This window comes from Sarcophilus harrisii, chromosome 4 (assembly GCF_902635505.1).
Source record: "Sarcophilus harrisii chromosome 4, mSarHar1.11, whole genome shotgun sequence".
Classification (NCBI taxonomy): Eukaryota; Metazoa; Chordata; class Mammalia; order Dasyuromorphia; family Dasyuridae; genus Sarcophilus; species Sarcophilus harrisii.
Genome location: NC_045429.1, coordinates 413,726,165 through 413,870,343, shown reverse-complemented (window position 1 = coordinate 413,870,343; position 144,179 = coordinate 413,726,165). Strand labels below are relative to the sequence as shown.

At 39.0% G+C, this 144,179-nt stretch overlaps 2 protein-coding genes across 19 annotated transcripts; one reads left to right on the top strand and one right to left on the bottom strand.

Moving 5' to 3' along the window:
- Window positions 1-60,132: 60,132 nt before the first annotated feature.
- Window positions 60,133-128,431, top strand: ADORA3 (adenosine A3 receptor). 17 transcript variants are annotated; one of them, XM_031967284.1, is made up of 9 exons: window positions 60,152-60,344; window positions 61,208-61,273; window positions 69,699-69,832; window positions 119,136-119,254; window positions 121,169-121,495; window positions 124,452-124,518; window positions 125,300-125,433; window positions 125,924-125,988; window positions 127,738-128,028. In XM_031967284.1, the coding sequence occupies exons 4-9, from the start codon at window positions 119,215-119,217 to the stop codon at window positions 127,819-127,821; spliced, it is 717 nt and encodes a 238-aa protein (XP_031823144.1). In that variant the 5' UTR covers window positions 60,152-60,344; window positions 61,208-61,273; window positions 69,699-69,832; window positions 119,136-119,214; the 3' UTR covers window positions 127,822-128,028. The 17 variants fall into 17 exon arrangements, 12 of the variants coding, with proteins under 12 accessions (XP_031823147.1, XP_031823146.1, XP_031823145.1 ...); XM_031967283.1 differs by having other exon boundaries at window positions 69,696-69,832; XM_031967286.1 differs by lacking the exon at window positions 61,208-61,273 and having other exon boundaries at window positions 60,134-60,344; window positions 69,696-69,832; window positions 125,303-125,433; window positions 127,738-128,229.
- Window positions 128,432-129,829: 1,398 nt separating this feature from the next.
- On the bottom strand, window positions 129,830-140,954 carry LOC100916567 (transmembrane protein C1orf162 homolog). Of its 2 annotated transcripts, none has more exons than XM_012549591.3 (6): window positions 140,661-140,954; window positions 135,975-136,019; window positions 132,069-132,144; window positions 131,558-131,655; window positions 130,656-130,708; window positions 129,830-130,332 (listed from the first exon to the last, which is right to left on the bottom strand). In XM_012549591.3, the coding sequence occupies exons 2-6, from the start codon at window positions 136,006-136,008 to the stop codon at window positions 130,153-130,155; spliced, it is 441 nt and encodes a 146-aa protein (XP_012405045.1). In that variant the 5' UTR covers window positions 136,009-136,019; window positions 140,661-140,954; the 3' UTR covers window positions 129,830-130,152. The 2 variants fall into 2 exon arrangements, with proteins under 2 accessions (XP_012405045.1, XP_031823152.1); XM_031967292.1 differs by lacking the exon at window positions 140,661-140,954 and adding an exon at window positions 136,637-136,672.
- Window positions 140,955-144,179: the final 3,225 nt, after the last annotated feature.

Sequence of the window (144,179 nt, the reverse complement as noted above, 5' to 3'; positions counted from 1 at the left end):
GTGTATATAGTTGTTTGTACTCTGTCTCTGCCAATATAATAAGTTCATTTCAGCCTTTCCTTATATCTCCAGCATTACTTAAAACACAGTGCTTTACACATAATAAGCACAATGCTTGTTGAATGATTTGGGATTTAATAGGTATCACAATGAATGATGGATGGGGGGAAGTTAAAAATGACCTTAACATACTTACTAGCTATATGACTATATCTCATCACTGAAATAGTGAATGAATAAATAGTCTGTAAATAGTTAAGTTCTAGAGAACTTCAGAGTCATCAAGTTGATTATTTTCCGTTGAAAATGGATTTTTTTTTAATTAGGAAAATGGATAATATATTAAAAGCAAATCTTGGTTCTAATACTAACATTACAAGTGTGTGGTATCAGTTCATCTATAATATTTTAGACTGTCTCTAATAAGCACATTTTAGAATTTAAAAAGGTATATTTCATGGCAGAAGATTCAAGTGGAACAATAAGAATTGAAATAATCAGCATTTTCAGGTTTTACCTGTTAAAAATAGTGTTTGCTTGTTTAATGTTTTGCATCAATGAACCTGTCTCAAAAAGATAGTTCTATCTCTACATGAATTCTGAATATTACTGAAATTATAGTGATTGACAGATTTACTCTCTAGATTATATTCTCAACAGATCTGCAATAATACTTTATCATGAAATCAGTGGTTACTACTAACCAGCTATGGTTTTAACTGTGTTTTAGATTTTGTTGAAATAATTGTTCTCAATTTTTTTAACCTATTCATTATAAAGTCTTACTATTTAAAGTTAAGTTCTACCAGAAAAGATTATTTTTACAGCACATGCAGCACAACATTTCCTGTTTTAGCTCTACTTTAAAAACCACTAGATTGTGGGGGTACATACCAGTCATATTTATGTATTCAAAATGCGTCTTTTCAATAATGACAAAACTGTAAGTCTATAGCAATCCCCATTGTATAAATTGAATTAGTTTTATATGCTTTTAAGATTTAGGTCTTAAATTCTAAAAGAAAATATAAAATTATATGTCTAATTTACATTACACATTACTAGCCCCTTCATATGCAGTTTATGTTAAGTAGCTTTATTGGTGACGAAAGTTGGAATAATTTTAACTTTTTAGGTTTCCAATGCCTGAATATATAATGGAAATGACAAACAGAAAACCACTCCAAATCATTAACTAATTTACTGATGGGAAATCTTAATCTCATAAAATATCTTCAATCCTAGGTAAATACCTCTAAAAATCATATGAAATGAATTATTTTTAGAATGCTTATAAAAAGCTCAATATTTCCTGTTTTAACTCCACCTTAATAACAATACAAACTTTCCTTTTGATTTTTTCAGTTCCTACCTCTGTTTTCAAGTGGATAATAGCCACTAGTTTGGGCTGTTTAGCACAATCAATGAACTCAAGTTCAATATTTAGGCCAGTTTAGACCTAAGCTCAAATCCTGTAAATCCTTATGCCTGGTAAAAAAAAAAAAAAAAAAAAAAGAAAAAATATTCCCCAGACACAAAATGAATTCTGACCCCTGATCTGAAATCTCAAAAATGTATACCAAGATGAGAACCTAAAGATGGTTTGGTGCAAAACTATTACCAGTATTGTGAAAATTTCAAATTCACATTCTACCATAAATGAGCAGTAGTATGTTTGTAAGAAATTAACAAATAAAGCATATTAAAATAAGGTTAAAAAACACATAACAAAACTGATGCTTGTTTCCTAACAAAAAGTCTCAAACACTGAGGAAGAAAAGGGCATTTCAAATATATACACAAATACATACATACACATATACTTATGTATTTAACGTGTGTATATAGAGAGAGAAAGTTTGTAACATGTATCTTTTTAAAAATAACAAGATGTGTATTTTGGCATTTTCACTGTCCATATAGCAAATGATGACATAATACTATGTAAGTATTCAATTCATACAAATATCATTTATTTTTTAAAAAACAGATGAAGTCTATTTTAAAAAGAATTGGATTTTTAAATGGTTACTTAAAACAGGGCATGTTAATTGTCAATTTAAAATGTACTACAATACTTTAAAACATGCTTCCCTTGCTGGCTGGGAATTTGGAGGACTGCTTCTAGGGAATGTTAGAGAAGATGCTTCAGGTGACAGACTACATGACTGAGACCCCTCATAACTTTTAAAATCGATGACTCTGATTTTTAACTCATGATTTCATAACTACAAAAGTTCCACAATGGTATGATTTTTTTAAAAATCGAAGAATAGAACTTGAACCACTTCTATAAATTAAAATTTCAAAGAAGCAATTTATATTTGACAATATCAACAATAATTGATTCCTCTCCCTTCCTTTCCCCCATCCAATCTGAGACTTCACTGGTATAAAGTAGAGGTATCACATACAGCTGTATGTTGCCCACAACATTCCTGAATCAGACCAAACAGATTAAAAACAATTTGGAAATATTTAACAAATAAAATTACAGTAAAACATTGGTACTATTACATTTTAAAACCAAGTCAATCTGTGGCCTGTAGGGATCCTTAGATGGTATAAGTTCAGTGCCCTTTGACACCACTCATTTAAAGAAAATACCTTATGTGAAAACTCCACTAAATACAGACTAGGCAAGAAACTGCTGTCTTTAATCTTTAGAACTGCCTAGGACAGTGAGAGGTTAAATGACTTATTCAAGGTCATAGCAGCTAGTATGTGTCAGAGGCAGGCCTTTAAACTAGATCTTCAGGACTTCAAGGCTGGCCCAATTAACTACAGCAGGGTGCCTTTTGGTGTTTGACTAACTACAGAGAACTGCAAAAATTTACAATTCAACTGTGAGTTTCCATAATAGTAGTATAATTGATCTTCAAAAAGAAAAATATAGAACTGTCACAACCATAAGATTCTAAAGATACAGAAATTATACAAATTACAAATGACATTCAAATTTTTCCTATTAAGAGAAAATATTACAAACATGAAAAATTAACTAAGTATGGAATTTTGTATATAATTTTCTTATTTAAAATAGGGATTGGTTAGAATTTTAAGTTTCCAATTTGTCAGTATTGTCGATTTTGTGTCCACAACAGAGTGGCAATTAGGCTGCAATACTCTCTATTAACTACTGAATTCAGTTCAAGTTCAGCTCCATTTAGCAGTCAAGGCAGTTCACCATCTGGGAAGCACCTTCTCTTTCCAACCTTTTCTTATGCTAGTCCCTTTCACCTACTCCATGCCCTATCAATCTAGACTAATTATTGCTTCTATATGACTTGCATTGCCAAGATTTTGCTTAACTGCTCCTTATGCCTAGAAAGTCCACTCTTTTCTGCAGATAGAATTCCTATACATCCTTTAAAACCTAACTCGGTTAACACCTCCTCAGTAGGTCTTCACAAAGTTCCCCAAATGGAAATGGCCCTTCTCTCTTTGGCCTCAAAGCTTTGTGTTCACCCTTTTGTGAGAGCAAACGAATTCTAAACTTGAATTTAAGGGGGAAAAAAATATTAGTCATAACTTTTAGTAGATATGTGACCAAAAGCAAGTCATGTAACTTTTCTCCTTAATGCACCATGATAATTGCATCATTTCAAAGGCTAATTTTAAAGAGTAAATGACAATGTATGTCAAAGTACTTTTGGCTAAGTACAATGCTGGACTTGGATGTCAGAAAAGTCCCAGGTTCAAATCGCACCAACGGATACTATGTGATCACAGACAATTCCCATACAAATTTTTAAAAATATACTTTGGGAAGGGAGAAAATCAGGAATAGAATATGTTGAAGGAGGAAGCATTTGAACTAAAGCTCACAAAGAGGAAGGGATGACAAAAGGCAGCATGAGGAAGGAGATCATTCTCCAGGAATGAGAGAACACAGCCTATGCAAAGGAAACTGAATAGGGAACTCTTATCCAAGGGATAATAATTAGTCCAATTTGGCTAGGGGATAAAAAGTAAGATATGAAATCAGTTTGGAAAGATAGGTTGAATCCACCATTAAAGGATTTTGCCCTTTAGTCAATAAAGGACCACTAAGTACAGGATATCAATGCTAATAAATTATATCAATCATTTGAAGTATACCCAAAAAGACATCACTGCTTCCCACTAAAATCCTCTACCTAAATAGTGCAGTATTCAGTGTCAGAAAACATATGTTCTAGTCCTGATTCTGTTTACAAGCTGTGTGACACTAGCTAAGTAACAACCTCTCTGAACCTCAATTTCATTATCCATAAAATAAGGAAGCTGAACTAGATCACTGTTAAAGTCACTTCCATCTCCAAAGTATTATGTTTCTAACTATATTTTAAAGTAGAACATGAGTCAAAATTCTGAATCAACAAGTTGGGACTCAGTAAAACCACCCTTAAGAATAACCAAGTTAAAATAAAGACATTAAGTTATATAAAAACAAAAAAACATGATGTGGATAAAAAGGATCTTGAGACCTAACTTGGTAGTTATATCAAGATAACTCAAGTAGCCATTACATAAAAAAGAATAGAAAAACGACATACATACACCCACTCTCACAACTTCTGAACAGGAAACCCAAGGAAAGTTTCCAAATCCTGTTTCAAGCAGCTATTCTCAAAGTACAGGCCCTACATTTAGAAGTAAGGGCTGGCATTACACGCCAGGGTATCAGAATAAATAAAAAGAAAAAATGATATTGTCACAAGCCACCCAAAAGAGTATGTCTCACTCTTCTGTAAAGCTGTATTCTGACCCCCTTATTTTTATTCTCCTCTTTGTCTCCCAAGAAGTGAATTTACTTTCCAGTATCCAGAGACAAGCCCTGAAAAGATCCCCTTCTCTCCACTCCCTGGAGAACTTTCCCATAGGAGGACAAACTACGTTCTGAAATATAGCTCCCCACAGGTGTGCAGACCCCTATGAAAAAGTATTCTTCCCAACAACAGTATATTATAAAACTTCAAAGCCAGTGCCCTTGAGCGAGATATAAATCCCACTGCACCCACTTTCCCAACTATATATCCCAGGAATTGGGGGGGAAAAAAAAAGAAAAGAAAAAGGAAAAAAGAAAAGTAGCGCCGGAAAAGAGGCTAATAGTAGTTGACAGTTATAGCCTCCTCAGTATAGAGACAAGAAGGGATCCCACTGCACACACTTTCTTAATACACCCAAGAACAATAATAATAATTAGTGCCTAGAAAGAGGCCAATATTGTCTGACAGTTTGGAGGCAAGGAAAAAATCCCATAGCATCCCCTTCTCTTAAGTATACGTCCGAGGCGTTTATTTTAAAAAGGTACTATCTAAAGGAGGGTAACAGTAGTCGACCATCATAAGACTCCCATTGCACCTTCTTTCCTAACTAGATCCCCAAGGAGTTTAAAGGGAAAAGGGGCACTGCTTAAAAGAGAGGTTAATGGGGGGCAGAAAGCGACAAAAAGCGCGTCCGTAGAAGAGCCCTGGACAGGGGCGCCTCGGGCCGTCAGCTTCGCAGGCAGGGGAGAGGCAGCCCTGTGGGGGGCGGCGGGACCCCCGGAGCGCCTCCTTTTCCTTGGGGTGAGGGCAGGGGAGGTGCGCTGCCCTGCAGGGGGCCACCCCCGGCCCCCACCCCAAGGGTCGCCGGCACTGGGGACCTGCCAGGCCAGGTGCGAGGCGCGGAAGCAATGGGAACCTGCCACCTCGGGGGGGGGGGGGCTCCATGTCCGCCCCTTTCCGGGCCCCTCCCGCCGGCCCGGGCCACCCCGCCGGCCCGGCCCGGGCGTGGCTCCTGTGGCCGCAGCGGCGGCGGCGGCGGGGCCTCCCCGAGTCCCGGCCCCTCCCGCCGGCCTGGGCCCCGCCGCCGCCGCCGCCTCCCCGGACACTGAGGGAAAAGGGCGGGGGGGAGGGAAAGAACAGGGGTCGGACGGACGGACGGACGACACCAGCCGCAGCCCCCAGCCCCTCACTCACCCCCCGGTCCGGCGGCGCCTCCTCCTCCTCCTCCTCCTCCTCCGCCTCCTCCTCCTCCTCCTCCTCCTCCCCTCGGCCGCGGGTCCTGCTCGGGCTCTGCGCGGCGGCGGCGGCGGGGCGGCCTCGGGAGCGGCGGCGGCGGCGGCAGCGGCGGCCTCGGGAGCGGCGGCGGCGGCCTCGGGACCGCGCACGCACGCACCGACGCACGCCCCTCCTCCTTCCTTCGTCTAGATTGGCCCCGCCCCACCTGCGGGAACTCGCGCTTCGCCCCGCCCCCGAGCCGCGCTCTGGAGGCCGCCTTTAAAAGAGCCGCGCTCTGGAGGCCGCCTTTAAAAGAGCCGCGGGGAGGCTGAGGCGTGAGAACTGCGCGCTGCCGGGCTGCTGCCCCGGACTGGACTTTTCTCTTCCCCCGCCCCCACCTGACTTCCCCATCCTGGCGCTCCCGTCATCCCGAGACCCAGCCTCGGGGTCATCCCCTCCGACTCCTCCCCCCGCCCCATGTCATTAGTGCCCCCGCGGGGTCTCCCGCGTCCGGCTCCCGTCTGCACACGCGCCAAACCAATGACCGCTCCTAACCCCCGACTCCTTCCAGCTCAGATCGGCTCCGCGCGCGGCTCCGCTGACAGCGCTCTGTCACGTCAGCCCTGCAACAGCCTCAGTGAGTCCGCGCTGCCCGCCGAACCGGCTACGGCCTGCTGACGGATTCGGGCCCCGCCTCCTCTCCAGCCTTAGTCTGCGGAGCCCGAATTTACACCCACCCGGTGAAACTCGACGCAGTGCCCTCAGGAAGACCCGGGTCAGCTGGGATCCCTGGCACCAACGATTAGCGAGGCAGTCCCGGCCAATCCTTGCCTTCTGTCACCTGCTGGAGAGGGAAGGGCGCTCCAATACCTCTGGCAAGAAAGGCTCACGGACGGAGAGGTCCAGCAGGCGAGGAAGCACGGCACCGTGCGAAGCGCCTTGGAACGGGATCTCATTTGTTCCTCCCGGCAGTCCCGGGAGGTAGACTCTGTTGCTATGAACATTTTATAGGCAAACAGGAAAAAAGCTCGTGTCTTCCCTACTTCGGACCCAACAGTCTATCTGCTGCACTAGCTGCCATGTATCCTGCATTGTCTTTGAAGGACTGCAAACAAACCGGACCACTTTCGGTCTTCTCACGTCCAATCTTCCCATTAATCATACTCAGAACAGATTAACCCCACTCCTCTTCCATGTAATCTCCAAGTTTTCAGTTCTTCTTTTCTTCTCAAGGTCCAAGTCATAGGCCAGCTGCTCCTTGACTCCCTCCCTGAAATAGTATTCCCTATCTCTGATGAAAATCAACAAGTCAGTCATTTTACAAAGTATGGAGCATTGTGCTAAGATAAAACTCCAGCAAAAAGAGAAGCCGGCCTTTCCTGCCCTCAGGGAGTGTACTTTCCAATTGGGGAAGTCAATGCTTTAAAAAGAATTTGAGATCCAGATTTTTTCTCAGACTTGAGTTTACTGGGAACAGGCATCACAGTCACCAAGAGAAGGTCACTGAAAGTTAGAGGCAAAGTTAGAAGAGGAAATTCAGATGGTCCAAAAAGTGAAACTGATCTCTCCCCAGATTTCTCAGACCATAGTCTGTTGGACTCTCCTGTGAATAACTCAATCTCCTTTCTGTCCCTTTGTAAGGACAGAAATGTTTGTTGAATGGAATTAGGTTAAACTGAACTTTTGGAGGGAAGAGAGGTGAGGGGTAGGAGGGAATCCTGAAGAGAGCTGGAAATGAAGAGAAGTAAAATAAGTTGGAGGAATGAGAAAGGCTTGACTCTAAGACCTTCTTCAAGTTTCAGTTTCCATGAAAGAAGAGAGTCTATTCTAAATTATGTCTAAGGACCCCTTCATCTGGGAAAAAAGGTCTTTGAAAAGAGTGATTGAGGGTGGGAGCTAGATATCCTTCAAGCAGTTAAAGAACTTAGTTATAATTTGGTATATAAGTTATAGGAAGTTATCTAAGGTACATAGGAGTTTAAAGGGATTTCCCTAAGGTAATATAGTATACTCAGAGACAGGATTTGAACCCTACTCCTGACTCCAAGTCAGTATTCTATACATTGACTACACAATAAAAAGGACAATCCATGAAAAGATCACTGTCTTCTTGCATGTGGTAACAGTCATTATCAACAATTTCTATGTAATGCTCCTACATGCATATTTCAGTTAGTCTTCATAATAGTCCTAATCAAGTTGGTAATGCAAGTATTTTAATTCCCATTTTGCAAATTAGGAAACTGAGTTTCAGAGACATTAAGGAAATTGCAGGAGGTTATAATACCTGGTACAAGCACTCTAAACTAGGTCTTCCGACTCCTGGTCTGACTGTTTTCTTTTCACCTAGAACACAGCTGCCTCAAATATTTGATAACAATGTGATCCTGCCAGTCTTTATTGAATAAATAAGTGTTTGCTGGTATAAAATCTCTAAGAGTTGCCTTAGAGTAGGGGCAATTGATTCTTGAAGGAGTTAAATCAAATCTGATGAACAAATTAGGTGTCTGGCAAAGGTCTCTTGAAAGTTTGGGGATAAACTTGATGCTTCTCCCAACATCTTTGTACTATTGTACCCTTGATTCCTTTCACATCATGACACCCCAGTCTGTCTCCCAGCTACCTTGAACATTAGAGACTTTATCCATAGTCCCACTGTAGGGTCTGATATTTCTATAACTGTAACTTTTTCTTAAGGACTGAGGAGATCCCAATTCCCATTATCCTAACCCTGACTCCAATAGCAATGAGACACAAAAGAGAAGTAATTAATCTGCAAAGAGGGAAGGAAAAAATCCCTAAAAGTAGGAACAGGTCCAAAAAAAAGTAAAATAACTTGTCTTGAGAAATTGTGGGATCTTTGTCTTTGAAGGATTACAAACAGGTTGGACCACCATTTATCAGGTATGATATAGTGGGAATTCCTTCCATATACTGAGTTGGACAAAATTATCTTGTAAGAGCTCTTCCAACTCTCAAATTCCATAATTTTAAGAAAGTCTCCGCCTTGCCTCAAAGAAACTTTCCTTTGCAATAAAGCGAGATACTAAAGAGAGAAGACAATTAGTGTTACTACTATTTTTCTAGAAGCTTTTTGAGAAATTTCTACCAAATGTTTCTCAGACTCTTAAGGGACTGGTTTAACTTGGTTTTATTATTATTATTATTATTTTAGATAAAATCGACTGGAGTGAAAGTGGCAGGGTCTCAATTTATAGCCAGTCATTTTTAAAGCATTAAGGTTGTGACATAAATCAATTAAAAAAAAAAAGGGGGGAGCTCCATGTAATTCTGTTGTTGCTGTTTAGTCATTTTCAGTCATGTGCAACTCTTTGTGACCTCTCTTGGGTTTTTCTTGACACAGACACTTCAGTTTGCCATTTTCTTCTCCAATGCATTTTATAGATAAGGAAACTGAGACAAAGAGGGTTAAATGACTTGCCCCAAGGACATGATGCAGATTTAGAAAATATTTTCAAAGCTAGTGGTTCCATTTCCTTTTATAGAACAAGAATAAAGTTACTTTTCAATGCCAAGCTAGAACCAACGGTCTAGTTGGGACACTAGATTAAGAGTGACAGTTTTATCCAGGGTGCTGAAATTTATAAAGGCATACTTTCTCCTTGGTGGTCTTCTGATTCATCATATCAGCGTCTCAAAGTAAATAGCCCTGTGCTTCAGAATGCTGCATCATTTTTTAATATATTCCGAGACTAGAGAAGAAACCACTATGCCTTCTCCTACCAACCTTATCCTGCATTTTCTCCTGAGTATTGTGGGGTTTAGAGATGAATTAGGTGTTATTAATTAGACTAAATAGATTCAGGCCAGACTCTCTGAGGCAACAGGCTTTTCCCCTCAGCACAACTGCATCTGGCCTTGAGTGGCTCAGAGAAAAGCCATGTGTGGGGGTAATTGAAGGTAAATGTCAGTAAGTACAAGATATCAAAGACTTCCCATACCATAGATGAGCTCTGTAGCATCTCTCATAATAACAATAGCAATAGGTGACTTTTCTAAATCTAAATCTATGACCCTATGAAAATGATTATTAAATAGGAACTCTGGAGAATATACTAAATAGCCCTTGTGGCCTATAATACTCATGCTAACTAATGAATAAGACTTATGGGCCATAATCCTTGTGTAAAGCAATGATAAAGTTCATGTGACTCTACCTTATATTATATGAAAGACAATCCTTGAACGGTGAAGTTGTTGGCTTTCATGTATAAAAAGACTGGGCAAAACACCAAATAGTAAATTACTAGAGCTCTTTTTATATTTCCAAGATGAGAAGAATAATGATAGACCTGACAGGAAAGGGTTGGAGAAAAACTGTGACTGGCTTTAAATGCCACAGAAAGGAAGTATATTTTATACTAGAATCAATAGGAAATCACTGAAGCTGTTTAAGGAAATATCATGGTCAGACCTATGTTCTAGGACTATAAAATTGGTACTTGATTGGAGGATGACCTGGAAAGGAAGAAGAAACTGGAGGGAGAGAGATCAATTAGGAGGCTATCAGAACAGCCCAGGTAAATGGTGTGGAAGATCTGAACTAGATGATGACCATGTGAGTGGAGAAAAATGGACAAATTTTGAGATTTGTTGAGAAAGTACAATGAACAGTATTTGGTAAATGATCAGATATCAGGAGGAAAAAAGTGAAAAGAGTTGAAGCTGAACCCAAGGATGTGAACTTGAGTGATTAGAAGGATGGTGCCGCCCTCAATAGAAACAGAATAGTAAAAAGAAGTGGATTTAAGGGGGGAAAGTTCTATTCTGTACATGTTAAATTATGTGATGCTTATAGGACATCCTGTTGAATTTGCTCAGCATGCAGTTGACATGATGTTGGTCCAATATATAAATATGGGAATCATTTGCAAAGAGATGATAATTAAACCCTTTGAGGCAGTGAGATCACTGAGAGATCATAGAGATAAAAGAAAATGAGGCCTAAGTCAGAGTCTTGGGATACACCCACACAAAAAGGGCAGGATTTGAATGATTATCCCCTAAAGGAAACTGAGAAGGGGCCTTCTAACCAGAAGAGTACAGTGTCATGAGAACCACACACAGAGAAGAGAATATGCAAGAAGAGTAGGGCTTAAGAGCGATAATGCCTGGAAAAAAAGACTTACTAGCTCTAGCAATATATAAAAAGCTACTTAGTAACCTTGAAAAGAACAGTTTCAGTCAAGTGGTGTGACCCAGCCCGGAAGTTAGAGTGCAAAGGGGTTGAGAAGTATGAAAGGTATTTTCTAGGAGCTTAACAGAAGGCAAAAGTTTCAGACTTTTGAATCTTTCACCATATGTCCTTAAAGGTACCACAACTGTAATGGTTGGTTGAATCCTGACTTTTATGAATGCCTATAAAAGAAAGAAGGAAAAAAGAATCATAAATAAGAACCAGAGGTGAGAGAGCCCATCTATCCTTCCTAATCTTCTTTACTGGGACCATCAAGACAAAGCAAAGCAGCATCTTTATTAGGTATGTATCCTATCCCCATTGGTATACCCTGGAGGTTCTGATCTGGGCCCTCTTCTCTTTTTTCAGTATACCTTCTCACTTAATGACCACTTTAGCCTCCATAGGTTCAATTATCATCTAGATCTATATATATCTAGCCCAGGCCTTTACCTGCCCTCCAATCCAACATTTCCAGTGATCTATTGGTTATCTCCACCTGGATATTCCCTGGATATCTCAAAGCCCACATGGCTAAAATAGAATTCATCCTTGCCCCTCAAATTATCTCACTTCCTAACTTCTTTGGTCAAGGATACTACCATACTTCCAGCCTCAGGGTTACACAGTCTTGGAATTATCCTTAACTCACCACTCTCTTTCACCTCACATATGCAATCACTTTACAAATCTTAGTGATTTTTACCTTTACTTTCCTATTGATTTTTACCTCTAGAAGAATGATATTTCTTGTATCTTTTTCAATTTTTCCACTCACATGGCCACAGCCCTAGTTCAGGCCCTTATCATTTCTGGCCATATTGGCCTTCTCTCATGTATCTCCATTCTCCAAACTATCCTCCATGCAGCTACCAAAATGATCTTCCTTGAATTTAGATATGAACATGTCACTGCCCTCTTCAATAAAATTCAATAGTTCCTTTTTGCCTCTAGCATCAAATTGCTCTTCTGATTGTCATTTGAAATGCTTTATATCTTGGGTACCATGTACATTTTCAGACTTTTTTGAATCTCACATCCCTTTATATGTTCTACAATCCAGAAAAAACTTTCTTACTTTTTTTAATATGAGACATTGCCGCTTACATCCCTGAAAGATTACATGAATTGTTCTGATGCCTGGAATACATTCACTTCTCACCTTTACATCTGAGTATCTCTTCCTTCAAAACTCAGCTCAAGTATTACCTTCTATTTGAGTCATTCTATATCCTTCTAATTTCTAATACCTCTTGCCTGAAATTGTCTTATATGTTCTATTTTGTCAATATGTTTGTTTTAAAAATGTTTCCCCTGGTAGAATTTAAATTCCCTGAGAGAGGGGTTGTTTTTGGATCCCTAGTCCCTTGTACCAAAGACAGGCAAGTTATTTGCATAATTGATGTTTAATTGCTTGGTTGCTTGATTGAGTTGGTGTGAATCCTGTTCTGCATAATTCTTTCCAGGCCTACTGTAGTCCTACTGCCCCAAAGAAGATAGCTGAGGAAAGGTAGTAATAGAGCCTCTTGGCTCAAAAGATGACATTGATAGGTTCCAGAACCCTAAATTCCTATAAGCTGTGGAGAGATACTGGCAGAATATGACTGAATTCATATGCTGAATGCATCTTGCCAAGAGATGGTCATAGAACTTTGCTTTGCTTTTCACGGGCCTGTAATTTGAAGACAAAGATTTCTAATGTGAGGGAACAAATAAAGACTAAGGATAATGGAGAAGACACTGTGGTGTCTGAAAAGATGTCAAAATTTTGGTGGGAACCCCAAATGTGCCAACCAAAGATGAAATTTTTTCTTATCAGAAATAAAATTCTAGTTGGGAGGAGAACAGCATTAGGGCCATAATCCTATGGTTCTATTCTTGGTTGTCTTTTTTTTTTCTCTGCCTATATTTTTTCCTTTGGTAATCTCATCATTCTATCTCTCCTGTCTCATTAGAGTCCTAAAATCCTTCTCCCTCATGCCTCTAATTACCTAGTAAATATCTGCACTTGATCATCCTCCTCTCTCTACTTCCAGCACCTAAAATTTAGCAGATCCAACTTAATGCATCTTTTGTCTCCTTCCTGAAATGGACTTCCCCACATTTTACCACCTCTTCCTCTAAAAGTTCATCTCCTTTATCAAGTCCCTTTCATAGATTATTCTAGATTTAGAGCTGAAAGAGACCTTAAAATTCATTAGTCTAAAAGTCTTATTTTATAGGGAAGAAAATGAGGCTCATTTGCTAAGTAGGTAGAATCAGAAATGAGATTTGAATTTAAACCCTTCAACTCTAGAGTCACAATAATATTGTGCCTTCCTAAGGGCCAGTTTTTCCATGATACTGAAGTACTACCTTCCTTGAATCTCTGAAGCCACACTCTGCCCTATCTTGTGCCCTTAAACATTTTCTAACTTGTATAATAGTTATTGTTCAGTCATTTTCTTATTGTGGCCCCATTTGGGATTTTCTTGGCAAAGCTCATTTAACAGATAAGGAAATTGAGGAAATACTGTTAAGGAACTTGCCCAGGTTCACACAGCTAGTAAACTGAAATCAGGAAGTTGTCTTTCTAACTCATTGCCCAAAATTCTTCCCACTGTGCTACTTAGCTGCCCAAAGATAAGTGAGGTACTATTGATAAACCTCACAGATAGTTTAGGACTGCATTTATTCTCATTTGTATTATAGGATGAATTCAAAAGGTTCCTTCTTTTTCCAATCCTGTTTCTGAGACCAGAACCAATAACTTCCAAACAATGATAGAAACAAAGTGGGAATCTAAGCAAATGTTTCAAATCTGATCAGCCCCACCTCCAGTACTTTGGGGGAGGGAATATCGGAAAATCCCTTTTGCATTTTAATAATTAGATGTCAAATGCCAAACTTTGAGTATTCAGAAACATTAGTGGAAGGTCCACAATTGGAAGACATATATAATTAACAGACAACATTAAGACTCAGTTCAGAGTACCAAGATTCAAAACAGATTCAGAAATCATGATCTTAGTTTTATCAGAACTTTGTATTAGAATGCTGGTTATACATTAACTGGGAATAAAATGTATTTGAGTCATGAAGTACTCTGGACAAAGTTTCACATCTTAACATTGGCTGGGCAATAGCTGGGAGATTATCTAACCAAGGGAGTATGTAGACATTTTCTAAAATGTTTTTGGAAGTGGACATCTTAGGAACCCCTACTCATGAGGCAATATATGGTTCTGGAGATGAAGAATGATAATGGTAGTATAGGGAATAATCTACTGTTTCTAATCAATTGTTTTTAAACACATTTTTATTCAGACAAGTGATTTCATTGTTATAGAGAGCTCTCATTGTCAAAGCCTCCCTCTCCCAAAGCAGATCACCAAAATTTTTATAACTTATATTTTTCGAGAGAGGATAGGTGACTTGTCATGATCAATATGGGATTGTAGCTCTTCTCTGATTACAAGGTGGGCCTACTCTCCAAAATATACTTTGACTCTTACTCTTGAAAAATTAATCTACAGTAATTCACTGTGCATATGTCCATGTGACTTATATTAGGCTATGGAGAACAAATAAATATAAGACACCACATGGAATAATGTAGATAAACCACTTTGCAAAACTTAAAGCCCAATAAGAATATCAACTATTATTATGATTAAGTCAAGAAGCATTTATTGTGCTTATTATGTATCAGGTGCTATGTTATTATTCTTACCTACTAGGAGCTTACAATCTAGTTTCAAAAAAAAGGAGCAGGGAATTGTAGTGTTTTGAAGGGACAGCAGAAAAAAATAGAAGAAAAAACCTAGGACTGATTGACTAAGAAATCCTGAAGGCAGCATATGCTGGGAGAAAAAAAAAAAAGAACTAAACAAAGTAATGGTTGGTATGGTGCCAAAAGACATTGTTGATCAACAAATGGTTACAACAAAAAACTTTGGGGACAGATCTGCAGAGTATTTGAGGGCCAACTTCTGTTTCAAATTTTCTAAAGGACAGATATTGTTCAAATTCTAGTCCTGCCTCTATAAGATAAGAGTATAAAGTGGGGAAGAGGGAGATATAGGGTCCTACGTGGCCATGCATTTATTGATACTGTCGACATCCGCCATGACTCATAACCCGCCTCTTCCCCTGGGAAGTTTTGGGCTTTTTTTTCCTCTCTCAAAGTTGTAATTGCCCAGTTGAACAAATTATTACAGTTTCAGCAGATGCAAGCATCTCAGTGAAGCTCATTTGCTGACTTAATGAGATCCAGCACCAATTTGTGATCTTACAATCAGCTAAGCTCATCCCTGAAAACCCTGAAGGTCTAGAGGAGAGAGGTCAATTCAGGAGAGCAAATTGGTAGTACATTAATATGAAAATGCATTCAAATAATTCTTGGGACTGGGGTTTGGGGCAAGAGAGATTCTGTAGTGACTATCAAATCCTTAATGCCACTGGCACAAAAAGGAAGTTTTTTCACTTTTTTAGAGTGCACAGGAATTCTATACCTACCTTGCAGACTGCACTGAATATTCCCCCACCTCCTCCTTCTTTTCTTTTCAGATTTCACAGTTTCCTCAACTCTTCCTAAAAAAAGAAAGCTCACATTTGACAACTGCTACAATAAAGTTATTGGCAGCCTGTGAAGCGAGAACATAACCTCACCTTAATTTATTGCACCAGACAGGCTCATTACACGTGGTGGTGATAATGACAACAATGCAACTTACTATCTAATAATCACATATATTACTCTACTAAGAGTACTGCTGGGAAAACTAGGTATGCTCAGCAGACATTGTTTATGGGGCTAAGAAATGCTGGATGCAATCTTGGTCTTGTAACATTAGACAATGCAGGGCCATGACACTTCACAATCCTGGGATGTGCTATAGAACCGTGGAGTATACTATACGGTGTTTGAAGTGAAGGTGCTGTGAGCTGACTGACAGGTCTTTGTGAACTTTTGTTCCATAATGTAGTTGGACTGTGCTGGTGGAGTGGATACTTGGGACTATGGACTTTAGACGATAAGAGACCTTAAAGATTACTTTGTTGCAATCCCCACATTTCGCAAATAAGGAAACAGATTATGTAGCTTGCTTAATGGCACTTTGGTGGGAAGTAGCTTGGGATGAGAACTCAAATCCAGGTCCTCTGATTACAAATTTAGTGCTCTTTCCATCATATGATACTATTACGTTTTCCTGTCATCCAATCATCCTTCCCTATCTCCTTCAAATAAGAAAAGTTTCTGGATCTAATTCTCTAGGATTATTCATTTGTAAGCCTAGAGATGGAGAAATTTAGGGGCTGTCACGTATTCATACTATCATAGGATCAGAAGTTTTCTTGTCCAAATCCCTCCTTTTAGAGATGAGGAAATATGCTGTGATCTTTAGTTGGGAGAGTCCCTAGGATGAGCTGGGGTTGATAAAGGACAGAACCCATGGGGTTAGAGGCATTTATCTGCAGCATTTGATGGTTATTAAGGCTGTACAACTGCAATGTAAGGATGAAATCACAGAAGAACAGGATCTCTGGACTGGAAAGGATCTTGGAGGCCAGTTAATTCGATCCATATCTCACCAATACTTCCCTCTAAATTACAGAGGTTACAGGAAGGAGCCTCTCTGTGTTTGGGAGAGTGGTGCTTTCCCCAGTCAGTGAACAAGAAATGGAAGGACCACTGCACCCAGAATTCTTGTGATTGGAGTTGTGCCAAAGTTGACACTTGACCTTAATCACTTCCTTTGAAGTTTGGGAATAATTCATGAAATTCTCATAGAAAGATTATGAGGAGAATGCTATGTAAAAGTAAGTTCTTATTTATTATTCCTTCAGGATGCCAGCCAGGCTTCCAAGCTACTCCTTTGGCTGTCTTTCAAGGTTGCCAATACTTGGCTGATTGCAGGGGTGATGCTCTGAGGAGCTAGGGGCATTCAGCTGGCCATTGACAATGGTGGTGACATTCATACAGAGGTCAGCATCCATCCTGGGTGCCTTCTTGACACTCTGCTTGGCCTGGAAGCTGCTCATTAAGCCAGCAGGGATTCTCATTTTTAGGATAATGGGAACTTAATGGGGATTATTTTGCTTTCAGTCTACCAGCCAGTGCTTTCATGGCAAAAGCTCTGCAGCCCCAGGCTCTGCTGCCAGAACAAATTGCATTCTGAGAAAAGGAAAGCTGTGACCCAGGAGACTGCCCTGCAAGACTGCAGCACAACTGCTCAGCTCAGGTCACAGGGCTCCCATAATTCCCTATCCCAACAGTTTGATTGGTAGGAAGGTTTCACGTTGGCTTCTGGGCTCCTCAGAGGCTATATATTGCCCTGCTCTTCACATATTCTGCAAGTGCCAGAGTGAGATGACCTTCAAGGTGCAGGATATATAAATTCTCAGTATCTGGGGGACACATTTCTAGGCATCTAGGTCACTGTTGCTCCCTCTTCTCTCACCTGTCCCATTCATTTATCTTTAATTAATTAATGGCAAAAAACAAACATTTCCATAACAGCATAATTTTTTAAAAAGATGATGGCACAAGAAACTGGAAATCTACTACATGCAATTTGCTATTCTTTTTAAATATGTAATAAAGTTATGGCATAAATTTCTTTTTCTCTTTTTCCCTCCCCCTCTTTCCCTCTACCCTAGTTCACTTTTACAAAGTGAAGGGAGTACAGATAGTTCTTTGGTCCCATAAATATCTACTAGGTTGTGTTACACTATCAACAAAAGTAAAACAGTTTACATAATGATTGACAATTTACAAAGCACTCTCATCCCAACTATTCTTCAGGGTACATATTGAAAATAGTTTTATCCTAAGTTTTCATATTCATACTCATTGGAATAGGATGTCAATGGTTCAAGTTATTATTACCACCTGAACATACTATCCAATGAGGGAGAATACACTATCTTTTGGGATAGCTTGTGTTACTTTGAGACAGCTCTAATTGTTAGGAAGTTTTTTCCTGAGTTCAAGTCTAAATTTTCCACATTGTAACTCCCACACAGAATGGTTTCCAGTTTTGTCCTCTAGGATCAAACAGAACAAGTCTTTCGATTAGTCAGTCAGTTAAGAGTGCCAAATACTATGCCTGGTGCTGGGGATATAAGGACAAAATTGAAACAATGTCTGCCCTCAGGGAGTTTACATTCTGCCAGAAGTGATAAAACCTCTCCTCCACATTCTTGAGAGGCCTCTTCTCCCGCTGTAAGATCAGATCATCCCTTGAAGCTCACAATATCCTCTGCATCTTGGGCTCTTCCCTCCCTCTGATGACATTTAAGAATTGACATCTCAGGAAGAAGCTCAGGTCAGCCATCACCTCATTTCCCACTTAGCTGCTCTCATTTGGACTTTCATCATATCCCATATAGGTGCCTTCACTCCATAAGATTCAGTATCTATTGTACCAATTGATGCAAAGTAAAGTGCAGAAACAAGAGAACTATTTACAGAACATCATCAACATTATAAAAATGAATAATTTTGAAAGTTTCACTCTGAACAATACTGTGATACATCCTGGTTGCAGAGTATCAATGATGAAACATGCTGTCCCCCTCTTGAGAGAAGTATTGGACGGAATTGAGAATAAGACACATTTTTGCACAAGGCCAACAGAGCACTTTTTAATGGTTTACTAAGCATATTTGCTACAAATGTTTTGTTTTTCTTTTTTTTCCAGTAGGAAGAGGTAAGAGAGGAGAAAAGAATATCAGATAATTGAAAAAATAAAATTTGATTTAAAAAAAAAAGATGAATATCCAAAATTTTCCAGTGAACACATGACATGGTAAAGCCATCGTGATGTTTATCCGCATTAAGGGGCTTAGCTTCTCAGTCATCCTGATGCTATCACATAGACCAAGAGGCCTAGGTTCTCTCTGATTTCTCCCTAAGTCCTTACTTTTCCGGTAAAAGGCAGCAGGGAGCAGCTACCCCAAGCCACAGGGCCTCAACTCTTCCTACCCACTTCCTGTTCACAGTGTACTTCTTGCTAAACAAGTTATCACTTCACATTTCTTACATCTGATGTACTTGTGTGGCCTATATTTCACTTTGGATTCTTACAGCATAAGCACAGAGGAAATAACCTCCGGCCTCAAGTCTCTCTTCCCACACCAGTCTATCATCCATTCAATTGCCAAAAATTCTAAAGTGCAATTTTGATCTTGTCATGTTCCTACTCAATAAACTCCAGTGGCTCCCTATTGCCTTCAGGATGAAATATAAAATCCTCAGTTTGACATTCAAAGCCCTTCTCAATCTGGCCCCCTCCTATTTTTGCTATCTTGTTATACCCTGTCCCCACCCCCACCATGTACCCTTTCATCCAGTAATGCTGATGTCCTTGTTGTTTCACAAACCATATCCTCCATCTCCTAAATACAGGCATTTTCTCTGGCTTTCCCTCACAGCTGAAATACTCTCTCTCCTCATTTCTGTCTCCTCTCTTCCTTCAAGTTCTATTAGAAGCCTTAATTCTAATGCCTTCCCTCTGTTGATCATCTTCAATTTATCCTAGATATATTTTGTTGGTACAGAGTCATTTGCATGTTGTCTTCCCATTAGACACAGAGAACAGAAACTGCCTTTTGCCATTTTTTTTTTTTTTTTTTTTTTTTAAATCTCAGCACTTAGTATAATGCCTGACACATAGAAATGTTCATGGACTGACTGACTCTTGCATTTCTAGAAGGGGAGTGACTCCCAGCAGGGATAGAGCCCTAGCTGCTTCTAAAAGACAAGTCCATAGTAAGTATAGTAAAAGTCCATAAGTAATTCAGACAGTGGACGAGACCTAGAATCAGAAAGGCCTGAATTCAAATCCAGTTTCAGATATTTACGAGCTGTGTAATCCATTGTCTACCTGCCTCGGTTTCATCATCTTTAAATGGGGATAATAATAGCATTTATTTTGAAAGGTCATTTAGAGGATCAGAGGAGATAATATCTGTAAAGTCTTTTATGAAATTTAAAGTCGTATACCAGCTTAAATTATCCAAAGCTAGATTTGGGGACATAGGGTCAGAGATTTAGAGCTGGAAGAGACATTAGAGATAGTTGGTTCAACTCCACATTTTATAGAAGTGGCAAATAAGCAAGAAGATGAGGATCAGTTTTTCTCATTTTAAATTCAGCAAGTTTTCCCCTCCATATCCAACATAGTCTGAAGGAAGGTTTAAAACTTGATCACTCTTGGACTTCACCAGATACAACATCCTGGACCCTTCATTTCCAGGCAGGGATTTACCCACATAACAATCTTCAAAATGGGAGCTTGAAGAAGGAAATGTTTTACTAAGGGAAAATAGAATAACAATCAGTTCCAAAGGCTTTTTGCTTTGAAAGAAATTAAAGTACAACTTCTAATCTAAACTTGAGGATATATTGGATTCTGACTTCACCCCAACCAGTCTACCCAGCCTTCTAATGACGGTCTTCACCCTACCTTGTGCTGACTCTAGTTATTATCTCAGAACATTGTATAAATATTCATTACTTTTCACAGAGTCCTGAGGGAGGTCAAGTGCTTATCTGGACTTGATGATGACAGGGGATTCCCGGGCTGCCATAATCCTTCGCTGTCATTATTTACCTTACAAGTAGGGAAACTGAGGCATAGAGGAAATAAAGTGAAAGGGTTGGGCCATATACATCTATGCTGAGTCAGTGGGGAAACCAGTAACCTGGGCCCAAGTTTTTTTTTTTTTTTTTGTGAACTACAGGAAGTGGGATCTGAGTTTATTCAGCCAGGGTGCTTTCCACTGCCCACACTTTTGCATGTCAGCAGAAAAGGCTCTGTCTGACAAAAGGGCACTTGAATTGTCAACCTTTGACATAGACTCATTTTTCTCTCAAGGGAGAGGTGGAAGGGGTGGGGACCTGGGGGGTGGATTTGGAAGGGAAACATCAGTGATCTGGGCCCTGGAAATAAATCCTTATTTGATGTAGACAAGATATCTATGACTAAGAACATACAAGGACAGGATCAAATTAATAATGCAGCCTGTCATGATTGGATCCAGGAGGCAATTGTGCCTTTATGACTATAATAAGAACTGTGCAGGATTTACTTTGCCCCTGGCCTTGATAACCATCAGCAACACAGTGGCCCAGCCCAACCACGATTATTTAATTCAGTCTGTCCTCTCAGGTGTTGAACACAGCTGCTAGTTGTTGGAAAGAGGCCATGGAGTGGGGGGGAGGGAGTACAGGAGAAGAGGGGGAAAGGCGGGGAGGGTGAAGAAGAGGAGAGGAAAATAGAGGAGGGAGGAGGAAGAAGAAGGAGGGAGGAAAGGAAAAAAATAAAACAGGGAGGAGGTAAGAGGGAGGAAGGGAAAAAAAGAAAACAGGGAGGAGAGAAGAGGGAGGAGAGAGGAGATTTTACAGGTCTTTGTTTCCATTGTCATGAATTCTCTTTACAAGAAGATTATAGATTATTTATGTCCAAGTCCTTCATTTTACAGTTGGAGAAACTGAGGCCCTGGAGTGGGTAAGTGATTTTGCCCAAAGTCACACATGTAGTAGTATCTGGGAGGGGATTAGAACCTAAGCACTCAGGTTCCAAAGCCAGTGACCCAACCACTCTACCAAACTATTGGCTGGGATCAATCCCAGCCTAGTTAAATACTTTCATGTCATTTGGGATTTGACCATAATTTTTAAAAAGTGAATTGGAATAAGGCAGTGTAACAAATCACATTTGTAATGAGGAATTAGGCAGGTAATAATTGACATTTATATAATGCTTTAAGTTTTAGAAAATCTTTCCTTCACAACAAGCCTGTAAAGTGGGTTTTGTGTTAATTTCTGGATTATGTTTGTTTTTATATGAGGAAACTGAGGACCACAAATAAAAGTGACTTATATAAGATACCATAGTAACTAATAAGTAGCAGAGCTACAAATTGAAATAAGATCTTCTACTGTCACCTCCTTTCAGGGGTTATTGTGATAATACTTATGAAACATTATCAGAGATAATATTTATGAAACATTCAGTACAATACCTGGCACATAGTAGGTGCCCTAAAACCTTTCCTTCTTTCCCTCCTTCCATTCCTCCCTTCCTCCCATTCCTCCCTTCCTCCCTTTCTTCCTTCCTTCCTTCCCTTCCTTTCCATTACATTGTAAGTTCCTTGAAGGCAGGGACTGTCTTTTGCTTCTTTTTGTATCTCCAGTGCTTAGCACAGTGTCCAGTACATAATAGGTGCTTAATAAATACTTATTGATTGGTTTCAATGGAGCATGCTACTCCCTCCCAAACCCTCACGAAAGCTAGACAAATAACCATGATGTCAAGTCAGTCAACAGTTTTGGTTTTGCCTTTTAAAAAAAAAAAAAAAGAGCTAGAAAATCTTCACCGTAAGGAACAAAATCTTTTACCAAGAACTCCACAGACTAAGTGATGAATGCAGAAAACATTTATTTTACATTCTTGCAAGAATGGGTGCCTAGGTGAGTAAATGCATCTTTGAAACTCTAAAGGCAGCATTTTATTTTCTATCCAGAAGCACAAATTCCCTCCCCTGATTCCCCTTTAATTGGGTGTTACATAAATTATATGACAGGAATCTCCACCCCTCATTATATACCAGGCCCTCCCCCGAAGGAAGCTTCTTTCTAGAAGGGGGGAAGTTAACAAGGAAGGGCAAAGAAAAGATTCTTTTCAAATCTCTGGGCACCACCCCTGATAACAAAATTTCATCCCTACCCCTAAGGAGTTTACATTCTTTGAGGGAAGATAATCTCCACCCTTGATTATTCCTTGATGTCCTTGTGGGTTTCAGTTTTCTAATTTAAGTTTCATTTCTCCTATTTAATTTTCATAACTGTGGAAACCAAATGCCCATCCATTTCTCACAATCACCAAACATAAACATGTTCATGTACAAAAAAGGGAAGAATATCTGGGTTATATATGAAGCAATGAATCTATTACATATAGCTTTTAAAAATATATATCTTTTAATCATACCCTTTGATCCAGCAGTGTCTCTACTAGTGAGTCTATATCCCACAGAAATCATAAAAAAAGGAAAAGGACTCACATGTGCAAAAATGTTGGTAGCAGCTTTTTTTGAAGTGGCAAGGAAAAGGAAACTGAGTGGATGCCCATCAGTTGGGAAATGGCTGAATAAGTTATGGTATGTGAAGGTGATGGAATATTATTGTTCTATAAGAAATGATCAGCAGGAGGTTTTCAGAAAAGCCTGGAGAGACTTACATGAACTGATGCTAAGTAAAGAGAGTAGAACCAAGAGAACATTGTACACAGCAACAACAAAATTATGCAACGATCAATTCTGATGGATGTGATTCTTTTCAGCAATGAGGTGATTCAGGCCAATTCCAATAAGCTTGTGATGGAGAGAGCCATCTGCATCCAGAAAAAGGACTATGGGGACTGAATGCGGGTCACGACATAATATTTTCACCATTTTTGTTGTTTGCTTGCTTTTTTTTTTCTTTCTCATTTTTTTCCTTTTTGATCTGATTTTTCTAAAACATGTTTATCCTATGTTGGATTGCTTGCTGTCTAAGGGAAGGGGGGGGGGGAAAGGAGGGAGAAAAATTTTGAACACAGGGCTTTGCAGGGGTGAATGAATGCTGAAAACTATCTTTGTATGTATTTTGAAAATAAAAAGCTATTATTAAAAAAAGAAAAAAAATATTTTAAAAGTAAAGAGATAGTCAATACTGTCTTGCTTATCCTTGTCTACTGTGAATTTTCTTCTATTCTCCTATGTATATTTTAAAAAATGTTTATTTTATCTTTTTTCTTTTTGCATCCCTATTACTACCTTCTATACTCTCTCCCACCCCACCAAATGAAAGACCTTCCTTGTAACAAAAGTATAGGCAAGTAAAAGCGCATGGTGTTGTAATGGCTGTGTCTGAGCTGGGATTCAAATCTAAAACTGGCTTGATGCCCAGTCCAGTGCTCTTTCTACTATATCATACTACCTTATATGTACTGATCATGCTCCTTTCCTGGTCTCCTACAACAAAACAAAAAAATACTTATAAATACTTTGCTCACACAGCTTTATTCACAAAGCATTTTATTTACCTGAGATATAAGTAATGTATTATTCGTATTAACTAACTTTTTAAAATTCTTAACAGTTAATAAACATTTATTTAGCATCTACTATTTGCTAGGCACTGTGCTAATTACTGATGATATAAAAAAAGGAAAAAGACAAATGTAGCTCTCAAGGAGCTCACATTATAAGGGGGAGACAAGCAAATACACACACACACACATATACACACATTGTTGTGGAATGGCAACTATAGAATTATACCTCTATTACTGTGATTTATAGTATGTTGACAGCAGTGTTTGTGTCACTTCTTACATCCCAAAAAAAGTAAAAGATGTTCTAAAAACCTAGAGAGGAAAGAGTTTTAAGAGAGTGATCAATAAATAGTATCAAAAACTGCAGAGATATGAAGAACAATGAGGATTGAGAAAAGGCTGTTGGATATGGCCATTAAGAGATTATTGGTAGCTTTGGAAAGAGCTATTTGATTAGAAGGATGAGGTCAGAAAATAGATTATAAAGATTTAAAGAGTGACATAAACACTAAATAAAATGGGTATTTCCATATACATAATAGAAAAGAAAAAATATTCTGCAGAGGGTTCCCAAATCCTCCGTGAACTTTTAAACTTCCAAAAAAGCACCTAAAGTTTTGGAATATTCTGTATGTGAAACTATGAAGCTTTATGCTTTCTTTTCAAAGCATTGTCAAATTATAGGATTCATCCAACTCTTGCCTGGACTACTCCATTAGTTTTTTTTTAAATTCATATCTTAAACTCCTATGTCTCCTCAGTCCAAACTAACTCATTTACACCTGCCAAATTAATATTTTTTACACATACATCTAATTATTTCAATCCTATCTTCAAGATCCTTCTATGGCTTCTCATTCTCTATAAAACAAAGTGAAAACACTTTAGCCTGGCATCAAAGCCCTCCACAATCTAATATCAGCTGTCCTAAATATTAGAAAAGAGGTTCTTCAACCTTACTTTCTTAAGGATGATAAAAGTATTTTAGGCTTGCTGGGTTAAAAAGCAAAATTGAGACTGTTGCAGTAGGCAATTATTTAATAAGAGATAAAATAAAATTTCATTTTTTTATTGACAACATTCAAAAAATAATAAAAACTTGATATAATTTTTTATGATATGATCTACCAATGGGAAAAGTGGAATTATTTCAGGGGGGGATAACATTGACTTTAATTGGTGCATAATTCTAGTGTTCCCTATCATAAAACTTGATTGTAAATATTCATCTGTTAATTTTACTTGCACTGAAGTTTGAAAAATGTTACTGGAAGTATAGTTTAAGCTTGGAAAATATATCTGTTGCAACTTTGTGTGAGAACAGAGTTCTTTTTTTTTTTTAAGAGTATTAAAGCCTATTGGCTTAGCTTGTAATTATTGTCAAATTGATGTTTTATTTCTTATTTTTAATGGCACAAGAAGGGTATGAAACAACTTGACCTGACCTATGATTGTCATCAAATTGATTTTATTGCATTGTAAGTTTTCATATTAGTGCTGTTCTGTTTTGTAATTTTAGATTGAATTCATTCCAAAAGCTTATCAAACAGCAAAAGATAATTTCCAAAGTCATTCAGTGATCAATATTATGCTTGGGAGTAGTTCTTATTCAGAAAAAAACTCAGTCTTGGTCCTGAGCCCCCCACTCCTAAATGTAATGAAACTAATACACACTCACACTCTCTCTCTCTCTCTCTCTCTCTCTCTCTCTCTCTCTCTCTCTCTCCCCTCCTCCTCCCATCTTCTCTCTGTCTCTGTCTCTCTCTCACAAATAAAATAAATAAAATATTGTCAAAGGCAACATATGTAGCAATTGAAATTTAGAATTATACCTGCATTGCATAGTGAGTTGAACATCAGTGGAAAATGATGAATGGGCCACATATAGAATCTCTGACAATTCAACTCTGCTGTTGTATGGAGAAAGCAGTTAGAATACAAAAATGAAGGAGCATGACTATGTTCCAATAAAACTTTACTTCAAAGTATGTAAATTGTTCTTGAGTCTTGGACCATACAAAACCAATTAGATGGTTGAATTTACACACACACACACACACACACATACACATCTTCCTCCCATAGTGGTTTGCTGACCTTTGTTCTCTAGACTATATTGCATCTGGTACAATAAATCATTCTGAGTTCCAGGGTTCAAACAAATAATCTTTTCACTAAAATCATATTCTAATATTCTTAGGTAAAAGCAGTTTCCAAGATTGTTAGAATCCTTACAAAGTGTTAACTCACTGGAATTGATAGAAACAATGCTTTTGTACTTAAGTTTACACCTTTGAGAGTTCACACATTAGCTCACACATGAGAGTTCATAAGTCTGGAAGATTCCCAAGTTACACATCCCACAATCCCACTCTCGGAGGAGGAGTCAACCTTTGGGTTCACACCTTTAAGAGATCATATATAAGAAGCTCTTAGAGCCTCAGTCAGGAGCCAGTGGAAGAGTCAGTTGAAGAGATTGAGAGCCAGAATTCAGTGGGGAGATTCAGAACCAAGATTCAGAAAAAGCTGGAGGCTGAAGTTGGCAGAAGCAAAAGACAAGCTGCAAGAGCTCTTGGAACCAAGCAGAGAGGCCTCTAAGAAAGCTAACCAGGCTATTTTGAAGGAGACAATAAAACTAAGGCTGCCTCCAGAAGTCCCCAGAGAAATCTGCTTGCCCAGAGAACCATTATATTTGAGAAAAGAAGAACACCACACAAGATAATTTTTTAAAAGTTCAAGATGATGAAAAAAGATAAAAGCTTGGGGCAAGAAATTTCTCTGGCTCCTTAGGATGTTTCTCTCACAGTCAGAGGTATGCTGGTAAATGTTTCACAACAGAATCTCAAAAATATGCTGAATACATACATGCATATATATATATATATATATATTTTTTTTTTTCCCCCCCCTGCGGCAATTGGGTTTAAGTGACTTGCCCAGAATCAATTCTTTATTTGTCGTGCTTGCTTATTTCTAAGTATTTACACTGAATATTTAACAATCAGATAACTGAGCTATTATGATTAGGATGCTCTCTTCTCTTAGTTCTAGAGACAGTATACTGTTCTGGTTCTATCACTATCTCTCTAAAGATAGCTAATCTCTTTTAAAGACTAGATCTACTTCTTTAAAGTGGGAGTTCTGTGAAGTTCTGCCCTTGGCCCTCTTCTCTCTCACTCTTGCAATTTCATTCAATGCTGTCATTTCAACTAGTACCTCTATCAGATGATTCCCAAATATAGATATCCAATCCAGACTTCACTTCAGAACTGCAGGCCTATATTTCTAGTTATCTGTAAAATATATATCTCTTGGATTGCCCATCAATGACTCAAAATAGCATTTTGAAATTTTAAGCTTACAACATTCTCCCTAAACTACCTCTTCCAGCTGATTTCCCTATTTTTATGATCTACATAATTTTCTCAATCTTCCACATTATTCCTTCTTTATCCTCATCTCAAATTACATTAGTGACCAAGTCCTGATGATTCAACCTTTGTAACGTTTCTCATATCTGTGCTCCCTTCTCCATTCCAGGTGATTCCACACTAGTACAGACTTGCATTCCCATCTACCCAGACTACTGAAATAATCTCCCAAAAAGTCATCTCACCTTGCCTTTTTCTCCTTTTAACCCATTTTCTATATTGATGTCAGACTAATCTTTCTTTTTAAAAATCATTTTCTTTTATTTTTTTCCTCATTTAAAAATATATTTTTAAAAATTTTCCCAGTTACATGTAAAACAACATTTTTTGGGGAAGGGTTAAATACATATACATACATATATATATATATATATATATATATTTTTTTTTTTTTTTTATATGAATCATGTTGGGAGAGAACAAAGGGAAAACAAAGTCAACATAATATGTTGATTTTCTTTCAGTATCTGAAGCTCTCTCTCTAGATGAGAATGGCATTTTTCATCAAAAGTTTATTGGGATCATTATATACCTCAACAACAATACTGTATGAGGATGTATTCTGATGGAAGTGGATTTCTTCAACAAAGACAAGATCTAACTTAGTTTCAATTGATCAAGGATGGACAGAAGCAGCTACACCCAAAGAAAGAACACTGGGAAATGAATGTAAACTGCTTGCATTTTTGTTCTTCTTCCCAAGTTATTTATACCTTCTAAATCCAATTCTCCCTGAGCAACAAGAGAACTGTTCAGTTCTGCACACATATATTGTATCTAAGATCTACTGTAACCTATTTAACATGTATAGGACTGCTTGCCATCTGGGGGAGGGGGTGGAGGGAGGGAGGGAGGGGAAAAATCAGAACAGAAATGAGTGCAAGGGATAATGTTGTAAAAAATTACCCTGGCATGGGTTCTGTCAATAAAAAGTTATTTAAAAAAATAATAATAAAAATAAAATCAATGCAAAAAAAAAGTTTATTGGAATTGCCTTGGACCAATGAACCGATGAGAAGAACCAAGCCTATCATAGTTGGTCATTGCACAATCTTGCTGTTACTATGTACAATGTAATGTTTGCTTTACTCAGCATCAGTTCACATAAATCTTTCCAGGCCTTTCTAAAATCAGCCTGTTCATCATTTTTTATAAAATAATAATATTCTATTACTTTCACATTATCATAACTTATTCAGCCATTCCCCAATTGATGAATATCTACTCATTTGTTAGATTACTTTTTATGCAAAGACCAGCTGTGCCATTTCCCTGCTTTAGAAATCTTTGGTGGCTTCCCAAAAGGAGCAAAGGAAAAGGAAGGAACTAAGCATTTATTAAGCTGCTACTAAGTACTATCAAGCCATTTGATTATTATCTCATTTGATCAGAAGTAGAATTCAATTCCTTCTTTTTCTTAATTCCTTTTTATTTTTATAAAGCTTTTTATTTTCAAAACGTGTAGTTTTTAACATTCTCTTTTGCAAACCCTTGTGTTCCAATTTTTTTCTCCCTCCCTATCCCCTATCTCCTTCCCTAAGTGGCAAGTTATCCAATATATGTTAAACATGCAATTCTTCTATACATATTTCTATAAATATCATGTTGCACAAGAAAAATAAGATCAAAAAAGAAAAAAATTGGAAAGAAAACAAAATGCAAGCAAACAACAACAAAAGTGAAAATAATATGTTGTGATGCACACTCAGTCCCCATAGTTTTCTGTCTCAGTTCAGATGTCTCTCTACATCACAAGACCTTTCAAACTGTCCTGAATCACTTTGCTATTGAAAAGAGCTATGTCCATCAGAATTGATCATCGTATATTCTTGTTGTTGCTGTGTATGATGTTCTCCTGGTTCTGCTCACTTCACTTAGATCATGGTTGCTAAGCATACAGTAGGTGCTTAATAAATGTTGAATTGAATTGGAACTAGTTTCCCCAGGTTTCTGGGTAAGGGTTAGCCATTTGAAAAACAAAAGTTCAGATGCCACTTCTGATAGGAGTTTTCTGAGCCCACCTCTCTCTATAGTTCATATTTATTTCCATGCGTGTTTTTCCACAATACAATAAAAGTTCTTTGAAGGTAAGAACTGTCTATGAAATGTTTGGTTTTAGTCAACCAGCCTTTCAGTCAAGATTATGAGCAGAACTGTCTTTTGCCTCTTTTTGTATCTCTTTTTGTAAGTTTTAATAAGTGTTAATTGAAACATTTATTAAGCTATTGCTCTGTTTTAGGAACTGTGTTAAGTGTTGGGATTACAAAGAAGAGGGAAATTTATCTGTAAAGGGGGAGACAATAATTAGGTACATAAAAGGTATAGCTATAGAATAGATAAAAGGTAATATAAGAAGGGAAGGCATGGGTCGGGGAAGATGGGAGGAAAGATGGTAGAAATTTGTAAAGACCTCCTATAGAATACAGGACTTGAGATGAGTCTTGAAGGAAGCCAGAAAACCAAAAGGTGGAAATGAAGAGGCAGAGAATTCTAGGCATGGGGAACTGTCAGTGCAGTCACTGTATCTAACACACAGCAATTGTTCGATATTTATGTGGTTGACTCGACCTGGAAAAATATAGAAATTAATGTGGGTTTCAGTTCCTTGGTTCTATATTTAACATGTCCAATACTGTATGAGTGTTATTTGTTTGAAGACTTACTTATGTATCCTATTTTCTAAACTTATTGAGGGCAGTCTTCATTTTTTCTTCACCTTCCATGCTTCACAGTATTTTTCACTCAGTAAACGCTTAATAAAAGTATGTTAAATTTGAATTTGAATCTTTTCTCTTCATATTCAACTTTCGTTTCTCTTGATTTTTCTGGCTTAGCCCCACTATGACCCTTTGAAGACATTTGTTTCTCTGCTTTTCCTCAATACACACTTAGCTAGAAATGTGTTTGCATAAATACTAGCAGATGAATTTTTAAAATATCACTTTTTTTCCCTTACTCACTTAGTGAGAGAATCCAGTAAAGATAAACAGAGGAGTATCACATTAGAAACACAACAGATGGGCTTCTGCTGGGGGCCTGGACTTCCCCAGAGTTTTCACATTTTGGGGATGTAGAATTATGGTAAAATCTCCTTGTGATGTTCTCACTCAGTGTTTCTTGGGTATAATATTAATTGCTTAAAGGCTGGGTTTAATGCTTATTTTCAGCCAAATTTTCTCTCTGGAGAAAGAACCATTTCATGGGAGTGATCTACTTTCATAACTGATCAGAAATTCAGTTTAATCATAGAATCTGGGAAAAGAGGAAGGAAGTTTTGTTTTTTTTTCCCCTCAACTTAAGGTTCCAGGTCAAAGGGACAATTGGTTGGCCAATTTAGGTAGAATTTTTTTTTTTAAGGAAAAACTGAAATAGTTCATTTGGTCACCCTCCGTGGTTGTCTTTGCTGCTCCCCTTTCAGTACTGACTATCCTTCCCAGAAGCACACCCAAACTCTTGGGAGCTAGTCTTGGCCCATTTTGCAATTCTAGCTCCCAGCCCTATCTGTGGCCTTGAATGAATGAGGCATTGCATCCTCTATCAATCAATTGCCAACTCCCCACCTCCAAGCAGGATGGGACAGCTATGTTGAGGATTAGGAGTGATTACCAGGATCCAAGCAATGGAGCTCTCCTGGGGAAGGAGGGTGTGGTAAGAGGAATGAAAATAAATAGGATGCTCTGCCTGGTTAAGCCAGATATCTTTTAGCAAACGAAAGTAAGAGGCTGGGCAGATGGAGAAAAAAAATTTGTTTTTATTTCCCCCCCAGCAGTACAAAGCTGGGGAAGTCCATAGGATCCTATATTTAGAGATGGAAGAAACCTTTGAGGTCACTTTTTTTTTTTTTTTTACAGTGGAGGAAATTAATGTTTATATAGTATTTTATGTTTATAAAATACTTGACATGAATTGTCTTGAGAATCATAATAACCCTGTGAGTTAGAGAGTAAAATATCATTATTCCCATTTTATTGATGGAGAAACTGAGGCTCAGAAGTACTACATTATTCATGATCTCATAGCTGGTGATGATCAAGGGCAGGATTTGAACCTAGGCCTTTTTTTTTTTTTTTTCAAATTCCAAGGCTAACTCCCTCTTCATTATACCACACTGTCCATGATGACCACCTTTTCAATAATCCTAAAGATCTTTTCAAAATAAATTTCATTCTATATGATCTCTCTGAAGTTGTTGGTGCTCTTATCCTATCCTCTGGAAGATTTTCTCCTCTCTTGACTTCAAAGATACTTCATTTATCTAGTTCTGCTCTTACCACTTTAATCATCCATTCACTGACTTATCTTCTTCTTGATCCCTTAGTGTAGGTGTTCACCCTATGGTCTTTCTTGACTCTTCAGTTTCATTGATTCTCATAGGTTCAACTGCCCCTACTATGTAAATATCTCCAAAATATCTCTATCTCTATCTCTATCTCTCTCTCTCTCTCTCTCTCTCTCTCTCTCTCTCTCTCTCTCTCTCTCTCTCTCTCTCTCTCTCTCTCTCTCTCTCTCTCTCTCTCTCATCTTTCTTTCTCCCACTTTCCCCCCTTTCCCTCCTTATCTGAACAAACTCTTTGAGCTCCAAGTCTTCGTTTCCAAATACCTGCCGATCAGCTCACCATTTCCTGTATTCTGCTCTTTATATTTATTCCTAAAATTTCTCCTCATCTGTCTTCATTCTCTTGGTGCTACCACTTTTCACCCAGATTTCCATGTTACTAACTTTGGGATTATTTTTGATGCTTCATTATGCCTGACTTAAATAAAATCATAGCTCTTGAGCCGGAAGGGACCTAAAGAGACCATCTGGTCCAGCCCCCTCTTTTTATAGATGAAGGACAGAGACTTCAGAGAGGTGAAGTGGCTCTGGACCAGAAAGCAGGTGTTCCTGACAGACCAGGACTTTATCTTTTGCCAAACTGCCTCTCAATCTAACCTAATCAGTTACCCGGTCTACCAGATCCTAACTAGGGCATTTTAACACCATCTCTAATAGTCTTCCATTCTCTTTATTCCCACTATGACCAACTTAGTTAAGGTCCATATTTCTGTTTATATTTCTCCAATAGCTTCCTCGTAGCCCTTATTCTCATCCATCCTCACTGTTGCTAGAATAAGCTGCCTAAATCTGCTTGTGTTCCTCCTCTGCCAAAACCAAACCAAATCAACCAACCAACAAAAAACAAACCTCTACTGGCTTTCTTTTGTCTTTGGGTAAAGTTCATACTCTTCATCAAATTCAAGGTAATCTGTAATCACCTAATTTTTTTTAGCTTTATCTTATGCTTGTGATCTTGGACAATCATCTTGATACCTCTCTTGATATCTGTTTTCTTGCTTGTAAAATGAAAGTTGGTTAGTTTATCAGTAAGCACCATTCTAGATCATTATCTACTATCCCAAGATGCTATATTATTCCTTTCTATATACTTTATGTTCTAGTCAAATTGCCTTATTGTGTCATACCTTCTTGATTCCTCATGCCTATGATAACTCCCATTTTTATCTATTGAACTCATATCCTCTAGGAAGTTTTCTGTAATTATTCTGGTGCATGATAACTTTCCCCCTCAGATTTCACAGAGTAATTTTTGTAAATCATTAATGTAACTATCATGTAACATTTCATTTTATGCAATATTCTAGACTACATTGGATAGTACTAAGTACTATATTAGAATAGACTATATTGGGATCTTACTCTTTTCTAGAATGTAAGTTGCTTGAAGATAGGAATAGTTGGTTACTATAATAATCCATTAACACTATTGTTACTTGCTGCTGCTGCTATACTTCTGTTGCTGCTATTGCTGCTGCTTTGGGCAAATGATTTGGGTCTTAGTCTCTCAGCTGCAAAATTAAATGATTGCATTTAATGACCTTGACATCTCTTTAAGTTCTGTCTGTGATTCTATCATGAAAGTGTTTTAGCTAAACTTTTATTTGTAAGTTGTTGGGGGAAGGACTTTAGATCTGTACAATTTATCATCTTAGAGAATTATGGGGCAGCTAGATGGTGAAGTAGATAAAGCACCAGCATTGAATTCAGGAGAACCTGAGTTCAAATCTGGTCTCAGGCACTTAACATGGCCTAGTTGTGTGACTCTGGGCAAGTCACTTAACCCCAATTGCCTCAGCAAAAGAGAGGGAGAGAAGGAGAGAGGAGGAAAGGGAGAGAGGAAGAAAAGGAGAGGGGGAAAGAGGAGGGAGGGGGAGAAAGGGAGGAGGGAAGGGGAAAGGAGAAGGGAAGAAAGGAGGGGAAGAGGGAGGGGAGAGAGGGAAAGAGGGAAGGAGAGAATTATCTGGGGTCAGAGTCAGAATTTGAATGTAGGTCTTTTTTACTTTTTGACTAGCCTTCTCTCTTCTATGCCTCTCTCTCCCATCTCTCCTATAAGGGCAGGAGTTGGAGCATTGTATTACATTACTGAAGAATTGATTGAGAGACCTAGGGAACTGATTGAGTAATGATCCTATGAGGGAAGGAGAAGGAGAAAGAATAAGCATTAATCAATTAAAAATATATATTATATTTATAGTATGTAGCAGGCTCTGTGCTAAATATTTTCTCTTTCTAACATTATCTCATTTGACCTCACAACTGCTCTACAGGATAAGTACTACCAAAGTCATAAATAATTCTCATTGCACATGTGGGCCCTCCCTTCACATTTCTTGCACTTCTATCCATTTGTTTTTGCCTCAAAAATTCTATGTCCAGTCAGAAATCATGAGCTTTCCTGGGGAGGAAAAGATTTCTGAGGAGAGGAGTCATGAACAGATTTATCCATAAGAAACATTTATATAATTCACACATGAGTAAGGTTTGCAACAATAGGGCAAAATCATGGGAAATTCTCAACATTTTCAAGTTCTTTCCTCTGTAATTTAAGGGCATATGAGGCTAGGAACGGGACTTTCAATAAGATCCAGCCATCATTTTCAAAAAGTATTTTTGGTTGTTCACAGTGCTATGGCAATCGAGCCTTTGGTTTACCCTTTTCCAAAGAACCTCATGGAAGCAGAAGGCTTGCCTTTATCAAGTTCTATACCTGGCTTTTTCTCTGCATATCACAGGATTGTTTTCTTCCTCTCTCTCAGGAGGTCTTAGTATGTAAAATATTCAACTTCCTCTTAAATCAGGTTTTTCACTTTCCAAATCACTAGCATCTGGTTTTATGCTTGTGAATGATAGGGGTGGGAGAGCAGAGGGAGAAAGATCAAGCCTAAAGGTCAAGTTCAAATCCATGGACTGCAGGCAGCTGCAGCATTGGATTAGAGCTGCCTGTGTAAACCACTCAAATTAACTTGCTTTGTTTATCACTATTTTAAAACTGGCCCCTGAACTTCCTGGTTTGGGCCGGAAGGAGCCACAGAAAGCAGTGTGAGAAAAAGTCAGTTCACTGGCAGTCTGATTCAAGCGGAGCTTGTCCGAAAGCATTATCATCTCCTTTTCTCCCACCCCTCCCCCCAAATGCCCAATGTGGAATACCACAGCAATGCTGCTGGGCATTTAGAGCCCTTTACTATCTGGTTTTAGTCTATCTTTCTAGGCTTATGACACATTACTTCCTCCCCCTTCCCCTCCCTCTATGACCTCCACATTTTAGCCAAATTGGCTCCTAATATCATAGATTCATATTTTTAGATCTGGAAGTGATTTTAGAAGTCATCAAATCCAACTCCTTCATTTCACAGATGAGGAAACCAAGTCCAACAGAATGATTTATCTAAATTTATACTAGTATAATAAGTGGCAAAAGTGAGATTTGAACTGTTTCCAGAATCTGATGTGCCTTAGTACCTTTGCTCCAAGACTAGAAACTTTCCCTTCTTTCCTCTCCTAAGAGAGTTCATCATCTCTTAGAATCCCTAGTCTCCTTCAGGTCTTAGCTCTTAGGCAACTACCAGAAACTTTTCTGAATTTGCCCCCTCTCAAATAATTGCTTATATACTAACAAGGTGCTGTATTGTGTTCCTCTCCCTTCCCCACCCTCTACCCCAGCAGAAGATAAACTCCTTGAGGTCAAGGAGTATTTTTTAAAAATTTGTCTTTGTATCCTCAGAATCTATATGGCACAGTGCTTATGGCAGGAATTTATTAAGAATTCATTGGATTGGATTGGGTTAGGCACATATTAGAGACTTAATAAATTGTTATTTGACAAATTGGTGAGAAGCAGTGGGATGAAGAGAAATATATACCAGACTTGTAAAGTTGCAGGAGTTGTCCTGTAGCTCCGTCCACCTGTTTTTGTCTTGTTCTGTTTCTAGACCAGACTGTTTTTGACTTTCAGTCAATAAATGAACATTTAATGGGGGAGACAACAACAACAAAATATATATACACACAAACAATCTCTTACCTAGCTGTGTGACCATGGACATTTCTTCTCATGTCTCCCAAACTTAGGGCCCTCACTTGTAAAAATGGTTACTATGAATACTTAGCAGGCTATAGAAATGTGAATTATGGCTCCTGTAGAAATTGTTATGAAGGTGAGCAGCAAAACAAGGTGGGTGGGTGAGTGGGGATGGGGGGTGGGGGTGGGTGGAGCTGTATTAGAACAGGAAAATCCCCATGAAGCCAATTCATTAGGCAAAGTTTTTCAAGGGCAGAGACTACTGGATCTCCCTCCCTACCCAGCAAAGTACCAAAAGTACCCAAGATCTAGAGAGGGAGGCACCCGTTGCCCCTGTGGGAGTAAGCCCCACGTTGCCCCTGGGGGAATAAGCCCCTGCTGGGGTGGCCCCTGAGTTCTCGTGGAGGAACAGTCACCTCTTCTTTTCAGGAGGGGCAGGGAGGGCCCGTCCCTGTAGACGGCTCGGCTCGCCCTGTTCCATTTTCAGCATCTTAGAGGAGGGGGGAGTCGAGCTGGCCCCGGGACAGATCCGCTGCCAAGTTCTCTGGGTAACAGCCCTTGCAGAGGCCTTTTGAAAGAACACTTGAAGCCTGAGAAGTCAGAACTTGTAAACAAAGCAGGATGGCAGTCAGGTGACTGCTCCAGCTGAGCCTTCTTAGACAGCCAGGCTTTTGTAGCTCCCGAGGGGGCCTCCCCACCGCCTGAGTCAGATGGGGTGGGACGGACCACAACTCCAAGTTCACCTTTACATGCCGCCCGCCTACTGGCTCCCCTGCGCTCCCGCCCTCCCTCCAGCCCACTCAGATGCTGTCAGCCTCCCCGGCCAACTTGCTCTTTTTAATGTCTATTTTTCTCCCCTCTCTTCCCTCTGGATAGCCAGCTCCTCTACTATTTATCCCTAAACACACCCAGAGATCATCAGAGCCCGGGCCCAGGGAAGTTTTGTGACTCATTTGTTACTTAGGCATTTCGGGTTTATGGCTGTTCAAGTAGTCTCTCTGAGAAGAGCAATACTGAGCCAAAACAGAGAGGAGAGGGGAGGGCTGGGACGGGGGAGGGGGAAGAGGGGAAGGAGAAGAAGGAGGGGGTAGGAAGGAGAGGACTAATCCTAGCTGTGGAAAAAAACCGCGGAGGTGCTGCTGTCAAAGCTGCGACCCGGGGAGTGCGGAGGTTCTAAAAGCAACGGGGAGAGGAAATAATCCCCTTATTAGAACATCAGCGAGGGCCCCCGCATGTACACAGCTCAGCTAAGAAGCAGCTTCCAGGAATCCAATGAGATTGCGACTGTGGGGGAATATTTGGGAGCAGCAAGCAGCTCCATCCAAGCTATGTCTGGAAGGGCAAGGTCAGGTGGAAAGTGTGTAGTATTGGGGGAAATTGGGGATGGTCCATCTAAAACAACGGAGATCTTTTACTTCTTTCTCCTTCCTGTCCTTCCCCAAACAGTTGCCTTTGATGGGACTCACTAGATCATAACATCAGAATTCTGGAGCTGGAAAGGACATTGGACATCATCTAAATCAATGCCCTTGGCTTTACAGAAGAGGAAAGTAAGATCCAGGGAGGCTGCGATTTGCCCATTTGTAGATGGATCGGTGGAGATGGTATACTCTTCTCACCGTAGCACCCTTTGCCAGTATCCCATCTAGACATCACTTAGGTGGGGTGCTGTGGGAAGAAGCAGCAAGCTTTATAGATCAGCCTACTGAAAGTGTTTGAGAGGCTCCTTGGAAGTAACTTGAACCATGAGAGACAATACAACATAATACAATTGTGTGACATTTATTAGAAGCTCCTGGGTACAGAGCACAGTATTAAGTAACAAGGGTAGTAGCAATACAACGATAAAGTTTAGACATAATTCTTGACTTCAAGGACTTTACCATCTGCAGAGTATAAGACACCAACCAGGAGAATACAATATATAATAATATGCACCAAACATATTACAGAGCTTCAAAACAAAGTGCTCTGTGATGTCTGAAACAGATGTAGTAGGAACTAGAAAAGCTAGATTTACTAGCCTTGGGACTGTAGGCAAATCACTTTACTTCTCAGAGACTATGTTGCCTCATCTACAGAACTGGGAGAATGATGTGGCCACTGACCACCTTCCAAGGCTGTTTACTATGAAGAAAGCACTAAAACTAAAAGCATTATGGAAATGGAAGTGGTTGTTATATTTGGGAGAAGACTATCTGCCAGTCAATTATCCTCCAAATACTCCTTCCATGTTCCTTGTGTTCCTACTTACTCTCTGAAAGATTTACTTCTAAGTTCCATTAAGACAGAGGCCCTTGCATTGAAACTTTTCATTTCCCCATGTCTCTAACAATAGTTTGTTGAATTGCATTAAATTTTTGGAGAGTAACCTCTATTTCTTTGACTGACTTTTAAAAACAAAATAATGTTTACTACCTATGACATTTGTAGGTCACTCACTAAGTTTGGGCTTGTTTTCCAGAGTCTATTTTACTCATAAATATCAATTCATTTGGAAAACACTTATTATACAACTACAATATGGAAAACTCTCTGCTAGGTTGTGTTTGTGAAAACAATTGAATAAATCAGTTTTTGCCTGAACACAGCTTACTTCTAATTTTCTTGGGGATTAGGACATAGACCAAAATAACTACATTATAAAGTAGAATATAAAAAGTATTTTTTAAGTGTTAGCAAATGTTACTACATAGTTCAGGTTGAGGAGAGATCACTTCTAGGTTCAGGAATCAGCTTTCTTTATGAAGTAGATAACCATTTGAGATGAGTCTCAAAGAATGGGTAGGATTTTGGCTCAGGATTAGCTGAGTGAATTTTTAAAAATTTAAGCCTGGAAGGCAAACCAGGATCAAATTAGGCACTGATTGATGCTTCTGTAAGTATCAACCATTGCCTAATCAGTTGTACATCAGTAAAAAGATTCTAAAGAGTCTATAGTGATTTCTGTTCCTTTAATATGTGTCAGTAATATTAGTTGGTTGTTCATACTGAAATTCTTCAACAATAAATTCTATTTTTATATATCCAGGGGTAGTCAAGGGAGATCTCTTCCCCACCCTAATCCCTTATCTACTGAACTGGGAATTTCCCTTGGAGTAAGTTATGTATGCTTTGGCTCAGGAAGAAGGGACATAGTCTGGCCACTTGCCAAAGAATAGGCATGACTGACAACTCTCAATTGGTCTTCATATCTCCTTGTGATTGGGAATAGTGTCTAAAGAGTACTGATAACTGACATAAATCTACTCCTTCCTTAAGAAGACCAAGACAATTTTTGTAAATAAGGGGGGAAGTAAAGGAAGAAGACTGCTTTCCCTTCCTTTACTCTGCTGCTGCAATGTTGTTGAACATGGTAGCAAGAATATAGGCTTACCTTGGGGAAGCTGAAATGGGACTTCAAATCCTTAGCTGCCTCTTCTATTTTGTCTCTTTTCCTGAGTAGAGGTGATGAAATAATAATGTTGAGAGAAAAACCTTTTCTATTTTTCTGCTTGCATGAAGTTCACAAGAGTATTGATTAGTTGTTCTCCTTTGTTCTTAAAGAGGAGCAAAATGACATTATGTTGGAGTCAAAGTAGAGTGTATCTACTTGTGATTGATCAGACCAATATGAGCTCTACTACAGACCAGGTACAAATGGTTCATGTGAACATTTGAAGTGGGAGACAGCTCTAGATTTGTGCATCTCATCGTTCTTTTGAACTACTAACAACTTTCTGGCTTGCTCATAGAGCACAGTGTCTTCTTTGATTCAGGCACAAGATGCTGGGTAGTCCTTTGTCAGTATCTTGTCTTGTCATTCAAATGCTTCCAAAGTGCTTCAGAGACTTCGAGATAGTCCTTGTATTGCTCCTTCTGATCACCACATGAGCATTTGCCTTCTCCATAAAATAGTCTTTTAAGCAAATGTACATTTGGCATTTGAATGCCATGGCCAACCTATCTAAGTTGCACTCCACAGTTTAGTTCAAGAAAGGACTTCAGTGTCTAGTAGCTTATCTTGCCCGGTGATTTTCAGAATCTTCTTAAGACAACTCAAATGGAAGCGATTCAGTTTCCTGGTATGGAACCATGAAGTCAGCACAACATTCTGTAGACCTTCAGTTTGGCAGGAAGCCATTTAACATTTCTTCTTTTCCACATTTTCCTTTGGAGCCTCCCAAACATGGAACTAGTTCTGACAATATGTGTATCAACCTCATCATCTATGTGTACATCCCTGGAAAGTTTATTTCCAAGATAAGGCAACCTATCTATAATATTCAAAATTTCTCCATTTGCTATGTCAATGATTCCTCTGTTTGTTAGTGGAGAACCTCTGTTTTTTTGTCTTGTTAGACTATAATTAGCACAAGTAATAGAGAATTGATCCATACTTTATTGCCCTGATCTCAATTATAGAAGCTGCATTGAAAAGACAACCATCTGTGAACTAAAAGTCTCCCTCCATTTTAGTCTTAGCTTGTAGCTTTTAAAACTTACTTAAATAATTTACCATCACTGTGGTAACTGACCTTGATGCTGTTTTCTTCCTTGTTGAAGTATCTGACAACACTGCTGAAAACATCATGCTAAAAAGCACAAGAGAAAACACAGAGCCTTGCTTCATTCCACTGGTGATGGGAATGTTGAGAGAGAGATCTTTTCAGCCTTATCACTTACACAAACTTCACAGGAGAACCTAGGAGCAGATTGGAAGCTGTCTTTGCTTACTCCTTGTAATCCATTGAGCAGGATGTCTCACTCACTTATTTTTTTTTGACATATTCTATACTGATACCCCTTTTCCCCTTTCTGTCCTATAGAGAGAGGCAAGGACCAACTAGAAATCTTTGGTTATTCATGTCCTTTGGTAGTCAGAACAAGTATCTTTTCCAAATAGTGCTTAAATGTGCATGCTTAGGTCCATGGGAGAATGCCTCTCTTGATGATACTCTCTTTGTCTCTGTCTGTCTGTCTGTCTGTCTCTCTCTATATATATGGCTATATATATTTTTTCTATATGATATATATATATATACAAAATGCATATTCATACACACATATATCAAGTTTAGAGTGTGTATGTATATAGCTATAGATATTTTTTAAATGCCTATCTACCTATCTATATATTTGATCTGGACAGTAGTGCCTAACCTAATTTCTGAAAGATCAGCCTTACTTAGATGTGATTAATTGAAAATAAAGATCAATATGTATATCTGTCACATGTTCATGGGATTTAAAAGTAAAAGGGACTAGTTCTATCATTTCTTTTATTTTTTAATTAAATAATTATTTTTTTTCTCTCTCCCACTGTCCCTTAACTCCATTATTGTATATAAATGGAGAAACTGTGGCCCATAAAGATGAAAGGATTTGCCCCAAATCACACATGTAACAAATAACAAACAGCAAAGAAATGATCTCAGGTTCTCTGATGCTGTAGAGCACGCTATTTCCACCACAAAAAGCCTTAGTCTTTTTCCAATCAGAAACAATATCTGCAATTTAGTAACTCCTAAGTTCACTTGTCCTGCTCCTAGTGTTTTTCCTGGTAGCTAAAAGTAACTGATCTCCATCAAATCTGGAGCTCTAGGTTTTATTGCTTGGCTTTTGATACATCCAGTCACCTTGTTCCCCCTTCTCTCGCCTTCCCTCCCTCCCTCCCTCTCTGTATCACTCTGACTTTCTCTCTCTTTGTTTCTGTCTTCCTATCTGAATCTGCTGTCTGTCTTCCTCCTCACCCCCCCACCCCCATCCCCTAGAACTTAAAATGGAATACTACAGAGTTTTAAAAATAAACTATAAAATACTTTCCCAATACTGTTGAAAAAACTTTATTAAGTACTTATAGAAAGTAAGTAAATCTTGGCTCCTCCTGTTAAAGAACTAGGTTAATCAAAGAAAACAAGGAAATGAGGGAGGGGAAGGAAGTGACCATCTAATTCAGGGCTTCTCTTTTTTTGTGTGTGCTATGGACCCCTTAGCAATCTGGAGAAGCCTAAGTAAACAAAATACATAGGATTACAAAGGAAGCCAATTACATTAAAATATTATTTTTTTTTAAGTTCGTGACCTCTAAGGTCAAAAACCTCTGAATTCTAGGTAGACTTGGAATTGAATGAAATGTTCACTGAATAATGAACCAACTAACTGCCTTTGTCCTTCCTGCTTCATTTAGAAAAAATGGCAAATCTACTTCCTGTCTATTCTTGTGCCCCCTCTGACATAAGAATAATACAGCCAAAAGCAAGATTATGGATGCTTTCTTTTGTAACCACTTGCTGTGCAGTTACAGCCCCAGGGGAGAGGATTTTGTCTGACCTTCAGTTTTTATCTTCTTCCTTTAGGCAGAAAGGGACCAAAGACAGAGCTGGTTTTTTTTTTCCCCTCATGGGACAAGTTGCTATCACTAGTAAATAATTCTGTACTGGATACTAAAGTTATAAATTGTCCCTTTTAAATAAATTAAGCCTCCTGGAGTGGGATGGGACCAGTAATGGCCTCTCAGGTGCTCTTTCATATACTGAGACAGTCATTTACTGAAGAGTGCCCTAATGGCTTGAAAAAATTAATACACCTGTCAAAGTGCTTCATTTATAAAGCAGAAACAACTTATATGTTCACTGTGTACACTTATTTATTTATCTTATCTCTAGGGGTGGACTCCCCCAGGGAACTACTGGGCACAGACCCAGAAGTCTACAAGTTACATAAACCTCCAATAGCTTGTGGAGGTTTGTGATTTTCTAGAAGAGAGACTGCTGTTGGGAGGTGGGGGGAAGAAAGAAATAGGTTTTCTCTAGTCCCAGGGCACTTGGTTGCAAGCTTTTTTTTTTTTCTTTTTCCTTTTTCTTTCCTCACTCTACCTCCCTCCCCCATTTTATTTTTTATTATGTTTGTTTGTATACTGACTGATTGACATGGCTTATCTATCCCATTACATCATAAACTCTTTGAGGACAGAAATTAAATTTCTCATCTCTGTAACCTTGGTGCCTTGGACAGAGTAAATGCTTAATAGATATATGTTAAATTGAATGGGAAGCTGGATGACGACTTGTAAAATATTTTAGAGGAAAGACTCACATTTTGGACAGGGATCGACTTGGATGACATTGGTGATCCGATTTTGCAACTTTATAATTCATATTAATTGAAAATGGTGGCAGTGCCTTAGGCTTTGTCTCAGAGTGCTGCATTTGGAGAAAGCAAACAACACTGAGGAAAGAAAAAGAGCAAAGTGCTTACTTAGCAAGATTAATTAATCAAAATAGGAAGTTTGCTGGGGAAGTTCCTTCCCATATCATCCTCCTTGGTGAAGCTTTATGCTTTTGCTTCATTCTTTGACCCCGGGGCAGCTTGTCATACCTCCTTAGTTATAGCTCCAGCCGTAGTCTGTATCCTTGGAACTTAGAGCTTGGAATTGAAGACTCTTGCCTTGGTTGCAGCTTTGTTTTCACATCCTGGTCCATCCATCTTGCCTTTTCTCTAGTTAAGCTCCTTCAGGGTGGAGTGGATCTCAGTCCTCTTCATGTTCCCCTTTGCAGTGATACATTGCTCTATAGCTTATTGTGACAGACTGCGATTCCAAGGAGAAAAATTCAGAAACTGGGGCCTGACCCTGGGCTGAGTAATCTTAGAATTGATAGCACAGTTTCATGTGGGACTGCAGATTTAAAGCTGGAAGCATTCTTAGAGATTATTGAGTGCGTGTCATTTGACAGATGAGGAAACTGGGGCCCAGGGAAGAGTGACTTGTCCAAAGTCACCCTGGAAGTAAATTATGGTCTCAGATTAATCCCAGATCCTCTCTTCCAAATCCAGCCCTTGGGTCTCACAGTGTCCCACCATTCTGTTCACCCTTTCCATTCCCCTTGATAGTCCTTCAGATATTAATTTCCAAAGACAAATGATCGGAAACTCCTAAATCTTAATTTTCAATATAGCTGCTTAGTATTTTCTGTAAACAGGAAATGCCTTGGGAAGTACTAATGAGAACTTATTTTTCATTTCTTTTGAACCTTTAAAAGCCTAAGCAGTTGAGTTGACATTTGTTCAACAACACAGCTAATGAGTTTGAGCTTCACCCTGAAGGCTCTGGCTTTATATAACAAGTATTGGTGTGCTTTGTGCTGCCTAACAGGTGCTTACATATTGCAGAATTAATCTATAACTCATTTTGCCTTGTAAAATGCTTGTCCCAATCAGGGGAGTTGTAAGTCAAACAGTGTGTATTTGCCATTATGGAAAAGGAAAGTATTTACTCAGTCCTAAACCAATATTTAGACACCGCTCTGCTCTGCTCAGGGAATATGGAAAATTTAGCACTGAGCTGTAGAAAGACAATATTAAAACAGAAGGTGAGGGAGGTGGTGGTTTTATGGTACCAAGAAGGGACTGGGTATCAGGATGGCTTAATTCTAAATCTGATGTTACATGCTTTAGGCTGAGACCATCCCAATACTAATAGTGTCTTCATACCTATGTCCTGCCTACTTTGTTCATTCTGTTAAGAAATTTAATTCCACTTGTTGGTTCAATGTCCAAAGATCTCATATTTAGAGCACCAACAGCTAAATCAATGTTTGTAAGCTGCCTAAAACCTGTGATTCTGAACATTTTCACACTCTTCCTTCACTCTGCAGAATCTGAAAAGAGATACACTGAACCGAAGATCATTTTGTATTGTTTCATAGGTTGCTGTGCCAAATATTTCATCTCTAGTAGTCTAGAAGACCCTGTTTTCACTTAAGTTGATTCTTAGAAAACATAGATGTCTGCTTCAAGGACCAAGCTTGATTCCATTCTAATCTAGTGAAAGCTTTTAAAGTCTTGTGTTCATCTGGCAGAGCCAGTGGTTGGTTCACCTTTTAGGTGAGATGTTGGAGTAGGACTTTGTGGAGATTTATCTGACTGTAGAGGCAATTTTATCCATTCGTCAGCTTCCATGGTGGTAGCCTCATTCCCTTTTCCCTCTACTCAATAAACTCTCCTAGCACCTCCAGCATATATTAGATAATATAAAATATACCATATCATAACATATTACATGATTTATCATATATTCCCTTCTCCTCCTTGTTGTTAGTCACCCATGACATTCTATCTTCAGGCTCTGGGCATTTTCTCTGAGGGCTCCTATGACTAGTATCCTTTCCTTCCTCATCTTTTTCTCCTGGCTTTTCTGGCTTCCTTCTTGCACTCCCTCCTCCCATAATAATCTTCTTTTTATTCCTTTTAATTATTGTGCTTACCTTTTGTTGATTATCTCCAACATATTCTGTATATAGCTTGTTTGTACAGAGTTGTTTGCCTATAGTTTTCCCTATTTATTAGATGGTAAAGTCCTTGAGGGCAGGGATCATCTCTTGCCTTTGTATCCCCAGTGTTTAGCACAGAGTTTGGCACATGATAGTTGTTTAATAAATATTTTTTCATCAACTGACTGCCCTCTGAGTTTTTAAAGATCTTTGTGTTTCTCAGATTTTACATTGTTTTTTTAGCCATTGTATACAAACCTTATCATCTCACTTGCAGAGGTAAGTTTTCACATTCAGACAGGAATGGTTTCTTCTTTGAAACTCCAAGACAATTAATAGGATAACGAATAATAATAACAAAATTACACTTTTTTGATTCTTTAAGATTTATAAAGTGCTTTATATATCACATGATCTTGCTTGATCAGCATCACTCTGTGATGTTAGTAGTCCAGGTATTATTCCCCATTTCACAAATAAAGAAATAGAGGACCAGAGATATAAAAGGATGATTTTGTACATGCCAGATCTGGGATTTAAACCCTGTTTATCCCTACTACAAATCTAGTACCTTTTACCGGACCTTCCATAGAGAAATTACTCTTTGAGTTGACGTCCAACCTAAGACTGCCTTCCTTATTCTTGGGCCTCCATCATATTTCTTAAAATGTCTCCCTAATTGGGGCAGCTAGGTGGTGCAGTGGATAGAGCTCCAACCCTGAAGTCAAATCTGAGTTTAAATCTGGCCTCAGACACCTAACACTTCCCGGCTGTGTGACCCTGGGCAAGTCACTTATCCCCAATTGCCTCAGGGGGAAAAAAAAAAAGTCTTCCTAGTCAGAGAATCTGTCCCTGACTAATATATGTTACTCTTATTTTGGCCCCAATTTCAATAAGAACAGCTAGCATTTACACAGTAACCTTGAGGTACAGAAGAAGAGAACTTCAAGTCAAAAGGGGTCTGGTTCAGATGATGGAACTGAAGCTTGCCCAAGATCACACAATCAGTTAGTGGAAGAGCCACGATGGGAATTCACATCTTTTGACTCCTAATTCAAATTGGAAACTAGTTGGGTAGTTAGTTGTTGCAAACCCATGGGAGGCCACAGAGTCATTGCAAAAGTTCACGGGAGCACTATGATAAATAAGCAAGCATACCTTCTGTAGCCTAATTAATAACTTGCCACAATATGTATTAACATTTCAAATGTATATGGATGAATATTTATGATTAACAATAATTTTAAAGGGTTCCTGACGTATTTTCTTAATTGATACTACTAATAAATAGCACTATCATGTGGGTATTTGTAAAGTTTTTTGGCATTAAGAATAATCCTGATGCTAAAAGGGATCAAGAACCTCTGCACTCTTGCCTGATATCTCTCAGGAGGAGGTTTAGATAGCCCACATGTTAGTGTACCCTTTTTACAGATGAGAAAGTTGAGGCTAAGTAGATAAGTGTTTTTTCTCATGATCGCGTTACTAAACCAAGAATTGAATTCAGCCCTCCTGGAAACAGAAGGAAATATTATTTGATTTCCTCTTTTACCTTCTCTTTACTGATCTAATATATTACCTTCATTTTCAAATGGCTGAAGTATCCTTAGAAGAACATGCATAGGCCAGCCTTACAATCAGATAGAGAAGGAAGCTACCTGCATTGTATGATTTGAAGTATCCAGATGATCTAGTCTCCTTAAATATCTCCTAGCTATCTAGTACTATGCTGGAAATTCTGCCATTAGGGAGTCTTTCTTTTGGGTCTTGAAAACTTTCAGAATTTAAGATCCCTCAAAAGTAAGGACTTGATAAGGGACAGAGACTAAGATAATGTTTGGGGTAGGAGGAAGGGTTAGTCAGTTAGTCAATAAATATTGATTAAGTGCCTACTCTGAGCCAATCGCTGGATTGTACAAGAGATAAAAAGAAAGGCAAAAGACAGTTCCTGTCCTTAAAGGAACTTACAGGCTAATGAGGGAAGCACTTTACAAAAGTAAATAGAAAACAGAAGTGGGAGCTAGGTAGAGAGAGTGGAGAAGGTATACACAGAGGACCAGAAATGGAAAATGATGTAATGGATGTCTTGGGCTGCAGAAATGGGAAGCGAAAAGAGAGATAACTTGAACTTGGACCTTAACTTGTGATTCTGGGAGAGGTCTCCTCCTTCCAATCAGAGGGAAGAAAGGAAGCACCAGGGGAGAGAGAGGGTCCTGATGAGGTGGGAGTTTAGAGGGCTAACGTGATCTTGCAGGATTAAGTTATCTCTGGGGTAAGAACCAAATAATGGGAAAACAAGCTGTAAAGAGAAGACATTCCAGGTTTGGATCACTGAAAAGGAAGGCAAGAGAAGGCCAGATGGTGACTAGGAAGTCTCACTTAGACTCCACCTCCATTCATCACATCAGCTGACATTATTCTTCCTGCCAGTCAGTTGCCTGACTTCACCCAGCAATAATCAAACTGGGCCATAGCTGTGTGATGAGGAAGAATTTTTCCCATTTGAATCTGAATTGAAGGACAAATGGAAGAAGGGGGTGGGGGTCCAGTCTGCTAGGCTCACAAACTGCTTACTCACAACTCTACTCTCTCTCACAGTCTTTTGCCCTAAAGTGAGCCCAGGTTACCCAAAAACTAGAAAAATGGTAGTCAAAGATTAGACTCAACAAGAAAAGGGAGAAATAATCCTCAGTGGCGCTCTGTCAGTTCAGTTACCTTTCTTTCCACTACATCACCTTGGGCTGTGGAATAAGTACCTGGAGAGCATCTATAGCAGGATGCTATAGTGCAGGTCAAACATTATTGTCAATTGTCACCCTTTGTTACCTCCTGGCTCTTTGGGATGGGGTAGGAGAAGCGTAAAGCCTCTCCTCAACTTTGCTCTAGCCAGAAAGTGGGCCCCAATGAATTGTGGGACTGGACTGAGGCAGCTCTCTGTTGTCTACTGGGCAGGCTGGTGGTTGAGCAGTGAAGATACCTCCACCTATTTCTCAGATCTGGTCTGGAGTTTGGAATTTGGAAGGTGTAAAATAGCTTTCAATATTCAGGGAATCCTCTGACCAATAAGAAACCTGGCAAGGAACTGAGCCATAACCTGACTCAACGGGAAGTGGGTGGGTCTTAGCAACACAGAGGTCTTCTAAGGAGCCTCTTTTCCTCTCTTGGCTTTCTCTTTTGGCCCCCTTCCTGATGGGTGGAGCAGCAAGCAGCTGGCAGAGGTACTTGACTTGCAGTTAGAGAAAAACCCAGAAGCAGCTTTTCTCTCTTTGTCTCTTCTGTCTCTGTGTCTCTCTCATCTGACCTGCCTGTCTGTCTGTCTCTCTCCCCCTCTGTTGCAAAGCCTTGAGGGTCTCTTAACAAAGCAGGCCAAAAGATAATCTAATCCCATTCTTGGTCAGTCAGTAAACATTCATCAAGTGTGTTCTAGGTGACAGGCACTCTGCTAAGTACTAGGGATGCAAAGCAAGGGAGATAAGAGTCCCTGTTCCCAAGGAATTCACATAGTCATGGAGGAAGGCACTGGAGAATGATGGGATTGTGGAGGGGACCAGACAAAATTGGGATTTGAACCAAGGCTTGAAGGGACCCACAGAAGGTCAGAGGCAGAAGTAAGGTGGGGATAGCCTGTGAACAATTACAGAAGAGAAAGTGGAGTCCTATGTGAGAGGAACAGCACGGAAGGAAATTTAGCTGAATAATGGAAAGTGAAGGGGAGTCTGGAGAGTGTGAAGGGGCTATTTAAAGAGCTTGAAATGCCAGAGGACTCTATATTTAATTCCAGAGGTAATAGAAAGCCACTAAGTTTATTTGAGTAAGGGGTGTGACATGGGTCTATGCTTTAGGAAAATTACCTTGGCAGTTGATGGGGATAGATTGAAATTGGAAGAGACGAGGCTAGAGGCTGTTGTAGTAATCTACCTACAAACAGAAGGTTATTGCAGCAGTCCAGGTGTGAGATGAGGAAAGCCTGAATGAGGACAGTGGCTGTTAGGATATAAATCCATAGATACACACAGTATTGTGTGTGCGTGTGACAAAATTTGACAACAGATTGAGTATGTTGGGTAGGTTCAACGAAGAATGAGGATGGCACCAAAGATTTTTTTTTTGAAGCTTTTAATTTTCAAAACATATGCAAGGATAATTTTTCACCTTTGATCCTTGAAAAACCTTGTGTTCCAATTTCTACCCCTTTCCTTATCCCCTCCCCTAGGTGGCAAATAATCTTATATATGTTAAACATGATAAAAATATATGTAAATCCAATATATTGCATACATATTTATACAATTATCTTGCTACACAAGAAGAATCAGATCAAAAAGAAAAAAATGAGAAAGAAAATAAAATACAAGCAAACATCAACAAAAAAAGTGAGAATGCCATGTTGTGATCCACACTCCGTTCCCACAGTCCTCTCTCTGGGTAGGTGACTCTCTTCATCACAAGATCATTGGAACTGGCCTGAATTGAATGATACCAAAGTTATCAGTCCAAGTGACTTGGAGGACGGTGGTACCCTCAGCAGTAATGGGCAAACTGGAAAGAGGGAAGAGTTTGAATATGAGTTCAGTTTTAGACATTCTGAGTTTGAGGTGCTTATGAGACATCTAATTTGAGATATCCAAAGGGCAGATGGTAATGTAAGGATGAGAAGGAAGAGAGGTATCAGACAGGGAGTGTAGACAAATTTGACAGGGAGTGTAGACAAATTTTTCAGGGAATTTGCCTGGGAAAGAAAAGTTATAGGATGCTAGTTTGAAGGGATGTTAAGGTCTAGTGAAAACTTTGTGGATTTTGTTTCTTTTTTGTTTGTTTTTGCTTTTTTTTTGAGAAGCAATTGGGGCTGTGATTTTTCCACACAGCTAGTAAGTGTTAAGTATCTGAGGTCACATTTGAACTCACTTCCTCCTGATTCCAGGGCCAGTGTTCTATTCACTGAGCTATATTATCTGCCTTGTTATTATACTTGTTTTAAGAATGAAGAAAATCTGGGCATATCTGAAGCCAGTAGAGAAGAAACAATTCATAGGGAGAGATTGAAGAGTCCAGAGAGAGAGAATGAGTGTAGTTACAATCTGCTGGGGAAGATGGGAGGGATTGGAACAAATGCCCATGTAGATGGATTGACTTTGGCAAGAGGGACTACCTCATTATGAGAAACCAGGGAAAGGAGGAGAGAGCCGGAGGTGATGTCAAGGGATTTTGAGATAAAGAGAATGAGAGAATAGCCAACTCAATTTTAATGACTTCCTTTCTTTTTTTCAATTAAAAAAAAAATCTAAATATGTAGTTGAGGAGGAGAAAGAAATGGAGAGGGCTTCAATAGGAAAAAAAAAGTTTAAAAAAGCTTCTGAAGAAAATGAGATGGAGAATCAATTAGCGGTGAATAAAAGAACTGCTGAGCTGCAGTGAGGGCCAGGTGAGGTAGGATGATTTGAATTTGAAATTTATTCAATATAGTGGTGAGATTTTCTCTAGCTTCATTCTGGGCAAGAAGAAAGAGGATTGAGACAAAGTCATTCCTGTGTCTCCCATAGCTTAGGGTTATTTTGATGAATCAAATTTATGAATCAGTTTCATTGATGTGGGTACTTCCTACCTTAAGATAGACTACAACTCAACCACACCCATCTTATGTAACTCTAGGAAGCCCTTTGGTATTGTGAGTAGAGGGCTGGATTTGGAATACCAGAGATCTGAGTTCAAATACTACCCACGGATATTAGCTATGTAATCTGGGCAAGTCACTTAACCTCTCAGCCTCAATTTCTTCATCTGTAACGTGGAGATAATTATAACACCTTTCACAGGGGACTTTTGTGAAAATCAAATAAGATAATATATGAAGTGCTTTGCAAACTTTCAAGTTCTGTGTAGATTTAGCCATTGTTCTTGCTATTATTGTTATGATGATGATGATGATGATATGGTACAGTAGGGAGGGCAAAGAATTTGAAATCTGGGAATCTGGGTTCAAATCCAGTTTCTGCTAGTACTATTCTATGAAATTGGGTAAATCATTCTGGGCCTCAGTTTCCCTTACTGCAAAATGAGTTGGTTGGAATAGATAACCTCTAACATCCCTCCCAGCTCTAAATTCTGGTTCTGTGAAATATTGCTGTTCTACTGGGGAGGAAGGGCTTTCTTTAGGTCTTTCTAAGGATACCAATGGATATGTGCTACCCATGAATCATCTATTACTTCCTTTACATACTGACCCACCTTCCCCACCCCACCCCTTGTCATATAATTCTGATCTCCTCTTTGTCGTTCTAGTTTCTGTTAAGAATTATATTCTCTATTTATAGAAGTCACTTTGGTAAATTTGTATTTTTGCATTGAGATAGAAATTTTACTCAAAGTCTTAGAACTTACTCCTTTTTGGATAGTTTTCTGTCTCCAAAAATTTTTCTGTTTAAACAGTGAGGTTCAGTCCACTTAGCATCCATTGCTGAAAAGATAGCAAGATAACTGAGCAATCTTCTGTATCTAATTTGGTGAGAAAAAATGTGGTCAGTGTCTTCAACATAGCTTCACAATTTTTTCTAGACTAGGTCTAATGACACCTTGAATTTTTTTTGTGAGAGATTTGTTCTAAACTATTTCTACTGTCTCAAAGGTATGAATTTGTGAGATAGCTGACCCAGGATTAGATTTACAGATCTGTGGCTGAGGGGAAATGGTTTTATTCTGTGCAGATTTAATTGTGGTGATCAGTTTCTTATAACATTGGCTTGCTAATACCACACTTTAACCAACTGAAATAAATGGTCTTATTTCTTTAACATCATCCCCATGATCATCCTCATCATTCATGGAACCACAGTCTGGATAATCTCTAGCTGGAGCCCCATTTAGGAACTGATTGATTGACTCATTCAACAAATACTTAATAAATTCCTACTGTGTGCAAAGCACTATGCTAGATTGCTATGGGGAAAAACACACACACATATAGATATAGCATTTTCCTTTGTCTTGAAATAATTTAATCCTATTGAGATGATTATATATGTGAGAGCATATGATTAAATTTGTCATTTGAATGGAAAATGAGACTTTGACTAGATGATGTATGAGGCCCTTTTCTAGGTTTTCTGATCTCTGATTCTGATATAGATAAGAGGTATTCTACAAAGATCAGTGAAGGGAGAAAAAATCATTGGTTGATCTATCATTTTGAATTCTTGAACTTTCTTCCTTCTCACCTGCTTCAAACATAATGCATAACTTGAGATGATTTTTTCTTTGTCAGGTAGAATGTTTACCTGACAATAATAGTTGACATTTACATAATACTTTTAGGCTGGAAAAGTACAAAAAGAGGCTCTGCAGGAGTAGGGTAATATGATTTCAAGGAGTACTTTGGGATGTTATGATATTAGGCAAACTTTCTAGAGATTTGGACCTCACTCTTTCTTTCCAATTTCCCTCCTAGAAACCTCATAAACCTCAAGGCCAATGACCTACACAGTTATTCCCAGTTTACATCTTGGGCACTCTAGGAAGTCATTTGCCCTTCCTCTGCCATTTACAAAGAATTGGTGTTCTGGAACACAATGAAGGCTGGCTATAGATCACCATCAGACCAAGGTGAGGTCGGTATTTTAGGCTCTATTAAAGATATCTATCTTGGGTTACCTAGTAACCTAGGGCTGGGTCATTTTCACCCACTCTCCTTCCCCCTCTCTAATGGAGAGAACCTGGCCCTTTGGCTAGAGGCTGTGGAGAAGCCTGACTTCATTAAATATTACAAGCCCCGATGTGAGATCAAGCAGGCAAAGGGTTGGCACCAGGACCAATTACACTTCCCCAAGATAAGGAAACTAAACATTTGTTAACTGGGAGCAAACAGTGCTATAAGCACACCCACACAGCCCATCCCCAGCCCAAAGGAATAACTAATAAATGCCACCTGGACTATTATTTCTGCCCTCACACTGATCATGAATATTTAATCACTCTCTGTGGCCAGTGCCTTCCCTCTGAGATTATCTCCCATTTATGCTCTACATATTTTAGAATTAATTACTCACAAGCTGTCTCCCTCATTAGAATATGAGCTTCCTGAGGGCAAGCAGCATGCCTTTGCCTTTCTTGGGATCCCTAGTGGTTAGCACAGCCTGGAAGGTTCTTGTCAGAGAAGCACTGTGCTTTATGAGCAAAGCAAAACTGAAGAAGCCCAAAAGGAACTGGAGATGCACAAATTTAAAGAATCTCCCCCAATTGTTCACATGGACGATTATACCTGACCTGTGGTAGAGCATCCTTAGTTTGTACCTGACTGTTCGGTCCCAGTCGGTCATACTGTAACTTGGCTCTAACACAGGGACATCATTTTGGTTCTCTTTGAGAACAAAGGACAACCAACTGATCAGCCTTGCACATGGTAAGCATTTAAATGCTTGTAGACTGACAATTGACATACATTAATTGTTGTGACTATTGAAGTGGCTACTCCATACTACTTTGCTAGCTGTTAGGAATACAAATTCGAATGTGAAATAATTTCCTTTAATTTCCTTTTTAATAGGCATCAAGTGCCTATTATAAAACCATTCACAAAACAACTCTAAAGAATAAATATACGGATTGCTTGCCATCTAGGGGAGGGAGTGGGAGGCAGGAAGGGAAAATCTGAAACACAAGGCTATGCAAGGGTCAATGTTGAAAAATTATCCATGCAGAAGTTTTGAAAATAAAAAGCTTTAAAAAATAAAATAAAATGATAAATTTAAAAAAGAATAAATATAAAATAGTTAAATACGAGATAGCTTGGAAGAAAGGGAAATAGCAGCAGGGAGATCAGGAGAAACTTTTTAATATAGTGATACTTGAGTTCCATCTTGAAGGAATGGAATTCTATGTGACAGAAGTGAGGAAGGGGTATATTGCAGGCATAACAGTCAATCTAAAGTGATGGACTGTTGTGACAAAACCATAATCAGAAGCACACATAGTTCAATAAAGTACATTTCCATATGCCCCCACATTTATGACTCTTTTTCTCTGCATTTTAATTTCATCACTTTTGGCAAGAGGTATAAATGGCTTTTTCATGGAGTTTGGCTGAAAAAGAGAGAGAAATATAGGATGATAGACTCCTGTGAGGATTTTGGGAAAATGGGAGAAACTTGGATGTTCCTAATCTATAGTTAGAAAAAGATTGGTAATTAGAAGGGGGGAATTATAATGGGAAAAATTTGCTGTAGAAGATAGTGGTGGATGGGGATCAACAGTACATGTATAGAGAGGGTTATGTTATAGAGGAAAAGGACCATCTTTTCATCCAAAACTGGAATAAAGGGGAAAAAAGTGGTAGGGGGAGGAGAATGAAATCAGGAAGTTGTAAAATGAAGGGGAAGGTTTTGTCAGCTGAGGAGGAAGGAGGAAGAGGGAAAAGGGAAGAAGTTCTCAGTGTATAACCAGAATTTATTTTTAAATAAACTATTAAGACCTTGCCATTAATTGAGAAGGTGGGAGAAGTTAATGCTTGAGGTTTGAAAAGTCAAGAAAAAGTCTGAAATAGCCTTTGTGAAAAGTGGAATAGAGAATCAAGGAGGAAAAAGGTATTGTCTTGTTTCAGTGAATGGCCAGTTGAGATTAGATAACATAAATTTGTACTAGATCCAGTTGGAAGAAGCAGAAGGTGGAAGTGATCCAAGGTTTAAGTCTAATGAGTAAACAGGAGAAGGGAGTTAGAATTTGAGAGTAGGAGAAAGTACAGAATTGGACTGGTTTATAAATATCATATCTATCTTTGTACCTTTCTTAGAACCTGCCAGTGTTTTGCAGACAGTAGGCATTTCATAAATAATAAGATATACAATTGTCCCTAGTAAGCCAATCAATAATATTTTAAGTGCTTACTGTTTATATGTACTATACTAGAAGCTGAAAGGGTACAGTGACCCTAGGGACTGGATCCCAAGCCTGGACAGATGGTCTAATAAAGGAGATGTCCTTCACTGAGCCTTTATTAAAAGCACACTTTCTTTTCTTGACTGTTCTGGAACTTTCTAGATTCCAGGTCTAGGAAGGTGGTCATGTACATGCATGTAGGAAGCACTAAGAAACCCTCTGTTATCAAGGACCTTCCAACATAGTTGAGGAGATGAGGAGTCTCAGGTAAGATCGTGAAAAACTAAGAGTATTGAGCCGGAGATGGTAAAAATAGAGCAGATAGTGCAGGAAGTGTGTGACGCAGTTCAAGTTCAGCAAAACATTTATAAAGTAAACCTCTGCACTGGAACAGGTTCTGTGAGAGGTACTGGGATAGTAGAACAAAAATAAGAAATAGTTGCTGCCTTCAAGGAGCAGCAAATTGAAGGAAAACAAAAGAATTTCAGATTCGGCATAATAAAAAAGATTTTTTAAAAACCTTGTTTGTGTTGAAGGAACTTGAGATGTTTAACGTGGAGAAGACTTGAGTAGGTGGGTAAGTGGGTGAGAGAAAGAAATATGATCACTGTTTTCAACATCTAAAGTTAGTGAGGAATATGTTGGCTCTGTTTGGCTTTGGAAGGCAAAACAACAGTGAAAAATGGAAGTAGAAAGATCTTGCTTTATGTAAAACAATTAGACCTTCCCAAGCAGAATGGACTACTTGGAATGAAGTGATTGCCATTCCTGGGGGTCTTCAAGTACAGATTGGATGCCTGACCATTTGTCAATTGTAATGTAAAGGGGATTCCCCATCAGGTTGGAATAGATGCTTTCTGAGACCCTTTTCCCCTGACAGACTCTCCCCCTCATTTTACAATCCCTTGATTGTAAACCCCTCACACTTTCAACTTTGATTCTGGACAGTATATTATTAGCCATTTTTACTTTCTACTTCAGTTAGTTTATGAGAAACAGCTTCACAAGAACCCCTAAAAATAGCCTTCCAAAATTGTTGCTGAGGTTAGGACTTTGGGCTCTGCAAAACTAAATTTTCCTCTTTACTATGAGTTCTCTACTTGCCACAGGAAGGGAAGGAAGCACCCTCAAATAGATTTCTCCTTCCCTGGGACTATTTTTAAGAAAGACAATCTTGTCACCCAGCCATCTTCTGATCAAAGGAAATGAGTACAACTAGAGCTGTGAGTCTGGCAGCAAAGAGTGGACTGGCTTCCAAAAAATCCCATTTAATTAAAAATAAAACAAGATATACCGTGTCTGCTTCCAGGAGAGTTTTCCTCCCACCAAATATTGCTTATAATCATAACAGATCAGGGGAAACATGACTGCTCAGACTCATCCCTTGCATCCTTTATTTCTTTTGGAGCCTGACTCTTGTTCAGATTCCTCTGATGAGCTGTTCTTCCTTCCTGCCTTCTTTCCCCCATCTCAATACCCACCTTAGAACAATGGAAAACAATACCATCATGGGAATCTCTAGTTGTGTGTATTTCTCTGGGTGGTGAAAAGATTGCTGAAGAAGTAGCATTCAGTATATCCTGAAGAAACATTGTGATAAAATTGGAAAGGAAATAAGCATTTTTATAGCATCTACTCTGTGCCAGACATCATTCTAAGCACTTTACAAATATTATCTCATTGGAGCTTTCAACAATGCTGTGAAGTGGGTGCCATTATTATCTCCATTATACAGTTCAGGAAACTGAGGTAAACTAAACTAGTCAGTTTCTGAGGGCAGATTTAAACTGAGGTCTTCTTGACTGCAAGCCTAGTAACCCAGTTCCTGGATGTGGACTCAGTATAGTGTGGGACACAAATTGTAGTTCACAGAATCATAGATTTGGAAATGGAAAGCCCCGAGACATCATATTGTATTTTATAAAAGAGGAAACTGAGGCACAGAGAATTTTAATGATTTGCTCAGGATCACACAGGTTAGTATTTGAAGCAGGATTTGAATTTAGGTCTTCCTGGTCCCAGGTATTATGCTCTCTGTATAGTGCTGCTTAAATACCTAGTGAGCAGAATCTTGATTTCAATGCATATCCACTGTGGGAATCTGGGAAAATTCCGCCCCTCTCTGGGCTTCCAGTTGTTCATCTGAAGAAATGTGACAACTTTGCCAGATCAAAGCATCTTGAACTATAAATTGAAACCTCATATGGAGTTGTATAACTGAATTTGGAGGTCATGGGAAAATTTGACAAAAGTAAAATATTAAACATTCTGCCAAGATTTAATTCTTTATAAAATAAACAAACACATCCAACTCATTAGTATGCACATTTCATTTTTAATAAATGGTATAGAATTATATGTATACCAAAGAATATTTTAAAATTAATTTATGATTATCAGTAAATGTTTGATTTGTATATATGCTAGATGCCTATATATACTCAAGGTCCTGTAAAAATTTCTCAGGCAACAATGGGTTGCAAGTGGACAAAGTTTAAAAAGCCCTGTGCTAGATGATCCCTCTACCTCTCAATCCTAGGCTTTTCTGCCTGTTTTTTCTTTTTCTTTTTTTTTCCTTCTCAGTTTGTCAGCTTCAAAATGACTTTGGGAACTCATTTCAACAATCAGTTTGTGGAACAGAAGATCCTCAAGGGAAAAAAAGTACCCGTGTAGTTACACTATAGATTACATGAAGGAGTATAATGGGTAATGAACCTGGAAATGTAGCCTGGAGCCGTGTCGTGAAGGGCTTTAAAAGTCAACAAGAGGAGTTTGTATTCTTTCTTAAGAGGCAGAATGAAGCTCCTTAATTAAATGAATGACATGGTCATATCTGCGCTTTATCAAGTCTCTTGACAAGAATTGTTGGGAAAACTGGAAAGCAATCTGGAAGAAATTCAGCTTAGATCAGCAATATGCACCATATTCAACAACAAATTCAAAATGGATATGTGACCTGAACAACATCAAAAATGAAAAGAAAAACATCATATACTTCTCAGCTATGGATACGTGATGAAGGCAAAGAGGCTGTTACAAGAGACAAAATAGATAAATTATATAAAAGTGAAAAACTTTAACACAAACACAAGTAATTCATCTAGAATAAGAAGGGAAGCAGTGAACAGGGAGGGAAAAAAATCTTTCAAGTATCTTTGATAAGGATTTTTCATCCAAAACATATAGACAACAAATATGTATATGTGTTTGTGTGTGTATAATATATATTTGTGTGTATATATATTTATACACATACATGCATTTTGTTCAAATAAGCATATATATAATACAGAATCACATGTATGCACATGTATATTCAGATATACATACACATACATGTGTGTTTACATATGCATATATATACATATAACCAAAAGTCATTGTAGTCAAAGTATGTGAAAAAATAATTTTCAAAAGACTTGCAAACTATTAGCAAACATAAGAAAAAATGCTTCTAATCATTAATGATAAGAGAAATGCACATCAAAACAGCCATTTCTTCCATCCCATACACAGCAAATTGGCAAAGACGATAAAATATAAGAATATTATGAATAGTATAACTATTCTAAAAAGCAATTGGGAATTATGTAATTAAAATGGTTAAAATATTCCTCTCCCTTAACACAGAGATTCTACCACTAGGTATACCCCCAAGGAGGCAATTAATACCCTCTTCAAAAAAAGGCTCATATGCACCAAAATATTTATAGGAGCGCTTTTTGTGGTAGTAAAGAATTTGAAATAGATAGATGTCCACTGATTTGAAAATGATTAAAAAATTGTGGTATGTGAATGTAATAGAATATTATTGAGCTATAAGAGGAATGTGAGGAATATTGAGAAGCATTCAAAGACTGATATGAACTAATATGAAGCAAAGTAAGATGAACCAGGAAAATGTCAAAAACAGTGACAACATTGTAAATGGAAAGAAGAAACTACAAAATAATTTAATACAGATATTATAATAGATTATAATGTCTAAGCTTGACCTACAAAAGAGATATGGGAAGATACTTCCTAATTTCATTGCAGAAGAGCCCACAAGTGTGGAACATTGAAAAAAATGGAAATTTTAAGATAAACCATAACCTATCCCAGCCCTGTCTCTCCTTGCCTCCTTGACCCTATTTGCTGAATGTCCCCATGCTGATAAAGCCTTCCTTCTGTTGATCATCCTATTTATCCTATAATTCAGCATATCTTATTTGTACATTGTTATTTGCATGTTGTCTCCCCAAAAAACCTTTTGAGCTCACTGGGAACAATAATTGATTTTTCCTTATGTTTATATCCCTACCACATAGCACCATGTTTGGCACATGGTAAGAACTTAAATAAATGTTTGTTGACTTAATCTTGATTAGTTTTGTTAAATTATTTTTCTCTTCTTTTAAAAAAAAATTCTTTGTTTTAAGGGATGACTATCTGGAAGGCAGGGAAGGATAGAGGAGGAAATTCATGAGATATAAAAAAATAAAAGACATCAATAAAATATATATTTGAGAACCAAATAGAAAAGCAAGAGTCTCTGCTCTCAAAAGCTAACATTCTTTTAGGGGGGACAATACATAAAGGAGGAATCTTCTGCAAATGGAAAAGCTCAATAGCCCTTTAGAGGCAGCAGCAAAGGAGATGATGGTTTATCTTCTTTAAAGTCATTTCTATTGCAGGGAAAATCTGTTTCTGATGTTGAACATGAACACATGTCAAAGACTGTGGTCATGAGAATTTTCCTTTCCTGGTCTTCAGGAGCAGTGGGCACTAACCAGGTAGACAATGGACTAAAGTTCACAGAGCCTATTGCCAAGATCCATCTCCATAAGGGATAAGTCCTTGGATGATGGGTGGAGGACAGGTGTGATAGCAGGGCTAGTACTCTGGATAGGGTGTTGCTATTTCTGGGGCTCTTGAATCTTGGGCCACCTCCACCAGCATCTGAAAGGAGATGATGGTTAGTGGTTTAACCCATCTGACTCATGGTACTTCCTGTATTTTCCTCAGGGTTCCTTGATGTTCCAGTTAGGCTGACTTGGCTGCCCTGCTGATGGCAGTTGGTTGGCAGTTGGTGGTGGTAGGGATGTTGGCTCCTTCTCCACGGGGGTTCCTCCCCTAAATAATGACTGTGGTGGCTGAACTGAAAGCAAGGACATCAGTTTGATGGAATATAGTGTCTAAGAACAACAAGTAAGCCAAGTGGTTGGACCATAGATTACTTGAAGGGGAGTAATGGGTAATAAGACTGGAAATAATTGATGGATCCATATTATGAAGGCCTTTAAAAGTCAATCAGAAGAGTTTGTATTATATCCAAAAAGGAAGAATGGAGCTTCTTTAATCAAAAGAATAATATGGTCAAATCTGTATTTTAAGAAAATAATTTGACAACTGTGTGGAGGATGAATTGGAGAATAGAAGGGATTTGAGTCAGGGAGACCCATTATTGGAGAGATGGAGGTGAGAGCTAATGAGAATTTGGATTAGTTGAGAAAAGGAAAAGAGATCCCAGAGATATTGTGGATCAATTAACAATCAAAAGCTTATTAGACACTTTGAACTAGGCATTGTGTTCAACAAAAGTTGGCAACTGATTGAATATAAAGTTGGAGAGGGAAGAGTTGACTGATTCTGAGGCTGTAAACTTAGCTGATAAAGAATAGTGGTACCCTCTAAAGAAATATAGAAAGTTCAGAAAAGGGGAAGAGGTGCAGAGAAACAATGTTAAATTTTGACAGTGATTCTGAGGGTATAAAGTTAACTAATAAAGACTAGTGATATCCTCTAAAGAAATACAGAAAGTTGGGAAAAGGGGAAGAGTTGAAGAGAAAAATGTTAAATGTATATTGAGATTGAGATGAATATAGGATATCCAATTGCTTAGCTATGGGAGGCAGTTGGTGATAGGCAGCTGGAAATTACTATTTTTTTTTCTGTTTATTGTACAAAGAGATCTGTTGAGACTTAGAAGGGATGGGGGAAGGGTGAGGATGATGGAATGGATAGGAAGGTTCCATGACAGTTGACAGAGGTGATCCCCAATTGGTACACAGGATTGGGATCGAAGAAACAATAGAAGGATCCTCTGTTGGAGAAGGAAAGGAGGAAGGAGGTGCCAGGTAGGAAAGTGAATGAAAGGAACAACCTGAACAAGCTGTTGCTACTCTTAAGCTTCCTGCCCATGGGCAAAACACATTGGGGAGGGGAGGAGCTTAAATTTGTTTATTTAAAAGAACATAACCATAATTTTGAGGTTTTTTAGTTCTTGAATTTATACCTCCTTATGGAACCAAGAAGAATCTGGGTCTAACTTTGGGAGCTTCTAGGAGATTTGTAGAGGATGGAGTTGTGTTAAGTGAAAGGAGAGACGAGTTTTTCTGGGAAATTAAAAGGAAATAAAGATTTGTGTGGGACAGCCTCAAAGCAATCTTGCAAGTTAGGGAGATTAATTGCTTTATTAAGTGCTATTATATGCTGTTCTTTATTAGTAATAGCTCCCATTTCAGAGGTTTGCAAAGTGTTTTCCTCACAACCTAGTAGAGCAGGTATTATTCCCATTATGTGGGAAAAATGGATAATAATATGAAGAAATTAAGTGTCCGAGAAAAGGACCTACCTACTGCCACCACATGAACAAGTGTCATAGACAATGAACAGACTTCCTATCCAGAGCTCTTTTTTGTGACATCACATTGTCTCATGCCCAGGTCTATGCCTTTCTCCCAATTGTAACTAGTCTAGAAGTCCCTGCCTATGAGCAATACTGTCTTATAATTCCCCTGATGGTGGTACAAGGTGTGGTGCTCAGTAAATACTTGTTCATAGATTGGGAAATGAGTGGGAAACAAGAGGGAAAAAATAAACAAATTCAAATCTGTCCCTGGTTTTTGCTGCTTAACATATCAAAGGGACACGAAAGGTTTATTGTTGCTTAATCTAGGTTGACCCTTAGTTATCATAATGAAGACAAATATCCAGCACGGATCCTATCTGAGAATTGGTGCTTGGTTTAAGATCAGAGTTTGGGAGAAGAAATAAACCAACTATGCTGGAAAGAGATGCTGGGAGATATGATGGATCCTGGAGCTTAACTTCATGTGGAGACAATTCAGTTATTTATTGAGTGCCAATTGTATGCAAGGCACTGTTTTAAGCACCAGGTTTAGAAAGACAAAAATAAAAATTTCTTCAGCAGTGTTTTATTGGGAAGAACAACTTAGACACAGATAATCACAAACAAAATACATAGTTAAGTATTAAAGTAAGAATGGAGTGAGCAGCTAGATAGCACAGTGAATAGCACCAGTTCAGAAGTATCTGAGTTCAAATCATAACACGTCATAGCAAATCATTTAACCCCAATTGCCTCACACACAAAAATTAAGGGAGACAAGAACAATTACTTAATTGGAACAGGTAATTTCTGGCTTAGTAAAGTCCTTCTACCAAGCAGGTCAGTATCTTCTTTGCTACTTAGATCAGAGAGCTATCTAGTATACTTAGAGAGTCACACAGTCAGTATTTGTCTGATGTGACTTAATTCAGGTCTTCTAACATAAGACCAATTCTCTCCATTACATCATACTGTGTCTCTTATAGAAAGTAAAGGCAAAATAACATTGGGGGCTGGGAGAAAGAGAAGTTGTTTTGTGGATTAGTCATATCTGACTCTTCATGACCCCATTTGGGTTATATATATATATATATATATATATATATATATATATATATATATATGTAGTTTTGGCATTTCCTTCTCCCCCTCATTTTACAGATGTGGAAACTAAGGCTAACAAGGGTTAAATGACATGTCTTGGGTCACACAGCTAGGAAGCATCTGAGGCTAGATTGAATTCATGAAGATGAGTTTTCCCGACTCCAGATCTAGCATTCTGCCCACTGTAACACTTAACTGCCCCTCAGTGAGAAAAGACTTCTGATAACTGAGAGATCAAAAAAAGACTTTCAGACAAAAGTCCCACTAAAAAGCATCAGCCTAACCTGAATGGAGACATAATTGCTACCTGTATTTCTGAACTGAGGGAGCTGAGGGTGGGGTACTCCAGTCTGGGGTGGCAAGGGTTCAGAAATCTTCCCCTCTTGTCTCCTGGTTCACCTTGTGATCTTGCACAAATTAGTCCCTGAATCTCACAGTGTTCTTGCCATCTGTCCCTCAATGAATTCAGATGAGCAAGAATAATGACAGTGGCCAGCTGCACAGGGGAGTGTCCAGCTAAATTAATGCTTGTTTATCTGGGATATGGCTTTGAAGATGAAAAGCCTTAAGTGTTATTTTCCACATTCAGGGAGTGGCACCCCAGAACAAGGCTACCGTCAGAGGCTCTTAGAGACAGATGACCAGTGGACAGGGATAAAGATGGTAACTAAGGCTAAGAGAGGCAGGGAAGTGGAAGGAGAAGCTTTTCTAGATAGGCTTGAACTGGAGCTTGCAGCACACATTTTATCCTGAGCCAAGAGAGAGACAGAGGTGTGGTAGCAAAAGATAGTTTTACTGTGTGTTTGGAGATACATAATTGTATCAGGATGAGAAACATTCCTAGAATCTGAAGTTCTGAAGTTTCCATTGGCTGTAACAATCAAATAATCAGTGAAAAAATAGTTATTGTGTACCTACTGTGTGCAAGTACTCTATTGATAACGCTGGTTCACATCCTTGGCAAAGCACTTTGCATACATCATCTGATTTGAGTCTTTACAACAGTCCTTTGAGATATATGCTATTAATAATCCCCAGTTTTTCTTCTTTTTTTGGACCACACAAGTGATTTTATCATGGGGAACTATGTAGAGGATACTTCCTCTACAATTGTAATTTATATAATCTTAGGGAACTGTCTCAAACTTTGGGAGGTAGCTAAGGATCCTTCTGCTTACAAAAGCCCAAGCAAATTTTGAACCCAGGTTTTCCTAATTCCATATCCAACCTCCCAAAATAAGGATCTTCCAAAAAGGGCTTCTGAGGTCTTGGGAAGATTGGGCATGATTCCCCAAGGGTTTGTGACTAACCAATGGAAGGGTAGGAAGATGGGTCTCATCTCACCTCCTTATTCCTGATAGCTAATCAAAGCTATTTGATTACACAATCCCCCTTTTGCTCAACCTTCTTACACTTTGTCTAGCCCCACCACTGGCCTCCTGTGGCTTGTGACAAGTGTGCTAGCATCTCGGTGGCAGTTATAACCTAATCGGATCCAGGACCCTGAAGCAGCTGCACAGGCAAAAGTCCCCATCCCCACCCCACTCTTCCCTTCCCCAACTTGTCCCACCCTCTGCCCACCCCCATCTGCTCCCCAGACTACTTCCTGGCTTCAGCAGGTGCTAGTTTCTGGGATTTGGGGCAATGGCCAGTGAGTAAGACCCCTTTCTCATTTTCAGTGGGTGAGTAATGAGTCACACAGGATGAATGAACTAGTTTAGACATGTTGCAATCTGCATAGCAGATCTCAGTACTATCTTTTCAACTAAACCTAAACCTATTTCTCTTTGGAACTTCCCTATTACTGTCCAAGGCATTACCAACTTTTGCTTCCACTCTCCCCACACATTCAAATAGTTGTCAGATTTTATCATTTCTAATGCATCATATGTCACATCCGTCCCCTTTTCCACTCATGTATCACACACTCGAATTCAAGCCCTGATTCACCTCTCCCCTAGACTATTCAATGATCTCATTTCAAGTTTCTCCCTTTTCAGATCCATCCTCCATACAGCTGCCAAAGTGATTTTCTTCACCATGTTACAATTACCCTTCTCAATAAATCCCAGAAGTTCCCCCTATTGACTCTCAGATCAAATATTTTATCTTTAAAAAAATTTTTGTCTGTGTAAGTTTTATAATGTACACAGCAAAACTTTAGTTGTTCAGTCATTACTGACTCTGTGACACTGTGGATCAAGACATAGCCAATACTATCCATGAGATTTTCTTGGCAAAGATACTGGAATGTTTATTATTTCCTTCTCCAGTGGAGTTAAGCAGACAAAGGTAATCAGTCTCCCCAAGTCATACAGCTAGTAAGTATCTGAAGTCAAATTTGAATTCCTGATTACAGACCCAGTTCTCTATCCCTCATCCAGCTAGAGGGGTGTGTGTGTGTGTGTGCGACACATAAATATACACATACATACAAATATCCATATATATATTTCTTATAACATGCATGATTAAAGTTTAGAAATTACTGGGCTAGATCTAGACTTTGCTTCCCAAATATCAATATTTAGCATTTATACAGTACTTTAAGATTTCTGAAGTGTTTTAGAAATATCTCATTTTATCTTCACAATAACCTTGAGAGATAGAGGGTTTTAGACAGAAATTACTGATTTGTCCAGGTTTACATAGCTGGCAAATATCTTAAGGCTGAATTTAAACTCAGGTTCTCCTGACTTCAGGTCCAGACCATGTATCTCTTAGGTCTCTCAGCTGCTGTCTCCAAAAAGAGCTCCAAATTCCATATTGCTTAATTTAATAGGGGGTACAGAAGTGGAGTGCTTTTTGTGATCATCTGCGTTTTTTCTAAATGGCTCAGTAGACAGAGCACGTCTGACTCTTATGACCTCATTTGGGGTTTTCTTGGCAAAGATACTGAAGTATCTCCAGTTCATTTTACAGATGAGGAAACTGGCAAATAGGTGAAATGACTTAGTCAGGATCACTCAGCTAGGAAGTACCTGAGGTCAGATTTAGATCTTCCTGACTTCAGGCCCTACATGTTATCCACTGTTGCCACCTAATAACTTGCCTCGGACCCTATTAACTATGTGATCACAGGCAAGTCAATACTTGTCTCAGGGAATCAATTTCCTCATCTGTAAGATGGGGATAATAATATTTGCTCTACTAGGAGTGTTGTGAAGAAAGATCTTAGTTCTATAAAATGATATTTCATGAGTGAAAGCTCATGGGTAAAAAAAAAATGAATAGGGTATAATGTGGCAAGACAGTAGAAAGCCCAGCTTAAGGAGAAGAGTCTTTATTGGAGAACAGCAAAGAAAATGCGATAGGACAGGGGAAAATGAGGGAGGGTTCTGAAAAATACAGAGGAATTGAGATGGGATGCACTAGGAATTAATGAGAGATTATAGGTTTTGATGCAGAAAAAAAAATCACATGATAAAAGCAGAGCTTAAGAAGATTAGTCTGGTAGCAGCATATAGGATAGATCTGAGAATAGAGATAATGGAAGCATGGAGAATAAAGAGACAGGAAATGTCACTGTATTTGGTGAGAAGCTCATTCATATATAACAGATAATTTCTTTTTTAAAAACATATTTATATTTATTTTGTTAAGTACTTCCCAGTTATATTACACAGATTATTAACATTCATTTTAAAAATGTTGAGTTCCAAATTCTCTCTCCTGCCTTTTCTGCTCCTTGAGAAGGTAAGTAATATATTAATTATATAAATGAAGACATGCAAAACATATTTATGTATTAGCCATATTGCAAAAGAAAACACATACAAGAAAGCAAAGTGAAAAACAACTAGGCTTCAATTTGTACTCAAAATTCATCAGGTACATCAAGAATGTCATTTCTCTGGGAGGTGGATAGCATTTTTCATCATGGGTCTTTTGGAATTGCCTGGATCATTGTCATAATCAGAGTAGCTAAGTCTCACAGTTATCGTCCTCACAATATTGTTGTCATTGTGTACAATGTGCTCCTGGTTCTGTTTACTTCACTTTACATCAGTTCATATAAATCTTCCCAGATTTTTCTGAAACCAACCTGTTCATCATTTTTTATAGCATCGTAGTATTTTCTCACAACCATATAGCACAATTTGTTCAGTCATTCCCCAATTGATGGCATGTCCTTGATTTCCAATTCTTTGCAACCACAAAAAGGAGTTGTTATAACTTTATACAAATGAATCATTTCCTTTTTTTTTTTTAATCTCTTTAGGATACATACCTAGTGATGTCAGCAAATATTTCCTAAAGACTTACTTTAGGCAAGTTGAGGAAGAGCCACATAATGCTTAATAGGGCTGATCTTGCAATCAGGAAGATGTAGCTTAATTTAAATACTGTCTCTGATCCATATTAACTATATGATTTTGGGCAAATCATTCAGTCTTTCAGAAGTTCTCCCAGGCTACACCTGTAAGGTATCAATGGCAGAATAATTATGGATCTGTATTAATGGAGAGAGTTGCATACCATGAGTTCCAAACAATGATGGTTTGTGGTATAAAATGAGGAGAAAAGGGTTTTTAATCCCCAAATGGCAGAGAAACAAGAGAAGGTGGCAGCTCAAAAGTCTGGAAGTGCCTTTGATCCAATAGTGCCTCTATTGGGTCTGTATCCCAAAGAAATCATAAAAGCGGGAAAAGGACCCACATGGGCAAAAAAGTTTGTAGCTGCTCTTTTTCTGTTGGCAAGGAAACAGAAGTTGAGTGGATGCCCATTGATTGGGGAATAGCTGAACAAGTTGTGGTATATGAATGTTATGGAATATTATTGTAATATTAAGAAATGATGATTAGGATAATTTCAGAAAAGCCTGGAAAGACTTAAATGAACTGATGCTGAGTGAAGTAATGCAAGGCAATTCCAATAAACTTTGGATGGAAAATGCCATCCACATCCAGAGAGAGACTATGGAGACTGAATGCAGATTGAAGCACACTGTTTTCATCTTTTTTTTCTTTCTCATGGTTTTCCCCTTTTGTTCTGACTGTTCTCTTCCAGCATGACTCATATGAAAATATGTTAAATTAAAATTAAAAATGTTAAATGAATGTACATGTCTAACCTAAATAAAATTTAAAAAAAATTTAAAAGTCTTGGAAGTCGCATCAGGAACCAAGGACAAGGGGCAGAGGCAAAGATGAGACACCTGTGAGAGAAGGCAGCAGCAGGGCATTTGGAGCTAGCTGTTAGGGAGAGAGAAGACAGAGGGATGAAAGAAAAAAAAAGATAAAGACATCAATAGATAGTGTCAGAGAGACAGAGATGACACAGAAAGAGACAGAGATAGAGACAGAGACAGAGACAGAAACAGGCCACTGCAAGGTAGGCAAAATGTCCAAAAGAAATTAGCAGCAAGCAGAAGCAAGACACATTTATCCAGCTTTCTATCAATTGATGTCTAATTCTATGGCTCATAGGTAGGACGGAGGAGTGGTCTCCAGAATCAGGCAGATTGTCAGAACAATAGTATTCCTAGATTGCAGGGGGGAGGTGTATATTTTAGAGGAATGTTTGGAGGTTTGCAAAAGCTTTACTTTTGGGGAAAGAAGACTCAAGCCTAGGTGGCTTAGCTCAAGAGTGTTAGAGTCAGAGAAAGATTAAAATTCAAATCCTGTCTCCATCTAACTGTAGGATCCTGGGCAAGTCACTTCCATACTCTTCCCCCTCCGTGTAAATCAGGAACACTAACCTGTATTTCACAGGTTGTAGGGAAGCTCGAGGGGGATGATGTTTTGTAAGTCGTCATTCATTCTAGCTATAAATGGTGATTATCATTATTGTATGATGCTATTACTGTGTGACAAAAAAGAAGCTAGAACTCAAATGTCTGTTTAGATTCTGGGTTTCAACTTCCCTGTGACCATCAGGTAGTTTTAATTGAACTCAGTTTGACAAATTAGTGCCATGACTTGCTGGGTGCTAGATATATGAAGATCAAAATAATACTGTCCTCGTCCCTAAGGGGTTTACATTCATTTGGAAGGGAGGGGGATAGGAAAACATTGGGAGAAAAGTAAAATGCAAAGTATATTGTGACAGAAGCAAAGGAGAGATCTAGGTAAGTGTCCTTGGAAAAGGTGAGAAAAGGAGACATGTCTGGCAGCACTAACACCTCTCAGGGGGGAAATGGCTCAGAGGATCATAGGATAATTAATTAGCAAGTATTGATTAAGGGACTGTTGTGGCCAGACTCTGGAGACCCAACAAGTGAAATAATCTCTCAAGGGGTTTGCATAATAACTCTGGTGTTAGAAGGGACCTTAAAGGTCACTGGTCTGACTTTCTCATTGTAGAATTGAGGGACCCTGAGGCCCAAATTGGGGAGGCGATTTTTCTCAAGAACACCAGAGGACAGGGATTGCTTTTGCTTCCTTTTCCAGAGTACTGACCATATTTCCTGTCACATGGTAGGTAGTTTACAAATATCTATTGACTGACAGGGTACACAGGCATATTTTCCTAGGACACCTCAGACTGATTGTACTTTGACTTTTAGAAAGAAAAAAAAACCTTCCTCTTTCATAAGAAGTCAATTCTTTTCCCTGGAAATCTTTTTGAATTACATTCAAGGCCCAGAACACTTCCCATTTGGGCAGATAAATTATCTCTGTGTTGTATCTATAGATATCTTTGTCTTTACATTCAAAGACTTGTTATCTATATCTCTATCTCTATACATGTCTATATAAAAAACTACTTGGTTTTTTATAAAATTGCAATGAGAAGATTCCACCCAGACACCATTGATTTCTATTCTACCTTCATATTTCAAATGAAAATTTTGTGTTTCTTTGTGCTTTTTTTTAATTCAGCAGAAAGGAGCTGAGTTAGTGGAAGGATCAAGCCCCACACAGCGCTACAGCTGACAATAATATTACCCCAGGCCAAGTTGCAGCTGTGAGCAGCCTGCTTCCAAGGTTGGTAGTAGTACAAGGAGCAGAAACCAAAGGTAATTTTCTTTTCTTTTCTTTTCTTTTTTTTAGATTTTTTTTATTAAGGCTTTTTATTTTCAAAACATATGCATGGGTAATTTTCAACAATGACCCTTGCAAAAACCTTGTTCCAATTTTCCCCTCCCTTTCCCTCATCCCCTTTCTCTCAGACAGCAAGTAATCCAATATTTGTTAAACGTGTGCGATTCTTCTATACATATTTCCACAATTATGCTGCACAAGAAATACCAGATCAAAAAGGAAAAAAAAAAAAAGAGAAAGAAAACAAACTGAAAGCAAACAACAAAAAAGTGAAAATACTATGTTGTGGTCCACACTCAGTTCTCACAGTCCTCTGAGTGCAAATGACTCTTCATCATAGACCATTGGAACTGGCCCGCATCATTTCCTTAGGCGATTTTCATTAAGATGATGTGGGAGTCAGTGCTGGCTGTATGGATGAATCTTCTGGGAGCCTAGAGAGTTTCTTTGAAAGATGAGGAAGGAGGACTTCCAACTAGGTAGAAATAACACTTGCCTTCATTCATTGCCTCTTGGTCACACTACCCACTGCAGACAGTCTAAATCAAAGGCAAGTTGGAATGATGGGTGGGCAAAGTGAGGAACAGAAACACAAAGTGAGGATCTGAGGTGAGGAAGGTCTCAGGCAGCAAGAAAGCCAATAACCTCTGCTCATCTCACTTTACTCATTTATAAAGTGGGAATAATGATAGCACCTCAAGGTGCTGTTGTAGGGACCATTACATAAAGGGTCTCTGCAAATGTCAAGTGCTGCACAAATGCTAGCTATTATTATTACAATTTTTTATTTTTTAATTTTATTAATTATTTGACTTCAAGCTCCTGGAGGTAAGAAACTATTTAGATTTCACCTTTGTATTTCTATTGCCTAAGACTATGCCTGGAGTAGCTAGGTGGTGTGGTATGGATTGGAAGCACCAGACCTGGAGTCAGAAAGATCTGACTTCAAATATGACCTCCAACACTTACTAGCTTTGTGACTCGGATAAATTCCTTGATTCCTATTTGCCTCAGTTTCCTCATCTATAAAATGAGTGTACCCTGGAGAAGGGAAAGGCAAATCATTCCTATCTTTGCCAAGAAAACCTTATGGAAAAGTCCATGGGGTTGTAGAGTAAGATACAGGCAAAAGACTGGATAACAATAGTGCAGGGCCTGGTATCTAGATGATACTTAATAAATACTTGTCAAATTGAATTTGTTGAGTGTTGTTAGCACAGTGCTTGGCGTAGGTACTTAATAAATGTTCACTGATTGATTGGAAGGAAATGTTCTCTACAAATATAAAAGACAACCTTGCCCATAACTGGCCTTTCCTAGGTACTCTTTCTCAAGGGCCTTCAGAATTGTGAGATGATGGATCCAGTCAGGGGCCGTGCCCTTGGGAAGGAAAGAAAGGAGAAGGGGAGCCAAATGGAAGGGAGAGTTGAAAAGGATTTCTGGAGTTGTTTCCTAGCATAATTGATATCCTACCACAAGGGCCTGGGAATGCTGCCATCCCAAGGCTTCCCTTTGGGAAGATCTGCTCCCTTGTCTTAACATCACAAGCATTTGGACCCATCCGTTTATTTATCATTCTTTCAATAAACATTTATTAAGCACCTGCTAGTGCCAGGCACTGTGCCTAGTGCTGGGGCTGTGTGGAGGAGGGGGCCCTCTGTGGGAGCCAATGGTGGAAATCGCTGGTCAGGTTTCAACTGTCCATTTTGTATCTTCTGTTGAATAAACATCTCCGTACTCATGACAAAAATATAGCAACGCCTAGAGAGGCACTTTCCTAGGATGGTAGATCTGGAACTGAAATGGAGCTTCAAGGTCGTCTGCTCCAGCTTTTTTAACGTGAGGAAACTGAGGAAGTGATGGGACTGGCCCAATGGTGCTGGAATGCCCGAGAAAATGGAGCGCGCATTTAATCTCAGGAGATGCAGCTGAGGAGAGAGCTGAGCTCTTGGGATACTGATTCTGACATCCCCCTCCCGAATCTTTTACAAGAGACAGCTTTGGGGTAAAGGAGAAAGTACCCGACTTGTAGATGAGAAGACCCGAGTTCAGTCTGACTCAGGACCTGGCCCAGATTACCCAGGCTCACTTTCCTCCTATAGAAAATGAAGGCCCTCGACTTCTCAAGCCTAAACCTTTGCTCTTTCCATCTTCTTGCTGCCATAGCATGGCCTGGCGTATGAGATTTTCCCAGGTTCACTTTCTCAGTGTTTTCATGAGTATCAGGAGGGGGCTGGACTCAATAGTTTCTGAGGTCTCTTCCAACTCTGGTGACTCTCACCTTCCAATATAAATAAGCTCTGCAAGAAGAGCCGTATAAGGGAACCCAAGAATGCCAGCCCCTTTCCACCACCTACTTTCAAGTTGGCTTCTTCCAGCTTTTATCCGCCTGTAGGCAGCCTCAGGGATGGGAGAGGAGGTGGTACAGCTAATCCAGGGCTGCTGCCTTCCACACCCATTCAACCAACAGCAGACCCCCCCCCCCCCACCTCCTTGGTGTGATAACAGGGCTCCCATTTGATTAGTCTTGGGTGGTTACCCAAGAAGTTAAGAGACCACGAAAGATAGGATTGTATGACCTCCACTAAGTTGGCCAGAAAAACAAATGCCCATATTTGCCAGGACATCCAAAAGTGACTTAGAAAAACATAAAAATTTCAGATCACTCTGTATGTAGATCACTGAACAAAAACCCAGCTACTGCCTAATATAACCCTCGTAGATCCTGAGACAATGGAAACCTATTTTCCTCCCTACATGCTTTCTGGGATTCTAGCACTTCGTAGCCTATTTCTTGGTTTGTGTTTCACTCACATCAAGTGTTGCTATCTATCACCTGCTTAATAAATAGTTAGATTTGAAAAGGGAAATGGCTTTGGATGGGCTGGAATGATTTTCTATGGTTCCTGGGTGATTTTAAGTAAACACATGTTTTTTGACTAAAACAGGCTGAGGCTCTTGAGTCAGAACTGGTGGACATATGCCTCATACGTAGTGACTTGAAAGCATGAAAGAAGCTGCCTTAGAGTCAGCAAAAGCTGGGTTTAGATGCTGGATCCTGACACATAGCGGCTCTGGGAGCATGAGCAAATGCTTTAAATACTTGGTGCCTGCCCATGCGATTCGAGGACTGTAAGCTACAAGCAAATTGCCAGGCTACCTTAGGAGAGGGAGGAAATCCTCAGCAGTGAGAAGACAGAATGTCCAGACCCCCAAAATAGAAAATAACTAGACATGCAATCAATGAGTAAGTATATGAATAAAAAGCCTAAACAAATTTTCTAGGATGAGCCAGAAAAACAAGCCAAGTCTTGCAGTAAAATTGGCACAAATTCTGTGATAACATCACATTACTCAATATTACTAGCTGTCTTGTCTGTCTCTCCACACATGTATATATAGATGCATATGTATATGTGTGTATACACAGAAGCGGCTATTTCACGAAACATATCCTATCATGTTCAGTTTTCTAATGAAACTTTTAAAAAGTGACTAGAAATGTTATATAAGCATATGAGCGATGAACAAATAAATGGTTTGGGAGGTAAGATTACAAGTCTCATAGAAGTTACTTGGTTAGAAAGAAAACCATCCAGGCAGAAATGGGTCTGTGATATTGAAAATGAAATAGATGCTTAAATGATTCCCCCAAAACTAATGAGTTCTTTATTCAACTTAATGATCATGGCCCCTCTGCATCTCATGTTACTAAACTAGACTGTTTTAATCATCTTTAAAATATATTCATTCCAGATTGGCTCTGTCTTCCTTAGGCTTGATAAACAAGTGATGCTTCTCTGGGAAACATAATGTTAAAGAATGAAAATGTTATGAATGAAATTAGATGGCAGGCTTGCTTTTCAGGTCTCAGTAGTTCTTGCATTTTGCAGTAATTTTTACATACCCTGCCTTTATATTAGTGTGCTCCAGAACCTCCATCTCTCCTTTGGAGTACCTGGCAGCCTTAGATACAAATTCTTGGTTCCACCCAAGTTGGCTGGATCAGAGTTTCTCCTGGAATGGGCTGAGAGCTTCCCTGTTTCCTACTGAGAACCTCCTCTCTGTCCTTTCCCCCTCCACCTGGTCTTGAAAAGAAAACTCTGATCCAATAGCCCTTGGAGCTGAGGAAAGAGAAGAAAGAAAGGCCATTCTGCCCGGGACTGAGCCCTTCACCCTGCAAAGCAGGATGTTTCACATGTCAGATTCCTAGATTCATCAGGGACTTTGATGGTCCAGCTCATATTAACTCATTCCAGGAAAAAAAAAAGCTTCAACAATCACCAGCCTTTGCTTGCAGACTTTTTGTACAGCTCTACAAAGTCTTTTGTCTTTGCCAGCATCAAGCCCAAGTTTGCTTCTGCAACTTTCAGGTGTGCCTTGTGAAGCTAAATAAAGCAAGTCTAGTTGTCCTTGTGGGACCAAGAATGAAGGCATCTTAACAGATGGAGCAATGGGCCTAGAATCAGGAAAATCTGAATTCAAATTCAGCCTTAGACATTTATTAACTGTATAATCCTCTGTGCCTCAGTTTCCTCAACTGTAAAATGGGGATAATTATGGCATCTACCTTCCGCGGATGTTGGGGGAACCAAAAGAAATTATTAATTGTAAAGCACTTAGCACAATGCCTTGCACAGAGTAGGCACCTAACAAATGTTTGTCCCCTTCCCTTTTTTACGTGATAGCCCCTCAAGATACTTTCACATAGCTAATGTGTGTCCCCTGAGTCTTTGCTCTAGGCTCAAAATTTGCAGTTTCTTCAACCAGACCTTATATGGTGCATTTCCCAGTTACCCTTCTCTCTTCAATCTCCTACTTATCCTTGTCATCATAAAATGTGGAGCCCAGCCCTAAAGATAAGAACTCCAGATGTGGGCTGGCCAGGGCAGTTTTCAGCAAGTTTGTCTTCTACTATTCTGGAAGTCTGCCTCAGTCAGGCAACAAGCATTAATGCCAGGCTAAACATCTGGGGATACAAAGAAAAGTTAAAAATATAGTGTCTCACTCAAGGATAATAAGCCCAACTTTTAAAAAATATTTTATTTTTCTCAATTATTTTCTCAATTGCATATTAAAACAAAAGCATTTTTAAAAAAAATTTTGAGTTCCAAATTCTCTCCCTCCCTCTCCCTTTTCCCCTCCCTGACATAATAAGCAATATGATATAGATCATACATGTGTGATTATGAAAAACATTTCCATATTAGTCATTTTGCACAGGAAGACTTGAACTTTGGAAGGGAGGAAAGAAGGAAGGAAGGAAAGAAGGAAGGGAGGGAGAGAGGGAGGGAAGAAAAGAAAAAAGTATTATTCAGTCTAAATTCAAATAGCATTCTTTCTCTGGAGATAGATTGCATGTTTCATTGGGATTGTTTTTATCATTGTATTGCCGAGAATAAGTCATTCACGGTTTTTCATTATATACTATTGCTGTTACTGTATACAGTTTTCTCCTGGTTCTGCTCACTTCACTTTGCATCAGTTCATATAAGTTAATAAGCCATGGTTTAAATTTTAATATTTTAAAAAGGAAAAATATCAACAAATTCCCTAATAGAGGATTTCTATTTGCATTGCTTGATTGTGTAGTTTGAGAAATGCTTCAGCAGACGATTACATTCTAATCCAAGTGGTACAAACTCTTTAAGGGCTGCATGAGTTCAGAGGGAGAGGATATTTACGAGAATGGGAGCAGAAGGTTCCAAACTCTCAGAAGCGCACTTTTGACATCCTGACATTCCAGAGACACTGTGGGTAGTCGTCCAGCTTGATGCCTCAAGGAATAACCTTTAGGAGTCATGTGTGTCAGCTGTAGCTGAGACTGGGACTCCAACATCAGGCCACATCTAGACATAAACTTGTGGCCAATGTTGTGAAGGGTATTAACCATAGCATGTGTCCCTAAGGGTTTGGGGGGAAATATCTGTACTTTGTTCTTGTATATCTTTGAAGTGACTATCCCTTTGTAAAAGCTGAGAGGTATTAAGTGGGTATATGGAACCTGGGTACTGGTCACTGTTGCCTAATAGTGAGGTAGGGGTTGAGCCAACAGCCTCAGAGAGACACCCTAAGTTATTTGAGAGTACCCTATAACCTGAGGGGCAGATAGATGCAGCCTGCCTGGCACCAGGAGAATGAACCTGAGCACATGTTTGCTACAAACCGAAGTTATAAAAATATAAAAAAAAATACAAGTCACAAAGCCCAGGCCTTTGATGAACCGCTCTAAATATTTTACAGCTGAGGAAATTATGGATGAAAGAGTTGCATTAACTTGTCCAAAGCTGCATAGGTCTTAACTGGTTGGACTGGGATTCAGTTTCAGGTCCTCTGAGTTCAAGTTTGGAGTTTTTTTTTTTTTTTTTTTTTTAATAATTTTATATTACTCTCTTTTGATCATAGTGATATCTAAGGAAAATCATCCTGGCAAAAAAAGTGTCTTGAGTTGGAGAATGCTGGACTCAGAGAAGTAATTCAGGAGGGCTTCTGTGGTCATCTGTGTGAATTGTGATTAGGGTTTGGACTAAGCTGTAACACTGGGGTCGGCATTAAGGTGAGGACCCAATAGGCCCTGGAAAAGAATGAATACTTGATGAGATTTGGTGATGGACTAGATAGAGAAAGCTGATGATCACAAACCAGCTCAAAACAGAATTTAGAGTTTTGCGTCTGTCTGGGAGGATCATGGTGACACTCATAGAAATAGGAGCTTAACAGGGAAGAAACCTAGAGATAAGTTTGATTCTGAATATGTTAAATTTTTGGTGTCAGAGGGATTTCCTTGTGCAAATGTTCAGAAAGCTGTTATGGGCTTGGGATTTTGGGGAGAGGATTGAATATATAGAAAATTGAGTGCTGTTTGCATAGAAAGGGATCATTTAAATAGGAAAATGAAAACTGCATAGAAAAGAGAAAAAAGAGACAACTATGGGACAGGATTCCTTTTCCTTTTCCTCCTAAAAGTATAAAAAGGTACAATTCATTTTATTGACCAGATTCCTTATTTTTTCACTCTGGTAGACTCATCCTACTTCCTTTCTTTTTTCTCCAACTGTAAAACTACTAACTATATAATTAGAACCCCTGTTCTGGTCAGAAGTTGTGGAGCACTATACTCTGACCCATAGTTCATCATAGTATCCAACCATCCAAAAGACAAGATGAGACTCCCTTTTTGGCTTGTTATAGCCTTAACTTTGACACTTTGGGAAAAATTATCTAAAGCTTACGTATCAGCTCACATCTAGATTCTCCCCAAAAGGAGAAGCAGAAATACACTCAATATATTGTATATATTGTATATATTAAAAACATGTATGGAAGAAGTATTTATTTCCTAAGTTCTCAGCAGTGTATAATGATATACTTAAAACAGGATTTAGTAACTTAGAACTACATTATGTTTCACATGCATTGATATAAACTTAAATGTAACTGTAAAAAAACTTGTACTTTTCTGGGAGTTTAATACTTAAAATATTAAGATCTGATATTTGCAGTGTTGCTGAAAAGACATTTTACATTTCACCTTTGCTCTGACCTGTCCCCCTCAAAGTCTCTGTCTTCTGACCAGCCAATGCCAGTTTTCTAAGCTCTTCTGGCTGGGAGTCATTTTCTTCAGGAGCTCTAAGATTGTTGCTCAGGACTCCTCTCCAAGTGCAGCCAGTAGCCACTGAGGGTCCAGGACTGGACACACCTATTGCAGGATCGCTGTTTTACCGCCTGTACCAGGAAAGGCAAAATGATGTTGGGGGAGGAAGCAAACATTTATAAAACACCTATGTGCCAGGCAGCATGCTACCTCATTTGATCAGCAGAACAATCCTGAAGATAGGTGCTATTATCTGCATTTTAAATTTGAAGAAACAGACTGTGAGGAGGTGACTTGTCCAGAGTCACCCAACTAAAAAGTGTCTGAGGCAACTTTGAATTCAGGTCTTCTCCACTTAAAGCCTAGTGGCCCTTTGCCACCCCGGCTGTCTCAAAGCCTGTTTCGGCTTTCTCAGCCAAATGCCCCTTCCAGTCAGTTAGGTGCCAAGAGGGAGCTGTCACTTTTTCTGTTGGAAGGAGCATCCTCTGTTTTCCCCCCACCCCCTGCTCCAGAAATAGATTCAAACTGACCTGACGTGATCTAGAGCAGGTCCACTGACTCATCTCACTGGCAGATGATCATCTCCAGGGATGAGTCACACTTGGCCTGCCTCAAGTGTCAGCATCTCTAAAGAGCCAAGCCCTTTGATACATGGATAGAGCGCTTTAGAATTACGGAATAGATTTAAAAATTTTCTCATTTGTTCCTCACAATGACTAGGAAGAACCTCTATTTTATTGGTACAGATGGGTGACTTGCCCAGGGCCACCCCACTTGAGCAGAAAAGAAAAGCCTTAAACAAAGGTCCTCTGAACCAAAGGCTAGGGTCCTTTTCGTCACACCCAATTGAGTCCAGAGTAATGTTATATTCTAGACTGAGTCTGTGCTTCTGTGTTGTAGGAGCTTGGGTTTGAACCCTATTTCTGACACTAGTTGGAAACGATGAGCCAATAACGTCATCCAGTTAAGCTGAAGGTAATGCCTGAGTTTCCCGTTTTCCAGGCTGGTTGTGAGGATCAAATGAGAGATCACAGGACCTACTGGACCCTGGAAAACTTGGATACCCCAGATATGGCAGCAAGGCGTCATTCTTGGCATTGGTGCTTCCCATAAACAAATGGGCTGTGCCAGTGGTTTCAAGCTCAACTGAGAGGTAATCCCTAGACGAGGCATATTTGACTTAGAAAATGACAAATTAACCATCTCTCTGGTGTGTTTTAATTTAGTTAAACACCTTTCAATTACATCTGGCTCAGACCATGGCAAGGAGTTTTGTGAGCTGCCTGGGAATACCTTTGGGTTCCATTATTCCATGAACTCACCTAAGAAAAAGAGATTTATCCTGGGAAACTGGTGCTCCTAAGTGAGGACGGAGCACATTACAGCTGGGACACATGGGATCAGAGAATAGATTTAGGAAAGGAAGGGACCATCAAGACCATCTAGTTGCACTCCTTCATTTTACAGATGGAGAAATGAGGTCTGGAGAGGGAGAGTGACTTGACAGCAACCAGCTGTGCATCAGGATTCTGAACTTTGCTTCAGTCCCAAAGTCAATCATTTGAAAAGCCCTGATCCATCACCTGCTCTATATGTCAGACCTAAGGTCCTGCCATGTACAGCTGCCACTCCTCCTTGTCTCCAAAGGTATCTTTTGCTGTCCCTTCTGGAGCTGTCTTCTAGTGGGATTCCTTCAAGGGGAATGTTAACTGCCCTTTTGTGAAATTGTCCCAGGCTGGCATGTTTCTAAGACTAATGGATGCATTTTATTTTCTCTTTTTAAATATATTTATTTCATGAAACATATACTGATTACACTAAAAACACTTTTAACATTGATTTTTTAAAAAAAATGAGTTCCAAATTCTCTGTTCCTTCCCTTCTCCCTCCTTGAAGACAAGCAATACAAATCAATTATATATTTGAAGTCATGCAAAACATGTTTCCATATTAGTCATAATAGTTGCAAAAGAAAACATAGCAAAAGCAAGAAAAAACTATGTGAAAAAAATCTTGTTTCAATCTACATTCAGAATTCATCGATTCTCTCTCTAAAGATAGATGGGTCCTTTGGAATTGTCTTGGATCTTTGTCTTCAACAGATGTAATGAATGCTTTTTCAGAAAAAAAAAATTAAGGTCTATTGTAAATTTGGATGACATATCAAGGGTTACTCAGGCAGTTTTAAAATGTTCCATATTTTACATTCCTCCCTGCTCACAGAAAGGTCCCCAGGTCTTATTCTTGACTGGGAGACCAGGCTGTGTGCATGGTTCCTCTAGGTGATTGTCATTTCCTTGTGTCTTTGAGAAGTTGCCGTTAATCACTGTTTTTTATTCTCCTGTTTAGCTCTCACCACATCTCCAATAGAGAGTGCTCAGGCCACACAAACTGCTTTGGTGTTTGGGCTAAGCTTTAAGGAGCTTTTGCCCTACATTTGTTCCATTGGGACAAAAAGTACCTGTCCTCTTTACAAATGTTTAGCAAATTTTAATATGCTATAAATTTAAACTCAATAACAGAGTGCTTTGACCTGCAGTTTACTCAATAAATGTTTGTTGCTGAAGATGATATCCTCACACAGACTGCAGGATCAGCTAATGGATGTGTATGTGTACGTGTGTATGTGGATTTCACTATGATTTTTTTGGTCCTTTGATACCCTCTAGGCAGCTGCCTCTGGCTCTTTAAATTCCGCTCTGGGACCACTTCACTAATTGACTTCTCTTTAAGAAAGGTGGGGTTGGACCAGATAATTTCTGAGATCCCTTCTGGAAGTAAAATGTCATGATTTAATGATTAATCACTGCTGATTTGAGAACTCTTTTCCTCACAGAACCACTCAGGAAGCAACTCAAAATGTCTTGATTAGAGATCACTTCTCCACTAAGCCATAGGAACTTAGACACAACAGGAGAAAAGCACAGGGAGAAGCTCAATAATGTAGCCTGTGATCTCAAGGTTAATTCCTCACTGGTTTGGAAGATACCATCCCCATAAATGGAAGCGGTGGTAGTAGTGTTATTTTTGCCAGAACTCCAGGACTTAAATGGAATTAAGTTGTCTTGCAGAGATGGGGAAGGGAGGAGAAGGAGGGGCCTGGAGTCTTGAGCTGCCAGTGTGTGTACTAGAGGTCCAAGTTCAGATGTGCTTGCAGTCAAATCTTGCCGTTCCCTTCAATCTTTTCATTCCACACAATGAGGCTGTTGTGCATCCAAAGCCTGGGAGAAGGCAACTGCATTTCTGGAATATTGATGGGCAGTGTCCTCTTGAACCCATGAAGTCATTCTCTTGGAGACATTCACTGGGGCACAAAGACTTCACCTGCAGTTCTTTAGGGTTAACATTTTCTAGAGAACAAAGTGTTAGAGATCCTTAGAGCCATCCACCCATTGATTCCCTCGACTTAATGAAAAATCGTTGATGGAATAACCCGACTGGACAAATGTCTTAGCTAGCATTTCTTTTTTCCACATCCTCTCTTCTCACATATGTGTACATGTGAATATCTACATATATATGTAGATATATGTATATATAATACAAGCACATATATTTTATATATAACTTTATGGGCTTTTTAGATCTTCCACTAAAATAGTTTTCCAATCTCTTATCTCTATATAGAAAAGACCCTGGGTTCACAAAAGTTATGCTATTGGGAAGAAACTAACGAGGTGCCTACCCAACTGGAAAGTCTTCCAAATTGGGCTAGTATTGATTACCAAACTCAGATGACTCTAGCTTTTAGTGAACCAGACACTAATCTTATAGAACCACGAAGCTGCTGTGTATTTCTTCCCAATGAAAAGATCTTATTGCATCTTTTTATTCATGACTTTTTATAATCTGAATTGGTCAGGTCAGTCTCTTTGAGAAACTTCCTTTTCCTTTTCCTTCTCATTGAGCAGGAAAGGGAATGAGCATTTAATTAGTATCTACTATGTGTCAGGCACTGGGCTGTGCTTTAAAAAAAATGTTATTGGGAATATTGTAATTTTTCCTTCTTAATAAGTGGAAATGGAAGGAGAAAAAAATCTTAAAAAGAAAGTCATCTCATTTGATTCTCAAAACAACCCTGTGAGTAGGTGTTATTTTTCTCCAATTTACAGTTGAGGAAACAGAGGGGAACAGATTTTAGTGATTTGCTTAGAATCATACAGCTAGTCAAAGTCTGAAGATAAACTCGGGTCCTTCTGACTCCAGATCCAGGGTTTCTATCCTCTGTACCACCAGCTGCCTCATTGAAATACCTTATGTTTTCAGCGTTTAATTCTCAAAAGCTTCTTGTCCCTCTTTGGTTCACATTTCTTCCCTCTTTTCTGATATTAGACCTTTGGATTATAACCATCTTTTTTTTTCTCCATACTCTGAAATATGTTTTTCACAAAAAGAATTTGCATATTAAAGTGTGCCCAACTGACCTTTCCTTTTCTGGTATGAAATGGTCATTTGTCCCCAAAGTTTTTTTTAACATTTTTACTTTCAGAGCCAGTCCTTTCTTGTAAGTTAGAATCAAGTCCAGAGTAACAATTCTCATTATCATTTGATTTACCCTTTGAAAAACAAAATTATCATTATGGCAAATCATGAATTTCTCAGCCACTTTGATTTTGGAAAAGGAAAAAGCTCTCACACATGGGGACTTCCTTGCCGTTTTCCCATTCCCATAACATCCTGCCTCCTCCATGCCAGATGTGATCTGTTTCTCAAACTCCTCAACTAATTACTTCTCTTGTCCAGGTGACCTATAATAAACACATACTCTGATGAAATTTGCCACTTCTGTTTCTTTATTCTATCCTGATCTAGTTATATTCACTCTACACCCCAACTTTATCTTTTCTGTGGCTTTTAAGTAAGACATCCTTTTGGATTCAAGGTTTAGTTGTGAAACCCATCCCAGATGTAATCATGTGTTTGTGAGGTATTAAAGTAGATTTTGAGAAAGTAGGGACCACATGTTGGTTTTAGTTCAATTTCATATAGTGCCATGGATAGAAACACATCTAATTCTGAGAATCCCTACTGTTCTCTATGCCTACTATTTGTCGACTTTAATTAAATGCTTTCTGAAACTGCTCTGGCCTTATCTATCTTAGGGGAAATTTTCTAAAGCAAAATTGAAAACTCAGCTCAGTCTCTGTATGAATAACGTTTTGTGTTTGTTTCTAGGACAGACTGGGTCCTGGGGAAGTTTTATGAAAAGAACTGCCCATAGGGGGTATAAGCCTTTTAGTAGTGAGTGAATACAGTGACCATGTCTCTGAGTCTCCTGTCTGGGAAATTCTTGTTGCTTTCTTGTTCCAACTTCTGAAAATTTTCTTTTTCCAGGAACTATCTGTTAGCTTCCTATTATGGTTGCCAGCTATCCAACATGGGACTATGAAAGAATGGCAGTGCTCCCACAAGCCACACATGTGTCTCTACTTCTTTACATTAGAATCTCATTAAGGGCATATTCCCTTATTCTACAGGGTTCATTCTGTAAGCCTTCTGCAAGGCTTATTCTACAGCTCTATTCCCCTGACAGTTCTAAACTGCTTTTCCCTATGGACCTTATTCTTTACACCCGGATCATAATTCAAGTCAGAAAAGAGTATCTTCCTCTTTGAAAGCCTTCAGAGAAAAAAGATTAGGGAGGAAGAATCTAGCAGGAACTGATCAATTATAATCACCAGATACTGAACATAGCACAATGAGCACCTTTAAACCAAAGAAGGAAATCAGTGCTGCCTCTAGGAGTTTATAATGAAAGAATTTAAACACATAAAAACACTGACATGTCTACGCAAGGCTTTCAACATTTGTCCTCCTTAATGCAAATATAAGCCCAGTGCTCTTGAAAGTGTTACACTAAGACTGAGTTATTTTTATAAAAGAGATATACTATGGTTTTACAGACCTGGAATTTTAAAAATAATTCCCTTAGTAAAAAAGAAAAACATATTGCATTGAGGCTATAGCAGCAGGGGCAGGGGACAAAGGATATAGCACATAGTGCTTCCATGCCTGGTGAGTCCTAAGTTGAGTGGAAAGAATAGTTTGGAGTGTGATTTAATGAGTATAGAGAGGAGAGGGTGAGGACTCAGTGGAGACAGAATGAAAAGTGGAGCCTCTGATGAAGTCAGCAAATTTGTGCTTCAACACAACCACCTGTGTGACCCTGGGCAAGACATTTAACTTCTGTCTACATCAGTTTCCTCAACTGTAAAATGAGCATAACAGCATCATCTGCTTAGGGTGGTTGTGAGAATCAAATCTTTATAAAATAATTTAGTACAATGATTGGTACATATTAGGTGCTTAATAAAAAATGCAAACAACAGGGCAGGCAGCATGAAGATATATTAAACACATATAAGAAGCATATAGAGTTAGATGGCAGATTAAGGAGGAAGGAGTATCAGGAAAGGCTTCTTCCTGCACAGAGTGACATTTGAAAAGCTGAGTCTCAAAGGAAGTCAAGGAAATTTTAAGTGGAAGGTGAGGAGGGAGCATTCTAAAATGGGGAACAGTCAGTGCAAAGGTGCAGTGGTAAGAGATGTAGTGTTGTGTATATAAGGAGCAGCAAGGTGAATGTCGCTGCCTGACAGTGAGAGTGGATGGAAGTAAAATGTCAGAAGATTGAAAAGGTAGCAAAGGGTCAAATTGTTATGAGCTTGAGGTACCAAATGGGGGGACTTTTATATTTGATCCTGGAGGTAATAGGGAGCCATCAAGAGTTTATTGAAAAGTGGGATGACATATTCATACCTACACTGTAGTCAAATGGCTTTGGCAACCAAGTGGGGGAGGATGGATAGGATCAGGAAGAGACTGGAGACTTTGTCTGGGGAAGAAGTGATGAGCGCTTCAACTGGGCCGGTGACATTGTGAAAAGAGGTAGAGGGGAGACATCTGAGGCAAGTTGAAGAGGAAGAACATGGCAAGATTTGGCAGCTTAATTGGCTATGTGGGGTGAGTGTGAATTGAAGATGCTACTGAGGTTGCATGCCTGAGTGACTTGGCTGATGGGGACACCCTCGACAATCATAGACAAGTTCAGAAGACTTGGCGGATAAAGATGAGTTCTCTTTTAGATATTCTCAGTTTGAGCTGCTTGAGACCTGGGACACTATCAGAATAAAAAACCTGTCCCCTGTTGTAAAATGGAAGGAAGGAAGAAAGGCAAAGGACAAAGGAAGGAAAGAAGGGAGAAAGGAAGAAATGACAGAGGAAGGAGGGAAGAAAAATGGAAACGAGGGAGAGAGGAAATAAGGGAGGAAGGAAGGACAGGGAGGAAGGAAAGGATGGAGGGAAGAAGGAAGGAAAGGAAAGGAAGGGAAGGAGGGAAAGAAAAGAATGTATAGGAGAAAGGGAGGAAGGAAGAAAGGAAAGGAAAAAAGAGAGGAAGAAAATCTGTGCATCTTTCATGCATAGCAATGGGCGCTGGGCATGATTTTTGTGGTTTTATTTAGGCGGTAACGGCTTGTTGACCACAAATGCTCTTTCCAGCCTGAGATCAGCCACACAGGGTAGAGGGAGGGTGTTTGTTTTTCATAGCGAGAGTGGGCTCCCTGTCCCTGAGCAAGGACAGATTGGTATTGATTCTTGCTCTGCAGCAGAGGTAGTCTGAGCAAACAGGGCCACCCACAACACCTCGGGAGGTTGGGTTTCAGCTGCTGCTGCACCTTGCTGCGATGTGGACAAGTGAGGCGCTCCCTCTCCGGGCCTGCTGCTCTCAGATGGCTCTGTGTCCTTGCCAGAGAAAGAGGAGGTCAGGCAGCTAGCAGGCTGTTGTGGAAGGTCTTCCAAGTCCAGCTCGTTTTGTAGCGGGGCCACAGGCAGAGTGGCTGGCAGGGATGACCTTGCTGCTCTCCCAGGGCCTGGTGTGGCCCTGGTCACAGTTTAAGTGTGGGTCACAGTTTAAGAATCAAAGGGAGCAGCATCCAGAGAACAGCACAGACCTGTGGGGGGCCAGAGTGTCTTAGACTGATGTTGTCATTGATTTTTTTTGGCAGGGGGCGGGGAGGATGGTTTACAAGTAAGATTTTCTTAGATTATTTTTTTAGTTTTATGAATATAAATGTGTCCTGAATATATGAATTAATATATATGAATTAATGTGATTCAGCCTCCAGAGAAAGATGAGCCGTTACAAGTCGGGTAGTACTTTAACTAGTTGGTTTCTGGGAATAGGCAGCAACAATGGGCATGGGTTTGGAGCCATCTGATCAGAGATAATGAGTCAGATTTCCCCTGTGTTTAAGATCTTCTCTGATTGGTTGGCTGGTTGGCTGGTACCTTAGGAAGCCACACTGATGCTGACCACAGTGAGGATAATAAATATAACTGATAATAAAAATAGCTCACATTTATATTGTCCCTGAAGGGTGGGGGAATGCTTAATTTGGTGAGCTATAGTATTATGGACTTAGGGCTAAAAGGGAACTGCAGAGGTCATCAGGCACAGAAGCTCCCTGGGTCATAAATTCTGCCTAACTGTAAAGGGCTGGGTGCTTCCTTGCATTGTAGGAGTGGCTTTACATGGGTAAGAAGCAGGATAAACAGCACTTGGTGGGCAGGGGCTGGGGCCCGAGAGGGGCCTACAATTTGGAGCATGAATTGATTCTGCTTCTACATCTGCACAGATGTGAGAAGGACCTCCCACCTTTCTTTCAGTCTTTCTGTATATACATGGATGGGATCTGCCATTTGCCTCTCAGTGCCTCAGTTGGTTTCATTCTGCTATAGTCAAAGAGATAGGCAAGTCAGTCAGCAAGCACCTATCAAGCACCTGCTATGTGCCAGGAACTGTGCTAATTAGGCACTAGGAATACTAACCCTTCCTCCCTCCCCCCCAACCAAAAAAAAAGTCTTTGCATTTGAGCTCTCAGTCTAATGTATGCATTCATCCTAGGTGCTATAATTTCCAGATTCAGGCAAGACTCACTTGAAACTGAAAGCCATCTCCTTTTTTTTTTTTTTTTAAACCTTTGCAGAGATTTTTCTTTATTCAATCCAATACTTTAAAAAAATTAACCATCTTGTTGTCTAGGGGAGGGGGGAGGAGAAAGCCATCCTTTAAAAAAAAAATCCAATTTGTTTTTCCATGAAAAAAGACTTCTGCAAATTCTGTCTTCTATACTCAGCTATCTAGCCCTTGGTTGAAGGCTTCTGATAATAGGGATTCTCAGAAATAGTGAGCCATTCCTTTTCTGAACATTGTGTGAGGAAACCTTTCCTTAGGCTGAGCCAAAATATCTCTCTCTTTTTTTTTTTTTGGTTTTGTTTTGTTTATCACTTCCACTCTTTATTGTAATTCTTCCTCATTGTGGTAAACAATTAAGTCTGATCCCTCTTCCCAGTAACACTATTTCAGATAGTTGAATATTGCTGATGTCTGTGCCTTTACAAAACACCCCCAGTTCCTTGAACTGATTGTCCGTGTCATGATCTTGAATCATATATCTTTATTGAGTCATTACCTTCATCTGCATACATGTCCTTTCAAGGATGTGATGCTCAGAACTGGCTGTGTTAACTGAAGTACTGGAAGTATTCTAGTATGCTCGACTGTCATCTCCCTCAGGCTGGGTAATCTATGGGCATGTGTGTGAATGAAGCCTGAGATTACCCTAGATTTTTGGCTGCCATATCCTATCGCCGCAGAGCTTGAAAAAGTAGCTGAGAGTCAGTTTCTAAAAGTGTCTCATTTATAGCTTAGGGAACAGGTGAGTGACAAGAAGTCCTGTAATAATAGTCTTCCCGACATGCAAGTCAAGAGATTTATTTCTTCTCTGCTTTCCTCTCTCAGCTTTCTATTCTAAGACCTAATGAATGAGAAGTTACATGTTTGCCAACCACCCACCGACTGGGCAACATAGTGGCTATCACTTGCCCCAGGGGAGTCTTAGAGCTCACTGCTCATATAGATGGAAACCACCCCGCAAGGAGGAGACGATTGCCTAATATTTCTTTGCTTGGGACCCCATAGCTAATATTTTTTTCCTGCTGCCTAGAGAAATCATGTAATGGGTAGAATCCACAGGCCTGAGGAAAAAATGAACTGATTGAGTATCTTTCCATATTGTGTGGCTAGTTAACTGGATAGTGCTTTAATGATCATTTATGATAAGAGCTAACATTTATATAGCACCTACTATGTGCCAGTTGCTTTATACACATTAACTCATTTTATCCCCACAACAACCCTGTTGTTCTCTTCATTTACAGTAGGGGAAACTGAGGCAAATAGGTTGAAGTGACTTGGCCAGGGTCAAGTGGCTAGTAAGGGTCTGAGGCTGGATTTGAACTCGGGTAGCACAGTGGATAAGAGTTTCTGGTCTAGAGTCAGAAAGACTCCTCTTCCCAGGTTCAAATCCAGCCTTAGCATGATGTAGTAGTAGTAACCGTTAAAGCCATGGATTCTGAAGGCAGAGAGCACTGGGTTCGGATCACAGTTCTGACACCATGGCTGAGTTTCTAAATCTGTCTGAGCCTCAGTTTTCTGAACTGTAAAATGAGGGGATTCAACCAGGTGGCAGAAAAGGTGCCTTCCAACTTTTAAATCCTCATGATCCTGAGACTGAGAGAAACAATTCTAAACATTTCCCAGAGTATTTCATTACCTGGCTGCATTAGGAGACTGTTGATTTCCTTAATCTCTGGCTGGAAAGAATGCTGTGAATGACATCAATACACAGTCACTTAATGGGAGCTTTCAGAGGAGATGCAGGAATGGGGCCATTTTCCTTTGATAAAGGCCGCCCCAAGATATAATTATGGGGAGGGCAAAGGGACCCTCAAGTCCCATCAGCAACATTAACTAAAGGAGTTAAATACCAACTAACAAAGTAAAAAAAAAAAAAAATCCATATCTGCAATTTAACTCACTCCTTTTCCTCTACAATATTTTATTTTTTTAAGACTGGTTTTTCTCAAGCATTGTCTGAATTTATATGGAAAGTGGTTCTTGGTTGATTAGGAGCAATCAATGACAAGTCATTTAAACTCTCTGGTCCTCAGTTTCCTCATTTGTAAAAAGAGAGAATAGAATTATATGGTCTCTTAAAATCCTTTCCAATTCATTCTTTGAGTCTATAATCCTGTGGTTTATGACTAAGGTCTTGGAGCAGGGCTTTAGGAGTAGAATTAGAAAAGGTTGCCTACAGAGAAAAAAAATGCAAAGACTAGAATTTAACAAATACTCTCTCCCCCCAGGTTCTCTGTGGTTTCAGTTATAGTGGGGAGACTTCATCTATGAGTGAGAGAGAGAAAGGGAAGTTACAGGAAAGTGTTAAAAGATATGTTGGTGTCTGGATAGGGCTATTTAGGTGGCTAGAGGAGCTCTAGTTTGCAAACCTAATCTCTTTTGTTTTCCCTTACCTTTTATTCCTGAATTCTTAACTGCAAAGGAAACAAAATTAGAAGATCAACCCAGGTGTGAATTGGATCCATGGCCCTTTCTGAACACTGACTTTCTGAAAAGTGCCCAGAGTTATAGCCATTTTTTCTCTGAGAGCTTTGTTTTCCTCTGGATTGTATGTAAATTTACCACTAGAAGATAATTTTAAGGGAATCTTTGGAAATCATTGTTCATTAATGGTAGACCCCCATAATCTCACACTCTGTCCATAATCAGGTCATCTTGCTATGGCAGGCCTCTGGAAAAATGGACTGTCAAACAAATTGGACATTCACCAGCTTGGCAGAGTAGCCTAGGACACAGGGAGCCTCATTCTAAAAGTCTAAGACCTAGAATCTGCTTAGATAAGTAGTACTTACAGGCTGAATATTTGGATTTAAGAAGGCTTTAGTGGAGAGTTGGAGAACATTGATAGCTAGTAGTGAGAAGAGCTGTGCTGAGAGACAATGTATGATTCTGGCATCAAGGTCAACTTCTTCATGGAAAAAAGGATCAGATATCCAAGTCAGTGGGTCTGGCTATAGACCAGCTCCTAGAGAGCAGAAGGTTATCACAATTCTTTCCTAGATTCAAGACAAGTTCTAAACAGCAGATTGTCTCCTTTGAGTGGAAAAAAAAAAGCTCTCAGTCAAACTGAGAGGAAAACCGGTCTTGACTTTTTCAACTGTTCTGATCTTCATTCAGTGAGGAATGAGTCAAAACAAAAGTAATGAATTAACTTCAGAAAGATCAGAGAAACTGCAAAGTTCAGGGCATTTGAAAGGGTCAAATAGTCACCATTTTGACTTCCAGAAGGAAATCCAGAATCTTGTGTTTGGTGTATCATGATTGAGAAGAGTAGGAGATGTGTACAGGTGGGTTTGAGGAGGGAGGAGAATGATAAAGCCAATGATTCCAGGATTTAAAAAAAAAAAAAAAAAAGCATCGTGGAATTCCACTACCAGTTGCCAAAAACAAGGATGATACTTAGTCCTTCCTGGGTCGTGTGCAACCCTGTGTAAGGACAGAGTGGGACTTGGTTGCCATATTATATTGCTGGCCCATACTGACTTTGAAGTTCAATAAGCCTCCAGACCTTTTTAACATCTCATACTTAAAAAAGTGATAATTTAAAAGAAAAAAAAATAAGTCTAGGACTTTATATTTACCCCTACTATGTTTTGCTTTACTAGATTTGACTTTCTAGACCAGGGGTCCTCAAACTTTTTAAATAGAGAGCCAGTTCACTGTCCCTCAGACTGTTGGAGGGCCGGACTATGGTAAAAACAAAAACTTTGTTTTGTGGGCCTTTAAATAAAGAAATTTCATAGCCCTGGGTGAAGAGAATAAATGCCCTTTGCTGCCGCATCTGGCCTGCAGGCTGGAGTTTGAGGACCCCTGTAATCTAGACTGTCAGTATTGTTTTTAATTTTGAATCAGTTATACAATATGTTAGCTCTATCATTCAATTCTATTTTTCCATGAAAACTGATGTTATAAATATCATCATCTAAATCATTCACAAACATATCAGAATCAAGGAAAAAATCCAAGCTGACATCAATCCATTAACTATTTTTTAAGGTTCAGTCATTCACCCAGTTCAACCTAATTTAATTGCATGAATGCTGAGCAAACGTCCCTCTGTTTTATTCCAAAGTATAGTGTGATGGATGTAGCCAAATGTTCTGTAAAAATCTAGGTAAACTATATCGAAATCCTTTTTCTGATGCTCTAGTCTGGTAACCTTAGCACAAAAGGAAATGAGGTTAGTCTTGCATGACCTTTTTTGATGAAGTCATGTTGGCTTTTTGAGATCATTCCTCATTTCTAGATGAATTTAATATTCCAGATATGGGCTGGCCAAGACAGAGCATATTGCATCAATAACTTTCATTGTTCTAGGTTATGTTTCTATAAATTCCTTGAGGAAAGGGACTGCTTTTCATTTTTTGCTTTTGTATCATAAAGCCTTGTTGTTTAGTTGTGTCCCACTCTTTGTGACCCTGTTTGGGCTTTCTTGGCAAAGAGAGTGGAGTGGTTTGCCATTTCCTTCTCCAGATCATTTTACAAATGAGGAAATTGAGGGAAGCCCAGGGTTACACAGCTAGTAAGTATCTGAGGTCAGATTTGAACTCTTGACTTAATGCTCCTGGCCTAATAAGTCTATCCACTGTGGCATTACACTACCTGCAATAGATAATATGTTTGTTGAATTGAAATGAATATACCTCATATTATTGACTCATATGGCTTTATACCATTAGTTATACCTATTCAACTTATAGAGTTGGGTTTATTTTATCCAGATGCAAGATTTTATATTGAATCTTTTCCAATTTGACTTAGTCCAGAACTCTATCTTGTTGAGATCTGTTTAATATTGATTTGGGTCTTCCATCAGAAGTATCAAACTTTATAGGCTCACAGATACTTGCTTTCCAGCAAAATTCCAGAGTGTGACTTGAACCAGAAGAAAACATAAGTGGGAAATGTGACAAAATAAATTAACATACAATGCAAATAATGTTGATATGTGGTTTTCTAAGTCAGTATGTGGCTAACAGGTATCCCTTTCTGTTTAAATTTGACAGGGCAACAGTTCTAGCTTCTCCTCCCAGCTTTGTTTCACGCTAAGTTTGGTACATAGGCTCTCTATATACCCTTACCATGGAAGCTGTGTGGAACCATGGAATAGGCACTGTGTCCCTGGAATCAAAGGATTAGGGTTCAAACCCAGCTTCTGACACTTGGGTGGCCTTGGGGGGAAGTAAGGTAACTTTCTAGGGCACTAAGTTACTTCACCTGTAAAATGAAGTTTCAATGAGAGTGAGAGCTGACAGGGACCATCTTTTGCCTTTCTTTGTGTCTCCAGCACTTAGAAGGGTGTTTGGCACATAGTAGGTGCTAAATAAATGTTAAATTATCTACTGCAGACACTTAGCAAGTGTTTATTGACTGACTGGCAGACTGAGTGTGTTTTTCTGAGGTCACTTCTAGCTCGGACTCTTATGATCTACACCATTAATAAAAATGCTGAAGAAGTAGTTCCTTGATGTCTTCAGAGTCCCTCTGGGGCTTCTTCCAACTTACCTGAGACTCATGGTTATTACAGTTCTTAGAGGAGTAATAATACTGACGATGAGAGTTAACATTTTATGGAGTGCTAACTATGTACCAGATATTACGATAAGCATTTTGATTATTTTCTCATTTAATCCTCCCAGCAACCTCAGGAGGTAGGTGCTATTGTTGTACAGATGAAGAAACTGAGGAAAACAAGCAGAGGCTGTCACTTGTCTAGGATTATACAGGAATTATTAGAAGGTGGATTTGAACTGAGGTTCAAGTGTTTCTAGGACCAGTGTTCTATCCACTGCCTTACGTTGCTCCCCCTTTTAGGAATGAGATCTCTAATATTTTACATGAGGCCTAATACATTCCTAGAGCACAAGACTGGAGAGCCAGGGAGATCAAGGAAAGGATCTTGGTCTTTTCTGACCCAAATAGATCTCTCATCTGGAAAGATGTTACTTTCCCAAAGCTGATCTCTGAGAATTCATTTTAATTATATTATTTCTATATTTATCCAAGAAGTTTCTACATTTGTCTGGAGGTTAGTCCTTAAATCAACAGGCCAGGCTTGAATAGGATGATTTCATTGGTCTCTGAGACACCGGGATGAGATTTCTCAGGAGGCGTCCAAGACAGAAAGTGGTCTGTGTTCTTCCTCCCTCTTCTCCAAAGATAGCATGAACTCCTAGCTTCAGCGCTCCTCCCATCACTCTTCTAGACTTAATTACTTCATAATATGCAAAAGCCCAGCCTCTCAATTTAATCAACCCGGGTGTAGAGGGAAGAGATCCTTGGCAGAAGCTGTTGTAGAGAAAGAACATCCAGGTACCAGGGAAAGCTTCAACCTTGCTGTTGCTGCTGCTGCTGCTGCTGCATGGGTTTCCCCAGGCCAAGGCAAGGCCATACCATAACCTCCTCCTTTGGGAAGATCTTCCCTTCAGTGCCTGAAATACTCTTCCAAGTTCACTAACCTGACTATTTAAATTTAGAACAGGAAACAGATGCTAGACCAGTACGGAAGCTTCTGCAAAGAAGATGGGGATTTTGATGGCAACTTTGCTAAGGCTGATAAGCAGCGTCTGAACAGCTTCTTTTGGCCTTTTCTAAATTGCTCTGGAGCTAGCTGTTCTGGGTGGCCTGAACTTGGCTCTTTTTGAGCTTCTCCCTCGTGATTGATAGGGAAAGGCAATTTTTAAGTTAAGTCTTTTGATGACGTATATTTTCTCAACCCTCTTAACTCTCGACCCCTCTGAGATCATCTTTCTGTTCAGACTAACCTTGTCTTAAAGAATAAATGAATGAATGAAAAGGCATTTATTGAGCAGTGCTCTGTGCCAGACAAGGAATACAAATACCAAAGCAAAGACAGTGCCTGACTTCAGAAGGCTGCTTCCGTCCTAACACAGGAAGAAAAGACACACATAGGGATGTGATGGCCAGAGAGAGGCATTTTGGTCAAAAAAGTCCTAGAATTGGAAATAGGGCCACAGGGGAGTAGATGGCCTTCTCAGGAATACGGGGAGAGTTGATCTATTCATGATTCAAGAATTGGAGGGCTGCTGGTGGGGAAGTATGAATATGGAAACAAAGCTACTGTTGAGATGATAGCTAGTAGGGAATGAATAAAGTGTGGCTAGGGCCTGCCTGGGCCAAGTGAGGCTGTCATCAAAAAGGACAGTGTGGATTTCTGAAAGATGAAAAGACAGTCTCGGAGATACACTAGCAAAGTTTTTATTGAGATGTCCCAGGAGTAGGTCATCAAGGAGCATTGTATGAGCATGAAGCAACCCAAAAACTGAGGAATCACATCATGGGATAGTAAATAGATCAGAAGATTTGAGTCCAGGATGAACTTCCCTCCCACATTTACTAGCTGGGCAAGCCATTTAACTTTTCTGGGACCGGACTAAAGTCTCTTTATAGTCTACATTATTAGTATCCTATGTGTGGGGTCATGGTGGGAGGAGGCTGGCCAAGCCAACGCCTAATAATGCTCCAGCCCAGACTTAATTCCAATTCTATGGGTTGTGTTAGCTAGAGACTCTACTGTGAACTGTCATTTTCTGAGAGGGAACAGTAGGCTGACTGACCATCTATACAGCTGTAATAGAGACTGCAAGTACAAAGTACTATCTGGTGCCAACCGCTTGACCAGAGACACCATCTGGGCCCATGGGGCCTTTTGGCATGCTTTCATTCTGAAGAAGATGGGAGGATGTGGGCTAATTTGTGGCACACCTAATTGGATTAGAAATGATTGAATGACTAACCTTGAAAAGGACTTATCAATTGGCTGATTTTAACTTGGCATTTTGTTAATGGTTGTGACCCACCAGCATTGTTGTCTCTTGTGATGGCTTCCAGAAGGGGAACAATTCTATTATCCATCTTAATACAAATCAGATGCTGTTTGGCCTGGCTCCCTATCCTTTTAAAACCCTACTACCAATCAGCTGTGGCCAAATCTCGGGCTATCAGGTGGAGTGGGGAACCTCTGGCCCTGAGGGATTATTTCCATAATCAACCACAAGCAATGAGGAACTGAAAGTTAGTACAAAAACCTCCTACTTCTTAAATTCTATAATTTGATCATTTTGTATGGTACGGGAATGACATTATAAATATCCAAATGGCCCTTGGCAAAAAAAAAACTTCTCCACCCCTGCTATAGGGGAATGCCCCAACCCATGAATCATGGGAAGGCTGGTTTCTATATTTCAAAAAGTCCAGGAAGAGCATGGTCTGACTTTGCATATGTCCAGTATCCTTAGGTTGTGTGCAAGAAGGAATCGTGTCTCACAGTGTCATTCTCCTGTGTCATTTTTGAGATACAGAGTGATGAAATGTTGACATTATGGCTTCTGTGGGGGGTGTGGATATTTCCTGCTTCTTCAAAGAATGAGAATATCTTAGGGAGACTGTATTATGGGAAGGTCCCATCCAAAGTCAACGTAAGCAGTTTTCACTGTTTCAGAAACTCGGCAGGACTACCCCAAGACCAACAGAGCTCAACAACCCAACTCCAATTTTTACAAAGGGCTCTTACAACCCCACTACACTGGCACCTACCAGCATGAAGGACATTTTCTTGGAAATAGTTTTCTTCAGAACCTGTGGGAAGAAGGCTGGCTTTGAGTTTCATCTTCAAGATGAGTGCTCAGCTCCTAGTAGGAAAAACCCAATGTTTTACCCATCTTCTCTCCCTCCCATTAGGTTACTGGCTCACAAAATATAGCTTTATAGGTCCTGGCATGTGATTTCCTCATTAAATCATAGTGTTCTCTGTTAAAATCTGATCCAAGTTTGAAAGTCTTGACAAATAAATGGGCTAAATAAATGTGAAGATTTCCCTGGTTCTACCACCCCAGTCCTGTTTGAGCAATTGATGCTTCCCCCTTGGACCTCATCAAGCATTATGGCTACTCTCTTCTCTAACCTGCCTTTCGGACAATCTTCCCTGTTTCTGTGGAGGGTACCCAATCTCAGTCACCAAGTTTAGTCTTGGAATCACCCTAGACTTTTTCCATTTTTCTTACCCTCTCCAATCAATTGCCAAGTCTTACCAATTTCACCCTCATATATCTTGCATTTATTACCTCCCTTCTATTCATGAAACAGCATTCTAGTTTAGGTCCCATTATTTGTTACTTGACTATCCAAGAGGCCTTTCCTTGCCTTCCACAACTGTTCACAAATGCTTTCTCCTCTAAGTTTGCCTTCCATCAAGTGTACTTACTGATTATATCTATATATCCTCACACACACATAAACACATATATAAGATGCCCATATATAGATATGAATGTATCTCTGTGTATATAAATGTGTGTATGTATACATAGAACTGTCTTCCACATTAGACTGTTAGCTGATAGTGGGCAGGAGCTGATTTTGCTTTCTCTTTGTATCCCCAGAATTTATCATGCAGTTAGTACTTAATAAAGATACCTGTTGATCGATTGGATGATAAAGTACTGACCCAAAACCTTTCACTCTCCTGGTTGCCTCTACTATAGCCAAATAGGCTGACCTGCTACTAGAATTTGAGGCTTCATCTCTCAACCTCATGTCTCTGTGCAGGCTCAACTTTCACACCTGCTCACCTTTGTCTATAGAAATCCTAACTTCCTTTTCTGCCCAGCTCAACTCACCATCTCCAGGCTTCCTACAGGAAGTCTTTTCTGATCCCCCATCTTTGTCCTCAGATTTTCTTAATCTGTTTATTTGTTGCATTTCCCAGTAGAACGTCTTTAATGTATGAAATGGTTTTGGGAGGAGTGAGGAGGAAATGTTGCCTATATTTTCAGCAACTAATAAAATTGCATGCAGTAGGTGCTTAATAAACACTTGCTGAATTTAATTGTGTATATATAAGGAAATGTTAAGCTCCAAGAGGGAGGGCTAAGATAATACCCTGGCCGATCTTTGTATCTTTGCTAGGGTTAGAAAAGCATTTAATACATGATAGGTAATTAGCAAATGTTTATGGGATGAGTTTATAAGATTCATACAGTGGCCATTGGGTCCTTTGTAGTCAGAATCTGGAACTAGGTGTCAGGGGATGCAACTGTTCTTTCTTTCAATATTATATGGACAGGAGAAAAGCTAGTCCTGGGGATGCCATTCAGTTGAAAATAGACAATTCTACCTTTTTTCTTTGGTATGACAAGAATGATAAATGGTTTTTAGAAAATAAGCAGGTCTATACACTTTTGATCTAGTAAGAGTCAGTACAGTAATCTTGAACTGGAAGATTCAAGGAAGGAAGGAGGAGGCCAAGATGGAAGCTAATCACTGATTTAGGGAGAGGGAGAGGGGCTCATAACACTCTTGCAGATCCCGGAAGATTTCACTTGGGTCTATCTTCCCTTTTCTATTTCTGCCTCTGCAGAAGTTTCACCCTTTTGTCCTCTCACTAAGAGCTGAGACCTTCGTCCCCATCCCCTTCCTTTCCCCCAGCCCCCATCATCATCTAGCCTTCCCGTGGCTCCCAGCAGATGTTTCCACTTTGCGGATTGTTCAGAGTTCACATCAGTCATTTGTTCCACTTGCTCTGAAACAACGGGCAGCATTATTGGGAGGAAACAGAAAGGGTGCCAACTCTGGGGACAGCACAAAAAGCCCTAGTCACGGGCAATGGGCAGGAGGGGAGGCTGAACAGCCATTGTGATGGAACGTTCCCATAGCCCTGATTCTGATCATGGCCAATGACACTTGCACCAGGCTCTCTTCTCGGCCTACCCCAAAATGACAAGAAGTACATCTTTTGGGCCATGGGGCAAGATCATTTTTGGTGAGACTCTGGAGCACATCTCTGACTTGGAGAAGGATAGAGGGGTCACAAACCCAGATCCATGTCCTTTCTGCTTGTGACCCACGGATTTGGAACAATCCCTTCGGTGCATTTTTTTCCTAAAATGGGGGGAACAGCCAATATGAATGAATGAAGGAATGAAAGGAATGAAGCAATCAATTAATTAATAAACATTTGTTAAGCACTTACTCTGGGCCAGGCACATATGAGACAATGGGACAATGATCAAACAGTCTCTATGTTCAAGGACATGGCTGTTCTATGAGGGCAATAAGATATGTGCCACATACAAAACATAAACAAAGATGAGGTCATTTTGGGAAGGAAGCTGGAGGGAGGCGGCCATCAGGAAGGACCTCTGGTCAGAAAGTTGGGCTGAGCCTTGATGGACTTCTAAGAGGTAGAGTCGAGAAGTCTTTTCAGGCATGGGAGAAGAAATAAAAGGGGGAGTTATATTATGAAGAATCTCTAAAAGGATCTAGGGGAAAAAATCCAGTTTGCCTACATCCTAAAGTATGTGAAGTTCTAATAAGTGGGTTAGAGCCAGACATTTGACCCTAGAGGTAATTAACAGGCAGGATCTGGAGTTAATTGAATAAGAGAGTGACAACATCAGATGATAGTTTAGGAAAATCACTTTGGCAGTTGTGTGGAGGGTGGATGGACAGGAGAGACACTGAGGCAGGGAGATGAAGCAGGAAGCTACGGATTTAGTGGAAGCAAGAAGTGATGAAGACCTGAACTGGCACAGAAACTGGGTGAGAAGAGAGAGAAGTTATAAGTGGTAGTGGAAGAATTGGCAATACTTGGCAACCGAGATGGATTTAAGAAGTGAGGGAGAATGAGGAGTCAAGGATGACGCTGTGGTTTCAGAGAATGGGTACTTGGAGCTGAGGAAGGAGACCACTGAGCAGACTGAAGTTTTTCAGGAGTTTGCATGTTCTTCATACCTATCCACTACCTCATGCCCAGAGGCCCAGAGGTGGCCAAGTCCCTGAGGGAGATGCAGGGTGCCCTGTGTGGGCCCCTAAGAGAACAGGAAGGACCTGGGAGCGCTGATAATTCCTTCTAGGAACCTAGTTCTTTAGGTATTTATCTTCAGTGAGATTTTTCCTTCTGGGACTCCCACAATATTGAAAACAAAGAGACTGGCGACAATCGATGCCAGTTGCACGGAAGAGTTAACATCTGGGAGGAGAATTATGGCTCTGAATGTCCCTTTGTCCACTGCCCCGCCCGCGCCCCCCCCCCCCCCCCCGGCTGAGGCGCCAGCCACTGGGCTCTCTAGAGTGTCCACCCAGGGGCCCCGCCTACGTTTCCTTGGCATGTCACTGAGAAGCAAGGGGAAGCGCTCACTTCCTGCCAAAGGCAGGGCAAGGAGAGGAAGAGAGGACTGACTTTCCACAAAGGTCTCTGGACACTTTCATTTTCTAAAGCCAGCAGGGGGAGCGGGTCCTCTCCTTTGGGAAGCTGACCATTAATGCTAGAACCTGCCCAGTGGGTCACCCGTCCGGATCTGGGGAGGGCTGCCCCTTCCATGCCCAGGAAGCCTTGCCTCTTGCTCTGGAGTGGAAACTAGTCCCTCTTGTTGAACGGCCACAGGCACATGGGAGTTCTGGCCAAAGGGGCTTCCTAAGAAGGCAGGGACCGCCTGGGCCTGAAGTCTCATCTTGCCGGGCGAAATGCTCGCTCAGCAACCATTTGTGCATCCGCTGTGTGGAATCTCTGTGCTGAATACCTGGAGGATGCAAAGCTGGATCATGCAGAGACTGAGCTCAGGTTTGCCTTTATAGAGATAAAGCTCTAAGTGCTCTCTTCCAAAGAGCTCCAGAAGATCGGTCAGTCAATAGGCAATGACCATGGCCAAGCTGAGCACTCATATCTTTGTATTAACCTTAGTTTGTCATGATGTAAAAATAAAACAAGAAGTAATTAAGAGAAATTTATTGAGCGGGATGTGAAACCCTACCTTATAAACCTCAAGATGATAGGCCCTTGGACACCTGGAAGCCATTGACCACTGTTGGGAAGTATGAAGACTGTACCCATTTTTTATGTGTGGAAAGTGAGGCTCAGAGTGGTGGAATAACTCACAATTCTTGCTTTTCAAGAGCTTAAAAGCTAGTGGGGGATATAAGACAAATACAAAAGTACAAACTCCAATTATAAGTGCATGAAAGGGGTGCCCAACTATAAGTGCATACTTATAGGGATGGGATATATGTATAATAAGGAAGGATAAAGGTCTTTGGGAAATACAAGGAAGTTGAATTTGTCTGTGTTGTTTAGTTGTGTCTGCCTCTTGGTGACTCCATGGACCATACTGACTTGCCCAGAGTCATACAGCTAATAAGTGTTTGGGGTCATTTTTGAACTCAGATCTTTCTAATTCTATTACTGCCCAGCTCTATCACAAATCACGTAGGGCCTCTATAGTTTGTCTAGCTGAAGGGAATCAAGAAGCTCCTCCTGGAGCAGGTGGCATCTGCACTTAGAACCATAATTTTCAAGTTTCATGTCCAGGGCAAAGAAATAACAGTCAACAAAAAGTCATTAAGTGCTTACAACGTACTTGACACTATGCTTAGTTGAGAATACAGATACAAACAAAAAGAAGGGATAATTCCTGCCTTCAAAGAATTTACATTCTAATAGTGAAAGACAACATAAGACAAGCTGGAGGGTAGAAGGAGAGAGACTTATGAAAGTCTCAGTAAGTGGGTAAAGAAAGTCCAGAGGGTAATGAGACAGGGCTCTCCTGGTTTTCCTACTTAAATGAAGGTTCTTAGAGGAGTCATTCAATCAGAAGGAGAGGCAGTAAGCACCAAGAGTACTTCCAATAGGGCTGGAGAAGCCTCCAAGATGAAGTGGTATCTGGAGCACTAGTAGAAAAAATCTGTAAAAAAAGTGTAGCTTGGTAAGGAATGCGTCTTGAAAATTGTAATTTGTAGTGTAAAAATAATTTTAAGAGAAATTCAAATGAGAGGTTAGGGAAACCTTAGGATACAACCTTCTTCCCTTTGGGGAGACCCTTGGCCGGCTAACCCTTCTAGTTAGTCAGTGATTTCTACCTAGGTAGGTCATATGGGCAGGGCCAGGTCTGGGGGCCTTATCTGTGGTGTGGCTGGAGTGGAATAAGACAAAAGGAGAGACCAAGGGCATTGGTTGCTTCCTATTTTAACTAATTATTGGGTCTAAGTGGCTATTAAGCTCAGCAGATCCTAGCTATTAAAAGATTGGGAGGGCTGTCAAACATGTCAAACACATAAATGTAACAAATTACAAAATGAACATGCTGTTCACATTATTTGTACACTGTACATTCTGATAGCCTGGTGGTAAAGGCCAGATCTGACTTTGTCAAAGGGAGCAAGAGGCAGATTAGATTATGGGGGAGTGCTTTCCAAAACACCAGAAGAGAAGAAATGCTGGAAAAAATTAGGAAAATAAATTAGAGCCAGATTGGAAAGGGTCTTGAATGGGAGGCTAAGGATATGTGTTGGATTCCATTTAGTAGGCAATGAAGAACTATCCTTGAAACTATCCTTAGCATTCTTGAAATTTGGAGAAGTTAGATCTGGGAATAATATCATTACATGTACTTGGGACCATGGCTAAGAGTACAATTAAAAGTTGTCCTTGGATATTGATATTTCACATGTTGCCTTAAAAACTATTCCCTCAAGGTCTTATTTCAGCATTTGTCCCAGAGCTTATTTACCATCAGATTTCCTTGTGCTCAGACTGAGCTTTCCAGATGTTATTCCTCCTGAATCACTGTGTAAGTTTAACCCCAGTCAGTTTGGGGTCAGGACAATCTAAATATACTTCTTTTATAGATGTGAATATTTAAAAATCATGACTGAGTGGGGGAGAGAGTGAGCTCTGAGTGTGTGGGAATCTAGGATAAGATGAGAAGCTTTGGATGGTAGGTAGTACTTGGAGCATTTAAGTTGTAAATTCAGGAAGTCTCAAACAAACCATCTACTATGCACAGATGGCTGGGGTTATGAACTGGGGGAGATGTAAAGTTTAAATAAAAAAGAGACCCTGCTCTCCTGGAGTTCAGTCTAGCACATTAAAAGAAAAAAATATATATATTAATGCAGAATAAAATACTGAAAAGCATATGAGAATATAAAATGCTACCTGGACTCTGAGGAGGAAAGAGATAATATCACAGAAAGGATCATGAAAATAGGGGGCCATGGATTAGACGAGTAAACTTTGAAAAGGCTAAGGCAGAGAAGAGTGTTCTTGGTGTAGTAAGACCATAGACTTAAGACTTTTTTTTAGAGGACTTTAGAGGCCATCTTAACTGAATCCCCTCCTTTTACAGATGAGGAAACTGAGTCATGGAGGCAGAGACTTGCCCATTGTTTCATGTGTGGTAAAGTTATAGAAGCAAGATTAGAGCTTTTCCCATTGTAGTCGTGCTTCAAAGAGATCAATCATTTTGAGCAAAGTTACAAAATCAGTCATTTATGGGATACATGTAAAAGAGCCTTATTCAATTTTTTTTTGCTTTTTTTTTTTTTTTTTTTTTTTTTTAGAGGAACAATGGGTTCCAAAAAATAGGACAGCTTCAGAGAAAAAGGCAGCTCCGGGAAGTTGACTGGGGGCTATTTTATTGAAAGAAGGAAGAAATGAAGGAAGTTGTGTAGAAAGCAGGGAAGAAAGGCCCGAGTCAGGCAGGGTTTGAGTGATTGCAAGAACACTTCTGACTTGAGAATAAGAAATGTATCTGAGTCTGTCCATAAAGGAATTTTCTACCTAAATGAGCAAGGGGAATATTGACTTAATGCTAGGGCCTCTTAAACTTTTTCCACTCTGGACCTCTTTTTGCTTGAGAAATTTTTATGTGATTTGGGCCACATAGATATGTAAAATGGGTATACAAATCAAACACTTACTGATAATAAATCATAAATTCATGATCCCCCACATTGGGGTTGCAAACCATGAAGCTTTGAACTAACAAACTACTTGGGAAAAGTCAGATCTGTATATGACCTCCTGCTAAACTGAGTAATGTTTAACTGAGTACATGTGACTTAACAAATTTTTGTAAAGCAGCGTCCAGCTTAGTGGAATTTGGGAGTGGCAGGTATAGTTCCTCTTGTTGTTTGGGATACAATTCCAAAAAATGGTCTGGGAGCATCAGGGAATGACAGCCACGTGATAATATAGGAAAACTTGAAAGCCACTATCTTTTATGGGTGAAAAATCACAGATTCACAGAATTGTTGGCTGAGAGTTAGGAAACCAGGAGTTGGACACAAGGCTAAAAAAGCTCAGAGACCATCGGGTCCAAACAATACTTGTATAAGAATCGCCTCTTTATTTTTCAATGCTTGTACAAAACTGCAGAGAGAAAAGCCCATTTTGGGGCAGCTCTAATCCCTTCTCCTTCCTCGTTCCCATCTATATCCCCAGCAGCAAGCCCCAGTTAGCTGACTAATATTTTAGAGTTTCAGTTTAATACTCCATAAATCTCTTTTACTTTCTCTCTGGCTTATCAGGATTTGGAGAAAGGGCCTGGGGCACGAGCGGAAGTAGGAACATGATGCCATCTTGTGGCCAATGATTAGAATAGCTCTATGGCGACCTTTTTAATTTCCAAACTTAATGGGGCAGTTTTTGAGCCTGGGTGACTGGCAGGAGGATGGTATCTTTTGCACTAATAGGAGGATTTGGGGGGCAAGATGAGCTATGTCTTGGATGTGTCGAGCCTTGAGATGCAAATTTGATCTTCAGGCTAAGATGTTCAAAAACGGCAGTTGATAATTCCAGACTGGAGCTTAGGAGAGAAGCTTTTTAAAAGATCTGCAAATCATATTCATAGAGATGACCAGGGTCGGTGATCAAGATGTGCTGGAGCCAGCTCCAACCAGCTTCAAGAATCCATTGTTAATTTTTTTTTTGGGGGGAGGTGTGTATTCAGAAATGGGCAGTAGTACAAATCAGGACTTGATTTATTTCTTTGTTTATTATCTAGATTTAAGAAAGTGCTAATAAGGAAGATTAAACTTAAAGTGTGGGTATACATTCCTCTTCCTGTTATAGTCCAGTTATTTTTACTAGCACACTTCCAAGGTGCTTTATAAACATTCCTTGAACTCAGCAGGATTGTAGTAGAAGGTTGGGGGAATAAAATCATCACCAGATCCAAAGCCTGGTGACTGCAGACTAGGTATTAATATATAATTCATTAAGGTTTACAATGTTCTTTCTATCCATTATCTCATCTGAGCCTAACTATATCAGCTCTGATTGGCTGCTTCTTTCCCTCTCCCTGCCCCACGGTTTTTGTTTTTGTTTTTGTTTTTTGAGGGGGGAGCATGGAGAAGAGGTATGCTACTGTGAGTTGGGCCAAATTCCTTATATTTCCTTACACTTCTGAGTTCTTTTCTTTTCTGCTACAACTCAATCTTCTTCATATATAAAGTAGGAATAAAAATAGCACCTATCTCAAAGGATTCTTAAAAGATTTGAATCACTATATATAAAAACACTTTAATGCTTTTATGTTATATTTATATTATATACAAATATTAGCTACCTTATTATAATTATACACTGACCTCGTTTCCTCTTCATATTTCTTGAGGGGTTAGGAAACAGATCAAACATTCCTTTATGAGCCTCTCCTTGGTTTAGGGTAGAGAGGATCCAAGGCATAAGAGTCCTGAAATCAACCTTAAGGTAGCTGTGAAGGGTCTCCTTTCTTCTCAGGACAGAATTTACTGCTAATCAAGATTTTATAATTCTCATGTCCCTTTCCCAAGTCTACCCAGAAAATAACTTAACATCAAAGGTCCCCACACTTTTTCCTGCCCTGCCTACCTCCTATCAAGTTTAAATACAACCACACTAAAGACTCTGAATAACTGGCCTTCTGATAATTGGAATTAATCTAGTGATACAGCAGATAGAGCATCAGGCCTGGAGTTAGGAGAACCTGTGTTCAAATCCGACCTCAAACACTTACTGTGTGATCTTGGACAAGTCACTTAATTAACCCTGTTTGCCTCAGTTTCCTCATCTGGAAAAGCTGGAGAAAGAACTAGAACACTATATTGGCATTTTTGCCAAATGGCCTCCCGAAAAATTGGACACGACCAGACAGCAACAACATATAATATCCTAGAAAGAAAATGCCTCAGGACAGTGACCAAAGAGGCCTTGACCTGGAGATCCTGGTTGCAGCTTGAGAGCAGGGGCTGTGGACCCTCCATTTCTTTGCTCTTTACAAATATGGTCTTAAAGACCAGGACACTTGGGAATCTTAGAAAGCAAAACAAAACAAAACAAATCATTGCACACAATGTCTCTTCATTGCACACAAGTTTATTTTAAAAAAAAAAATGCTTATTTAGCTTCCTTAAAATAAGGAAGTTAGAAAAGAGGGAGGATTGGGGAGGTGTAGAGTGAGTTTTGTTTGGGAAATGCTGCATTTATGATGCTTATGGTATATCTGGTAATGTTACTGTTTATCCTTCATTCTGAAAGAAAACCATGGTATCAGGGAGGGGATGCCATGACATACAAGTGAATTGGATTTAACTGAGGGAGGCTGGTGCAACCTGCCTCACTTTCCCTCCAGAGTCATCTGGATCCAGGGGTCAGATTTGTAGTTGGTGATAATAATGCAGTGGAGTTCAGAAGAGATACTAGGGCTGGCTATGTAGATCTGGGATTCATCTTCATAGAAATAGAGAACATCAATAAGGTCATCAACAGAGAGAGCACTGGAGAGATGAGAGAAGTGAGCCCAGACAAGAGTATGTGAGGGACATGGATGATGATCCTGCAAAACAGACTGAGAAAAAACAGTTGTATAGGTAGGAGAAAAAACACTTGGGTGACCAAGTATCCAGGAAGAGGAAATGGTTAGTAGTGTCCGATGATCAACGAGGGAGAGGAATGAAAAGAGATCATTTTTACTGGTAACCTGATTGGTTGTAAGGATTATTGGTAATTTTAAGCAATTCAGTTAAGTGATGAGGACAAAAATCTGATTGAAAAGAGGGCGAAAAGTGAGAGGAGAGGAAGTACAAACAATGTGTGTAGATGGATAATTTTTTTAGGAGTTTGGCTATGAAGAGGAAAGAGAAATGGCACAATAGCTTGAAAGATGAAAATTTCAGATGACATGAAGAAAGCTGAGAGGGCTAGCTTATACAACCAGTGATAAAGGCAGCATCCAAAAAAGATCTTAACAGGTATTAGACTTAATATTAGACTTAAAAAGTAATTCAACAGAGTTTTGCGCATGGGTTTAAAAAATCAATGTTGCCAATTCAGCATGAAAGAAGCATGGTTAGACAATAGTTTTTCAGAAGAGGATCTTAGGGTTTTAGCAACTTCAAACTCAACAGAATGGTGATATGGCAGCCAAAACAGCTGGTACAATGTGGACTTAATTACAAGAATCATCGCTTCCAGAAATAAGTGATGGGCCCTCCTTATTGCCCTGGTCAGATCACATCTGTTCTGGATACCAGGATTTAAGAACACTGATCAACTCGAATGTCCAGATGAACACAACCAGTAAAGTGAAAGACCTAGAAGCCTTGCATGTGAGAATTGGCTGATGAAATTGAGGATGTATGACTGGAGCAGAGGAGACAAAGTAGAGATGGGGGCAGGGAAGGGAGGAAGGCAATAGCTGTGTTCAGAATCTGGAAAGGTTGTCATCTGCAAAAGATTAGACATGTTTCTGTTTGGCTTTAGAGTGCAGAGCCAAGAGTAATGGTTGGAATTTGTGAAGACACATATTTTGACTAGATGTCAGGAAAAAAAGTCCCAATAGTTCAAGATGTTTAAAAGTGAAATATGCTGCTTCAGGGGGTGGTGAGTTCTCTGTCACTGAAGATCTTCAAGCAGAAGTTGAATATCGATTTTTCTCAAGTGTGTCATCATGAAGACTCCTTTGAGTTATAGGTTGGAATGGATGGCTACTGAGGTCTCTCTTAGTTCTCATAGTCTGAGTTTGTGTGATCCCTGTTGTTACTATAGCAATAACTGTCCCTTTGACCCACATGTGCAAAAATGTTTGTGGCAGCCCTTTTCATAGTGGCAAGAAACTGGAAAATGAATGGATGCCCTTCAGTTGGAGAATGGCTGAATAAGTTATGGGATATGAATGTAAGGAATATTATTGTTCTGTAAGAAATGACCATTAGGATGAATACAGAGAGGTTTGGAGAGACATATATGAATTGATGCTAAGTGAAATGAGCAGAACCAGGAGATCATTATATACTTCAACAACAATTCTGTATGAGGATGTATTCTGATGGAAGTGGATTTCTTTGACAGAGAGAAGATCTAACTCAGTTTCAATTGATCAATGATGGACAGAAGCAGCTACACCCAGAGAAGGAACATTGGGAAATGAGTGTGAACTGTTTGCATTTTTGTTTTTCTTCCTGGGTTATTTTTACTTCCTGAATCCAATTCTTCCTGTGCAACAAGAGAACTGTTCGGTTCTGCACACATATATTGTGTTAACATATTTAACATGTATAGGATTGCTTGCCATCTGGGGAGGGTGGAGGGAGGAGGAAAAATCGAACAGAAGTGAGTGCAAAGGATAATGTTGTAAAAATTACCCAGGATGGGTTCTGTCAATAAAAAGTTATTATTAAAAAATATATATATATATATATATATATATATATATATATATATATATGAGAAAAAAGAAAAAATCAGCAGCATGATTTCAAAGAGGCCTGAAGGGACTTACATGAACTGATGCTAAGTGAAATAAGCAGAACCAGGAGATCATTATACATGGCAACAAAAAGATTATATGATGATCAATTCTGATGGACGTGGCTCTTTTCAACAGTGAGATAATTCAGGCCAATTTCAATGGTCTTGTGATGAAGAGAGCCATCTACACCTATAGAGAGGACTGTGGGAACTGAGTGTGGATCACAACATAGCATTTTCACTCTTTCTGATGATGTTTGCTTGCATTTTATTTGTTTTCTCATTTTTTTTCCCGTTTGATTTTTATTGTGCCATCTAGGGGGTGGGGTAGGGGAATAGGGGGAATTGGAACACAAGGTTTTACAAGGGTCAGTGTTGAAATTAATTGTCCATGCATATGTTTTGAAAAATAAAAAGCTTTAATTTTTAAAAAAGTCCCTTTGATACCACAACAGTTCTGTCCTATCATCATATAGCCATAATCAGCTATAAATTAATCCATTATAAATGTAAGTTATTTAATCAACTGAGATTGTTATGGTTCTGTGACAATTCTGTTTTCTTTCCTAATTAACTATTAAATTCCATAAGATGGTTGTTCCCACCCCCTACAACTACTACCTTTCTCTATTAAGAACCTCACCTCTTAGTTTAGAAAATAGTTTTCATTTTTGTTCCTCCTTTGATGCATCATGCAGTCCCATAATAACCTTTCCCACATCATCCCCATTCTTTTCTCCTTTGCTCCAATCTCAGAGGAAGAGGTGACTATTCTTGCTAAAACCAGCCCCACTACTTGTATCCTTGAAACCATTATCACTGTCATTTCTAGAAACATGTTATTTAATGCCTTCAAATATGCCCAGTTCTTCCATTACATTAAAAAAACCCTTCACTCAGGGAGACTGAATGTAAATCAACTCATATTACTTTCACTTTTTTCCTTCTGTTTTTTTTTTTCCTCTTTTGGTTTTTCCCTTTAGTTCTGATTTTTCTCTTCCAGCATGATTCATAAAGAAATGTGTATAAAGAATGTACATGTATAACCAGAAAAAAAATTAGCCAAAAAACCCCCTTCATTTAACCTTACCATCTATCTTTAGCTAGCTTACTCCCATTCAAACTCAGAAAGTGATTGGATTGTCACCTCCACTTACTCACTCTTATTCACTTCTCAGTCCTTTGTATTTTGATTTTGAACTTCACCATTTAATTGGAACTATTGTTTCCATTTTAAAGGTCCCTATAAGTTTTTTCCTTCTTGCCTTTTCTGCAGTTTATAACTGTTAATAACTCCATCAATTCTCCCTTGGTTTCTGTGAAGCTATCCATTCTTGGTACTCATCCTACCTGTCTGCTTGCTCCTTTTCATTCTCCTTTGGTAGGCCATCATTTCCTCTTCGGACCACTAAAGATGACTGTCTTCCAAGGGTTTTCTAGACATTGTCTATCTTTTAAATGAGTTCTGAAACTTTGCCAAATCAAAACCAAACTCACTGGCCTACAGTTTTTGAACCCTTTATTCTTTAGCTAGCTTCCTCCCATCCAAACCCTAAGAAAATTAATTAATTTAAATTAAATATGTCAAATAATTAAATTAAGATTTTAATTAAAAATTTAATAATGGGTACTTTTGAGAAGTTCGAATTAGCTCTAGGATACCCTGAAATTGAGGCTTCAAAAATCCATTAACTTGGCTTATGTCACACAGCTGGGATTTTAGCCAGGGTGACTTGATTCCAAAGCTCATGCCCTTTCTTTAGCCACTACCACCACCAAACATAGTATAGCCTTTCATTGGCACCTGCACAGACTCTAATAATGTTTTCCTATGGCTCTCCTTGCCTACTTTCTTCCCCCCATCTTTCATGTATGACTATCCCAGACATAATCCTGATGCCTAGATCTGGCAATGGTAAACTCCTCCTCCAAACTCTTTCAGTGGCTTCCTATTGTCTGCTAAGTGAAGTTGATGTTTTTTAATCTGGAATCAACCAACAAATATTCTGTGTCTGCTGTATGTATGCTCTAGGTCCTAGGGATACAAAGACAACCAGTCTCTAGTTGAAACAATCTCCTTTGGAGACAATATATATATATATATATATATATATAATATATATGCATATATAAAATAAATGTGTATGAAGTAGACACAAATTAAATACAAGGTAATTTAAAGAGAGAGATTTTGGCAGCAGGAAGGCAGGGGACCAGAAAGACTTCATTTAAGAGGTAGACTTTGAGCTGAGTTTTGAAGATTTTATGAGATTGTAATGAGAATGAGGGACAAATTAAAAAAAAAACATGGAGGTGGGAGATGGAGTGTCACATGTAAGGAAAAGCAAAAAATGTCAGTTTTGTGTGAAGAGGATTATTGTATAATAAGGCTGGAAAGACAGATTGGAGCTACATTGTAAAGGGCTTTAAATGCTAAATAGAGAGAGGAGTTTATATTTGATTCTAAACATACTACAAAGCCATTGGATTTATTGAGCAGAAAAGTGATATATTCAGACCTGTCCTTTGATAGATGTGGAAAATGGACTGGACAAGGGAGACACTTGACCAATAAGGAGATGGTTGCAATCATTCTATAAGAGGTGATGAAGGTTTGAAATAGAGAAATGGCTGTGTGAGTAAAGAAGAGGAGGGAAATGTCACCAATGTTATGGATGTAAAAATAAGATTTAGCAATTGATTGGATGTGTGGGGTAAGGGATGAGTGAGAAGTTAAGGATGATTCCAAGGTTGGGAATATCAGTGACTATAAAAATGGATGTATTCTTGACCCAGGATATCTTGATTACAGAAGTTAGGGAAAGGGGCGGATTAGTAGATAGGAAATAAGTCCTGTCATGTTGAGTTGATAACTAGTTTGAAACATCTAAAAACCTGTTGATGATTTCCTTGAGCACCTGGACCCTTTCCACTATCTTGCTTTTGAACTCTTTAATCTGTTAAATTTTCATTAGAGTATAAACTCTTTTAGTATTCTTATGCATTTGTTATGTATTTCAAACTCTTTGAAGATAGGAATCCTGTCTCATTCAATTCTTGTATTTTTCCCAGCATCCTGGAACAGGACTCTGAACACAGTAGGCATTTTGACCATGTTTATTGACCAGAAATTCTCTCGCAAAGTCAGCAAAAAGCCAGGAATTCTATTTGATAATCACATGTTTGCCTCTTCTTCCTCAAATCTAGACTCATGCTCTTCCCTTAAATCCCTGATGGGGTTTTTAAATACACAACAATCTCTACATCAACCTCAGCTTTTTTCCTTTCCCAAAATCTTCTCTCCTCCCCTTTGGTCTTCAGATTGAGATCCTTCTTGGCCTAATACTTCCTCTTGATTATCTCACTTCCTGAAATGCCACCAAAGAGTGGAGCTTATCTTGATGGAGCTTGGAGAAAAGTCTAAGGGTTTTAGTAAACAAAGAGCTCGAGACTGTCAGTTTGGTTAATAAACAGCAATAGCTTTGTAGAGTCACGCTCTGAAGACCACAGTCCACAAAGAACCTTCTGTCAAGACTTCCAGGATACCCTAGAGAGGGATATATGGCTTTGCTCTTCAGTGGATACTCTGTAAAGATCAGGGTGTCTCCAAGAGTTTTCTCCACCGGCAAGGAAAAGAAATGGGTGAATTATGAATCTTGACAATTGCTGACCTTGGATTTCTGGAGAAGTCTTTTAACAGAATCGATATCTTAGTGACTGTTTCAGCACTTCCAAGTGGTTCCTTATTCATCTCCCAAATGGAAAAAATGCTTGGAAATGACATGATTACTCTGACATCTGGGAGTATAGTATATATCATTGTAGAGATTGTCATTGGACTTTGTGCCATTGTAGGCAACGTGCTTGTCATCTGGGTGATCAAGTTGAACCCAAGCCTGCAGAATACCACTTTCTATTTCATTGTGTCTCTGGCCTTGGCTGACATTGCGGTGGGTGTGCTGGTCATGCCTCTTTCCATTGTGATTAGCTTGGGCATCATCATTCACTTCTATAGCTGCCTTTTTATGACCTGTCTGCTGTTGGTCTTTACCCATGCCTCCATCATGTCCTTGCTGGCCATTGCTGTGGACCGCTACCTGAGAGTCAAGCTCACGATCAGGTACTATTCACCTGCCTGTGTTGTGGAGTTGGGCAAGAGAATGGGGATTTGGGAGAGTGAGGTTGCTATGGGGCATGAGGATGGCATCTTGCAAAGTCCCACTCTGGGACTATATAGAAAATGTGGTACAGTAGTCAGAGCATGTAATGTGTAAAAATGTGGTGACTTTAGAGCCTGTAACTTTGGTCAAGTCACTTAAACTTTGTAAGTCACAGTTGCTTTATAAAATGAGAGGGATGGGACCAGATGGCTCTAAATCTAAAGAGCTTCCAAGTGACATTGAAGGTGAGGGGAGGGAGAACTAGAACTTTTCCCAAATGTCTAGTTTTGTTGTCTAAGCATAAATGAAGTTTTAAAACTTCTCCCTGTCCCCTATCCCCATTCTCAGTCCTGCACTTTGTTGTCTGTCTGTTCATACTGTTATTCCCTATACCTACTTTAAGGGCAGAGTGGCGTTCTTTTGTCTCAGCTCTGTTTTCACAGATTGATTGGCTCCCCATTCAGTGTATCTTCTACTCAAAAGTGTCAGATTCATATGAAATGTTCTAGAATTTTTAAGTGATTGCATTATTTGCTCAGGCCAATATTAAAGGAACAAAAGGTAAGGAGATAGAATATGATGCTAATTGGTCTCCTGCCATAAAAATTCAACTTTCCTCCCTTTCATTCCCCAGCTGGCTAAGTGGTCTCACAAAAAGTGCTTTGAAAATGTGTCCCTTAAACCAGACTCTTTCCTTCTGTCAAGTGTTTTAGATCTTAAGTTGTAAGAACAACAGTAGAAAAATCCAAGAGGAAAAATCCAACTTCCTCAAGAGATCGGTTGGGCTCCATCTCTTGGTTTGTTTTTGAAGCATAATTGATTTATTTTTATATTACAATAATTTCTGAATGTCCTCCTTGCTCCTCCCAGCAAGTTTTACCTAGAAATAACCAGATAAGATGTAGATTGTGTCTTGCATAATATGACACTCAGAGTTGTTCCCCATTTGGCAAATGAGAATAATATATTTTCTTATATATTTTCTTATCTACTTCCTGGGACCAAGCTTGGTTGTTATATACTAGTTGGTTGCCTTTTATTGGTATTTCCATTTACATTGTTGCAGTCATTATTTATGTTGGTGTTTTCTTGGTTTTGTTTGCTTTACTTGGCATCAGTTACTCTGTTTTTTGACATTTTCCAAATTCCCCACCAGATTTATCTTTTCTCATGCACAGTAATATTCCACTGCATTTGTGTTCCACAACATGTTTGACTAATTTCCCAAAAGACACAGTCCTGTTTTCTACATCCCTCTTTCTTACGAAGATGAGAAGTGGGAGTGGAAAGCCCCCCACTGTCAAAATAACTATTGCATTGTTCCTGTCAGTTCTTCTCCCCTGACTAGAAACTCAATCCTTTCACCAAATACAGCAGACAGAAGAGTTTTTAGAAAAAAAATCTTGATGAATTTTGGAAATTTCTTGGAATGGAGCTATAAGACTTAAAGATTAAGTCCAACCTCCTCCTATTACAGATGAGGATGGTAGTTTTCCTAAAGTTAAACATGTCATGAACTGTCAGAGGCAGATCTCAAGTCCAGGCCTTCTGGCTAGAGAGCCAGTATTCTTTTTGCAACACCTACCCTGCAAATGTTCTTGTGAAGCCATTGGGCTAGTTCTCTATCCATCCAAAATGTGACTGTTGCCTTAAGGAAATATCTTCAAAGAAGATTTGGAAATTTTTGTTCCAACCTGCTCTGTTCCTCCTGCTCTTATATCAATGCTGTTCAAGCATGGAAACAACAGACTTATCAACCTGTTCTTGAGCATCGTCTAGACTATAGCATATCTATATTGTTTAAGCATGGAATATCAACCTGTTCTTGAGGAAGTTCTGAGGATAGAATATTCAGTCTCCTCCCTCCCCCTTTATCTTTTCTGCTTTCTATATCCTCTTTGAATTTTCTGCCTTAAAACCATCAGTTCTTTCCCCTCCCAACAGATATAAAAGAGTGGTCACTCAAAGAAGAATATGGATAGCCCTGGGATTCTGTTGGCTGGTGTCTGTCCTGGTCGGGCTGGTCCCCATGTTTGGCTGGAATGAGAGACTGAGCCCAGGGAGCTCTGGGAATGCCAGCTCCCTTGCATGCCGCTTCCGCTCAGTTATGAGGATGGACTACATGGTCTATTTCAGCTTTTTCACCTGGATTCTCATCCCGCTGGTCATCATGTGTGCCATCTATGTCGACATTTTCTATGTCATCCGGAACAAGCTTAGACAGAACTTCTCTGGCTCGAGAGAGACTGGTGCATTCTATGGGAGGGAATCCAAGACAGCCAAGTCCCTGCTTCTCATCCTCCTCTTGTTTGCCTTTTCATGGCTGCCTCTGTCCATCATGAACTGTGTTTCTTATTTCTTTCCTAAGGTTATCATAGACGAAAATTTGCTCTGCTTGGGCATCCTGCTGTCTCATGCCAACTCCATGATGAATCCCATTGTATATGCTTGCAAAATAAAAAAATTCAAGGAAACCTACCTTTTGATCCTCAAATCCTACATCCTACATATACCATCTGACTCCTCGAGCACTGAGCAGACTTCAGAATAGAAATCCTGGAAATCACAATTGTCCATTCCCTTGTTCTCATCATTTCCTTTATTGGAGATTGAGGGGGTCATTTGGCTCATTTACACCTCCCCTTCTGTCTTTGCTCTACAGAGGATTGTACTCCAGATGACAGCTAGTGAAAAACTTAACCACCTGTACTTTTTTCTCCTCTGAGCTTATGAGGGAAGTTGGAGCAATAAGTACTAGAGATTGCTCCATTTTTTTAATCTGTAAAATGGGAACTACAAGACTCAGTAGGTGGTAAACATGTTGGACAATGATTGAGTTCTGTACCATTGTATCTGCCCTCCTCCTAATAATAGAACTGTTCTTAATACCTACTGGGAAAGATGGGAGGGAAGTAGACTGAATAGAATGATGGTTTGAACTACTGAGTTAACTTGTTGATATACATGATCAAATAAAAGATACCTTAACATGTGGCACAGCAACTTGCCTGGGGACGGGTTGCCTGAGACATAACAGCACAGCTAGTTGCAGCTAGCATGGAATTAGCTTTTAAAAGATTTTTAAAAGCTTTTAAAATCGCTTTGTCCCCCCAAAAAAGAAAGAAAAGGAAGGAAGGGAAAAAGTGAGGAAGGGAAGGAAGGAGGAAGGAAGAAATGGAAGAAAAAGAGGAGAGAGGCAAGGACAGGAGAAGAGAGAAGAGAAAAGGGAAAACAAGGAAACTGAAAGAAGAAAGGAGAGACAAAGGTAGGCAGAGAGAAGAAAAAGAGTGGGAGTTTCTTGGTCCTCTTCCCCAAAATATCTGGCTCTTTATTCTTGGGTTAAAAGAAGTACATTTCAATTTCACGAGCCATTTTCCTATGTTGCAAACCATAGGATAGAATCTCTCTATTGCAGTGTCGCTCCTACTGTATATTTTCATTTTTCATCTCATGGAGTATTAATTTTTGAATTTAAAAAAAATCAATCTAATTATCTATGTGTCTGTGGGCAAATCATTTAACCCCATTTCCTCAGTTTCCTCATCTATAAAATGAAGTGGAGAAGAAATGTCAAATCACTCCAGTATGTTTGCCAAGAAAACCTCAAATATGGTTGAAAAGAACTGGATATGACTGAAATGACTAGGCAACCACAACAATCCTGAGGGGGAAAGGGAAATGTATTAAGATAGTAGGTAGGTTGTCACAAAGTTGTCAGCTTAAGGTTTTGTGCTATAATGGAAAGCCCTGGATTTTGAAATCAAAAAACCTGAGGTTGAATCCTGGCTTTACCACTTAGTTCCTGTAAGAATTCAGGTAAGTTACTTCTAGTCTTAAAATCCTAAGATCCCTTTAAAGTCCTGTGATCCCATTGGCCTGTTAAACTCCTGAAGAAGAAAATAAAGCCCGGAAAGGTTAAGGACTTGCCTGATACATAATTATCATGGGTAAGATTTGGACACAGTTGGTGCTTCCCTCTGTACCATGCATAGATTTTTACTTTCTTGTTAAAATTACTTTATTGAAACAAGAGGCCAAAGAGCTTTTGATTAAATAATAGAAAGAAGACTGTTTTTTTAGAAACCAATTAAAGTGTGAAAATGATACAAAGAGAAAAAAAAATTACATTCTAATTTAAAAGCACAGAAACCTGATAACAGATCTTGCTCATTAATATTTAACCATTAAAATTCATTTTAATTCTTACATAAAACAGGCAAATAATGCCTGTTTTAAAACAATGAAATTGAGGGCAGATTTTTCACATGGGTACATACTAAAGTCCCAAAGTATAATGCCCTAGGCATTAAGCATTCAAAAACAGAAAACAAAAACCAATTCCTGACTTTAAGGAACTTTACTTCTACATAATATGTAAATAAGATCCTTCAATTCACACCATCCCTTGCTAATTTTCCTTCTCTCTGATTGGATGTTTTTCTGAGTTGGTACTGAATTTTCTCCAAATGTTAATTTGAGAAGGGCACCAAGGCTAGCTGTTTTTTCATGTTCAATTCATCAATACTTACTTGAACTTATCATGCCCCTGAGCTAGCCACTCCTTTCTTCCTCATTTTTCAACTATCTTCCTAATTTTTCAATTTTTTTTGTTTGCTCCTATCTTCCTTATTTTTCAATTTCTTTTTTTGTATTGTCTATTCCAAAAGACTATAAGTTTCTTGAGGACAGGAACTAATTTTTTTTGTCTTTTTATTCCCAGTACTTGGCATAGTTCTCAGTACATAATGCTTGTTGACAGATTAACAAGATAATTGAAGAGGGAGGATAAAGATGATTGAAAAAAAGCTTTCCCTTTGGAGATGATACCTAAGCTAAACCCTGAACGACCATAGATTTAGAAGAGTAGCAAAGATTGCATTCAAGGGATGGGAAGACAGCCTGTGTAACGAAGTCATGGAGTTAGAAGATGAAATGTCCAGTTTGGGAGACAGTTTAGCTGGAAGATAGACTGCATGAAGTGGGGAGTAATGTGAAATAAGTCTACAAAGTTAGAGGAAGCTTTATTTGTGGGAGGCTTTAAATGTCAGACTTATGGAGATATGAAGAAAGGGAAAAGAAAAAAAAAAGAGCACTTAAATGCCATAATTGAAGGCTCTACAGATATTCTCATTTGGTTTAAGGAGCCTGTATCTTATCCTAGAAGCAATATTGTTGTTGTAGTTTGTCCTTCTTAAAGATGACCTGCTAAAGATGACATGCCAGTGAATTGAATGGGAGCCTAGAGGCAATAGGAAACTACTGAAAAAATTTTTTTGACCAGTGGCATGATATGGTACAATCTGTCTCTTAAAAAAAAAACACGGTTAGTTGGAAACCATTCCCCAATTGATAAATGATCAAAGGATTTGAATAGACAATTTTTAGATGAAGAAATTAAAACCATTTCTGTCCTAAATGTCCTAAATCACTGTTGATTAGAGAAAAGCAAATTAAGATAAATCTGAGGTACCACTACATACCTCTCAGATTGACTAAGATGACAGGAAAAGATAATGATAAATGCAGGACATGTGAGAAAACTAATTTCTAACTAATGCATTGTTGGTGGAGTTGTAAATTGATCCAGCAATCTCTCTACTGGATCTGTATCCCAAAGAGATTATAAAAGGGGGAAAAAGACCTCCATGTGGAAAAATGTTTGTAGCACACTTTTTTTGTAGTGGCAAGGGACTGGAAATTGAGGGGATACCCCTCAATTGGGGAATGACTGAATAAGTTATGGTATGTGGTCATAATGGAATATTATTGTTTTATAAGAAATGATAAGCAGACTGATTTCAGAAAAGCCTGGAAAGACTCTCACATGAACTGATGCTAAGTGAAGTGAATAGAACCAAAAGAACCTTGTACACAGTAACAAGATTATGTGATGATCAACTGTGATGAACTTGGATTGTTTTCACATGAGGTGATTCAAGACAATTCCAATAGAAAGTGCCATTCAATCACCTCCAGAGAGAGAACTATGAAGACTTGAATAAGGGTCAGAGTATAGTATTTTCACCTTTTGTTGTTGTTTGCTCTTTTTTTCTTGTGTTTTTTTCTCTTTTGATCTGATTTTTCTTGCACAGCATGATGAATATGGAAATATATTTAAGAGTATTGCACGTGTTTAATCTATATCAGATTGCTTGCTATCTGGGTAGAGGGAAGGAAGAAAGTTTGGAACACAAAATTTTGCAGAGGTGATTGTTGAAAACTATCTTGTGTTTACAAAAATACCATTTTAAAAAGATAAGTAGTTTTAAAGGAAGAAACCAAAACTTTCAACAACTATAAAAAAGGTTTGGTAGCTGTATGGAAGATTGATCAGAGAAGAAGATACTTCAGGCAGGGAAACCAATTAAAAAGTTGTCATAACAGTCTAGGCAAGAGGTGATGGGAATGGGGAAGACCTCCCAATGACTTACAAAAGTCCCTCTATCAAATCTTGCCTTTTGCTCCAGAACACTTTAGAGAAGAAACTTCATGTTTCTCAAGTGCTCTCCCAGTTTCCCTTCAAAACCAGAAGAGGTGATGGGAATGGGTGTGAGAAAATATAGGTAAAAGTGACAGGAGGCAATTGAGAGGCCATGACTTTGTCATCACACAGGCTGTCTTCCCACCCCTTGAATGCAATCTTTGCTACTCTTCTAAATCTATGATCTATCAGGTTTAGCTTAGGTATCATCTCCAAAGGAGAAGTTGTGGTGCTGTAGCACCAGACTAGGTGTCAGGAAGACTTGGGCAAGTCACCTTTATATGCCAGAATCTGTTTCCTTCTCTATCAAAAGAAGAGGCTCAACTCTATGGCCTCTTAGAGTACCTGCAAGCTCAAAACCTGTATTACTATATTAATCTCCTAGGGAACCAATCAAAATGCATTTATTAGGTTTCTACTAAATACCAAGCACTATGCTAAGTGCTGAAGATATAAAGAAAAGCAAAACAAAACCAAAAATGAAACCCCAACCCCCCCCCCAAAAAAAAAGATCCTCGTGAAACAAAAAATAAATTTAGGCCTTGTCCTCATGAAGGTAACAGTCTAAAAGAAGAGAAAACATTCAGGAACTATATCCAAAGAAAATAGAAAATTGGGGCTAATTATCAGAGAGATGGCAAGGGAAATTGGGAAAAGGCTCCTATACAAGGTGGAACTTTAGCTGGGAGATAAAGAGATAAGTATTTTAGGTATGGGAGACAGGGAAAGTTCCTAAAATGAGAAGATGGAGTGTTTTATGTCCATTATGCCCCACACTGAGGGTGGATGGATGGGTCTGCCTTCAGAACAGAAAAAGGTAAGATTTATATATCGAGAGAATGTGTTCTTAACTTAATGTTCAATTTGTTGAAAGATTGAATAAAGATTCATGGTTAGAATCTGAAAATTATAGATAGATAAAAGAAGTGAGAAAGACATTATGGCAATACAAATAATTGCAAGAACATAAAGATGAGAAAATTTGAAGTATTCAGAAGAACTTCAAATGTGTGTTTCTGCTATATTTCTTCCAATAAAATCCTTTGCTTGGTTTGATAATGCAAACAAAAAAAAATTCTTGACATTCTAACATTTCTAGAAGATTGACATGATGATAATTGCTGTTTTCTACTTCAAAGAATTAGTCATATGCAGAGAGAAGGTGACAAAAGAATTTTCTAAGGATTTAAAGGAGTTTTCATTGGATTTAGAGGTGGCAAGAAACATGGAGTTTTTGTTTTTGTTTTTACTGTGCAAATGAGGAAGTTTGGATTCAAGTTATGACACTGGCCGAGGTGTCACAGGTAGCCTAATTGTGCATTTAGGCTGGAGATCTAGAGGGCAATTGGGAGGCCATAGTTACAATTGAGAGATGTGAGAAGATTTGAATGAGGACAGTGGCAGTGGCAGCAGCACACTGAGCAGCACTGCCATGTGCAAATTGTTCAAGGCACTTTCTCAGTGAGATAGTGCCTTCCAAAGTTTGTTTCGAGGAGGAAAGAGATAGGGCTCCAGCTCACATGTCTGTGTTCCCTTGAACAGATCCAGCCGTCTGCAGAGGCCTGGGAGTCCCTGGAGATTGCTCTTTCATCTTTCCTTTCAGGGGGTTGCTTCTTGAGTGATGCAGCTCTTCCTGATGCTCCTGAGTGCTCTTTTATCAGGTAAGAGGCAGGAAAGGAGCATGTCTAGCACTGTGACTGATGATGGGCTCAGGGTGCACATTCTGTCCGCAGACTATAAATGGGAGGGTCCTTATTACTCCTTATTCCTATCTCTGATGAGGTTAAATAGGAGAAGGAATTTGAAACCATTACTCAAAATGAGAGTAGGGAGTACTCTCTTTTTCTGCTCTGTGGGCTCCTGGCATCTGATGTTAGCATTCACATGCACAAAAAATAAAACATGCTTCTCAGAAATGGAAGCAGCACTGGATCTGGAGTTTGGAAACGTGATTTTTAATCTTGGCAGTGACGCTGTTCAGTTGTGTGTGCGATGGTCTACACAACCTATCTGAACCCCATTTTAAAGTGAACATGTTCATTTTAAAGTTCTCTTATGGTTCAAAGTCCCCTCTATATTAATACCCTTCAGGGATCCACTTCAGAACTTCTGTGAGGTGCCACTTAAAATGAGCCCCACATACACCAGCTTGAGAAGAGCCAACAGGCTATATTAAGCAGGGTGATGCTAGACTGAGGTGTGAGGGATGCTTTGGAAGTAGGGGACCTGGGTTCAAATCTCAGATGCTATTCATTAACTTTATTGTATCTGTTTTAAAAAATATTTTTCCCAATTACATTTAAAAACAACTTTTTAACATTTTTTCCCTTCTGAATTTTGAGTTTGAAATTCTTCTCCTTTTCCCTTCCCCCTCATTGAGAGGGCAGGGCAAGCAATTTGACAAAGATTATACATGTGGAGTCATGCAAAACACATTGTTACACTATACTTGCTAACTTTGTAACTTTGTGCCAGTTACTGAACTCCTATGAATCCAGTTTTCACATCTGAAAAATGCTGGGGTTGGACTAGATGTCCCTTTTCAAAAACTGATCTTTTCACTATTATTTTTCCTTCTGAACTCTGGTGGAGAAAGACTTTTTTTTTTTTTTTTTGTGGCTCTATCACTAGTTGATAATTGCTCTAGAGTACTTTTTACTCTACCACTAAACTTTTTACATATTGAAACTCAAACTAGGGAAACAGTACAGGCTTCTTTGCACATATTATTTTAAGCTTTTTGCAGTGACGGGAAGAAAAAAATCCCCCTTTTTCATTTCCCCTTTCTATGGAAGTATGTGAAAGAGGCACTATCTTTTTTTGTCTGTGAAGTTAGGAACTAGGAGGATGGTGAGGGGACAATAGACAGTATATGCTTTTCAAGACATAATATGAATTTTTCTATATACTCTCTGTCTAAAAGGAAATGATGGTTCAAAGTCTGGAAAAGGGTTTTTGGCCAACACATACTCAGAATAAAGGCAGAGATAAGAGGGAAATAAGACAACAATGACTTTGTCCTATGGGTTTATTTTCTTTTCTTATTCTTTACATGGGAGACCAAAAGAACCTTGGAGTTGAGAAAACTGGGTGACCTTAGGTTAGATCTGGAGATTTGTTGGCAAACTCTTAAAACTGATGCTACCCAGGTGCTCTGTTGAAATTATACATCAAGTTTAACATATTATATTTTTAACATGTTTAGCATATATTGGATTACATCACATCTAGGGAAGGGGGAGCCAGGATAAGGGGGTGGGGAAATGGAACACAAAGTTTTTCAAGGGCCAATGTTGAAAAATTATCCTTGCATATATTTTGAAAATAAAAAAAAAGAATTATACATCAAGAAAGGGAAAAAAAAATAAGGAATTTCTAACCTTAAGTCAGAATGAGCCAACTGATAAAAGAGGCCAAATACAGATTGGCAAACTATATAGAAAATAGACTTGGCTGGAATGCTGTAATAAAAAAAAATTATTAAAGGCAGGAAAAAGGTATTGAATGATTTGTTCACAGGGAGGACAGGCCCTATTATTGATGCTTGAAAGGATGAATTTTTTTTTCCCTTACAGATGCTATAGTCATGGATGGAAAGGTCAAGGAAGCCTTTGTACAGGATAAGGCTTCTGTCACCTGCAGCTATGACCCCTACTACAAGAACTATCCCAAATATTGGTGCAAAGGCTATTACCGTAACTACTGCAATGTCATTGCTTCCACACCTAACAGCACTAACCGAGTGTCCCTGAAGGACACAGGAATGCAATTCATCATCACTCTGACATGCCTTACCAAGGAAGATACAGGGTGGTACTGGTGTGGTATACAGAGAGACTATGCCAGTGACTACATGGATTATACAGAACTGATTGTGTTTGATGGTGCGAAAGACACAGCAGGTAGTCTTGGGCTGAAAAAGAGGAAGCATCATGGGGAAACCCATATGCTCAGATATTGGTGTGGCAAATGCACAATTGGACCAACACCCTAAATTGCTTTCCTTTAGCAGCATTCTTGATCTCATTCATTCGATAAATATTGAGTGCTTTATTATGTGCAAGGCACTCTGCTATGCTCCCAGGATATAAAAAGAGAGAAATATGCAGTCCCCGCCCTCAAGAGTTTATAATCTAAAGAGGGAGACATGTAAACAAATATATACAAAGCAAGTTATGTACAGATAAATAATAATGAAAAGAGGGAAAATGTTGGAGATAGGAGGGGTTGGGGAAAGCCTCCTGTAGAAGGTGGAATTTTAGATGGGGCTTGAAGGAAGCCAGAGAGGTCCAAAGTCAGATTAGAGGAGATTGAACATTCCAGCTATGGGGAATGGCAATGGAATGGAAATTGCCCAGAGTCAAGAAATGGAGTGACTTGTTTGATTAATAGAAAGGAGGCCGGTGTCCCTGGATTAGGAAGCACTTGATGGGATATAAGGCATAAGAAGACTGGAAGGTAGGAGGGGACTGAGTTCTGAAGATTTTGAATGCCACCAGCATTCTGTTTTGGATATATTGAGTTTGATATCTACTGAACATTCAGTTCCTTATATCTGAAAGATAATTGGAGATACAAGATTGGAGGAGACTGAAGTATGAAATGTAGATTTGAAAATAATCAGCATAGAAATTAAATCCACAGAAGCTGATGAGATCATTAAGTGAAGTAGTATAGGAGCAAAAGAGAAAAGGACCCAAGACAGAATTCTGAAGGACACTTATAGTTAGAAGTAAATCTGTAGGAGAATTCAGCAAAGGTGAGTGAAGGAATGATCAATACCTGGGAAGAAAATTAGACAGTGATGTTCTGAAGCCTAGAGAGGAGGAAGAGATGTTCAACAACATCAGAGGCTGTGGAAAAGTCAAGGAGAATGAGACGAGAGAAGGTCATTGAATGTGGTATCAATGGTAACTTAGAACAGTTTCAGTAGAATGATAATACTGTAAACCAAATTATAAAGATTTAAGAAGAGAGTGCAAGGAGAAAAAGTGAAGGATTTTTGAACTACAATTGGCAGAATAAAGAAGGCAGAGGGATGAAAGGATTTCAGGTTGGAGGAGGACTCGGGCAGCATGGAAAAGAACAAGAGAGTAGGCAAGGAGAGAGAAAATGAGTGAACATGATAGAGGGGGCCATTTGTCAGAGAAAACAGAATGGAACAAGTAGAGGGATTAGTCTTGTTAGAGAGTAAGACTGCTTGATCTTGTGAAACATGTAGAGGAGGAAAAAATGACAGAAGACACTTGAGTGATGATAAGTGAAGAGGCTAGGGAGTTCATGGGCAAATGGCCTCAGTTATAGCTGTAAAATATGTGACCTGATTCTCAGCTTAAAGTAGGGGGAGGAGGACCCATAAAGGTATTGAGAAGGGATTTGGAAGAGGAGTTGTGGAGAGTGGGATAATAGTTGCCTGGCAAGCAAGGCAGCAGTGAAAGTCCTAAATTTGTAGTGGACCCATCCAGAATGGTTGAAATTTTTTTCCCACCTTTGTTCCATGGAACTATTAAGGAAAGCTGAGCTCTGTATAATCAACACTTCTGAGTTGTGTTGCTGCAGAAGACTCGTCCCTTGGACAGCAAGATCATCAATTTGGTTAACCTTAAAGAAATTTAATTCAGGCGATTCACTGGAAGGTCAGATGCTGAAACTTAAATACTTTAGCCACATAATGAGAAGATGGAACACTGGAAAAGACCCTGATGTTGGGCAAGATTGAAGGCAGACTGAGAAGGTGATAGCAGAAGATGAGATGGATAGTGTCATGGAAACAAGAAACATGAACTTGGACAGACTTTGAAAGATTATGGAGGGTAGAAGAGCCTGACCTATTACTGCCCATGGGGTCATGAAAAGTCATAGGTGACTAAACCAAACAATATTTATAGATATGTATATATGTATGTGCACATATATACATATGTGTGGTGGATTTGGGATGGCAATAGCTAAGCATTAAGTATTTTGGAGTTGGGTATATTGGGAGATTGATGATCAGAAAGAGCTTTTAGGTTGCTAATTGAAAGCTGTTCTTCCAAGGTTGGCCCTGAACACTTGGAGCCTCATTGGCAGGTCCACCTTTGGGCTGATGATTGGGCTCTGAAAAAACAAAACACCCGATTTATGCTGATTGTGTGAGAAAACCTATGTAATGGTTTAGCTGGGAAGTAGAAATAAGCAACTGACTTTCACTTTGGTTACTTAGCAAATTCCCAGTAGGGGAGCCAAGTTAGGGAGCAGAGTTAAAGTCAGAAAGTTGGTGAAGACGCTAAACCGAAACAAGGCAAAACTCATCAAAAGTGACCCAGTGTTTCTTTTGGCAAGTCTTATTTCAGCCTGGGGAGGAGTACATTTCCAGGGACAACAGCTCTAGGAAGCTCTGTGTTTGTGCTTCTCCTATTTCAAAGTCCCTAACTTGTGATTAGGAGGACTACTCTCTTCAGCTGTCACTGCCTTCTGATCATTTCCATTCAAGTATGAAACTTGCTCTCACACATGACCCGGTCTGATGGCATCTAACCTTCACCACACAGATGGGTGCTGATAGCCTGCACCTTATTATAGCTAGTACTAAGCAAGCATGGAAGCACAGTGCCGGGAACCTAGTAGACACTTCATAAATTGGTCCTTCCCTCTCTTCTTTGTTCCCATGAGCTGTGCTGCCTGCTCCTTCATGGTGGGCTTAAGGAAGACCCCTGGAGGACAGCATTTGGCTCCCAGGGCTTCTGATTCATTCTCCTTCTCCATAGCACTAAGTCCAGTGCCAGTGCACCCAGGACACTAGTTTGTTGTAAACAAGGCAAAGGGAGGCCTTGGAGGAAAGTAGCACACACTAACGTTAAATATTTTTTGATGCAGACCTACAAAGGAAACAGAACAGAACTTGCAAGGATGGCCCTTTCGGCTATAGTGGAAATCACAGCAGGTGCGTCAAGAGCTTAAGGTAAAAGAAGGCATGGAAAGATTTAATTCAAACTTGAGGTCATAGGTTTAGAAGTTAAGAAGAGAACTTACACATTGTTTAATTCAGAGAATCTCTAAAGGGTCCCTGGATAGATTTAAAGGGTCTGTGAATTTGGATGGGAAAACTTAATCTCTTTGTTGAGATAGAATTGATTTCCTTATTTGTAATATGATGTATTTTATTTCATATATTTAGAAATATTATTTTGAGAAAAGGTCTGAATTGCATCAGAATGCCAAAAGTGGTAGGATTGGGGAGTAGGATCTGTGACTCAGAAAAATGGTTAAGAATTCTTGCCCCTATGGTCCTATTTCCTGTTCTCTGCTGGTTCCCTTATTAAAAAATTACTTGTCCATAGTTGTACCGTAGAAGTAGAATTGGGATCTGAACTCATCATTTGATATCAGATCAGTGTATTTCCCAAGACATTCTAGGGAGTCTTAACTTGCCTAGATTGTAAACTCCTCAAGGATGGCTACTGAGTTTTCTTTTCTCATCTTCTCAGCCCCTAGTATTGTACTCATGTGTATAACTGATAAATCAGGTGATTTCTTTTTTTCCCGAAGGCCTTGTGATTTACAGTAAGCACTCAGAGCAGACTTGGCTTGGGCATGGTGGGGTTTAGGATGAGGGGTGGAAGTGAAGATGGAGATGTCATGAAAAGAGGAAGCAAAGAATAAACATATGAGTGTGTTGCCATGAACTTTTGAATGAGGTAAGTAAGCACATTTTTTTTCTTTAGAAGAACATGTTACCAGCCTGTACTCCCTTTGAGGCTATCTGTCTTGTCCATCTGCATCCTGATCATGGGGATGGGAATCATCACCACTGCGATTATTTTACTCAGGAGGAAAAGAATTAAAAAATATAATCGGGGTAAGTAGTAGGGGCAGGGGCAGGGAAAAGGCGGAGAAGCTCTAAAAGTACTCTGCCAAATGGCTACCACAACAAAGATTTGGCCCCCAACAGGTGAAAGAGACCTGATCAGCCTGTGAGCCAAGGACAATGGCAGGTCCTGGGTATTTTGGCTGACTCCATGGGACAATAATAATAGCAGACTAAAGTTTGCAAAGTGCTCTCTTTTACATATATTCATTTTATCTTCACAACAGACACCAAAGGCCGTCTCAATACAAGAGCTAAGGGAGGAGTTTCTACCCTTGTCTAGACAGAGTTGGTGGTTCCCTTTAAAGAAGTCCCAGCCCATCCAGTGGGGTGATTTATTCCTGGTAATATTGCAGGGTGAAGATTTTCAGGGTCCTTTTATGCCTCCAGTCTGAACTTGTGAGCAGGTGGATGAGGAAGTAACTCTGGGCTTTGGCATCCAGAGTTCCTATGTTCTAAGATTCCCTGTGTCCTTCCATAGGTAAAGTCCTGATTAGACTCGGAGATCACAGCCTTGGACCGTCTCCTATGATACCCACGCCCTTGGTAAGCTGCCAGAGTTGCTGTTCTATTCCCGGCCCCAGCCTGGCAGGGCCTCTTTGCATGGGCTTGAGAAGTTTCTCTGTTCCTCAGCAGAGAACAGGTATTAAGGCTCTGACCGCAACGGGGCCTCTGGGGCACTCCAGCTGGAAGGTTTGCTTCTGCTTCCACTTATTTAAGTTGCGATGTGCCCCAGAACTATTTCTGGGTCTTCAGTTAGCAAAAAATTCTTGGCACTTCAGTGTCAGAAAGTCCTAAAAGTAATTTATCTTATTTTTACATACGGAGACACAGAGGGAGCATGTAGGTGAGGATTCTTGGGGGAACCAGGAAGCCCTATCTGGTAGTCCCGTTATTTTATCATCCCTCACATAAAAATCCTCTTGAGCAAGAAAAGCTTGGAGGGAATGTTTAGCGGCTCTTGTAGATTAGCTGTGCAATGCTTTTTCTAATACTTGTAGTATTTACAGAGGAGAGGAATAACTTTAGATGGAACTGTGAGCTGGAGGCTGACTAATCCCAATAACCCAGAAATAGCCTGGCCTGGATGAAGAGGCTCTAGAGAGAAGGCATTCATGTTTTTCTAGTAATGAACCACATAATCAGAAATCTGTATTTATGCAGCCCACACAAATGTAATTTTAGAATTAATTACTTTCAACTTCAAGGATAATTGCTCATTGATCTAACCCTACTACCATCCAGTTACACAGCTGCAGTGTACAAGTCACTGGGTGCTGATGGCCTGCTAAATCCTTTGTGCTAGCTAATTTGATGAACTAAAAAAAAAAAAAAAAAAAAAAAAAAAAAAAAGCTTAGGTGACTCAGGGTTAGGAGGGCTGAATTTGCATATGACCCACACTACTTGTTGAAGGCTGGTCTGTAAAAGCTGCGGATATACAGAGACTAGTTAGATTGAGACCCCCTCTATAGAATTAGAAGTGATGGCAACTTAACATGATAAATCCCCCAGATATTGAAAAAGAAAAAATCTTCAAAGGTTTTACTTGTAGCTGAAAAGAACTGATACTTTTAAAATGCATCAAGATCTGCAAAGTGCTTTTTATGACTTTTGGGGGTTATTATTACTCCTCTTTTATATGGAGCCTGGGAGAGGTCGGGTGATTGCCCCTTGTCACAGAAGCAGAAAATTTGGAGGCAGGATTTGGGGCTGGCTTGTCAATATTCTGTCCACTATGTTACTCTCTAGTAGGTAAGCCCTAAGCATGTCTCAATTTATGATTTTACTTTATGCTATACTTTGGGTCTTCAGTTACTTCCCAAAGCTGTTGGTCAAATGAGTTCTTAGCAGGCAAAGGAAAAGGCTCTGGGCTTCCCTTTTCGTCCTTTATTGGGCAGAGCTGGGGATGGAAGAGTTGACCTTTCTCAGTTCTTATAAACAGAATTTCTAGTGATTGTCCAAGGGCATCAGGATGATTTAGCCACAGGCCTTCTTAAACTTTTTCTATTCCTAACCCCTTTTCGCCAGAGAAATTTTTATGGCATCCCAGGCATATAGGTATGTGCAACTCCCACATTGTTATGTGACCCCATATAAGGTCATGACTCACAGTTTAAGAAACTTTGATTTAGCAGAAAACTCAAAAGGATTTTCAGTGGCTAGGAGAGGAGCTCTGAGTTCTCTCAAGCTCCATCATTAATCATTAATCTCAGTGGGACCTTGAATAATCTATGTGAGTCTGATTAATCAACTGTAAAAAGATAGCATTCTAGCATTCTCTATTTTACTTCTAGACTTGCTACAGGTGTTCTCACAGAATCCTGACATCCTTTGTCCCGGATCTCATTTTAAACATTCAACAAAGATTAATTAAATAGTCACCATGTGCAGAAGAATTGTGGGCTAGATGCTAAGGGAAATACAAAGTTTAGATCAGACAGAGTCTTTGCTGTCATGCAGTTTCCAATCTGGGGAGTATGAATGGGCATTAGTTGAGTGATATATGGAGTAGTGCTTAATAGCCATGACTTGTTTCCCCAAACTCTGGCTATTAAAACCCTGGAAATTTTCTGAATGAACTCAGTTGAATGTTTTCTCTTCAAAACCTAATGATGCATCTATCTATGTAGCAATTCAGTGCCTAAACCAGAACAATTCAGAATGAGCAAGCTTTTTCTTGAATGGATGAAGCTGGAAAAAAGTAGCCTCTGACTGAAGTCCTGAGAATATAGCTTGGCAAATTCATTACCCTTAAAAGATATGTGCAAAAAGTTTGTAGCTCTTTCTTCCTAGTAATCTATATCAACTCAACCATCTCTTTCTTTCCCCAACAAAGTAGATGACTCCATGAAGTCCTCTTTGGGCCAATCGATGATGCAGGAAAAGACTCATGGAAACAGGTGTGATAGAAGATTTCTCAAACAAAAATCAGAAATAAAATAATGCCATAGCAGAATCATATAGTAACTGGCCCAGGTCTCAGGAACTGATATCAATCTCTCAGCCTTTAATTCCATTTGCAAATGATTGTAAGTGATGGTTATAGGTAGGCAAAATATCTTCAACAGGCCTGCAACCATAGAATAACTCTCTCCTTAGGTACTTAGAGAAGGGCAAGGGGTCATTATTGGACGTATAGGGCCCAAAGTAAGGTCTAGCTTTTCTCTGTATGCCTTTAAATTACTGGATAAAACTGTAATGTACTGAAGGATATAACCGATTTCTCTAGAAATCTCAGTAGGTTATCTCAATAGAAATTTTCCTGAAAATAGCTCTATGAACCCCCAGGTAGGATGTCATAGAAGCATAAAATTTTAGAGGTGATTAGAGATCAACCCTATCTGGAGTCTAGGTGATGGTGTTTAATGGGTCATTTAATTGTTTTATTAAACTTTTTTAGTGTGCAAACTTCTTTAGGAGGGCACCAGCTTTCACCAGAATTAAAAGGCATTGCCTTTGATGAGTGAAATACCTATAAGATGTGCCACAAGTAAATTATAAATTCATTCTGGAAACAGAATTAGAGACACAGTCATATTACAAACATTATTACCAGGGGACGTCAGCCTACCAATGGCTTAAAATTAAAGGCATTGCTTTTGATGCATGAGGTACCTATAAGTTATGTGTCACAAGTAAATTATAAATTCATTCTAGAAACAGAATTATAAACATGATCAGATTACAAACATTAATACCAGGAGCACCAGTCTGCCAATGACCTAGAGAAGCTTGGAATCAAAACCTTCAGGTCAAACGGCCCACCAAGGTGCCTAGGATTCCATTTGGCTCTCATAGAACCAAATAACAAAAAGCTAGAGGAGGCTGGACAAAGCTCTGATGTATCAGGGAACAGTTTTTAAGAATGATTCACTCGAGTTTTTGCGCTAGAAATTTTCCACTCCTCATAGGGTCCAATCTTACCTAGGTACCACAACCACAGAGAAAGAGAAAAGGAGCGAGGCCTTTCTATATACGGGCTTGGTATGGTCCTAGGAGTGCTTTATCTCTTTATAAGGTATGGAGGATGAGGAAGAGGACGTCACCCAAAGCTCCCTTAAACAGCTCAGCAGAAAAAAGGGGACAGTTATGTTATCCTCCACTGCCATCATGGGGCCAGTTGGGTTAGTTTATGTTCCTCTTTGCTGCTTACTGTTGAATTTTCCCAAACCTGGTTTCCCTCATGGTGGCCTCTTCTCTGCCTAAGAGTCCACTATAAGAAGAAGGGTATAATGATTTTTACCCAGGTTTTCTCCTTTTTTTCTCCCTTAGAAATTGAACTTAATCCCATTTCTGGCTTCTGTCTTTTCCTTGCCATTGTGGCACTGATGCCCTTTTCCTAAAGGTTTGTGGTCTTTGGGGGAAGAAAAAAATGAGAAAAAACGAGGTTGTACCAGGTTTCTTTATTTGGAATTTCCCAGCTGCTGCTCCAAAGTTATTTTAAAAGATTAATTGAGCTCACAGAGCTTTATATGCTCAGTCTACATAAGAGACACAGTCCCTACTTTCCATGGTCTTATAGACGGAGTCAGAGCCAGAGAATCAGCAATCCCTTCCAGGGCTAGAGAATGCTTTGTCTAGCAGCTTTTGAAATTATTAGATTAAGTATTTAAATATGTCATAACTATACAGGAATTGTTGGGATTCACAGAATGAAAGGGACTAAAATCTGTAAGAGAGGAAACAGTCCAGGGCTAACGCCATCAGCTCTAGTGTATCTCCTCACTTTCATTGCTGGGAAGGCTAGTTCGGGTTTGCACTTTGATTTTTGCATAGACAATGGAATCTGAATCTCCATCCTGGTGCTGGGCAAAGTAGACTTTGTTTTCTTCTGAGTCTTGGAGAGACGTGTCCACATAGGGAAGGGCCTCCTCAGTAGTGGAGCAATCCTGTAGGGCAGACATGTAATAAGAGAAATGAGTGAGATTTAATTTGAGTCTGGAGCCATGAAAGCAAAGGGATGTTTGGTCATCAGAAAGCAGAGATCTGGAAAGCATTGGACTGAAGGATTAAGGCCTGAAGGATAAAGACTGAGGAAGAAGGAGTCTTCCTCAAAATCCTCTGCCTTAGCATCTAAAAAAACACAAGTTGCTCCTGCTGCTGGTGCTGAAAAGTCCAGATGGAAGTGTCGGCACCCAACTTGTCCATTCCATGCAACAAATGAAGGCAAACAAATAAAGTTCAATGTCGTCTAAATGCAGAATGCTCTTACCTTGTGGCAAGGGTCTGAGGTTTGGGAAATCTGCTGGGAGCTCCTAGTTGGGTCTGTCAGAAGATCAAAAAGAGAGACCTCACAGCTGTAGAAAGGAGCAGCTATCTCCCCCTAGCACATACTTAGGGCTATGGTGTGAGAGAACAGGACTAAGAACCTCAAATCTGAAAATAGTGGTGAGAGAGAAAGCAGGTTTTTTTTTCCCCAGTAATTCACAAAAATATTGAAGTATTTACTATATGTCAAACACTAAAATAAAATAGTGGACATAGAAAGGCACAGTCCCTCCTTCACAGAACTGACTTTCTATATTCCAAAATTTCTCTCTCTCTGTGTGTATATATATATATATATATATATATATATATATATATACATATATATGTATATGTATATATATAAATTATAGATATAGATCTATATAGAGAGAATGTGTATGTATATATATATATATATATATATATATATATATATATATATATACATAAAAGATATACATTGGGTAAGTGGGAGATACTCTCACAAAGAGGAGGAAGTAGTGGTCAAGAAACGGGCAAAGCCTCTTGCAGAGAAGAAGCCATATCAATTAAATGGTAAGAGTGAGAAAGCTGGAGCACTGGAGCACTGGAGCACTCCAGGCATAGTGGACAGTTAAGTAATGAGGCAGTCACGGGAGATAAAATGTTTTACGTGAATAATGTGTCTGATCATAAAATTTATAAAAGGGCTGGAAAGTTAGGAGGTGGCCAGATTGTGAAGGGATTTAAAAGTCAGAGGAATTTGATCCTGGAATTTATAGGATCCACTGGAGTTTGGGGGTAGGGTTGAAGATCACATAATTTACAACTGCTGCTTTATGGAGAGAGAGAAGGGTCTTTGAACTTCTCTTAAGGACCACTTACCTTTGGAACAGCTCTTCCTGATGAAGCAGACAATAACAGTGACCAGAAGTGTCAGAAGAACCCCAACAAAAAATGCCACAAGTAAGTAGGGGTATATTCTGTTTTGGCAAAGAGGGAATAAATTGAGTCCTTGGAAATCCAAGCCCCTGTTCTCCAAGCCAGAATGTAGCCTTCTCTTACTATAGCATAAAATATGAACATTATTCATTGAATTTAACCTTGGCTTGTTACCCTAATCTGATCTCTCCCTAGCATTAGTCTAGCATTAAGTACATACTATGTACCACCTTGGTACTAAGCACTGGGGATATATAAATGACAATCCCTGCCCTCAAGCAGCTTACATTCTAATGGGAAAAAAATGAAAGTTGGGAGTTGGTCTGGAGAATGAAGTTCAGGTAATAAGGAAACTGGTGAAAGGTTTCAATGTCCCTTTCCTCTCTGAGGTGTTATCTCCTAGTACAAAATAACATTCTTGACCCCAGGTAAAGAGAATCAAAGATCAACTTACTCATAGAGATCATTTTTAGGAGTTGGGTAATTTATAGTATCACAGGGTGGAGATTCTGCTGTACTCTGTGGTTTTTCTACAATGGAATATAAATACGTTAGGGAACCCCTTATCCCTCATAAGTTGGCTGCAGGCGAAGACAATGCAAGTGGAATAATTAGGTTAGTAGGTATTAGTAATTAGTAGATTTCCAAATCCTGGATCCAACCTCATCCCCAAATCCAACAACATACCATCTTAAGACAATGCCAGAGAATATACACTAGATTTAGGGAGCCCTTATATTCCAATTTTGCTTCAGATAATAGCTATCTAGCCCTGGACAGGACATTTGAGCTCATTCTGTCTCAATTTTCTCATCTGTAAAATGGAGATCTTACCAAAAAGAGTTGTTAGGATCAATGAGAAGCATGGAATTGTGAGCCTGTGTTAATGTCTACTGTTTTAAAAATTTACAAGCATTGTGCCAAGACACAGAGCTTTATCTTACTAAAAAATGAAATAACATTGAATTTATCCTTATCACTCTAATCTGAGTTCTCTTCCACCTGTCACTGAGTCTAAGCCAAAAATTAAGCACATAAATCCTATGTCAAGTACATTCTACTTTTATAAAACATCTATGCAAATAAGCAGCACATAGTTCATTCAGACTAATACTGCCTTGTACCTTTCACTTTGCTGACATGGGAAAAGAAAAATTCATGTGTGTGTCCACAATAAAATATACACATATTAAGAGTATATAACTGAACCATTGTTGGTTCATATTTTGGTTGTGGATGGACATATATGATAAAAACTTGATTACATACTCCCAGATGTTATATCTATCCTTAATCCTATCTCCAGAAGTTTTCTTTGATCATCACCCCCAACTCTTCAATCTCAATACCTTTTCCCCTACTGTTTACAATACAAACATGCCCAAGTTCTAACCTTTAAAAATCTCAATCTAATCTTGGCCCTGTTATCCTTCTCATTCCCCATCATCCTTGGTCATCCTTTACTTCTGAATTCTCGTCGACTGGGGTTTTCATTCTAGTTCTTCCCATTAGGCATTTCCTAACTTTGGAGATAAACTCCATTCTTATCCCCAAACTCATCTCTCATCCCAATTTCCTGAGGAAAACAGCATCCTAATTCCAAGTTGAGACATATAATTGCTCTCTATCTTGTCTAGTTCTTTGTTGTGCCTTCACAAATTTTGAGCATTTACCTCATCTCCATTCCCACAGCCTCTATCCTGCTCATTTCTTCATAATAGCTGCCTCACCCTGTTCACTCTGCCTCGGCTCTCCATCTTAGTCATCAAGATAGTTTTCCTGATTTTGTACCTCAAATTCTAGGGGGGCTCTATGACCTCCAGAATCAAATATAGAGCATCCCAGAAGTCTTTTTTTTTCTTTTTTTTTTTTTTTTAATTTAATTGCCTTTTATTTACAGGATATATGCATGGGTAACTTTACAGCATTAACAATTGCCAAACCTCTTGTTCCAATTTTTCACCTCTTACACCCCCACCCCCTCCCCTAGATGGCAGGATGACCAGTAGATGTTAAATATATTAAAATATAAATTAGATACACAATAAGTATACATGACCAAAACGTTATTTTGCTGTACAAAAAGAATCAGACTCCATCCCAGAAGTCTTAAAGCTGGAAAACCACAAGACTTCTGGGATAACGTGACTGAATCTTTGATCAAGTTCTTTACCCCATGGCCTCTCCTTGCTGTTCCTCATAACACACTTTGCCCTCTCTTCTGGCTGACCCAAATGCCTGAAATAACCCTCTGGAGTTCCCAGTTTCCTTTGACACTTATAATGTATATGCTACTTGGGTGCATGCTAGATAAAATCTGAGAAAAGCTGCTGCTGTTAATTATATCCCCTAATACTTAGAAGTGATTCAGAGCTATGTGTTCCAGGCAAATAAATTCTTAAGCAAAAAAGTTTTTCTGGTTGTTACTCTTTGAGACACCTCATCAGGGCCTAGAGTCATATTCATTATACTCCCAACTCTTATCCTCCTATGTTCGTTTGCCAAGTTCTGTCAATTTTATCTTCCCCAGATATCCTCCCATCTGCTCCCCTTAATTCAGTCATTTTTGTATAGGCCTCATCACCACCTGGACTAAGGCACTAACCTCCCAAATGGTTTCTTTACCTTCAGTCTCTAACCCATCCTCTACACCGTTGCCAAAATATGAAGAGAACATATCTAGTGTCTTCCATGCCCAAGATGCTTCTGTGAATCCCTAGGATAAGTCAGAGACCACCTTCTTTCTAGAATGATTGTACATGACTCCCCCTCATATATACTCTGTATTACATCTTAACCTACTTTTCCATGTGTTCTACAAACTGATCCCCATGACTTTCAGAGAATGCCTAGTTTTAGCTCAGTTTACCACCCACCACCTCTAGCAGGCCTTTTTCTGATTTCCACATCTGTTCCACACTCGTCTTTCCTTCTCCCTCTCTCCTTTCCCTCCTTCCCTTCCTACTTTTTTCCCTTTTCTCCCTCCCTCCCTCTCTCCCCGGCTCTCTCCTTCCCCTGCTCTCTCCCTCCCTCCCTCTGTCTCCAACTCTTGGTCTCTGTCTTTCCATTCCTATCCCTGCAATTACTTTGTATTGACTCGGCATATGACTCGGCACAGCAGGAAATTTTTTTTGCATTCCCAATAGTGCCTATTCCAGACAAGTAATAAAGCTTGTTAAACTGAATATAGTCAAAACTCTGCAAATTATCTGTAGTAACAGAATGGCATAATGTGGGTGAGCCAAAGAAAAATGCAAGTTTTTCCCCCCTTTTTTGGTTAAGGAGAGGGACATGTGCATTCTTAATAGGGTTTTATTAACAAAATTGAATGTCATCTAATAACAGGACTGAATTCAGATATTAAAATCATGGGAGATTAGAATTGGAAGCTTTAAAAAAAATCACCTGGTCCATCTCCTTCCTTTTTAAAGAGGGAATTAGACCTCAGGGGTTATTTAGTGCATCCAACTTGTTTTTTAGTCTTGGAAACTAAACATTCTTTTTCTCGAGAGAAGTTCAAGTTGAAACTCAAACCTGAATTGTTATAGAAATGTATGGGGCCAATCTCAATTTTTAGCTCATTTTTTCATTTCTGCTAGATTTTTACACCAAGGACTCCTTTGACAGTCTGATTACTCAGAATTACTAAGAATTTTTATTTTTCAAAATAACATGCAAAGACTTCAACATTCACCCTTTGGAAGCCTTGTGTTCCAAATCAATATAGTACAGTTCAAAAATGTTTTTAAATGCAAAAAATAGAATACAAAAGAAACTGATTGAAATATAGAGAACAAGATAAAAGAAAAAATAGAATACAAAAGAAACTGATTGAAATATAGAAAACAAGATAAAAGAAAATTCCTGGACCCCTGTGCATTATCCTTTTCTATAATTTTTGTCCTTAACCTACTGAGAATTGAGGACATATGACATGTAAATTCTTTTTTAGTATAAGCATGGTTATTTGCATTCCATAAACACTGTTTAAGTTATAGCATATATATTTATATAGGTATAGAAGTTAAAAGTGGGAGAGGAGGAAAATACTAATTCTGTAAATATTCCCCTCACAAGGAATTGGGAAATTTTAGACTACTCAAGGCAAATGAACTATAATTTAGCTATAACATAAGTGAGAACAGGAAACATGCCATTTTCACAGGCCAAGGGCAGGGTCATTTTCATTTCCCTATTTTCACCTCTTAAGGCTAGAGTGAAACTTACTTTCCATCTGCAGGGATGTAATGATCAGTAGTTTCCCATTATGTTATATGAACGACCTTAGCCTCAATCATGAGAGCCTAGAATTGAGTTTTAACGGCTAGCAACAGAAATACTGGGGTCACACAGAACTTACCAGTTGGCTTTGGTTTGGAGGCACCTGATCCCATTCTTTGTTCCTCTGAGGCAAAAAAAAAAAGAAATACTTTGGCAAGTGGAGATGCCCTAAATTGCCTATGTCTGAGATTATGTGCAAGAATCTTAGAATTGAATCATCAGTGTTATCCCAGACTACTACTTGCTCATACAAATCAGTTGCCAACTCTTGGAATTTAAAAAATATGTGCATATTATATATGTCTACACACACATACTTTGCACTCTACAAAGCCACTATGCCAGTTGGTTGCTAATGTTTTTTTTTCCACTATAAATCCATCAACAGTTACCAATAATTTTCCTGAACCCCTCCCTCAGTCCCTGACTCAATGAACTCAGTGCCTCCCTAATCTCAAGGATCAAATATAAATTCCTTTGCTGAAACACCAAGGAGAGGTTAACAAAATTAAAGAAAATGAACTAATAAAGTTTTTTTTTTCATTTTTGATACTGGTAAATTTTTTAATAAACTTTATCAAAAATGAAAATGAATTCACTACCAATGAAGAGCAAATTAAAGCAATAATTAGCAATTTTGCCCAACTCCATGCCAGTAAATCTGACGATCTAAGTGAAATGAATATTTACAAAAATATAAACAGCCCAGATTAATAGAAGAGCAAATAAAATATACTTAACCATCAGTGAACCATCTTCAGGGCCAAATGGATTTATAAGTGACTTCTACACATTTAAAAAGAAAAATTCCAATACTATATCAACTATTTGGAAAAATGGGCAAAGCTTATCAAATTTCTTTTATGACACAAATGTGGTGTTGACAGCTAAACCAGGAAGAGTGGCAACAAAAAATAAATTATAGACCAATTTCCCTAATGAATATTTGTGCAAAAATTTATAGACCAATTTCCCTAATGAATATTTGTGCAAAAATTTAAAATATTAGCAAAGAGATTACAGCAATATATCACAAAACTCATACACCATGATTATGTGGGATTTATGCCAAGAATGCGAGACTAGTTCAATATTAGGAAAACTATTAGATAATTGACCATGTCAACAATAAAATCAAAAGGAATATTATCTCAATAGATGCAGAAAAAGCTTTTGACAAAATACAGCACCCATTCCCATTAAAAACACTAAAAAGCATATGAATGAAACATATCTCTTTAAACCATCAAGTAGCATAATGGGGATAAGCTAGAAGTCTAGCCAATAGATCAGGAATGAATGATGCCCATTATCACCTTATTATACTTAATATTATACTAGAACTTTTAGCTTTAGCAATAAGAGAAGAAAAAGGAATTAAATAAAATAGACAAGGAAACAAAACTATCATTCTTTGCAGAGATATGATTGTATATTTAGAGAATCCTAAAGAATAAACTAAATTGCTTAAAATGACTTTTAGCAAAATTGCAGGGTATAAAATAAACCCACATAATCAGCATTTTTATATATTACCATTAAAAATCAGCAACAAGAAATAGAGAAATTCCATTTAAAATAACTATATTTGTAAAACTATATGAATACAATTACAAAACACTTTTTTCACACAAAGTCAGATCTGAACAATTGGGGAAAATATTTTCTTGTGGATAGGCCAAGCTAATATAAAAATGACAGTTCTACCTAATTACTTATTCATGTCTGTCATACTAATCAAATTACCAAAATTATAGAACGAGAAAAAATTAAATTCATCTGGAAGAACAATAGGTCAAGAATATCAAGGGAATTAATGAAAAAATAAATGCAAAAGAAGATGGCCTAGATCTAATACTATATAATCTAATAATAATAATTTAAAAAGGAGCAATCAAAAACTATTTGGTACTAGCTAAGAATGTGGATCAATGGAACACATTAGGTACATAAGACACAGAAGTAAGTAATCTATTGTCTGATAACTCCAAAAACTTTAACTTTGCGGATAACTCACTATTTGACAAAAACTTCTGGGAAAACTGGAAAATAGTATGACAGATTAGGCACAGACCAACATCTCATACCAAGATATATGATTTAGACACAAAAGCACCCATCAAATGAAAAAGATCAAGGAATAGTTTTCCTGTCAGATTATGGAGAAGGGAAGAATTGATGATCAAATGAGATTGAGAACATTATGAAATGCAAAATGTATAATTTTGATTACATTAAATTAAGGTTTGTGAAATCAACCCAATCAAGATTAGAAGGACTACACTCAAAGAAAGAACACTGGGAAATGAGTGTAAACTGCTTGCATTTTGTTTTTCTTCCCGGGTTATTTATACCTTCGAATCCAATTCTCCCTGTGCAACAAGAGAACTGTTCGGTTCTGCACACATATATTGTATCCAAGATCTACTGTAATCTATTTAACATGTATAGGACTGCTTGTCATCTTGGGGAGGGGGTGGAGGGAGGGAGGGGAAAAATCAGGACAGAAATGAGTGCAGGGGATAAAGTTGTAAAAAATTACCCTGGCATGGGTTCTGTCCATAAAAAGTTATTAAAAAAAAAAAATTTTTACAGCCAGTGTTTCTGATAAAGGTCTCATTTCTTAAATGTGTGTGTGTGTGTATAGAGAGTCAAATTTATAAGAATACAAGTTATTCCCCAGTTGATAAATGGTCAAAGGATATGAACAGGTAGTTTTAAGATAAAGTAATTAATTAAAGCTATGGTCTTATAAAAAATGTTCTAAATCACTATTGATTAGAGAAATGCAAATTATAACAGCTCTAAAGTATACCTCATACTTATCAGATTAGTAATATGACAGACATAGAAAATGATATTAGAGAAAACTGGGAAAATTTGGATGCCAGTGCATTTTTGGTGGAGTTGTGAACTGATCCAAACATTCTGGAGAGCCATTTGAAAGTATGACCAAAGGCTATCAAACTGTAATACACTTTGATCTAGCAAAACTACTATTAGGTCTATAACCAAAGAAATAAAAAAGGGGAAAGAATTCACATCTGCAGTTTTTTTTTTTGTTTTTTTTTTTTGTGGTGGCAAGGAATTCGAAATTGAGGCAATGGCTGACCAAGTTTTGGTATATGAATGTATTGGAATATGAATGTACTTTTTAAGAAATACAAAGTCTGGGGCACCTAAGTGGTGCAGTAGATAGAGCACCAGCCCTGAAGTTAGGACCTGAGGTCATATATGACCTCACACTTAACACTTCCTGGCTGTGGGAAGTCACTTAACCCCAATTGCCTCAGCAAAAAAAAAAAAAAAAAAAAAAAAAAAGAAAAAGAAAAGAATTACCAAGCCCACGGATTTCAGAAAACCTGGAAAGACTTGCTTGAACTGATGCTGAGTTAAGTGAGCAGAACTAGAAGAACATTGTACACAGTAACAGTAATACTTTGTGACAATCAACTATGATTTGACTTAGCTTTTCTCAGCAATACAAATATCCAAGACAATTTCAAAAGCTTCATGACAAGAAAATACTATCTATCCATATCCTGAGAAAGAACTGTGGAGTCTGAATGCAAATCAAGCATATGGGTGTGTGTGTGTGTGTGTGTGTGTGTAGCTTTTCCCTTTTGGTCTACTACTTATTTCACAAAATTACTAATGTGAAAATGTTTCCATGACTGCTCATGTATAACCTCTATGAGATTACTTGCCTTCTTGGGGAATACACACATACACATACACAACACACACACAAATATATAGAGATAAGATGTGTATTTGTGTATGTATACATACTCAGATATACACAGATGTGTGTGTATTTCTCTGTTCTTTTCACAACCTCACCCCTTCCTCCGTTTCCCAGTGTTAAACCCATTATTTCCTGCTATGTGCTCTAGCTATATTGGGCCACTCCCTGTTTCTTACAAACCACACTGGGTCTCTGCACTGGCTATTCCCCTTTTTCCTCCCTTCCAACTTAGACTCTCTGGCTTCCTTCAGTGTTCAGTTCAAGTGCCGCTTTCCATGAGAAGCTTTTCCCGTGCTCAGCAGCTGCAAGTATCTTCCCATCTGTGGTTTCTATCTACTGTGTATCTTGTATGATGTATACATTTATGTATATGATATCTCTCCTTTTAGAAGACATGTTCTGTAAAACTGTAGCACTTAGCAGAGTGTCTGACACAAAACTGGTGATTGATACATGTTTGTTGATTCATTGATTGGTTTACCTCTGTCCCTGTGAAATAATATTAAAGCCACTGAAATCATTCTGTAAATTTATAAAAGGAAGAAGACATACAGTTCTCTTGGGTGCTGGCTTCTAATACACAAAAGAGAAAACAATTAAAAATTAATTTCAAAACCCTGATATTTGGCAATACAAAAGCATGGAAATATACCTTAAAACAAATGTTTGACTAAAATCTGATGCACTTCAGTCATACACATATCACCCTTCAGGGTGCTGGTATTTCCCTAACCTTTTAAAGATAACCTCTTCCTGAAAATAAACAAACAAACAAATATATATATATATATATATATATATATATATATACACACAAATATATGAATATATATAAAAACATATATATATACATATATGTGTATATATATGTATATGTATATATACATATACATATATGTGTATATACAAACAGGCAGAGATTTACTACAAATAAACAGAAAGGTTACTTAGCTGATGATTTTGTTAAAACAATTTATTTTAGACTAACGAAGAAAGAATTATAAAAAATGAATTTACCTTAAAAGCAAAACCCTGGTAAGATGATTGAAGAAAAGTCAGACTCCTCGTACTTGCTTCCTTTTTTAGGTACTCGTTTTTGCATTTTTGCAACAATGAGGAAATATTGTTGTAAAACTACCAATCATTGAGCCGCTGAGTGCAAAGCTTCCACATGTGTTCAGCATTAAATTTCTTCTTACAAGTAAGTCACTGGGAGGGTGCTTTCAAGTGGCTTTGTTTCATAAGCAGAGCTTCGTGCTGAACCATTTTGGTTCTTAAATGTCCCAATAGTCACTTGTCAGTCTAACTTGAAACAGGAACAGAAAAGAAGAATAGAAAAAAGATAGATTTTTTTAGTCAGCCAAATGTCTGTTGAATGCCTAAGTAGAATAATAGACCACTCTAAGTAGGTGGCCTACCTAAGCAGTAGAAAGGTCACTGAGTTTGAGGTCAGGTAAAATTCTGATTTTGATCCTAGTTCTGCCATATATTCTTTGTGTAACTTGGGGGAAGTTGTTTTTCTTCATAGTGGCCCAGTTTCCTTAACTGCAAAATGTGGGCTTTGGACTAGACAGTTTCTTTCTTTCTTTTTTTTTAATAGTATTTTATTTTTCCAAATATATGCAAAGATAGTTTTTATCATTCAACTTTGAAAAATCTTGTGTACAATTTTTTTCTTCCCCTTTCCTTCCCTCCTCCCTCTGAAGGCAGCAAGCAATCTGATGTAGATTATATGTACAGTTCTAAATATCTTGCCATATTTGTCAAACTGCACAAGAAAAGTTAGATTAGAAGAAAAAAACATGAGAAAAAAGAAAATACCCAAGCAAACAATAACAAAAAAGGTGAAAATACTATGCTTTAATCCATATTCAGTCTCCATAGTTCTTTCTCTGTATGTGGATGGCACTTTCTGTCACATATCTATGGAACTGCCTTGAATCACCACATTATTGGAAAGAGCCAAGTCCATCACAGTTGATCATCACATAATCTTGTTGCTGTGTACAATGTTTTCTTGGTTCTCCTCACTTCACTTAGCATCAGTTCATATAAAAGTTTCTAGGCTTTTCTGAAATTAGCCTGTTCATCATAGACGATTTATGTCCCTTCCATCTTTAACTCCACTTAGTGTGGGTCATCCATTCAACTGATGATCCTATTTAGTTTTCAGCATCCAACCAAGAGATATAGCCAGTGCAGAGACACATAGATCTGAAAGTTTGTATGAGCCAATTCAATTTAATTAAACTCCTGCATAAGCACTGGTAATTCAAGGACAAAAGCAAATCCAGTTCTTTGTCTTCAATTCCTCTGAGGTAAGGAAAACAACATGGCCACAGAATAATAAATATGTAAGACACAAGAGGCAGAAAAACGTAAGGGCCTTGAGTATAGGTGCTCTTTTCATTTCTCTCTGTCTCTATTTGTTTATCTGTCTCTGTCTCTCTATTGTCTCTCTCTTTCTCTTTCTATTTGTCTCTCTCTGTCTCTTTTTCTGTCTCTATTTCTCTCCATCTCTCTCTCCAAACCTTCCTTATCAAAGTACCTGGCACAAGGTGGGAAATTTTTAAAAACTGAGGAAGATCAGAGGGTCTTGAAGAGAATTAAGGATTCTGAGAGGTAGAATGCAAGCTTCAGAATCCATGAGGGCTCTTTTACATACAGTCCCTGGAACATAGTAATAGATTAATGCTTGTTGATTGATGGAAGAAGTGACAATGTGAGAAGTATGAGCATTTCCTGTATGAAGAAAGACTCTCCAAAGATAAGCAAGCCAGATATACATATATATGTAGAGAGACAGAGAGACAAAGAGACACACAGAGAGAGACAGAGGCTTGATTAAAATTTTTTTTAATTGATATTTTAACCTTCAATTTCTAATATGACTTTTTTCTCGCACTTCAGCCACAAAATATAAATAAAAAAGAATAATGGAAAAAGCATTTCAGCAAAACTAAAGAATACATCAAGCAAGTGTAATAATCACAGTGTTCCCATATCTCTGATCTTTTATCTATGTGAAGAAGGGAGGGAGGTGTTTTTCATCTTTTCTTCCAAGCCCTACTTGGCCATTACAATGACAAAATTTAGGACTTTTGGTTGTCATTCTTTCCATTTACAATATTGCAGTCATTTATATTGTTTTCCTGGTTCTGTTTACTTAACTCTGTATCAGTTCGTTTAACTTTCCCTATGCTTCCCTGAATTCTCCACACATCATTCCTTGTAGTGTAGTACATTCAGGTATAATTTATTTAGTCATTCTCTGGTCAATTTACTTTGTTTCTAGCTCTTTGTTTCCACAAAAAAGTATTATGATGAATACAGGCTATGCAACTGTGATAATTGGGTTATCTGGGGTTGAAAAATGGAGACATTTTATTCACTTTTTAGTATAATTTCAAATTACTTTCTGGAACAAGGCATATGCGGGAGTGAAAAATGAGAAATCAATCTGTAAAGACAGATGGGTGTCATTTATGATGACCTTTTGTGGTAGAAGTAATGCCCTAAACACTATCTGCCCCCCATTCCTCCTCACCTTCTAAATATTGACTAGTTTTTCCTTAAAACAAATTGAAATCATCTTCAGGATTTAATTTGCTCAATTTAAAGGTCATATGATCAACAAGATGGTGGACTAAACATTTTCTCCAAACCCCACTGATTCCAAAATCTCCTAAAGAGGAATTATGTACCATTTAGAACATAGCTAAAACTAGAGGAAAAGAAAACAAGAAACCCTACAAAGTTGCAGCCCAAGAATTAATGCAAAAGAATACCAACCTCACTTAGTACCCAACCAGCTTTCACGTTTAGATAGAGTCCTCAAACTGACTGACAGGCTGGGGAGCTGTTGTTGGTTTTTTAAAGCTGGCACTTTTAGAAAATGTTTATTTCACAGGTCAACCTTCTCCTCTCACCTCCCTCCCAATTTCTTCTTGTTTTCATGCTGTGTAGTGAGTAATGACAAAGACAATTCCTGACAAAGTTGAACAGAACAAACTATTTCAACAGAGTGTGACTAATAGAAGCTTTAGTTCATTTTTCTTTTCTAAAGACAAAATACAAACAATTTATATATATATATATATATATATATATATATATATATGTATGTATAAACACACATATACACACATACTCTACAGATCCCAACATTGGTTTAGACACACTAAAGAAGTTCCAGTGAGATCTGACAATAGACACACCCAGGAAACACAAAGTTGAGCCCAGCTGCTTCTGGTACTCTCGTTGCTCCACCTTCTGGTCATTGGTTAAGTCTTGAGGGAAAAACTTGCCTCAGGCCCAGGAAAGGGACAGGAAGTACTGCAGGGTCATGTGGAAGGGCTGCACTTACAGGAACCAGCAGGCAAGACAGTGACATCCATTAGACTTTGCCCAGGATGGCCTTTGCTTTCTAGCAGCTCCAGGCTGGCACCAGACTAGCTCCTGCACACGGCTGACTGTCCTCAGGGTTCCATTTGGCACAGGCGGTATCCCCACTATATTAGTGACGTAGCTCCTCTT

Excerpts from the sequence above, each read along its gene's own strand:
- ADORA3 (XM_012549582.3), top strand. The coding sequence starts at position 110,711 with ATGGAAAAAATGCTTGGAAATGACATGATTACTCTGACATCTGGGAGT. Across the intron at positions 111,073-113,056 it reads AGAGTCAAGCTCACGATCAG|ATATAAAAGAGTGGTCACTC; the intron begins GTACTATTCACC and ends CCCTCCCAACAG.
- LOC100916567 (XM_012549591.3), bottom strand. The coding sequence starts at position 136,008 with ATGGGATCAGGTGCCTCCAAACCAAAGCCAACTG. Across the intron at positions 131,656-132,068 it reads CCTAAAAATGATCTCTATGA|AATATACCCCTACTTACTTG; the intron begins GTAAGTTGATCT and ends TTGCCAAAACAG. Across the intron at positions 130,333-130,655 it reads CCTCAGACCCTTGCCACAAG|GATTGCTCCACTACTGAGGA; the intron begins GTAAGAGCATTC and ends TCTGCCCTACAG.